General features: G+C 32.3%; 19 protein-coding genes, 1 long non-coding RNA gene and 1 pseudogene across 32 annotated transcripts in view; 8 read left to right on the top strand and 13 right to left on the bottom strand.

Annotated features, from left to right (window-relative positions):
• LOC107933117 (60S ribosomal protein L14-1) overlaps positions 1–723 on the top strand; it is a 1,950-nt gene extending 1,227 nt beyond the window's left edge. The window contains exons 3-5 of the mRNA XM_016865267.2: positions 29–158; positions 248–360; positions 478–723. Coding sequence (XP_016720756.2) covers positions 29–158; positions 248–360; positions 478–540 — 306 coding nt within the window. The 3' untranslated portion in view covers positions 541–723. The remainder of the gene's footprint in view (positions 1–28; positions 159–247; positions 361–477) is intronic.
• A 253-nt stretch (positions 724–976) lies between these two features.
• Positions 977–7,182, bottom strand: LOC107933115 (PH, RCC1 and FYVE domains-containing protein 1). Its single transcript, XM_016865266.2, has 9 exons — positions 6,671–7,182; positions 5,859–5,945; positions 5,165–5,254; positions 4,930–5,016; positions 4,739–4,837; positions 2,424–4,466; positions 2,162–2,308; positions 1,731–2,059; positions 977–1,472 (listed from the first exon to the last, which is right to left on the bottom strand). Exons 1-9 carry the CDS (start codon positions 6,716–6,718, stop codon positions 1,295–1,297), a joined length of 3,108 nt encoding a protein of 1,035 aa, XP_016720755.2. The 5' UTR covers positions 6,719–7,182; the 3' UTR covers positions 977–1,294.
• Positions 7,183–8,713: 1,531 nt separating this feature from the next.
• Positions 8,714–12,779, bottom strand: LOC121232250 (protein tas). 2 transcript variants are annotated; one of them, XM_041117892.1, is made up of 8 exons: positions 12,448–12,779; positions 11,113–11,220; positions 10,904–10,987; positions 10,571–10,731; positions 10,223–10,340; positions 9,912–10,044; positions 9,458–9,636; positions 8,714–9,099 (listed from the first exon to the last, which is right to left on the bottom strand). In XM_041117892.1, exons 1-8 carry the CDS (start codon positions 12,769–12,771, stop codon positions 8,860–8,862), a joined length of 1,347 nt encoding a protein of 448 aa, XP_040973826.1. In that variant the 5' UTR covers positions 12,772–12,779; the 3' UTR covers positions 8,714–8,859. The 2 variants fall into 2 exon arrangements, with proteins under 2 accessions (XP_040973826.1, XP_040973830.1); XM_041117896.1 differs by having other exon boundaries at positions 11,125–11,220.
• A 6,270-nt stretch (positions 12,780–19,049) lies between these two features.
• Positions 19,050–20,244, bottom strand: LOC107933076 (transcriptional regulator SUPERMAN). The gene is made up of 2 exons (XM_016865225.2): positions 19,989–20,244; positions 19,050–19,896 (listed from the first exon to the last, which is right to left on the bottom strand). The coding sequence occupies exon 2, from the start codon at positions 19,889–19,891 to the stop codon at positions 19,271–19,273; it is 621 nt and encodes a 206-aa protein (XP_016720714.2). The 5' UTR covers positions 19,892–19,896; positions 19,989–20,244; the 3' UTR covers positions 19,050–19,270.
• A 9,840-nt stretch (positions 20,245–30,084) lies between these two features.
• LOC107940446 (enoyl-CoA delta isomerase 2, peroxisomal) lies at positions 30,085–31,102 on the top strand. Its single transcript, XM_016873875.2, has one exon. It carries the CDS (start codon positions 30,201–30,203, stop codon positions 30,918–30,920), a length of 720 nt encoding a protein of 239 aa, XP_016729364.1. The 5' UTR covers positions 30,085–30,200; the 3' UTR covers positions 30,921–31,102.
• A 5,432-nt stretch (positions 31,103–36,534) lies between these two features.
• LOC121232246 (enoyl-CoA delta isomerase 2, peroxisomal) lies at positions 36,535–38,762 on the top strand. The gene is made up of 2 exons (XM_041117876.1): positions 36,535–37,352; positions 38,150–38,762. The coding sequence occupies exon 1, from the start codon at positions 36,613–36,615 to the stop codon at positions 37,330–37,332; it is 720 nt and encodes a 239-aa protein (XP_040973810.1). The 5' UTR covers positions 36,535–36,612; the 3' UTR covers positions 37,333–37,352; positions 38,150–38,762.
• Positions 38,763–41,723: 2,961 nt separating this feature from the next.
• Positions 41,724–43,945, bottom strand: LOC121232245 (uncharacterized). 2 transcript variants are annotated; one of them, XM_041117869.1, is made up of 5 exons: positions 43,575–43,945; positions 42,568–42,682; positions 42,372–42,461; positions 42,195–42,293; positions 41,724–42,112 (listed from the first exon to the last, which is right to left on the bottom strand). In XM_041117869.1, exons 1-5 carry the CDS (start codon positions 43,640–43,642, stop codon positions 42,014–42,016), a joined length of 471 nt encoding a protein of 156 aa, XP_040973803.1. In that variant the 5' UTR covers positions 43,643–43,945; the 3' UTR covers positions 41,724–42,013. The 2 variants fall into 2 exon arrangements, with proteins under 2 accessions (XP_040973803.1, XP_040973808.1); XM_041117874.1 differs by lacking the exon at positions 42,372–42,461 and having other exon boundaries at positions 43,575–43,843.
• A 1,134-nt stretch (positions 43,946–45,079) lies between these two features.
• LOC121232240 (TNF receptor-associated factor homolog 1b) lies at positions 45,080–53,005 on the bottom strand. 6 transcript variants are annotated; one of them, XM_041117868.1, is made up of 15 exons: positions 52,790–52,968; positions 52,163–52,374; positions 51,010–51,121; positions 50,684–50,772; positions 50,522–50,590; positions 50,318–50,447; positions 49,540–49,698; positions 48,827–49,178; positions 48,321–48,433; positions 47,626–47,773; positions 46,854–47,329; positions 46,566–46,770; positions 45,779–46,490; positions 45,604–45,712; positions 45,080–45,520 (listed from the first exon to the last, which is right to left on the bottom strand). In XM_041117868.1, the coding sequence occupies exons 2-15, from the start codon at positions 52,338–52,340 to the stop codon at positions 45,502–45,504; spliced, it is 2,871 nt and encodes a 956-aa protein (XP_040973802.1). In that variant the 5' UTR covers positions 52,341–52,374; positions 52,790–52,968; the 3' UTR covers positions 45,080–45,501. The 6 variants fall into 6 exon arrangements, with proteins under 6 accessions (XP_040973802.1, XP_040973799.1, XP_040973798.1 ...); XM_041117865.1 differs by having other exon boundaries at positions 45,604–46,490; XM_041117864.1 differs by having other exon boundaries at positions 45,080–45,712.
• Positions 53,006–54,989: 1,984 nt separating this feature from the next.
• LOC121231276 (TNF receptor-associated factor homolog 1b-like) lies at positions 54,990–57,563 on the bottom strand (annotated as a pseudogene).
• Positions 57,564–64,825: 7,262 nt separating this feature from the next.
• Positions 64,826–69,354, top strand: LOC107933047 (magnesium transporter MRS2-2). 2 transcript variants are annotated; one of them, XR_005930590.1, is made up of 11 exons: positions 64,826–65,183; positions 65,276–65,305; positions 66,594–66,732; positions 66,881–67,002; positions 67,091–67,165; positions 67,583–67,807; positions 67,887–67,931; positions 68,114–68,186; positions 68,270–68,299; positions 68,381–68,497; positions 69,001–69,354. XR_005930590.1 is itself a non-coding variant. In XM_016865197.2 (11 exons), the coding sequence occupies exons 1-11, from the start codon at positions 64,944–64,946 to the stop codon at positions 69,085–69,087; spliced, it is 1,155 nt and encodes a 384-aa protein (XP_016720686.2). In that variant the 5' UTR covers positions 64,826–64,943; the 3' UTR covers positions 69,088–69,354. The 2 variants fall into 2 exon arrangements, 1 of the variants encoding a protein (XP_016720686.2); XM_016865197.2 differs by having other exon boundaries at positions 68,142–68,186.
• Positions 69,355–70,290: 936 nt separating this feature from the next.
• LOC121232235 (uncharacterized) lies at positions 70,291–74,069 on the bottom strand. The gene is made up of 6 exons (XM_041117849.1): positions 73,556–74,069; positions 72,608–72,773; positions 72,021–72,197; positions 71,813–71,896; positions 70,996–71,077; positions 70,291–70,908 (listed from the first exon to the last, which is right to left on the bottom strand). Exons 1-6 carry the CDS (start codon positions 73,945–73,947, stop codon positions 70,466–70,468), a joined length of 1,344 nt encoding a protein of 447 aa, XP_040973783.1. The 5' UTR covers positions 73,948–74,069; the 3' UTR covers positions 70,291–70,465.
• A 1,832-nt stretch (positions 74,070–75,901) lies between these two features.
• LOC121232234 (stem-specific protein TSJT1) lies at positions 75,902–78,335 on the bottom strand. The gene is made up of 4 exons (XM_041117843.1): positions 77,896–78,335; positions 76,659–76,899; positions 76,450–76,570; positions 75,902–76,345 (listed from the first exon to the last, which is right to left on the bottom strand). The coding sequence occupies exons 1-4, from the start codon at positions 78,096–78,098 to the stop codon at positions 76,155–76,157; spliced, it is 756 nt and encodes a 251-aa protein (XP_040973777.1). The 5' UTR covers positions 78,099–78,335; the 3' UTR covers positions 75,902–76,154.
• A 3,909-nt stretch (positions 78,336–82,244) lies between these two features.
• Positions 82,245–84,509, bottom strand: LOC121203057 (transmembrane emp24 domain-containing protein p24beta3). Its single transcript, XM_041117842.1, has 4 exons — positions 84,264–84,509; positions 83,657–83,843; positions 82,707–82,814; positions 82,245–82,564 (listed from the first exon to the last, which is right to left on the bottom strand). Exons 1-4 carry the CDS (start codon positions 84,471–84,473, stop codon positions 82,431–82,433), a joined length of 639 nt encoding a protein of 212 aa, XP_040973776.1. The 5' UTR covers positions 84,474–84,509; the 3' UTR covers positions 82,245–82,430.
• A 1,171-nt stretch (positions 84,510–85,680) lies between these two features.
• Positions 85,681–87,284, top strand: LOC121232232 (uncharacterized). The gene is made up of 2 exons (XR_005930540.1): positions 85,681–86,067; positions 86,134–87,284. It is a non-coding gene; the product is annotated as an uncharacterized lncRNA (long non-coding RNA).
• A 207-nt stretch (positions 87,285–87,491) lies between these two features.
• On the bottom strand, positions 87,492–91,634 carry LOC121232231 (stress-induced-phosphoprotein 1). Its single transcript, XM_041117828.1, has 8 exons — positions 91,197–91,634; positions 90,405–90,498; positions 90,232–90,282; positions 89,968–90,141; positions 89,541–89,720; positions 89,272–89,391; positions 88,421–88,554; positions 87,492–88,019 (listed from the first exon to the last, which is right to left on the bottom strand). The coding sequence occupies exons 1-8, from the start codon at positions 91,352–91,354 to the stop codon at positions 87,941–87,943; spliced, it is 990 nt and encodes a 329-aa protein (XP_040973762.1). The 5' UTR covers positions 91,355–91,634; the 3' UTR covers positions 87,492–87,940.
• Positions 91,635–93,731: 2,097 nt separating this feature from the next.
• Positions 93,732–94,478, top strand: LOC121232227 (uncharacterized). Its single transcript, XM_041117820.1, has one exon. It carries the CDS (start codon positions 93,882–93,884, stop codon positions 94,359–94,361), a length of 480 nt encoding a protein of 159 aa, XP_040973754.1. The 5' UTR covers positions 93,732–93,881; the 3' UTR covers positions 94,362–94,478.
• Positions 94,479–96,902: 2,424 nt separating this feature from the next.
• On the top strand, positions 96,903–99,032 carry LOC121232226 (uncharacterized). Of its 2 annotated transcripts, XM_041117816.1 has the most exons (5): positions 96,910–97,110; positions 97,212–97,442; positions 98,252–98,327; positions 98,667–98,711; positions 98,828–98,954. In XM_041117816.1, the coding sequence occupies exons 1-4, from the start codon at positions 97,027–97,029 to the stop codon at positions 98,681–98,683; spliced, it is 408 nt and encodes a 135-aa protein (XP_040973750.1). In that variant the 5' UTR covers positions 96,910–97,026; the 3' UTR covers positions 98,684–98,711; positions 98,828–98,954. The 2 variants fall into 2 exon arrangements, with proteins under 2 accessions (XP_040973746.1, XP_040973750.1); XM_041117812.1 differs by lacking the exon at positions 98,667–98,711 and having other exon boundaries at positions 96,903–97,110; positions 98,828–99,032.
• Positions 99,033–100,294: 1,262 nt separating this feature from the next.
• On the top strand, positions 100,295–105,124 carry LOC121232225 (putative methyltransferase C9orf114 homolog). Of its 2 annotated transcripts, XM_041117806.1 has the most exons (11): positions 100,310–100,692; positions 100,774–100,821; positions 101,218–101,394; positions 101,514–101,580; positions 101,946–102,010; positions 102,749–102,827; positions 103,152–103,270; positions 103,367–103,446; positions 104,311–104,380; positions 104,602–104,679; positions 104,762–105,124. In XM_041117806.1, exons 1-11 carry the CDS (start codon positions 100,447–100,449, stop codon positions 104,831–104,833), a joined length of 1,101 nt encoding a protein of 366 aa, XP_040973740.1. In that variant the 5' UTR covers positions 100,310–100,446; the 3' UTR covers positions 104,834–105,124. The 2 variants fall into 2 exon arrangements, with proteins under 2 accessions (XP_040973743.1, XP_040973740.1); XM_041117809.1 differs by lacking the exon at positions 101,218–101,394 and having other exon boundaries at positions 100,295–100,692.
• Positions 105,125–108,416: 3,292 nt separating this feature from the next.
• On the bottom strand, positions 108,417–117,887 carry LOC107933097 (chloride channel protein CLC-d). Of its 3 annotated transcripts, none has more exons than XM_041117787.1 (24): positions 117,463–117,887; positions 117,288–117,360; positions 116,654–116,875; positions 116,502–116,548; positions 116,184–116,282; positions 115,734–115,808; positions 115,333–115,421; positions 114,953–115,093; positions 114,775–114,845; positions 114,586–114,665; positions 114,327–114,476; positions 113,744–113,803; positions 113,583–113,657; positions 113,275–113,426; positions 112,811–112,946; positions 112,599–112,730; positions 110,506–110,583; positions 110,370–110,425; positions 110,179–110,265; positions 109,928–110,084; positions 109,727–109,831; positions 109,602–109,648; positions 109,348–109,437; positions 108,417–108,658 (listed from the first exon to the last, which is right to left on the bottom strand). In XM_041117787.1, the coding sequence occupies exons 1-24, from the start codon at positions 117,640–117,642 to the stop codon at positions 108,421–108,423; spliced, it is 2,640 nt and encodes an 879-aa protein (XP_040973721.1). In that variant the 5' UTR covers positions 117,643–117,887; the 3' UTR covers positions 108,417–108,420. The 3 variants fall into 3 exon arrangements, with proteins under 3 accessions (XP_040973721.1, XP_016720738.2, XP_016720739.2); XM_016865249.2 differs by having other exon boundaries at positions 108,417–108,632; positions 117,463–117,886; XM_016865250.2 differs by having other exon boundaries at positions 108,417–109,437; positions 109,607–109,648; positions 117,463–117,886.
• Positions 117,888–121,990: 4,103 nt separating this feature from the next.
• Positions 121,991–130,637, bottom strand: LOC121232221 (long chain acyl-CoA synthetase 6, peroxisomal). The gene is made up of 23 exons (XM_041117781.1): positions 130,404–130,637; positions 128,650–128,710; positions 128,475–128,552; positions 128,238–128,309; positions 128,068–128,149; positions 127,786–127,891; positions 127,615–127,691; positions 127,107–127,151; positions 126,899–126,985; positions 126,535–126,624; positions 126,355–126,434; positions 126,146–126,239; positions 125,597–125,685; positions 125,430–125,518; positions 124,252–124,381; positions 124,040–124,158; positions 123,843–123,966; positions 123,672–123,758; positions 123,336–123,439; positions 123,168–123,253; positions 122,736–122,822; positions 122,541–122,627; positions 121,991–122,404 (listed from the first exon to the last, which is right to left on the bottom strand). The coding sequence occupies exons 1-23, from the start codon at positions 130,528–130,530 to the stop codon at positions 122,312–122,314; spliced, it is 2,094 nt and encodes a 697-aa protein (XP_040973715.1). The 5' UTR covers positions 130,531–130,637; the 3' UTR covers positions 121,991–122,311.
• A 7,304-nt stretch (positions 130,638–137,941) lies between these two features.
• LOC121231245 (long chain acyl-CoA synthetase 6, peroxisomal-like) overlaps positions 137,942–138,171 on the bottom strand; it is an 11,172-nt gene continuing 10,942 nt past the window's right edge. The window contains exons 10-11 of the mRNA XM_041116508.1: positions 138,121–138,171; positions 137,942–138,028 (exon numbers count right to left, since the gene is read on the bottom strand). The exon at positions 138,121–138,171 is cut by the window's right edge and continues 36 nt beyond it. Coding sequence (XP_040972442.1) covers positions 137,942–138,028; positions 138,121–138,171 — 138 coding nt within the window. The remainder of the gene's footprint in view (positions 138,029–138,120) is intronic.

The raw sequence follows: 138,171 nt of genomic DNA, 5'->3' as shown, positions 1-138,171 counted from the left end.
AGAAGTGACTGTATCTTTTATATGGCAGGCACTTGTTGATGCCCCGGATATGGTAAGAGGCCAAATGAACTTCAAGAGGCTTACATTGACAGATATCACAATTGACATTCCCCGTGTTCCTAAGAAGAAGACATTGATCGAAGCTATGGAGAAGGCTGGTAAGGATGACGACAGCTTTCACCAGCATTTGCAATGTCATTTCTTGAAGATATGTTTTCTTTCTTATCACTCTTATGTTAACTTGCAGATGTTAAGAACAAATGGGAAAGTAGCTCGTGGGGTAGAAAGTTGATTGTCCAGAAGAGAAGAGCATCTCTCAACGACTTCGACAGGTTCAAGCTTATGTTGGCTAAGATCAAGGTCAGTTTCTGATACACCTCCTATTGTGTCTACCCGTTTTATACCAGAGTTCTTTTCTTGAAAACACTTACTCAAAACTTCAATCGAAGCTTGACGAGCTGTAATACGGTTTTGCAGAGGTCTGGAGTCATCAAGCAAGAACTTACTAAGCTGAAAAAGGAGAATGCATCTTCAATTTGATATTGAATCATGGATTTTTGTTAGTTTTTGTCATCAAACATTCTGCAGGTTTTTCTTTTATGTAATTTTTTATTTTATTTACAAATGATTAAAAAGATTAAAGATCAGTTGAGAGATCTTTGTTTGCTATGTTACATATTTTATAGTGAGTTTAATAGCAGGATATTGCTTTGTTTGCTGCAATTTTTCTTATCAAAACTTCTGGTATTTCTTTATATTCCCTTTATAGCATAATGAAAAATAAGACACGTAAGCTGTTTAAGCTTATAAGCTTCAAAATAAAAAGTTTTCATGTATTGTTTAGACAAACTCGAGCTACTCAAGCTAGATATCGAGTTAATTATCTTACCTTAGTTTATGTGTGTATATATAAGTTTTGCTGATAATAAATATTAACCATTCATTCATTTTATTTTCCTATATATATGTATTTGTGTATATAAAAGCATGCATTTATAAAGTAATAAAACAGTGTCCAATACAACCAAGCATTTGGTTTAAATGATTAATACATGATCAAAACAAAAAGAATAAGAAACAAAGAATGAGTAACAAACAGTTACGTGTACCTTCTTTTCTTCCCTTAAAGTGATGGAAATTCCTTGTATCCTAATTTATCCATTAGCTAAATCTTTTTTTTCTAAAACCGAATACATCCGCTAATTGTTGATCCGTAATATTGCTGCAATCGCGAATCAAGATAGCCACTTTATATTTTTTCTATTCTACATTACCAAGTTTTATGAAACTAAGTTTAAGGAGGAGGTGCTGCTTCAGTGGTTTCATCAACAACTGGTTGTGGTGGTGGTTGAGTAAGTGATAATGCCGTTGAAGAAGCCGGTTTAGTTGCATGTGGACTGTACCTTTTAAGCACCCTATCTTTATTTTTGCTCCACCATTCTTCAGCTTGTGTCTCATCAAACCTTCGTTTGCTGTGAAAAGAAAAAGAATGTTGGAGTCGATATGAGGCAGTGAGATTAAGACCTCATCATGCAAATCAATAGGTGTCCATGGTACAATTCTCATGTGTATGTTCGTGTCTGTGCGATGCATGTATATGCGAAATCGAGTGAGACAAAGATGTGGAGCTATTTCAGAACTAGTTCTACATATCCAACCATGTTTACCTGCAGTAAGATTGTAAGCAAAAACAAAAATCTATAACTTGCCCTGAACCTGTCTAAAAGTACCTGAATCTAACTCGTCTGAAGATCTTCCCTCCATTTCGATGATTAACATAAGTGATGTAGACTCCAGGTTCGAATTGCTCGGTAATTTCTTTTTCTGCACCACCTCTAACCGCTGAAGCCTCGGATGATCTTGATTCGTTTTCTGAGCTATAGGTAGATGGTACAGCTGTGGTGTCCACACTATACTCCATCCTCTGATCATTTGAAGACTCCATTGAAGCTTCAGTTGTTCCATGAGTTTTTAAGAATGCTTCAGCTTGTGTATTCATAGCTTTAAGGGTTTCACTTTCAGAAACATCAGAAGGCAACTTCTCTATTATTTCCTTCAACTGTATAACAATATCGAATTGTACTATCAGTAGGTATTGTTGTAGATGGTGCCGATTTATGTCTAAAGGCAAACTGAAATGTTGAGTTAAAACCTAATGTACCTGATCTGTGATGGATTTCACAACTTCCTTGGCCTCTTTAAACTTGGATGATTCCTTTACAGCATGTGAAGCAGATTCTTGAGCATTTTTCCGTAGTTTCAGAATCTCCATGTCTTGCGTATCACATTTCTGCTTCAAACTTTTTACCTGTTATCACTCAAAAAGTAGAGAAAAAAAATTACTTTTGATGGCAAGCTGCATGGATAACACAAGCAGTGTGTATTGATCATAACAGAACAGCAAATAGGTATATCACTGGTACTTGATTTTGCAATTTTGACACTTCTTGGTTCAGAAGTTCATTTGACTTCCTCAGGCTTTCGATAACGTTCTTTGAAAATGTATTTGTACTGGAGCGTGGAGGACTTGGTCGCCTTGAGTACGGTGAACTAGATCTTGAGTTAATAGGGGACTGAGTTGGTGGTGTTGCTGGAGGAGTAGCCGGTTTAAAAGCATTTTGAAAAGCAACAAATGTACTTGGAAGTCCGACATCTCTAAGCTGTAACGTCGATGGGACTTGGGAACCTCGCATTTGAGAAGCAGCATCGAATCGAGTCCCGGGTTTACCTGTCATTATCTCAAGGTATTTGACCAGTTCTGTGTTGGGAGAGAGTAAAAGCCTGGAAGACCTTATCTCTCCTCTATCTAATCTTTCCCTGCCATCAATTGAGGGACGTGGACCAGCAGATTTTCTATTCAAATTTGACGCATTTCCAACTTCAGCAGATTTCAGTTTTATGTAGCAAGCATCGCAAACGCGATGAGGTTTTCCAGGAGTTGGAGCCAATGCTGCTTTCAATGCTTTCTTGGAACTGCAGGCATGGCAATGCACCAGTCCGCAATTGTAACAATTGTGCCTCTTTCTAGTGAAACCAAATGCCTGCCGGCAGCCAGAGCAAACTGACTGGTCAGCACCCGATACCCATTTATGGATGCATATACAGGAAGTGAAGTTTGAACCACATGATATATTTTTGACATGTCTATCCTTCAATGATTCAATCAGTGTTGGAGTTCTTCTATCTTCTATGTCACCATGTCCTAGTCTTCCATTGGCACCTCTTCCCCAAGTGAATACTTCACTTCTTGATGTCAGTACAGCAACGTGATATGCTCCGCAAGAAATTTCTTCCACGAATTCACCTACCAGTTTTTCTTGTACCAGGCATGGTAATTTTCCATCGGAACCTGGGTTGCCTAGTTGACCATATGCAGTACCCCCCATGGTAAAAACATGACCTGATGAAGTAAGTGCAACTGTAATAGTATGTCCGCAGGCTAGCTGGTGGAAGTTGTAGTCGATTAGTGAAGAGACGCAGGTTGGAAGTAGATAAGTTTCTTTATTTCCATGACCCAGCCGGTGTTTATCGCCATCACCCCAGGTGAACAACTTTCTCGATGAAATGTTAGCACCGGACTGGCCTGAAACCTCGACAATGGCTGCTGTATGCCATACCCCACATGCAACTTTAATAGTCTTTAGGCCATTCAACAGTTGAACTTCTTTTGGATATGCAGCACTTTCCCTATCTCCATGGCCCAAAACACCAAATGTTCCATCACCGAATGTAAATAGCTTGCCATTAGAAGTTGCCAGAGCTGAATGCCAAGTGCCGCATGCAATGGATAAGACTTGCAGTCCTTCTAATGCCCCAGAAACTCTCTTTGGGATCCAATGGCTAACATCGGTGCCATGGCCAAGGAGTCTAGCATTATGAGTACCATCACCCCAAGTGAATAAATCACCAGCTGTAGATACAACACATGTATGATATTCTCCGGATGCAACAAATTCCACATTAGTTACTGCCAAGAACTCAACTAATCGGGGGCGGCTAAAGTCTTTTTCAATTCCATGGCCAAGTCTGCCACCTGATTCCTCACCCCAGGTGAAAACTTCACCCTGCTTTGTTACGAGAGCAATATGTCTTACACCACAAGCTATCTGATGAACATCAAGGACTACATTTGATTCCAAGGGCTTAGGACTTAGCACATCGATTTTTGGTGAAACTGCGCTTACAGTCCCATCTGATCCGTCAGCCCAAACGTCTCCCCATACGTAAACATCACCTAATGATTCTATGTCATCTGGACCCCCAGATCCAACACTTGAACAGCTAGGAGTGCTTGAAACACTAAGTCGGAAACCATCTGCACCGCTAGATCTCACCTGCATACTTGCACGTTCTGACCCCGCATCTGAGCCCCCAAGATCTATAGACGCACTACTGCTGGCAATACTAGGGCTGAAATCTAGAGCTACACCAAATGGGCGACCATTTTGAAAGAAACTGTTTTGTAGCTGTCACAAATGATATTGAAGTCAGTCAATAAAGATACAAATCTAATGAGCACGCAACAAATATAGGCATACATTCACTAAACTCTTATAACTATAATGGCAACTCGACCTGTATACATCGTCCAAAAGACCGTATCAAATGCAATTTTTAGTTATTCTTTCCTAGAAATATGTCAGACAGATTGTTCCACTTTAAATCAAGGCAAAGCTCTCTCCTAATCGATGAATTACAGTTCTGTTATATGCATATGTATGTGGAAAGCAGAACTCACATCACTTAAATCACTTTTGGCTCGCCTATTTCGATTTTGTCCAATCAATGCCTTAAGACCTGCTAACCACACTTCAGCCTCAGCTTTGTCCTTGCAGATCTATTGAGGTAGACAACAGCAATCACTGTATTCAAATTTACCATTCAACTAATATAAAATAAATAGCAGATTACCTGATAACTGGTACTAACCAAGTCAAGAGATCTATCACCGTTATTATATAGAAGTGAAAATGACAAGTACTCCTTTTCCGGGCGCAAAAATCTTCTAAAAACAGCCTGTAGAATTTAGCAAACTGTGGTTTTAACCCTTTTTTTTCTTTTCTTTGCATTGAAATCTTAGTGATATGACATAGAAAAATAAGGCTATTTAAACTACAACATTCACCATTAACTGGGAAAAATGAAAAGCCGAAATTAAACTTACAGTTCTCTGTCCAGGAAGGATACGAGTGACAGAGCTTAATTTTAGATTCTTCTCTTCTCCATGTGATAACCATCTTAATGTCGTTTCATCCTGTTAATACAGCTAAAACTGAAATCATATATGCACTTAAGATTACTGAGAGAACTGTATATGCTTTTCTATTAATACCTGCTTTCTAAGATAACACACACCCATATGCACATGCATATATGTATATGTATTTGTATGACTTAGAGCTACATAAATGCCCCTCTTGCTTATCTATGTTACTCGAACTTATTCAAACAAATTATGTGAAGAACTTATCTATAGTTGGTCATCAAACTTAAAATGTCAGCCATCCACTAAGATAAGTTATGACCTTGATTCACACATCATCACAAGTCCAAAATGCTAAGCCCAGATGATTGTACTACAACAAAAATCCATATTATAGAACTACAAACACCTTGTAAGTATGTTACTCCGACTCTTCATTTTTTACTCGTGTCCTATGCCTATCTGAACATGAATATGGGAATATAACCTTCTAAAAATCCTCCAAATTTGTAGAAAAACATAGAACATACTAGTGCCAGAACGAACTAGTATCTAACACTTACATCCAAGTTCGAGTAACATAGAACGATAATGCATTTATTCCACAGCCAAAAGTACATTGATATATAATGAGATTGAAGAGAAAGTAACTCACCGGGGAAAGTCTAAATGCTCGAAACTTAGGTTTTCCTTTACGGCTATATTTGAGTAGTTGAGTGCCCTTTTTCAAAGTAATAATTGCCTTCAAAACAAAGGGTAAGAAATCAAAAATAAACAACACATACAAATAGATCAAAATCTTTTGGATTATTATAGAATCCTCTTACTTTCATCTAAATATAAACAAACACACATATGAGAAAGGATTTAATTATATCAATATAAATTAATTTAGCTTTAGATAGTTTTGATCATTTTTTTGTACCTTTTATATTCGCTAATCAAATTATTATATTTTATCGTCTATTCATATAAATTCAAATTGCAAGTAAATGAAGAATGTTTAAACTATTTTCAACCTTTAAACCTCTAAAAAATATTATTGATTGGTATTATAGAGATGTTTAATCAATTGTAAACTATATATACTTTGAGCATGGTTATATTATCAAATCCATATAATTTGTACTCATCATACACATAAATTTTCATATTAATCCAATATATATAGTATTTATTGAGATCATTATTCTTAGATAATATTAAAATTAGTCATTTAACATATGAAATAAAACATTCAAATTATACAAATACAAATCATACAAAAAAATTCAAAAAAATTCTAAATTAATTTTATACTAATTCCTCTCCACTATCATCAAATAATGGCATTAGTATACAAGGAGATAATATATTTATTTCCTTTCTAATTTTTTTCATAATCGGAGAATCCATAGAAGATTTTATTCAAATATCACTTGAATATGAATGTCAAATACGAATGCTTTAAAAAAAAAGGGAAATTACTTGCTCAATGTCGCGTTCAGAATTGCCATAATGAACAAGATCTGCCATTCCATTTAAAAGGAAACCGGGAAAGACGAAGGCACTCAATCATCAGGTAGTGAAATGGCGGCTCCCTTGACCTTGTCTTCATAGATGCATGTGGCCGTTCATCAAACAATCAAAATCCCCAAGTTTACTACACCTTCATCCAAAAAAAAACTCACCACTAGTCTTAGATGATCATCAATGATAATAAGAACCCTAATTTCCAAACTCAAAATACATGACCCCAATGGCATATTTATTTGAATTAGGATTTGGTTGTTGATTGATTGATGATTTGGTGTGGAAATGGATTGGAGAGAATGAGAAAAAAAACAGAGTGAGGGAGAAGTGGCGAAATGAGAGGAGAGTAAGTGGTGAAAGGGAGAGAAAGGAGACATTTTCGCTCTACTTTTCTTGCTCCCAAGTTTTCTTCTTCTAACTAACTTAACCTCCTCCAAATTTTCTTTCTCTTTCCTTTTATTTTCCACTTGGCCAAACATAAAATTCTACTTTTATATAAATACGAGTTAATTATATCAAACATCCTTAAATTATGATCTTTATTTTAATTTAGTCCCTAAATTTTAAAATATTTTATATACATTTTCAAACTATCCATCTTATATCAATTAGGAACGAAACTAGAAAATTATCTTTAGTGGGCTAAATATGAACCATAAAATTTTTGGGAGAGTCACAATATAATTTTACTATTATATTAATTTCTAATTTCATAAATTTCTAAAGGACTAAAATGCATATTTAACATTTTTGTGAGGAGGGGCAAGGCCACTACCTATCCCCTTATCCCCTTGTCTACATCCTTGATATATAATGAGGAAGGGACTAAAATCATTAATTCAACCATTATATTAGACATTACATCTCATGTAGTATAATTTAAAATGAATATTGTAAAAATGGGTTTTAAAAATCTTGTTTTTGAGGTTTATTGTAACTTTTATAGAAACTTTATCACTCACTCTCTTTTTTTTTTTACCTTTATTTTTAGTTTTTACTTGTAATAGTTATGTGACAAGGTTTTGCCTTACTTTACAATTTTCATTTTAAATTATGCTATATAAAATTTAACGTGTTTAATAATGAAAGAACTTGATTGATATAACATCGACAGTTTAAGGATTTAATTAGAATGTTTTGAAATTTAGGTATAAATTTATAATGAGGATCTTGTCAGAGAATGAGTTTAGTGTATCATCATCAATAACAACACGATTAGATAAAACAAAAAATAGTGAAAGAGTTATAAATAAATATTAATAATTTAATTTAAATATAATTAAATATTAATTATAATTATTTTTTCTTAAATTTCGAGTTTATAATTTACCGATAAAGATTTATGATTTTATATTGAGTTTCAAATGTTTGTTTAAATAAAGTTATCAGTATTTATTTATAAATATTTCATTATTTTTTATTTCACCAATAACTAGATGCTATGTTGTTCGTTGACCGTGCATAAGACTCATGCATAGTGAAAAATAAAATTTGTAACAAATATATTTATAAAAATTTGATATAAATAAGAAATGAGACTTTAGTTAAAATGATAAAATAAAGATATTAAAAATTATAATATTTAACTTCAAATTTTATCATGTATTTTTTGTCCATTTTGGGCTAAAATGACAAACACGGTAATTTGAAGAGCTAAAAGAGGCCGAAAAAAGTTGAAGGGCTAAAATGACCCTTTTTGCAAAGTTGAAGGGCTAAATAAGAGATTCTGCCTTTTCTATTTTTATATAAAAGATGTAAAAAGACAATCATTTTACTTTCTAAAGTAATGGAATTAATACTCAAATAACTCGTAACACCGTGCTGATTGTTTGGCCAAAATGAGCTTAGTGGGAAAGACAAGTCTTTAATGGCGCCCCGAATGAAGTTTTAGAGCTTATTCAACAAGAGGCTAATGATGCTTTTGTCCAATTTCCATTGATGTAATTTTGTTTTCTTGTTTATCACTAATAATAATAATAATAATAATGAAACCGAATATCAAACTGAACCGAATAGTCGGCTTGAACCGGTTTCGGTTTTCTCTGACTTTTTTGGTCAAGCTTAATGTTGATATCGAGCAAAGATACGAGCACGGATACTTCAAGAAAAATGAAAAAATCTGAAGAAAATGAATATCTTTGATCTCAGAGAATGGCAGGATCTTTGTATCTTTTGAAAATGGCTTCAATATCTTCCATTACCTCTGGTGGCAAAGGCCGTTGAGTTGTTAGAAATGCATCAATGTCTTCCTTCAGCTGCTCAACCGAGGTTGCGCCGATGATCGAACTCGTCATAAACGGACGATCTCGTACAAACCCGAGCGCGAGTTGAACGGGACTTAATCGGTGCTTTTTCGCCATCTCAATATATTGCATTGTTGCTTCCTGAAAATCCCCACCAATACGTCAATCATTAGTAAAAATACCATGTAGGCACTGGTATTAGGGGTAGAATTGCATTTTACTCAATCTACTAAAAAAATAGATAAATTAATCCCTATATGTTAGATTAGAGAGCAAACTAGTCTTTATGTTAAAATTTTCATCCATTTTTATTGTTAAAAATTAGTCCAAGTACGTCAGCATGAGATACACATGGCAACCACATGTTACTACGTGATTATTTCGGAAGCCATGCCAGTTTTTTAACTGTACAAATTGATGAAGTTTTTAATGTAGAAAGAGTAATTTGCCTATTCTTTTTAGTAGAGGGAGCATTTCAACCATCAACATACATGTATACCTTGGCAATTGACTTGTTATATCTTTCCATGTAGCCAGGGAAAAGGTTCAACCTCCCTTTCTTTGCCGCTTCGGAATTGATATCTAAGTATTTTCCGCTTAGCGCTCCACCGGCGAGCGGAGAGTAAGAAAGTAACCCAATATTGCAATTCTTCGGGTGACAAACTTCGACCAGGTCGACTGCAAAAGGAAAATGTTACTGAATTCTCAAACATGTTTATGTTCAGAAAATACCCGGAAGGAGCACAAGAAAACGAATTTAGATTAAGCATAGCCAGAACTGATTCAATCCTGAGAGAAGACCAAGGCTCCGCTAAGCAGAGGTTCAATGCCGGGGTCATTTCGTTTGTTGGTCTTTGCATATGAATCGAAACTTCAGGAACAACTAAATCGATGCAACAGCGAGATATTGAGATGCTAGTATAACATTTATATAGATTTTGGATAAGTTTTACCCTCGAAACGCCGGACCAGTAGACTATAGCTGTTTTGGATACTAACGATCTTTGATAGTCCTTCAACTCGAGCTGCATGAACAAACTCCATTACTCCATACGAAGTCTCGTTAGAAACTCCGATATAGCGTACCTGAAATCGAAGAGCATTCATATACAAATCTTAGTATTTGTGACATCTTCAAACAACTGATTAAATATAACAAGCAGATTTTCCGAAAGTTGTATGCATATCTGACACATATATAAATAGAGTAACATAAGATTTTCCAACAGCAATCGGATTTAATTTGATCTCTGTTTTTTATTACCTTTCCTTCGTCGATGACTTCTTGTAAAGCCTTAAGTTGTTCCACAAACGGTATACTTGGTCGCCATTTTGAAGAATCATAGAAATACTCACCAAACAACGGCACATAACGATCTGGCCTGGTTGAAACCGTAAGTTCAAGAAAATATGATTACATCAATGAAGCACATACGCAGACATACTACTCAGGTACATACGATAACTTTTAAGAGATAAGGATACGATTATGACAAGACACGTTAATAAAAAGTACTTTTTTACATAGTAAAACACCAGTACAAGCAAGTTGATGCCATGTCTGTAAATGCCTACCGTCACATGGATGCACCTAAAAGAACTGTAACCTTACCAATGAATTTGCAGTAAATCAATGTAATCGGTGTTGAGTCTTTTAAGGCTTTTCTCTACGCTTTCTCTAATGTTCACAGCATCAACCCGTAAAGCTTTTGCATTGTCACGTAGGTGAGCCGATCGTTCTGAATAGCCGCATACTTTTGTTGCCAAAATAACCTGCGGAAAATATGCACGTAGAAACCAGTACTCAAATCAATTCCTCAACCAATACTCAAGTAGTACAAAACATAAGCTCATCGAGATATTCACGAGGGATGAGACAATACAACAGTATCTCGAAAATTTCGAGTCAGGAACACAAATATGTCATCTGGTATGAAAAAAGTACCTTATCGCGAGGTTGAGACTTCAGCCAGCTAGCAATGTAGAGATCGGTTCTTCCACTCGTCTCTTTCTTCATGGGAATCGGGTACTGGGAAATCGAAAGCATGAGCAAGAGAGAGCTTTAGTGGCACTTAAAAACTTAGTGAAGATATCGAACAAAACTCAAACTCCAAACTAGAGAAAAAATACAGCCCGTATACAGTATATGCACACCAAAGAACTTACGACTTCAGCAGTATCGAGAGCATTGATGCCGTGTTCAAAAGCATAGCTGAGCATTTCATGAGCTTCTTTCTCTGTATTTTGTTCTCCAAATGTCATCTGAAGCAATCAAATATAAGGCTGTAAAACCGAATGTTCGATAAACAGTTCATAAACAATTCGGTCTTTGTTCCTTTATGTTCGATTATCAAGCTAAATAAAATAAATATTAACAAGATTTTGAAACTCGTCTAATGAACTAAATACTAATAAAGCATGTTCAGATTAGAAGAAGCTCGTTTATATTCGTTTAACAAATTATACAAAACTTATTTAAAGCTTGTTTAATATTAGTTTAAAGTTCATGAAGAAAAAAAAAAAAAAACCAACACAATTCAAAAATGGCTAAATTATGTTATTAGTCCCTACACTATGCCTAAATTATGAATTTAGTCTCTGTTGAAATTTCATCTACACCCAAATGGTAACAGTTAAATCCAGTTGGTTAAATCCGGCTATTATCATGTGCTATGAATAAAATATTAGATTTAATCCATATTCTCCAATTAGATCATTCTTAGTCTTCATAATTTTAGAATTTTAAAATTTCAGTTTTTATGCAAACAAATGCAATTAAATCCATTAACTGTCTTTTTGTGAATAATATGTGAAAATAAACACTAACACCATATTACATATATGATAATATATTTGACGGGTCAAATTTTGGGAATAGCAAAAGTTTAAGGAAAAAGTACTATAAAAGAAGCTAGATTACATTTTCCCACCTTTGCTGAAAAATAGGTAAATTAATCTCTATACATTAAATTCAAGAACAAATATGTTCTTTCTGCTAAAAATTTAATCTATTTGTAGGGTTAACAACCGGTAAGGATGATGAAATAACCAAATTGTGACATGTGGCGTATCATGTATATGGTCAAAGATTAATTTTTAACACAGAAATTTGATAAAATTTTAAATAGAAGAACTAGTTAACCTTTGATCTAATGTACTTTTACCCAAAAAGTAAATGAATTTAATAATTAGCCTGCATTTTGATAATTCAAAAAGTAAAAAAATTAAAAATAATCGGACTAGTAGCAGCATTTAACCATTCAAAAATTCTTAATCATCATGAACCAAACACTAATAATCCTAAAAAGTTAAACAAACAAACATGAAGTGATGCATTCATTCAAGCTAAATTCATTTAAATCTCATTCTCTTCAAATCATTTACTTCCCCAAAACAAAAGACCAACAATTCAAACCCAACAAAAAAAAAAGAGAAATCCCTTTCAACAAAACAGAAAAATACCCATTATCAAGAAATCAAAGCTCTTACAGTTCCCAATGTGATTTCACTGATTTGAAGATCATAGTCGCCGAGCTTCCTATACTGCAAATCGTTTTGTTGAGCGACTTTAGCAGTGATGGGTGACTTGAAACAGCTCCTCTTGAACCAAATCTGCGTTCTTTTAGCATTGTATAAACGTAGTGGCGTGTGGTGTGGGACTTTAAAGCAGGGAATTTTGGTGGTGTTGCAGCAAAGATATGGAGGGACTGAAGCAGAGACTGTGGAAGTGGAGACCGCCATTTCGCTTTGAATTAAGTGGAACCTTGTAATTGTATCCTTTTCCACCTTATCCAAATGAAAAAAAAAAAACATTTATTGACAGTTATATTACGGGGCCGCGGCCCGGTTTGAAAACTTTTTTTTTATCCGAGTTTAAATTTGGTCCAGCCCGATTTTACAATACGCGTGAATTATACTAGTCGTCATTCAAGGTTATTTTACATTAATAATATAAAAATAATAATTAATTATAAAAATGATATGGGAAACAGATTAATTATGAAAATAGGTATTTATTATAGTGTTTCATCGGTGTCGCTTGACATATTAGTGATACCAAATTAAAATGTGATAAATTAAAGTATTCAAGTACCTGATATGTAGATTTCTTATTTAAATTGACTGTTAAAAAAAATTTAGATATTTAAGGACGTCGATCAATACCACACTAAACTATAAATAGGGTTAATTGCTTCATAAATCCTCCTTATTTATTTATTTTTTATTCCCCTTCAATACAAAAAATAGATAGGCCTCTTACCAATTAGTCCAAAAAGTATTTTTGTAAAAAAATCGATTCCAATTAGAAATAAATTTTATTTATTTTTCGAAAAATAATTTTTATGTTCAAATTATGTCTGACATAACAGTTAACAGTATTTATAGTAGTTTTCTTTTGCTTGCATTATATCTGGAAGCTATAAATTTAACTAATAATTATAATTTATGCATAATAAGATTTTTCTGTTAACTGTTAATTTGAATAGAAAAATTATTTTTCGAAAAATAAATAAAATTTATTTCCAGTTAGAATAAGCTTTTTTACAAAATAATTTTTGGTAGAAAAGATTTTTTTGGACTAATTGCTAAGAGGCCTCTCTATTTTTTGTGTTGAAAAGGAATAAAAAGAAAATAATAAATAATGAAGGTTTACAAAGCAATTAACCCTATTTAAAGTTTGGTGCCGCCACACAGCATTCAATCTAAATGAGAAATTTGCATATCAAGTCCTGAATATCTTAGTTTAAACAGAACTAGCGAAAAATTGTAGCAAATGCTTATTTTCGTAATTAATTTGTTTTCCAAACCATTTTTGTAATTAATTATTAATTTTATATTATTTATGTAAAAAATTCAGTCATCCAACTATTAATATTTTTTTTCTCACTTAACTATAAAACATTATAAAATGATCATTCATTTATTCAATTTTATCTTTTTGGATAGCCAAATAGCTAATAATGAAAGCTTTTTAAATTAACATAATAACAACTTTAACCCTCAATAAGTGTAAATTATGTCAATTTAGTCTTAATTTTAAAAAAATCTAACCTTCAATATTTACATATATATAATTTAACTTTTTTTATAATTTAACTTTTTTTCTAATATTAAAAGTTAATTTTAAAAGTGCCAGAAAAATAAAAATAATTTGTATTGAATCTTAAGAAGAACTCATTAAATTATTTTTTATTCAAAATTATTTAATTAATATTATCAGAAAGTTTTCATGGAAAAAAATTAGTTAAAATGAAAGAAAAATAAAAAAAATCATCTCAAAGTTAATATAAATAATATTAAATTAAAATTAAATTTGAAATATTTAAAATCTATTTATCTTAATTTTTTAAAAATAAAATCCTTATCCAAGTCCGGCCTAAGTCGAGTCAAACCCACTACCTAATCTTTAAATAGATATCATTTAGTTTGTAATTTTTTTTTTACAAAATTTGCACTTCACAAAATAATATTTTTTAATCTTCTAATATATAATAAGATATTATTTTATTTCAAATTATTAATTAAAAAAATTATCATCAACTTCAAAAATGTTTCCCATTTATTATTTTATATATCTTATACAGATATAAATTAAAGGTATGCAAATATCAGTTCGGATTAGGTTTGGGCTTGGCTTATATATAGTATCTATATTAAACATAGTCGCTAAAGTTTGGCCGGACTTAAAATACGAGTTACAAATTTTATTCAAGCTAACTAATCTTTATAAATGACTAACTTAATCCTGTTTAGATTCGTCCATATTTTTTATTTAATATTTAGCATTTTGATATTTTAATTTTTATTAAAGAATTTTTTTAAAAAAATTTTAGTTACTCAACCATTCGATTTTTTTTTGTCACCAACCATTAAATTACTAATGGAAAGATAAGTTGACAGCTTTTAAAATTGGCATAATAGAAACTTTAACCCTCAACATTTATGCATTATGTCAATTTAGTCTTAATTCAAAAAAAAATTAACCCTCGATATTTACACATTGTATAATTTAGTCTTCTTTTTTTTCTTTTTCTTTTTTTTTTGCATTTTTACTTTTATTTGTGACATTGAGAGTTAATTTTAAAAGAATAAAAAAAAGATGAAAATTATTATCTTGGATTTTTGGGTATTCCCATTTTTAGTATATTTCCAACCAAATTTAGTTTATAGGCTTTTTTTTTAGCTTTTTAGGTGAAAGGGTCCCCAAAAAAAGTAAAATTGAAAAGAAAAAAAAATGAGAAAATTACATAATGTGTAAACAATGAAAGTTAAATTTTTTAGAATTAAGACTAAATTGATATAATGTATATATGTTGAAGGTTAAAATTGTTATTATGTCAATTTTAAAAGTTGATAAGTCATTTTTCCACCAACCATTTAACAGTTGGTGGCCAAAAAAAAAAGTCAAATAATTAGATGATCATTTTATAACTTTTCATAGCTAAGTAACCAAAAAAAAAACTTACCGATAATTGAGTGACTACAACGTAGTTTACCAATTTCTAAACATAAACAACTCATACTTATTTTTAATATTTATATTATAATTATATATTTTTAAACAAATTATGAAATGAAAAAAAAGTTAGGTCATCAACAACCTCTTGACCTTACTGGCGAGAGCATTATATTGTGAAGCATAATAGTTTCGGCTCTAACCATAATGTATAATGTGGTGATTACTCACATCATCCTTTAATCATGTGATTGAAGATTCGATCACTACTCGTGAAAATAAAACATATTTCGTGACTATTCCCAACTATAAAAAGAAAAAAGAATTGAGTTCAAACATTGATTATAAAAAGTAAACCAACCACTTTTTTATTCAAATTCATTTTGGTTGATATTAACAATTTTTTTTCAAACTTTCTCAATATTAAATTAATAATTCAATATTGACAATTCGATCTTTGATCAGGTCTATATTACATATAGGTATAATATAGAGATAGATATGTAAAAGAGTGAGGGAGGGAGGAGGGGTGAGGGGGGTTGTAAGTAAATGAGTGTAGTGTCTGTCCTTAAATGCCATGATAGGAAAGGGTTTGGGTGTATCAGTTCTCTGAAATGCTTTAAACTCACCTAAGCCTTTCATTTCCTTTTAAGGAAAACCCATCATACCATTCCACACCCTGACATTGTCGGGAACATGCAAATCCTTCTGATTTTTGGAAAAATTTACATCCCTACAATTTTTTTCACAAACCCTAAATTCTTTTTTTAAAAACAATTCATTGTATTTGTATGCTATTTATAATCAGTAGCAAATCTTGAAATTAAATTTTTAAAGGGAGGAGTTTAATTAAAAATTTCAAAAAATTCTGAGGGATCTTTTCCTCGATCATGATCTGACTTGTTCATTAGTTTATAAACATAAATATGTGCATCTAAAGTTATCAAATAAAACCCATATTTTTAAAAACTCGTATTTTAAAATTTAAAAATAATATTATTAAAAAAGATAGTTACGAACCTTAATCAGATTATCGGATATGTTGCTGATGATGGGGATTGCTTGAATTTTGTCTTCAATCCTTAAATTCACTCACTTTTTTGTTTTGACATAATATTATAATTATGCAACTTCTCCTTTCATTAACTCATTTCATCACTTTTGTACTCACTATCACAAGGGGTGCCAAAAACTTGCAACTTCTGTGTAAGGAAAATCTTTCTTCGGTTTTATTCTAAGATATTTTTTTGTGATTGAGGGAAATCATTATTATATTTCAAACCCTTAAATTTATTATGAGTTTAATCCACTAACAATTTTGCATGCATGGAGCTCTAATTTATCATTCAATTAATATAAGTAGTATATATATATACTATTGTAACAAATTTAAAAATACATAATAACAATCGATTGAGTCTTAACTCGATTGGTATGAGAGTATTGTTGCCAATATAGGAGGACGTGAGTTTAAGTGTGTTGAAGTGTATTATCCAGCTATTTATGGGTTAAAGAGGGGTTGTGGGTAAAGTTTTGGGTTCAAATCCCATTATGTCTAAGTATTTTTCTAGATTTTATATAAAAAGACAAAATTACCCTTTAAGTAATATTTATTGCTTATTAAAATAATTTTTTTTGGTAAATTCATTATTGATCAGTTGATAACCTTGACTAATGGTGACACCAACTCAGTAAAACATTTAAACATAGTAATATATATATATGCAAATATTAGGTTCGACTTTTATTTTTGGTTTATAGTCTTTAAATTTGTGGGTTCTATTCATATTTATTTTGGTATAAGTCCAAATATATACTTTGATTCTCATTTTATTCATGCATTTTAATAATTTGATTCTGGTTTATAGTTATTCAAACATATTATTTGTGACTATATTTGTAATTATAATTATACTTGAGATGGATAGTACTGAAGTTATTTATTTGATTCAAATAAATTCAACTGAACAGCATCACTCTATGGTACTACGAGCTATAAAGGACGACTTACAACTAGATTGGATGATCCAGACTAAACACGTGTTTAGGGAAAGAAACAAGGTAGTGGATGGATTGGCATGAATGGCATCCTCAAGATCGTTAGGCAAGCTAATATACATGCAACTGTCAGATAAAGTTCTTCAATTACTGCATGATGATTACTCTGAAATAACTTGAACTCATATAGTTGGTCTAGGCGAGTTAGGAGATTTTCCTAGATCTTGTAAAAAAAAATCATTTTAATATGTTATTTGTGATTCCCTTTGAAACTATAGACATCATCGTATCGTAACAACAATTTTATTTGTTTATTTAAATGGATAAAAATATTCACTTAAAATTATCAATTAAATTACAAACAATCACCAAATAACTTAAGTCCAAATTACAAGTGTACAAAAAATATATAATTAATACGACATGTTTCACACACATATCTGTTCTTTTTGACACAATGTCCAGAATTATCTATAGCCCTTCCCAACCTATAAATAGTAGGATAATGTGTTTCAACACACTCAAACCCACATCCTCCTACATTAATAACAATGTCCATGCCAATCGAGATAAGACTCAATCGACAATTATAATATATATATATTAAATATTAAAAACTAGTATTGGAGAGTATCTTGAATAATATTTGTCAAATAAAATTATGAAAATAAAAAAAGAAAAAGAAATGGCATCATGGGTTGTGATCAGTAGTATACACTCATGTGGTGTTGGAACTTGGTTCCAATAATAATATTTTTATTCATTAATATTAATAATATCTGCAATGGTGACTGCAAATAATGCAGAGTATAAGTGAATGTATGGAAAATGACTTGTTCAAAAAGTTGCAGCAAGTCAAATTTTCCCATTTTTTACTATCTACAATTTATTTATTTTTTATTTTTGTTCTCAATAATGTGACAATTTGTACACCATCGATCCAAACAAATAAAAATGTGCCATGCTTTTCCTTTTAACAACACCATCTCATTTTAGTTGCAATTATGCAATTTCGAGTTTTACCAAAAAACCTGGTTCTTTTAACATCTTAACAAGTCATACTTTGTGTTCTTATTCAAATTTTCAATGTTTTTTCATAACTAGAGTTTCGCTAATAGGTCGTGTTTAGCAAAACCCAGTTTTTTATCGAGCATTCGTTAGTGTTTTATCGATAATCTTATACCTTTGCAAAGTTTCAGTATTCGAGTTTTACTAAAAGTGAACTAGTATTTTATGTAAGTATTGATCTTTTTTAACTTTCTCTAAGCATTTGTTAGTGTTTTAGAAAGCGTATTTGTGTTTATGGTAATCTTATACCTTCATAAAGTATCAATATTCGAGTTTTACTAGCAATTTCAATATTGATTCAAATTAAATTTATTTAATACAACCTTTATATTTTGTTTGTATTCGTTAAATTTTGAGTAAATTAAATAAATTAAAATTTTTATCGAAAAAGAAATTAAATATTAATTCAATTTCAATATTCGAGTTTTACTAGTAGTTTCAATATTGATTAACCCAACTATTTTTATTATTAAGTACACAATTAGCCTAACAAGTGAACCATCACACCAACAATGTCAATAACTAAAAGGGAAATAATATTCATACAAAATCGAAATAACTTTTTTTTCTCTGAATAAAGAAAAGAATTATGGATACTAAAACTCGAACTTAATCTAAAGGTGATTGCATTAACCAATCGGATTAAAATCTTAGGTCAAAAACAAGATTTATGAAGTCAAACAAAAAGGCATGCTTAATTTATACACTACTACTACATGGTAGATTGATGCTTAAAGTATACTAATACATTCATCCATTATATATATATATGCATCACCATTTGATGAACTATGAGTACCCCAATCGAAGTTCCAAGTCCAAATCTTGCTTAGAATCATTAACCAAACCAATCTCCAAGTCCAAAGTTACATAATCTTTGAGTTCTTTAACCCCAAGGATCGGCCTAGAGCCGAGGCTACTATGACGGTCTCTTTCCACCCCTTTACGCGAATCAGAGGGTTTCGAGTTCAAAGGGTCGATGAAGAGCCATTTCTTGGCCGGAGACAGTGATGGAGATGGAGGAGGGAATGTAGAAAGAGTAAGAGAAGATGGAGGGGAAAAATTAGGGTTAGGGTTAGGGTTAAGGTTAAGGTTCAAAAAAGGGGGCTGACCGTGGTGATGATGATGGTGGTCTTTTGGTGGTGGTGGTGGTGATTGTCTTAGCCTAGCTCTGTCCCTTCTATGAACATTCATATGACCACCTAAAGCTTGAGCTGATCTAAATTCCCTTTTACAAAAGCTACAAGTGTAAGATCTAGGTGGCCATGAAAACCCAGATAGATAATCTTCTCCTCCACTACCAAAACCCTGATTATTACAGCTGCTCCACGGTGATGATTCCTTAACCTTGTTGTTGCTTTTGCTGTAGCAGCTTGTCTGGTCTTTGATGGCTGCTGTCTTCCTCTCCATTGATTCTAGTAAACATAAACAAAAAACAGTCATAGATATCAAAGAATCAAAAGAAACCCATCCCTCATAAAATTTAAAAAAGTAAATGAACTGATACCTGTGAGAGAGAAAGGTGGTGATGATGATGATGGGTTTTTTCTTGGGAGGGAGGGAGTTGAGAAAAAAAAAAGGTGAGTTTAAAGCTTAGCAAACAAACAGGCCATCAAATTCTAAGCCAGAAAGGTGAAAATACCATTGGAGGGTATCCCATCTATATGTTAGGTCACCACTTACTATATAGGGAACCTCGTCCTCCCATGTTTTTGCCTTTTTTCCAATTTAAGAAATTAATAATCTCAATCTACTATTTTATGTTTAAAAATAAAAAGGAAAATAAAAATTGTTGAAATTTTAACTACTGTTTTTCGATTAGAGAGAGATGATGATATGAGTTTTGATGATGGACACCTTACAATGTAAAATATATAAACAGCAATGGGGGAAGGGGGGGACCTGGCCAGGTGCTATTGGTCCTCAATAATCATTCACAGGTCAGAGGAAAGAGAAAAAAATTTCTAAGTTTTTCGAGTTTTATAACCAGTTCGAGTTAAATAGTTTAGTTCAGATTTGAAATGAAATAACTCTAGTTATTTGAATAGTGTAGAAGTCAAAGCTCGTAAGAATAACCTTTGAGTTTTTTTTATAGTAGTTAGCGGACTCGTAAACGTTGCCTGAATTTTTTGGAGGAGAATTAAGTTGTATATTTTCACGTAATTTGAATATTTTAATAGTTTATATTTTAATAATTTTTTAAATAATTATATAAAAATTTATCATTTTAAAGGATTAAAGTGTAATTATTTCATATACTAACTTAAAATTTTATGAATTTTAGAAGTTAAAAGTTAAAATTCCTATTATAAATGGGTCAGGTCCTTGAGAACTTCAATCTATAGTTTTTTTTTAAATTTTAAAATTAAATTAAATTAATAAAACAATAATTTTTTAAAAATTTTAAATTTTTATATTTTTGTAAAATCTATTAATAAATTTTATACCCAAAATAAATATAGTGCTTTTTTCAACTAAAATTTAATTAATTTCTTACCCGAATTTTTTAAATAAATATAATTTTTACATAAAATTTATGTTTCACACGTATCATAAGTATGCATAATCATATAAATTAAAATTAATTATAAATTAAATAAAAAATAAAATTCATTTTAATTCATATAATTGAATATTTTTAACTAATATTATGAAAATTGTCTCAACATAACTATTCGAATCATTTTTCGATTTGCAATATTTTAAAATTAATTTAGTCATTTCAGTTCAATTATCGGTTTAACAATAATTACATAAATAGTTAAAATCATAAATATATATTAAAATTTTGTAGACCAGTTTAATCGTTATTTTTTTGTTTCGATTTTCAATAATTTACTAGTTCCGAACGATACAATTGGTCCAATCTAATTCCCACAACAATAGAGATTTAAGATAAAAAAAAAAAGTAACCCTACAACCAAAATGAATTTTTAAAAAAAAAAGAACATTCCATATGTTGATTCCACCTTTTTACTATGAAGTTGAAATTTATAGCCAAGGGGGTTACTACTGAAAAAAAAATGTAATGTTAGATGTTATATATATAATGACCAATCCATGGGGAACATCACATCATACATACATACATGCAAAGAAAGATTAATGGGCTGCATGTCCATTCATCCATCCATTCATCATTCCAAATTACCATATGCATCTTGAAGTTTGAACAGAGGTGGTGGATTAGGCAAAAGATACTGCCACATTTAGCTGAGATTTAGTGAAAGAGTAGCAGCCAATTAGCTGACCCCTTCCCTTTGCTAAATTTAGCTTCACTTTCATTAGGTTCTACGGTCGATATTGCAGTGTTTGCCCGCCGTGTTTAACACCCATCATGCTCTCCTTAGATTTGAGGTTTGATTTAACTCTTCTTCTTTTTCTTTTTGGGATCAATTTATTTTTAGGGTTGGTTGCACCTAGGTTTGATGATGAGTCGAATTATCTAGGCTCGCTTAAAAAATAGAGTAAAAATATAAGCCCAAAAAATATGTTTGAACAAAAAATAATGTCCATTTTCTAAATAGGTTGTGCCTCGGGTAAAATTTTTTGGCTCGGGCCCAACCCAATTTTGCTTAATTTTTTTCTATTATTGTTTGCTACTTTTTTGCTGTCATTTTATTATTATATTGTTATTATTTTTGTTGTTTTTTTGGATATTGTATAACTCTTATTTTATTGTTAATTTTGCTACTATTTTAATGGCATCTACTTGCTAAGTTGCAACTATCTTGTGTTATTTAAGTATAAAGATTTTTTTAACATATTTTCAATTTATTAGGAAATATTTATTTTAATGGTGCATTTGATGTATTATATTTTTTAAATTTGTTTTTATATAAAAAAATTAATACAAGTGAGCAGGGTCGGGCTTGGGTTTAACCTTTTTTTATGGGCCGAACTTGAGCAAAATTTTAGGCCAATTTTTCAGGTTGAGTCTAAAAAATAGGCTTGAAATTTTGCATCAGTCCAATCTAGCCTAGGCCGTGAGCAAATCTAATTGCACCCCACATCCTAATTTTGTTTCTAAACTTCGACATGTTTTAAATTGATTCATTTAAAGTGGATTGAATTTTAAATACATTTACACTTACCATGCGAGTAACTTAGATATGACGTGTTAAAGAAAAACATAGGCAATGTCGATAAATTCAGGAAGGGTTTTTTTTTAACATGTTAGATTGGACTGTTCATGTGATTATGTATTTGAAATATGTTACAGGTTAGATTTGAGCTAACAATATTTAACACTCAAATTGGCGGCTAGAGCAATACAAGGACACAATTAATACAATACTGATATTTCAAAAAATGAGAGGGATCCAATTACACCGATGTAAAAATTAAAGTAAATTTACATTCTTCCGTAAGTTTTTATACAATTAATGTTTTAACAATCTAACCGTTAAATTTATCAATATATTTTTACTTATTATGGATGTAAATTTTTTAATCGATCTAAAGTATTGTTTATATTAATATATTTAACGGTTGAATGTTTTTTTTACATTAAATCAATATTTAGAAATTTTTAATTTATGCCAAACTTAACATGCATGATCTACATGAACGGAGAATGAAATATGGTGATTGGATTGTTGAAATATTAATCGTATAAAAAATTACGAAATAGTGTAAAATCACTTTAGTTTTACACTGATGTAAGTTGATCTATTCCCTTTCAAAAATTCAATTAGAACGTTTCAAAGTTTAAGTATTAATCTAAAATTTGGGCATGCAGGGTGCAAATTGCAATTAATCCATTTTTATTTATTCCATTCAAATCTTAATTAATTTGTTTACAGTGATTAGATGAATAAGATTGGTGATGGGAATCAAACACAGGCTTTGTCATGTGGTTGCATTGCATGTCTCATCAAACTCTGAATCATTCTTTTTGGTTTTCTTCTTCTCAAGTTAAAGCCGTGCATGGAAAGTATCAACAGAAAAAAGTAGAGTCTCAAATGCCATTGGTATTATGTCCGGGTCAGGTGGAGGTTGGGTTTTTTTTAAAAAAAAAAAATTAGGTTCAAGTTACAGCTCGATCTATTTAAATTCATTTCAAAAAAGTTATTTTATTATTTAAAAAAATTATTTAAATTTAAGGTTAAAATACGTTACAAGTCTATGTACTTTTCAAAAAATTGAGATTTAGTCTCTATACTTTTATTTCTAAAAATTTAGTACTTATATTTTTCGAATTTTAAAATTCAGGTCCAATTGTTAAAACTATTAATTTCTTTTGTTGTTGAATTTGTTGATGTGATATTTTAAAATAAAAAATACTCATTTGATAGCAATAATTAAAAAAATGATATTGTAATTAATTTGAATTTAATAAAATAATTTTAATAGTGTTAATAGTTAGACTTGAATTTTGAAATTCGAAAAATAAAGGAACTAAATTCTAAATTTACGAAAAATGTAGGGATTTATAACGTATTTTAACTTAAATTTAATTATAAAATATATAAATTTTAATATAAAATTAGTTTTATATTTTTATTATTTATAAATAGTATAACGAGTCCGACCAGGTCAGCTTGATGTTGAAAAAATATAAATCCAATTCCAACTCAAAACGAACCGAACCGAACCGACTGAGCCGAGTAAGTTGCCTAGTATATAAACACTTCTAGCGTAGCCAAATGGGAGAATTTTCTTCTGGGCCCTCCCAGAAATTAAAACATTAAAATTAAGGGTTTTTTTAGTCTTTCATTGATCCTTACGAAAAACTAATAAATTAATTTAAGTTTTTTTAACACGGTTTTTGAGTTTTAACCCCTATAAAATTTTGTAATTTTATCTCAACCCTTAAATGAAATTCCTAGCTTCACCCCTTATTTGAAGACATGGTTGTTATTTGTGATTTCTATCAATATTTAATCAAAAACGATAACAAATTTTTTATATGTTTATAAATCGTAATTAATCTACAATCATAATAAATATGATACGATTAGTAATAATTTACAATCAAGATAAACACGATAAATAAGGGCATAGTGAGGGGGATAGAAAGAGCCCCTCCCCCTCCTAAAATAAAAAAAAATTCTATTTAGACCCTTTAAAATTTTAAAATTTTCAATTAACAATGGTAAAATTACACTTTTTCCCTCTTAAAAATAATAAATTTAAAATTACACTTTTCTCCTCTTAAAAATAGTAATATTTTAATTTAATTTTTTAAAATTTATAAAATATAGACTATTAAATCATAAAACTATATTTTTAATATTATAAAAATTAAAATTTAATTTTGACCCTTCAAAAAAATTTTCTAACCTAGTCATTCACGATAAATTCGATACTATGAAAAAGAGAGGTGAGTAGAGATAAAAAAGCTGACAGATGTGAAATGGTTTAAGTGATGAAAACTGAAAGGGTGTGTTTTGCATAGTGAAATACGGTAGGAGATGCTATTCGCTGTTAAAGGCACTTAAATGGGAAGTATGATGGGAGATTCCAATTTCCAATGGCATAATTGTCATGTTCTTAATTATGTGGGTCTTTTTAAGTTGAAAACTACAAGTTACTATCAAACAATCATCTTACAACATCATTGCTATTTTTATATATGTGTCTTCAATTTACATTTTAGTCTTTTAATCTCAGAAAGTTACAAAATAGTTATTAAACTATTAGAAAATTTTCATTTAAATTATTAGACTTTGAAATTATTGTTCTATAATCTTCTCTACTTGCACCACCTGAACAAATCGAATGTTCTTTTTCCTCTTCTCTTCCACAATTCAAATTTTTTTTCATGAAACAACTTTGAACATCATGAACCTGCAAATCAAAATCTAAACAAATTTCCTCTCTGATCTTCGACACTAATCGTCAGATTGACTTGGATCTAAGATATATTAGTTTACTTGTTGATGAATACTGATTCAACGTATTTATCGTCAAATAGTCTCTTAGAGCTCGCTAATTAAACTTTAAAAATTAAAACTCAAAAGCCTAGTGACTTAGATAAAAACTTCCAAATAGTTATGTAACTTAAATAGAACTTTCAAATAATTTTTTTATTAGTTCTTATATTTTGTGTAAATTATGGATTTAGTCATTGTATTTTAATTTATTTAAATTTTAGTTTTTACTCAATTATAGTAGTTAAATTCATTTAATTAAATCCTACTATTAGTCAAAGGCGAAACCAAGGGGCAGGTAGGGACTTAGCCCCCTACCCCCAATGGAAAAATTATAAGACGGTCCCTCCATAAATGATGAAACTATAAGATAATATATGGTAAAATTACATTTTGACCTCCCATAAATAAAAATAAAAATTGTTTAGTCCCTTAAAAAATGATGGAACCATAATTAATATAGGCTTAACCCACAAAATGGTATCTAAACTATATTTTTTTCCTAAGTTGATACCTAAACTTTTTTTTTATCACAAGTGGTACTTAAATTATACTTTGTTACACTAAGTGATATCTAAACTATATTCTGTTACCCAAATTAGCCTAGTCATTAAAAAAATCTCTTAACCAATCATTTTGTGACATGTGATATTTTTAAATTAAAATTAAATTAAATTATAAAAATTAAAAATTAATTAAAATAAAAATTTTCATTATTTTCTCCCTCCCCAATACGATTATTGCTTCTCTTTTAATGCACCTTTTTAACTGTTAGATAACTTTTCTTTGCTATACTCTTCCCATTTTAATTTCTACTCACCTTGTTCGAGTATTTGAGTTTCATGCTTTACCTGGGTTTTATTAATTGTAAAGTTTTACCCAACATTAACTATTCTATACAAAGTATATAGAAAATAATGGATAAATTTGTATCTAACAAAAATAATACATAGTTTTAAATCAGGATGAGAAAGGAATCAAAATCGAGATTTAAAAATATAAAAGTAGCTCTTCAGAATTTGGGTTTTGTCACCAGAAACTAGGTTCGAATGATTTTTCCAACGGTTTCTTAAATATTCATCATCGAAGTTGGTAGGTGAAGATCAAAAGAGATAAATATGTTTAAAAGTTTTTTAAGGAAATAATATTTAATTTTTTTGGATTTTTAGTTTTAAAAGTGTCATGTGTCTAATGTAAATTGGGTAACAGGGAATTAGTTTAGGTACCACTTGGATAACGAAATATAGTTTAGGTACCACTCATGACAAAAAATAAGTTTAGGTACTAACTTGGGGAAAAGGGTATAATTTAGGTATCATTTTGCAATTTAAACCATTAATATATGATAAAATTATATTTTAATCTTTCAAAAATTTATAATTTAATTTCGACTTTCTAAAAAAAAAATCTATATTTGCCCTTGTTGTTAGTCCTGTACTAGTGTACTATGCATGAAGTTGTAGATTTAGTTCAAATTCTCCAATTGGATCATTCTTAGTTCCTATGCTATTCGAATTTCAAAATTCCAGTCTTGACGCAACTGATAGCCGTTGAATCCATTAAACTGGTTTTTTGTGAATAGTATATGAAAATAGCAAGTAAACATAACATTACACATGTAATAATATGTTTGCTATAACTTAATGAATTTAACACCTAATTTTTGGTCAAGACTAAAATTTTAAAATTCAAAAAGTAAGAGACTAGAAATGACCAGATTAAAGTATCTATCATGAGATTGAGAACTTATTTTTGAAATGTTTTAACGAGCCCTGTTTTATATATCCGTATACATTTATATTTATACTATATATTAAACTTTTAATTAAGTTGATATCATAAGTCAACTAGACATCAATCCAATTTAAAAATGACTAAAAACCCCTTCCATTAAAAAGTAACAAATATTAATTCGAGGATATTTTTATTTTTTTTCAAGTTTTTTAATAAAACAATATTGTAATAAAACTTAAACTTAAGACACATTTTTAAAATTTTAATTTAGTCGGTTCACTTAATTTCAATATAAAATGTTCACAAATATATTTTTACGTAATTTTTTTATACATATCGTGAATGTATTATAATCTAATATAGAATAACTACGTATTTATATTTGATAATTAATTAATGAAAATTCCTACTAAAAAATTCCCCTAGTAAGTAAGTTAAGATAATGAATTACTAATTTTAAAAAAAATAATTACTGATAATACTAAGTAAATATATTAACAATTTTTTTTTGGCTATGCATATTAAAGCTATTAAATTATCACATGGAGCATGGGGCCATTATATTTTTTGAGTAATGTCTTCACCAAACACTTGCTAAATTACTCAAATTTTGTTAAACAATTAATTCCCCATATTCATTTTGTATTGCTTATATGAAGGAAATTTTGGGATAATGGTAGAAATTACCCTTGTGTTTTACCACAATTTTTATATAAAAATTATAAAATTATTAAATATGAAAAAAAGAAAATAAATATTTTTAGAAAAAAATAAAAAAATAACATAGGCAAGCCGAAAAAGAAATTGGGTTAGTCTTCTGCAAATATGAGTAGGTTTGGGCAAAATTGTGGGCCCATATTTCTAGCCAAGTCGAGTTTGGACAAGTATAAAATATGTTAATATTATATTTAGCCTCGGCCCGACTCATGAACACTTCAGTCTCTTTGGTACTCTTACTTAACAGTGTTAAGTTCTAATAATAATCGACATGTAACCCACTAATATAGATGACCGAATTAACCGACCGAACAGATCTAATTCGATTAATAGATCTAGTTCGATTAGAGGTTGGTTAAATATTTTTTAAAAATTCGATTAACGATTAATTCGGTTCAAAATCAGGTAATTAACTAAACTTAATAAATAATATTATATATTATATATATTAGGCTATTATTAATTCAGTTAATTTTTATAATCTGGTCAAATGAACATTATCAATTTATTTATTTTTATATGTTTTATATTTATTTTAATAAAAAAACATATAAATTTCAGTTCGATTAATTTTTTTTAATTTTTTTAAATTTGATTAATGATTAAAAAATTCGATTAATTCAATTATCCATCTCAACATCCTTAGTGACATGTGGCCTCGTGAGCCACAACAAAAATTTGAACGTTCAAATTACATTGAAACAGACTCCCTTTTTGCCACCGTTGCCGTCGACCAGATTTCCGGTGATTGACTCTTATCACAGGCACCAACGAAGTCTTCTTCCTTCTCTCCTTTGCCTTCTCCATTCTTATTTCTCTTCTGTTCGGATCACCATCAACCTTACCACTCTCCTAATCTCCCACACCTCCACTAGTCATCATCTCCTCCTTCCAACAACCCCAATTTTCACTCTTGACCCGTCTCTAAACCGCACCACTCACATCCCTTAAACCATCCAGTCCGTTCTCTTGACTCCCACATCTTTTTCCACCCTAAACACTACAACTTACATTCACACTAACCACACAACCTCAAAGCACCACTCCATTCCCCATCGTTCTTCTACCCATTACCAGACTCCATCTTCTAGCCCTAATTCCAAGAGTAACTGTTCACGGATTCCACGAAAACTTTGCGAGCAAGATTTTCATTGCCTTTCTCTTTAAGCACAAGACCGTACAAATACAAGCCGAAAGGATCTATCATGTTATTCTTGGAAAGAGTTGCCAACTCCCTCTCTAGAGAAACCAATTCACGGTTAACAGCATCACTCTTACTTAAGGGCCCTTCAAGTTCTATCATTTCTTCTTCTTTTTCAAGTGCAGGGTCGGGCCGAATTGAGCCCATGTTTGGGTCTAAATCGATAAAAAAATTGGACTTTTAACTTTTTATCTAAGTCCAGTCCAATTTCCTTAAATCCAAGTTTAACTCAACCCACTTATATTTGATTTTTAAGATCAATTTTTATTTAAAAATATATATTTTAAAAAATATAATAGTAAAAAAAAGTTAAAATAAAAGTTCTCTAATATATTAAAAATATTTATATTAAAAAACACTACCATAAATATAATAAATATTTTTTTATATTAAAAAATATAAATAAATATAATAAATATTTTATTGTATTAAATATAATTTTAAAATTTTATATTTACGGTCAAGTAATTTAGTTGGGTAAAATTTTTTTTTAAGAGTAATGAATTTAACTGTTATTAGGTTGGTGATTTAATATATATATAAATATATAATTATTAAATATATATAATTCATTTAATATTTTTTATAATATAATATATTCAAAAAAATATTGTCCAATGCTCAATTCATATAGAAAACGGGGAACACAAATTTCTTTTCCAAAATTGAATTTTTTGAAATACTTTTTATATCATTAAGCATTTTTCTATAAAAAAAAGTAATCTAAAATAAATTATTTTATGATAACCTTATTTTGGCATTTAAACTCTTTTTTTTTAACTATAAAAATGTAATTTAAGCTAATAATTAAGATTTTTTAAATAATTTTATTATAAATTTTGATTATATACTATGCTTAGAATTAACTATAACACTTTTCAAACTCATAAATAGAAAAATAATATATTTTAACGCATTCTAACCTACTTCCTCCTATATTTACAGTATTGTATATACCAATTGAGTTAATACTTAATTGATAATAATTAATAATTAAGAAATTTTAAGTTCCCACGCAAGCAATAATAATAAATTATTAGAACGGTCCTCGTTGTTGTTTTTTTCTTTCTTACGTCATCACTTATGAAATACCTTATCTTTTAATTTATTATTATTTTAAGACACAAAAACCAAAAAAAAGCCGTAGATTCCAAAGCTTTAGCGAAATCGGAAAACTCACCGGAAATTCATCATGTGTACATTGGAGAAACGCGGCAACGTCTTTATTTTAACATTTACCGGCGAAGACCAGCACCGGTTTAATCCCAATCTCATCGGCTCCCTTCTCAGCCTTCTCTCTCAGGTCAAGGCTGAAGCCACTCGTGGCTCAGCTCTTATTACCCAAGCCCAAGGTAAGTTCTTCTCCAACGGCTTCGATCTCGACTGGGCTCAAGCCGCCGGATCTGAACAAGGAGCCGCGGAACGGTTACACCACATGGTGGCTTTGTTTAAGCCCGTCACCGCGGCTCTTCTGTCCCTCCCGATGCCCACCGTCGCCGCCATCACCGGTCACGCCGCTGCCGCTGGATTTCTCCTCGCGTTGTCTCACGATTACCTGATCATGAGGAAAGACCGAGGGGTTCTTTACATGTCCGAGGTGGACATAGCGCTGACAATCCCCGATTACTTCAACGCGTTGTTTAGGGAAAAGATCGGCGACGCGTCGGTCCGCCGCGATTTGTTGCTGCGAGGGTTGAAGATGAAGGGAGACGAGGCGGAGAAGAGAGGGGTAGTGGAAGCGGCGTACGGCGGCGAAGCGGAAGTGAGAGAAGCGAGCGTACGTTTGGCGGAGAATTTGGGTAAAAGGAAGTGGAACGGGGAGGTTTATGCCGAGATAAGGAAAGGATTATACCCTCAGCTCTCTGCTATACTGGGATTAACCCACAAAGCATACACCATTGCCAGGCTTTGATTTAAACCATGAATCCTAAGGTGTGAGTTTACTCATTACTGTTTGATTTGGTTTTTAATTTGAGTAATCCAATGCTATTGTTGTTGCTTTGGATGTATTTGAAGAACATTTGAATATTTGTGTTGTTCTTGTTGTGTAATACAATTAATTAAATATCAATACACAATAAAGTATTTGAATGACCCGAACCTGAATTGATTCAATTTTCAATCGGACTGCGCGCAATCCTACCCTGTATTTACTTGTGATCCCTTTCGGCTTTCGATGAAAGATGAGATCGGAGTGTGATGATTGAAAACAATCGGAACAACTTAATGTAGCCCGAGAGAGGTAAGTGCAAAAATCATCTAAAGTTGAAATGGTAAACAAGGAAACCCAATGCCGGAGATCCTAAAAATTTCCAGTGAGCAGCCGCCCCGCCGGGGGACGGCGCCGCTCACTACTATAACCACCATAATGGGTTTTTTCTTTGCTTTTTTGGGGCAAATAACCCAAAGTCGATCCACCTTTTGACTGACGGTCTTTGACTGTTAGCGTTCGGCCGCGACCTTTTTGTCCCTGGTCACCTCTATGGTGGTTGGTGTTTATGCCTTAGATGTTCCTTTTAATGCTTTCTTCCCTCCGATATGTGGAGTGTTGGGTTTTCCTTTTCCGACGTCGGTTGTTTGCTGGAGTTCCTACCGTAGTGAGTTTCGAAGGTTTGGTGGTGTCTTCGCACCAGTGTTTCTCTGGTGGCTGCTCATGGCCGACTGATCGGAGGGTCTTTTAGTCCTTGGCTCCTCCACTGTCAAAGCTTGTAATCGATGTTGGTGATCTCTAGCGCTCGGGTTTTCTCGTGCTTCACTCTGCTTCGTCCTGGTTCTTGAGCCGATTTCTTTTTCACAGTCGTGCGGGGTCTCCCATTCTCCCCTCCTCCATTACTGACGGCCGCGGGGTGTTGTGTGTTGCTAGGGCTTTTGTTGGTTTGAACTCTTGGGCCTAGCCTTTGGGCTTGATCTCATGTATCTCTTGGGCTTTAGGTCCCCTTGCTGTACCAGTTCGTTTATGAAATGAAACCTTTCATTTGATAAAAAAAAAATCATGGATTTCACTATTCAATTCATAAATCATTTGATCATATAATTTTATACGAGTTCACATAATTCACATGTATCACATAACAAATTGTGATTATAATCAGAATTTCGATAACAGAACTCTTGGTTTTTTAACAAAACTCTATAACATAACTTCATATTTCAACTCACCATGTTTTGAAGAACATAAATATAACTCTTGATATGGTCTCTTTTTTATGTAAGGCTTAAAACTTCCTTTTTTCCTTTGTCAATGTCTTTCTCTTCATACATAAATACATTAAACATAATCAATATTGTGGAGTGTGCTTCGTATTTTGGACGAAACATAATTGACATTGTGACGAGAAAGAGCCAACGTCCCGATGACGAGAAGAATGATGTCCCAACGAGGCAATATGCCACGTCACGATGTGGTGACGTGTTTTCTACTAAATCTGGTTTCTTCTCCTAGTTCAACTCTGCTATCTTTTTTCACTCTAACTCTGATTATTCTAAGAATATTTTAGTCATATAGTCACACGAATTTCAACCTATAAATAGGGCTTTTAGCATCTCTAGAGAGATTAATTCAACAGCATAACTAAAAGATTTTTGTGGGAATTTCATGAAAACTTGGTATTTTGGGTTCGAGTTTGTTTTTATTTCTCCATCTTATACTCATTTTTTGTTATTTGTCATTTTAGTGAAGTTTTCTTTGCCCGTAATTTTTTATCCTCTAAATATGAGTTTTTCCACGTAAATATTTGTGTCCAATTTTTTTATTTTTTATTTTTTGTTCTTGTTCGTTGCTTAATATGAGTTTACCCCGATAAATATAATGTTTTCAATATAATCTCTCTATGATTTCACTTTCAAATAGCATAGAAATCTCGAGAAAACCATACCTTTCTCTTTTACTTTCTAATCACCTTCTTCTTCAATTAATTGGTTTCTATGTTAAAAAATATCCCATGACACTCTAGACTATGAAATTTAACTATAAGTTTAAGGTAGAATTGAAGAAATTTTCATGGAAAATTTTCTTCTTTTTTTCTCTCTTTTCCTTTCTTCCCCCCCCCTCCCATCTCTCTTTTCTCTTTCTTTCTCTCCTTGTCAATTGCTGCTGCTTGCTGCCGTTTCCCATGCCAAAATGTAGAAAATTCAACATGTTTTCTTTTTTTTTTTTTCAATTTAATCCATTTCTTTGCCACCAATCAATCAAATTTCCACAACTTTCATCTTTAATTACCAAGCAGTTCCACTAAACTTTACACCTCATTTCATGGAAATTTTAATCCCATAACTATGTCTTCAAAAATCTATTAAAAGATGAAAAAAATTGCATTTAGTTCCCTTGTCCATAAAATAGAAAAATTACACTTTAATCTTTTTACTTTCCAATTTATTCAATTAAATTCCTAACTTGATTTTCCAATTTCATATGTCAATACAATCCATGCCACATCCTAGAAGTATATGTATTAAAATTTTCACCTCTCCTACAAAAGTGGTAAATTTACACTTCTAGTCCTCCAACTTTCACCAATTTTCAATTTAGCCGTTACTAAAATTTCATTATTTGTACTTTCTCCAAATATCTAGTCCATCTCCAATATGTTTATTCTAGTAATATCAATCCTGTTTTCTTGATAATTATTCTTATACGTTCTTGATACATTACCATTTACTGCATCAAAAATTATGAGATGTTGCAGGAAGCTATAGAACTCAATTTAGCAACATTTGTATTTCTTTTGAAGATAAATAGTGAGTGGCATGTAAGATGAATTATGAGTTGATATTTTATTTTGGACCTTTTGGTATACTATGTTATGTTATGAACTTAAAAAGAGGTACTAATGTTAAGCTTTAAAGTTGAATTTACATGTATATATTATATGCATGGTTATAGTTGTGCTAGTTATATGCCCCTATAAGTGTTAGTATGATGCACGGGGTGTTTCTAAATCTACATGTTTACTTGTGTTTCTGGCGGCCATATTGGTGTTTATGAAATTGATATCATATCGGTTTAACTTAGGAATGTTTTAGTCTAGAGTTTCAAAACAAGAGAAGCTTGTCATGAAACATGACTTTACTATCAGAAGATATATTGTTGCATTTTAATAGTTTGATCTCGTATAATCCCGAATCACTATGTATGAGCCCTAGTACCTAGAATACATGCATTATAATTGATTAACACGAAATTTTATATTATGTCGTGTTTTCTTTTAGATTAGCTCTAATGAAATATATGTTAATTGTCTGAGTTGCTCTGACAACGGAATGTGATACATTGCATTTGCGTCTGTCGTCTGGATTCGATGAGGAGTGTCTCATTTTGGTGGTATTAGAGCTAGAATATAATCGATTCTCGGACTAAATCAAGCTTTGAACTTGAGTCTAGTGGTACGTGCCATAAGAATGTTGAGTTTGGGTGCTGAAAATTGTTTAACATTTACGTAGATTGAGATGTCTAAAGAATAAAAAAATATTGTAAATGAAGAAATTGAGATTAGAGCTCCCCATGTAAGCTTGGTCAAGGGAACGACAAGCTTGGGTCTTCCAAGTCCGATGGAAGGGGCGTATGTGAAATGGATCACAAGGAAGATAGTGTGGATGGCAATGGCAACGGCGACAATGGTGGTAATGGGAAACCACGAGTTGGGAAGAAGAAACCCAAGAGGAAAAGAGACAAGCTGAAATGTTTTCTGTGCGACGGTCCACATATGTTGAAGAAATGTCCAAGGAAATCCGCGCTTAAGAAGAAGCCGGTGGGTAAGGCCTTGGGACTTGGTTCGAGCGCAAGGGGTGTTGAACCTAAGGAGGCCAAAAGCGAGAAGAAGCCAGTCGAGTGCTTCTTATGTCATGGTCCGCATCGGTTGCGGAAGTGTCCGAGGAAGTCTGTTATCGATGGGAATGATCGAGCAGATACGGAGCCCAAGAAGCTTGGTTCGAGCAAGGGTAAAGCCGAAGCCAAGAGGGCTAAGAGGAGCAAAAAGAAGCGAGTAAAGTGCTTCTTGTGCCGTGGTCCGCATGAGTTGCGGAACTGTCCAAAGCAAGCCGTAGTCAAAGGAAAGGCAACGTCCGAGCATAGAGAGTCGGAGGAGATGAAAACACAACTAGTGATGACGGAGTCGGTGCACGTAGAGCAGCTAAGGCTGCTAGGTCGTGCACCATTGTGAATGTGTTATAAAGGGTTGCTACCATTGCTCTCTTTTTTTGAACGATTCAAAATTGTGAATTTCTTGGTTTGACTTTTTCATCCTAATTTGTCGAATTTTCCACAATTGATTCCATTTATAAAGAATGGTCAAAAGCTTGAAATTTAGTTCTCTAAAATTATAGTAAATTTGGAATTTGATTTTTCATCCTTCTTTTTGGTGAATTACATTAACAAGGTAAAGCCCAAACAACAAACGTGAATAGCGTGACTCGAACCCAGGCCACACCTGAGGCGGTAAACACCCTTGGCCATCACACCATCACATGTGGTTCATTTTTTATCATTTTTTGAACAATTTAATTATAGGTTCTAATCATATTTATTTTTTTAACACAATACCTAGAACTACCTAAAGTCCCTTCCTAACCCATAATAAGAGGATAATGTACTTCAATGCACTTGAACCCACGTCATCTTGTATTGGTAATAATACCCATACCAATCGAGCTAATACTCAATCGACCACAAATGACAAAAAATATTTAATTCACTAAATGACAAAAAATAGTTTTTTTGTTATTTTAATGATATTTTCTTGTTGTTTTCTCCATATTTTGCTACAATTTTACTATTTGTGTTGCTATTATTTTGTTAGATATTACATAACTCTTGTTTTATTGTTAATTTTGTTATTATTTTAGACACATATTCTTGTTAAGTTGCATATATCTTAGTATTATTTAAATATATATTTTTTAAAATTTATTTTCAATTTATTTAGAAATTTTAATAATTTTAATAATTTTAATATACTATATATATTTAAAAATTATGTAAAAAATAATATAATATAAAAAAAATAATAATATAAATTAACTAAATCGAGTTTAGACCTAATAAACGGATCTAAATTTTTACTTTAAACCTGCTCCGACTCACCCTATGATGACCTCTGCTCAAACTTCAAGTCGCAAAATTCTAGAGACTCTTTTAAAAAAAATTGTTGACAACTTACACATTGCATTTCCAACAAATTGATGCATACAATAGACAATAAACAATTGTTTAATTATTTTTCTTGAAAATATCGATAGCGTAAGTTGCAATTAACGTGCGAATTTACTAACTCCATCGACCCCAATCAAAGAGAAGCTATAAGTCAATGGCCGACCTAGAAAATTTTTTTGAGTAATTGAATTAAATTATATATTTTTATGGTAGTAAAAAATATAATTTTATTAATTTAATAATATATTATTTTTATATTTTTTAAAGAGGTTAAATTAAATTTTTATATTTTTAAGGATTAAAATATAATTTTATTATTATTAATTTAAAATTTATAAATTATAAATAGCTTAAATTGAAATTTTATCATTTTAGTTTCTTCTTATGCTCTTACCCACTTCTTTAAATAGAATCAAAGAACACTTTGCATGAATAAAATTTAAAGAGGAAATTCGCCATGTGTACGTTAGAGAAGCGCGGCAACCTCTTCATTTTAACGTTGACCGGCGAAGACCGGCATCTGTTTAACCCCGATCTTATCAGTTCCCTCCTCAAGCTTCTCTCTCAGGTCAAGGCTCAAGCTACTTGTGGTTCGGCTCTTATTACCCAAGCCCAGGGTAAGTTCTTCTCCTACGGCTTTGACCTTGATTGGGCGCAAGCTGCCGGGTCCGAACAAGGAGCCGTAAAACGGTTACAACAGATGGCGGATTTGTTCAAGCCCGTCATCGCCACTCTTCTCTCCCTCCCGATGCCCACCATTGCCGCCATCACTGGTCACGCTGTTGCCGCCGGATTCACCCTTGCATTGTCCCACGATTATCTCATCATGCGGGAAGACAGAGGGATACTTTGGATGCCTGAGGTGGACATAGCGCTGACACTCCCCGATTACATCAACGCGTTGTTCAAAGAAATGATCGGCGACGCGTCAGTCCGTCGCGATTTGTTGTTACGAGGGTTGAAGATGAAGGGAGATGAGGCAGAGAAGAGAGGGGTTGTGAAAGCGGCGTACGACGGTGAAGCGGAAGTGAGGGAGGCAAGCGTATGTTTGGCGGAGAACTTAGGGAAAAGGAAGTGGCACGGTGAGGTTTACGCTGAGATAAGGAAAGGATTGTACCCTCAGCTCTCTGCTATACTGGGATTATCCCACAAAGTATACGCCATTGCCAGGCTTTGATTTAAACCATGACTTTTAAGGTATGGGTTTTACTGTTTGATTTGGTTTTTAATTTGAATAATCGTATGTTGATGTATCTAAGAACATTTGAATAACTACGTTGTTGTTGCTCTATAATAAAATTAAGTAGATAATTAAATACCAATACACAACAAAGTATTCTATGTTGCATTACTATTTCATTGTCTCGAGATAGAAAATATCGAAATTAAGAGTCCGAAAAAGGAAAGCTAAGTGATGAGACTTGTCTTGACATAAGAGTCATTGTCTCAAGACATGAACGTCAATGTCTCGAAACAATAAACATCAAATCTAGAGGTTTAAAATAAGAGAAACTTGTCACGAGATATAGTTTCACTGTCTCGAGACATTGTTGCATTTAACTTAGGATTTGTCTCCCGACTTCAAATTTGACCCGTATAATCCCAGATCATTATGTATGGGCCCACTGTACCTAGAATACATGCATTACAACCGATTAACACAAACTTTTATATTATGTCATTTTCTTTTAGATTAGCTCCAATAAAATGTATGTTAATTGTTTGAGTTGCTCTAGTAACAAAATATGATACCTCGCATTTGGGTCTGTCGTTTGGGCTGAGTAATAAGTGTCTCATTTTAGCAGTATCAGAGTTAGAGTTTAGTCGATTCTCAAACTAAATCGGGTGTTGAATTTGAATCTAGAGATACATACCATAGAAATGATGAGTCCGAGCTAAGTTTAGATGCTGAAAATTGTTTGTTTAACATTTATATAGAGTAAGATGTCAGAAAAATCAGGAAATATTGTAAATGACATTTATATTGTATGAAGGAGGAGATGAAAATAGATTCGAGACACTCGGTGAAGATTGAGCAAGTGCATGTAAAACAGTTCATGAGGGCAAAGGCGATGAAGTGCTGTTGCACACTGTCGAAACTATTTTCAAATCGAGCTTTGGAAAATGGGAATCGATTTTAAAAATGAAAACGGGAGTCGCCACCAATCTTTTTAGGTGTGATTGAATCACCTTTAAAACATTTTGTTTTAAAATCATTAGTTTTGGTCCACGAAGTAAAAGAACGGGTTCGGGAGTCGGTTACGTACGAGGAAGGATTAGCACCCTCGTAACGCCCCAAAATTGGTACCTAATTGATTATCAAATGTCTTTAACGTCGAAAGAAAAAAAATTAAGATGTAGTCCTCTTTAAAATATTTTAACTTTGAAAATTGGGATTCACTAGCGTCAAAGTATTAACATTAAGTTATCCCTTTTTTTGAAATTCCTATCTCGAAGCAGCAAAACGCTATATCCAATAAGTTAGGACATATTGCTTTGAAATTCCAAAATACTGGCTTACATTTAGAAAACCTTAAAAAACTTAGAAGGGTGCTTAATTATTCGAATTCAACGAGAAAAGTGGCAACCCAATAAGTTAGGGCACTACTTTCTCGAAATTTCCAAACACCAAGCATCGCCTTATTTGCAAAAAAAAAATCTTATCTCGAGGTAATAAGATGTCATATCCAGTGAGTTAGGACACAACACCTCAAATATCAGAGAGTAAGTATTTTATTTAACACTCGTATTATGATTTAAAAGAATATGCCGTTATTTAGGTTAAACGTGAGAAAAAAAAAATCGAAATCCAGTAAGTTAGGGAACGATTGTCTCGGATTACCAAATACGAAATATTTACTTTAGTGAAAGAATCACTATCGGGTTGGATAAAACCTAAATTCGTAATGAATCGAGATAATAAAGAATGCATAACAAATAAAAATTGATAACCATAACAGGATAAACATAAACACAAATATGAATACTAAAGATAAATACGAAGGTAAGATAAATGAGTCGAATAAATAATAAGAAAGGGAAATAATGAATAAGCTAAATGTTTGAAATTATTTAAAAAAAACTATAAATAGAATAGATGATGAAATAATAATAAAAGTAATGATATGTGAATAAAATAAATATGCTAAAAAATATACAATTATCAAATTAGTTAATATAAAATAATAATATATAAGTAAATACAAAAATAAAGGAAAATATAATAACATAATAATATAATAGTAATAGTAACAATATGACGATAATAGTAAAAATAATATATTAAATAATAATAATAATAATAATAATAATCTATTAAGTTATAATGAAAATAATGGTAATGATGATATATTAGATAATAATAGTAAAGCAATAAGTAACAATAATAAATTATAATAATAGTGATGAGAATAACAAGTGATGATAATAACAATAACAATAGTAGTAATAATATATTAGTAATACATAATAGAGGTAGTAAAAAAATATAGTAGTTATAGTAATAATAATATAAACAATAGCATATGTACGTATGAAAAATAATGATAGTAAAATATAATAATAGTAATAATAATAATGGAATGAAGGTAATAATAATATTAAAATAAAGTAAACAAAAATAATACTATATATCAATATATATACATATAATGCAGATACACACTACCATATTATAATAATAATAATAATAATAATAATAATAATAATATAGAAATACAAAGAGCAAATAAAAATATTAAATTTAAAAAACAATACTATATATAAAAGTATATACATACATATATGTACATAAAAATATACACTAATATATAATAATAATAATAATAATAATAATATTATTATTATTAAAATGCAGAAAGTAAATATGATATAATAGTAATATTAAAATGACGTAATAAAAATAATACTTATATATAGAAATGTACATACGTACATGTATAATAAACATACATTAATTAATAGTAAAAACAATAGAAGTGCTAATAATACTAGTATTAGAATGAAATAAGAGATAAATGCAAACATAATAATATAAATAAGGTAAACAGAAACAATAAAAATAATAGGAAGGACATAATCGAATCTGAGAGCAATATTTTGGGGCAAATTCGTAATAAATAAAAGAAGAGGGGATTAATTCGCACACGCAAATAACCGGGAAGGACTAAAACGGACAATAGCCCTTTGACCCAAAATGCGCAGCTTTGATTCTATCCCTTATTTCTTACTACGATTGGAGTGAATATAATGAAACCCTTTGAACCTTTTTGATTGCTATTGATATACTGATTTTTTATTCTTAAATCTCGAAAAAAGAAAAATCCCCTCTTGAATCTCAAAAATCTCTTCTTGAATTTAAAAAAAAATCTCTTCTCTCCAAAATACCATAGATTCCTCTCCAATCCCCCCATTTACATTGAGATTGTGGCTTTTTATAAGTTTTTACAACTTGTTCTTCTTTTTTTTTTTTAATTTATTTGCCTTTTCCATTGTAAGCAAGTGGAGCAAAATGGGGGTGGGTGGCTAATTATGGTGGTGGAGTAGGTGGGATTAGGTTTTTTTTTTTTGGGTTGGGTTAGTGTTTTGGGCTAAGTTTTGGGTTTGTATTGAGTTTTAATTGGGTAGTTGAGTTATGTTTATTTGGGTTTGGTTTTATTGGGCCCCGAGCAAAATTTGGGCCATACACACACCATTGTTGATGTGTCACATAGGGTTGCTAACACCTAGTGGCATTCATGAGCTAAGTTCGAAACAGGCCTAAACATGATATTAGCATACTATATATTTACCCAAAGCCCTACTCAGTTCAAGATATGAGCTTAAAATTTTACTCAAATCTGCCCATGTAAATGGCTAATCTAAACTCATTTTAAGTTTGCCAATATATATATTTTTTAATTTTAAAAAATATAATTTTATATTTATTTTAATTTAATATTTAATATTTAATATTTTTTATTTATTGCATTTTATATATAGTCATCTTAAAATTTTTAATGTTTACATTATACTAGTATTATATATTACTATATGTTTAATTTTAATTTGTTATAAAATATATAATATATAAAAATAACAAAATATAAAACATTACAAACTTAAAAAAAAAATTTGAGCTCGAGCGTTAAATGTTCAAACACGAGCCTGACCCATATTTTAAACGGGCATAATATTTTTGCCTGAACCTTCCAAAATTTAGATAAAGCTTCAAGCCTAAATGGATAGCTCGATCCATGAATAAATCTACTACCATCGCTTGTCTGGCTGATTCAAAATTGTTATTCTCTCCTAAATTTCTTGGTTCGACTTTTCATTTTTGGCTCAATTTATTTCGCTGAAAAATGATTTACTTTTTTTTAAAAAGCTAATATTTTCTAATGTTTGGATGAATCTGTGTAAAATATTTTCTAATCGAACTTTCACCTTGCAATTACTTACAACTCCGTAAGATGAAGGATGAGATTGATGTTCGATGAATTGAAAACAATCAAAACAAGAAATCATTTAGATGAACGATGAGATCAATGTTTGATGACTTGAAAACAATCGGAACAAGAACAATGAATGTAGCCTGGAAGAAGTGTGTGCTTAAATAATCTAAAGATGAAATGGAAAACAATAAGGAAATCGGAAGCCGGAAGCCGGAAAATTTCCCGGTCCAATTTGAATCCAATAGGAGTATTCATTAAACCCTACTTTTGAACTCAAAATCGAATTGCCATCGTAAACGAACAAGGGGGCAAAAGAAACGTTTAGTGAATAATGAACTAAAAATAAACTTCTTTTAGTAACGGATAGACCTGCAAAATATTATCTGGCACTGCAACTATCTTCACCAGCTACCTCTTGGATATAAACTAAGCAGTTTTCGACTTCGGGGCTTTCTTCTTCCGTCTCTTTGTTATTGAGTTCTTCATTCCCCAGAAGAAAATTAACGCACCGCATTGTGCAACACACTGCCATTAACGGGAAAATCAATGAAGTCCACACATTTTAGTAATGCAGAGGGAACACTTTAAATATGCATATGTAAAATACCTGCAAGAAATCACCGAGCAGAATATTGTATCCGGGCTCGTCGGAGCCGTAGTTGTAGAAGTCATGGAGAATAGGAGTGCTAACCAGCAAATACATTATCTACGGCAAAAGAAAGAATAAGACGGAACAGCTACGTGAAATTAACATATAATCACCTGAAAGAAACGAAATTCTAACCAGGAGGAAAGCTCCAAAACCATGGCCGAATACAAAGAGAATAGCACCAAGTCCTTTCATAGCAATAGCAGTTAAAACTAATTGTCTAACCTGTGTGAGGAAAAAGGTCTTCACACATCATACAAAACACGAACACATACCCAGCAAGATCAAGAAATTCATTACAAGTGATTCAAAGAGAAAAGGTATATCTTACTTCAACATCCAGAAAATTTACATGGAATTGTGAAGATAAATGTTTCTTAGCAAGATTAAGCTTTGGTGCCAACTCCTTTGCTGCAGGTCCACCATCGACCCCGAAGTCATTGAACCTGCCAACATATTGGATATGTCACCATAGTGAAGTAAAACTAACTACATGGCCAATTGCCGGAATGGTGACAACAGGATCGGTAAAGCATTCAGGCATTTAGGGCATTGAAGCAACGGTGAAGTAAAATTCACTACAGCGCCCATTGCTGGATTTATACCATCCAAGCTATAATGTTGAGGTAGGATTTCGGTAAACAATTTGGACATTCAAGACATTGAGTCAACTACCAGATATGTACTTAACTATACTCGAACTCAACTGCGAGTGTTGACATATTACTTTTTTCGTGCATTTGGAGAGGCGCATTACCATACTCCTATCCAAATAGGTCGAGCATTTCAAGAGTAATAAAGAGTCAAACCAATAAACACACTCAAATTCATCTTCTCCAAAGACGAAGGTTCAAGGCATTGTTCGCCATATATCTCCTCCTCACCGGGAAGACCTCACCTAGTCAACTACTTTAACCATATAGAATCGTCCGAAGGACCTCGCCAAGCCAGCCATTTTAACCAAACATCCTCAGCCAATGGAGACAACTACATCTCGCGTCGCATGGTTTTCAATGCATGTAGACCTCAGCCAGCGCTCACTCTAACTATACTATTACCATTTTCTATATTCTCTGAACGGCGGCCACCGTGTGAACCGATTTTGCTAACTATTACTTTGTACTAACACTGTTCTATCAGGCAATTTACAACAATCTAAACAAAATACTGTCCTATCAGGCAAATTATAACGTCTAAACTTAAAGAACACTAACAATAATCCATCATTTGCCAAAAATAATGCAACAATAATAAAAACCCAAATCTAAAAAACAAACAAATTTAAAAAACAACCCAAGATGTAGATTTAATGAAATGTTAAAATAAAGAGAGGATTACATTTGCCAAGCTGATAGAACGAAAATGGAAGCAAAGCAAACTCGTCCAACAAATGAAGCAAAACCCATTCTTTTTTTTCTTTCTTTCTTCCTTTTTTCTCGTCCTCTCCACTTGGTTTTGAGCCCAAAAAATTGAAAAAAAGGGAATTTCTGGGTTTCTTTTTCTCTTAGTTTGATTTTGGTGATGGAGGTTCTAAATGGGGTCAAACTTATTTATAAAAATTGAAGTTAGGGTTGAGGCTCAAAAACATTTTCATCCTAAATCTTCTTTTAAACCAAAAAAATGTGATAAATAAGTAGTTCTTTTAAATCAAGGTATTAAAATTTTACAAATTCAAAATCTTTGGTTTTGATTTTTGAAAAATGTTTTTCAATGAAATTGTTATTTTATTGGTGTATTAAATATTTTATTTTATATATCAGCTCTAAAATTGATATTACTATAAAATATGCATATAGCATCAATTAGATTAGTAAAACTTTAATTTTATCATTCATTCAAAGTTTTATTTTAATATATTTTATACATTTTTATTTTAATATACACAAGTTATTATCTCTATCAATTGTATATGTATTATATTATTAATAAAGTATCTGACTGAATTTGTCCCACAAATTAACCAAGTATCAATTTAATTAGAAATATTATGAAAATATCTTTCTGTAATTAAAATAAATTATATTATTCGAATGTATTTTAATATTTTTATTTTTTTAAAACCAATAAAAATATACATATAGTGGTATTTAAACACATACAATCGAATTAGTAAAATATTAAATTTACCACTCAATTAAAATTTCATTTTAATACATCTTATTTTAATATGCACAATTTATTATTTCGATTAATTATATATTTATACTATTAATAAAATCTTACTGATTTAACGTCACAAGTCAATTGAGCACTAACTATATTGAGAAATTACAAAAATAACATTTCATCTTTAAAGTAAGCTATATTATTCAAAAATACTTTAATCTTTTTAATTAAAAAGAATAAAAACATACATAAAGTGAAATTTAAATTTATGTCAATTACATTAAAAAAACTTTAAAATTACCACTCAACCAATGTTTTATTTTGATTTAATTATACATTTTAACTTTATTATGCACTCTTTATTATTTCTATTAAATATATAACTATACGATTAATAAAATTTTTGACTAAATTGGTTCACGAGTCAACTGATCACTAATTCAATTAAAAAAGTAAAAATATACTTTATGTATTTAAAATAAGTTGTATTATTGGAGGATATTTTAATATTTTAATTAAAGAAACAAATATGTATATAGTAGGATTTATTATTATTAGAAGATAATTTTATATTAGCTAATGACGTGGCAAAATTTTATTGGTCCACATCACGAGCTGAATTAGATCTCCCCCTAAAATTGGATTGTAGAAACAAAAACCCAAATGCCTCATTTCATTTCTAAAACTAAATCTAAATATGCTTTGATGGCTGAAACTAAAGCAAAGAAGGCAGTATATAACACCTTTTAATGTTTTTTTTCCCCTTAAGAAAATTTTACAACTCACTCCAACCCAACAGTTTTCCTAGTATAATAGATTATTACATATCGTATAAAGCAACGATCGAATTTGTGGCCAAACTACGACTGAATGTTACCTGTTTTAGAGTCCATCGGATGGTCGGAATACTGAATAGCCGTTGACACCACAGACCAGATTAGAATACTCTCGACCGTAGAATGGATAACTGACTGCATCAGCATTCCTCATGCCAAGTGAAGCCATTGGCCAATGTGTTGGGGTCAATCCATCAATTAGTCCATCGGCATTAGGTAGGGGGCTAGGTTGTGGAATATATTCCCTCGATGTATCGCAATGGTTTCCCAAGGAATTTCTGTAACCTTGTTGGAACCCATTGTTCCAGTAACTCCATGCTTGTTCAAACCCGCATGAGGATACTGTCTCACCCAACATGCCCAAATTGGATGGAGACGAAACATGACGGTTTAATAAACCAAGAGAATGGAAGCGTGTTGCTGACCTGGCTACCCTCCCCACATTGTGTTCCTCGTCAAGCAAGTCATTGATGATATCGAGATGGGGGAACTCGTCGGCAAAGACACCTTGGGTCTGACGTCCGGTTGTACAGCCTGGAAAATCAGTAGACAAGTCAAGATTTTCAATCTCAAGCAATGAAGAAGGAATAGAGTGCATACTTGTAGTGGCATCCCTTTGAGAACTCTCCATCCACCCGGGTGCATTTGGCAGGCAATCCCGAATTACCATGCCAAATGGAAAGCCTGGTTGCACAGAATTTGGGTCCATTCTCTCTGAGCTCCGGGGTATATACACTGGTGCAGGTACCAAGGCTGGTGGTTGTGAGTATGCTACTGAGCTAGAGAATTTAGGATGACTAGAACCAGGAGCAACATGGTTACCCAAGGCATTTCTGTAAGATTGAGGAACACAACTTGTAGCTGGGGTTGTGCTGGGACCTAAACAGCCAGCTGCGCTAACAGAACGGGAAAGAACTGCAGTTGTTTGAACCATAGAAACAACAGGAGCCGTTGGCCTAAGACTAGAAATTTGAGGAGCACTAGAGGGACTTGACATCACAGGCACTTGTGGGGTCACAGGATTTTCAGCTGGTTTTGAAGTTGCAGCCTTTTGAATCTCGGATTTTGGTATACTAGTCATTTGGATCGATGTTTTCGAAGATGCAGGTTGACCACTCTGCCGCAGGTCATTTGACGATGCCTTCCTAACTAGCACAGAACCTACATTGCCAGCAATACTGTAATCTGACCTAAACTTAGCAGTAGGTAGCAGATTTCTCGGAGAGGATGGTATAGCAACTGTCTTCACCTTAGGCCTTTCTAAATCAACCGGATCGTGGGTGCTTGGTTTCTTTTGCAGCAAAATAACTTCCTATAACATTGAAAAGATAAAAGTTAAAAGCTGAATGGGATGGCCATAATAAAAAGATATATATAGATATACCACCTTCTTAAGAGCATCCTGGTCATCCCACGTAGTCTGATCCAGCGAGGAGGAAAGAGCAGCCTCGGACTCGGATTCACCTGCCTTGCTGCTTTCAGAAGCATCATTACAATCCCCTCCATCTAATGCAGGGGAAGGCGTCTGATTATCAGTTTCTGTGGTCCAACTACCATCATCACTTGACGTTTTACTTCGCTGGTTCTTTCCCCTACAAATTTGAAGTGACATGTGAGACAAATACCTTGTCTGTAAAACACAGAAACATGGAAAGAAACATAAGCAACACTTTACCTGCTAGGTGATTTCTTATTTTGGTTGTTTGAATATAAGTTGCCTTTATAGGAGACATTTGTTACCACTGATGGTACCGAATCTGTCGAACATGTTGAGGAACTATCATCCATCGTAGATGGGCTCCTTTTATCAGCTACTTCATTTTGCATACATGATAAGCTACTTATTCCACTGCTACTAGCTTCTGTGGGAGGGTGAACTTCGGATGTATCTGTATCCCAACCAACAGGACTAGCACATCTGTCTTCTGAATCAGGCTGAAGAGCTTCAATGCCACAATCAACAGCTTCAGAAACATCGGAAACATCATCTGGAAGATAAGATTTTTCAGGCACCAGCCGCACCTCCACCATCATAGAGGCATCCTTTTCATTGTCTCGGTTATCTTCCTGGTGTTTCTCCTTCGCTGCCACAAAAGCCTTTTCCTCCCTCCCTTTATCTTTGCTTTTTCGATTATTTCGTTTTTGCTTAGCCTACAGTATGTAAGCAGGGAAAATGGGCACATTCAGAAGGGGAACAAAAAGCTTACGAAATTTGTTCTCCTTCAATTCTTTCAAATTAAAAGTAAAAAGGTATAAGTTAAATTGCTTCCAAAAGTAAATTAGAGATCTTCTGGTAATCACCATAACAGTAACTCTAGGAAAATCTAAACATCAATGGATTTCATTTTGCTGCACTCAGGTGGTCCAATGGGGAGTGTTTATCGTGATATCTCCTAAAATTCTACCAGGCAGAGGGAAAAAAAAAACAAAGAAGAATAGGATTATGCCTGTTTTTTCTTAGATTTTTTCTCTTTCTCAGATGCTCCTCGTTTAGCCTTCTGCTCGCTTTCAGCCAGCCATGCAGCTTCTTCCCGGATGAGCTCTTCTTGCCTCTTCCAAGCAACAGCTTCCTGGTAGGCAACTTCTATTTTGTAGCTGTATGTAAGCAAGAAATTAGGCCATCTATAGGAACAAGTGATTATCATCCCATTAATATCCTATGGGGCTTGCTGAATAAAAGTTTGAAATACTATGAAAATTAAGAATCCAATCTTTCCATCAAGCTGACAAAAAAGGTCATCTAAAGGAACCCAAAAATCATGACTAACTGCATCACCGCCTAATTATGTAAGCCTGAGCTATCAGAAAATAAGAGAAGTCCTATAAGCTAGAGAGAACTATTTTCAGTAATAAGTCTACAAACATATTGCTCTCTACCAGAAAGATTACGGTGTATTAAAAAATTTTTCAAGTGTAACCAGAGCTTTTTCCATTTTTTCCCTTAATATTTCTGTGAACAAACTGGAGCAACTGATTTGACAGAAAACATAAAGTCCCTTGGGTCCATAAGAAACAAAAAAATATCAGATACGCAGACACGAATCATCTATATTTATATATGCATGTATTCTTCATGACCTATCAGTATTTCCATAATTGAAAAATCAACAAGCTAGTATTAATCAACCAAAAAATATATCACCTGAAAATATGAGAGAGAATAAATATTTCCACTGTCCTGCGGCCCAATTCTGTAAGGCGCCTTTCATCACGCTCAATTGAATCTTTGTTGAAATCCCCTCCAGAATTCCCATCCTAGACAAAATAATAGGCTTTGCTGAACAAGAAAAAAGCTGAAATCCCATTTCCGCTAACAGAAAAACAAAATAAATTCATATACAGAAAAATGCTTAGCTCATTGTCACAGTAAAGAACAAAATAAATATGCCACACTAAGGGCTTGAATTAACTTTCCACAGAGACATACAACAGGAGAACAGCATTAGCTTCTTCAAGGGAAGAGAGCATTTTTTCTTCTAGACGCCAAGGCAGAACTCATGTAATGGAAAGGGAAGTCAAAGAATGCCACTAATATGTTTTCATTAATCCACAAAATTTAAATGGAACTGTACAATTTACCCTATACTTGCTTTAAACCCATCTTATGTTCTTACTCAGTTAACCTATAATCTATATGAAGAAACTTACCTTTGATCGGTTTTGGGGACCTTTCTCATCTTTCGGTGGTAATGGTTCTAAAGCAGCGGCCCTTTCTAGAAGAACTAGCACATCATCCACTAATACAAACATATCTTTTTCAACATGAACAATTGGAGCTGGCATTTCTTCAGCATCCAATAATTTTGACTTTGTTTTGTTGCCTTTACTCTGGACTTCGAGAGCCTTCAACCCACTATATAGCGAATCCATTACCAAAGTAGATGTCACCTCCTTCTCTATAAAAAAGTGCTTCACAACTACTTTCAAAATCACATCTGTTTTCTCCCTAGACATTCGGCATCTGGTACTTTGGTCTATCCCAAACCAAAATGCACAAAAGCTGCAATAATTAAAAGATTTTAGTTGGAGCAAGAAGGCAACAAAAACAGAGAGGGGATGGCTCAATTAGAAACAAAACCACATGTGCTATTGAAACATGAACAAAAGCACAAAAATAGAAAAAAACTCAGACCACCTTTGATGCATAATGTCAAAACAAAAAGTAATATGATTCTGAAAAGGCAAAGATGAAAATTCAAGCAGACCATCAAGCTATGCTAAAATCACAGGAAGAACCCTCTAAAAGGAAAACATTCAAGCATCACATATCAGTCGAAGACAGATGCCACACACAGTTAAAACTGATATTCAATGTTATAAATGACTAAAAAATCAGTATTACATAATATAAAACCATTTACCTTGACCACGTAGCTTTGTCTTCTATCAAGCTCCCCAGTTTGTTTCGTCTGTCATCCAAAAAACGGCAACATATTTGCTCTACATTTGTCAAATATACTCTAACAAGTTCTCTCCTATATTGACGATCAAGGCAACGAAAAGGGCGGTCTACTTTCTCCCTACAAATCCCAAATGTTATATTTGATCATCGAGATGGAAAGAAACTAATTCAGGTATACAAAAAATTAATGAAACAAGTTGACCTGTTTGTAACATACCAAGGATATAATTTTAAAATGAGGAAACAACACCACAGAATGAATCTTCTTAAACTATAATGATCTCATTACTAAGCAAACTTCATCATCAAAGATATGAACAATGGCCAAATTGAAACAATTATCAATCAACCATTTCACCCCCAAAGTCTTATATTTGCTGAAAACTGGGAATCCAAAAGCTGTGCTGATGAGCATGAAGAACAACATCATTTAGGCTTTGCTTGGAATGGAGGACGGAAAAGAGTGAGGATGGAAAATTTGTTAATCAATTGGTTAAGATACATAACCACCTTCTTAGTTTGTAGCTTAAACATTAGAGTGAGAAATTTTCCATCCTCCATAATAATCAGTGCCTTAAAGTCTATGTATAATGCTACTACTCATATAGACAGCCAAAGGAAATTCAAAGCATTTAGTTATAAAGGCTATGTTAAAGATCAGGATGAAAGGAGCAGTTGTTAAGCATTGACCAAAGCACCATAGGCAGAGGTTTGTTAATCAAGATCTTACTGATTACCTAACCACTTGAACTTGAGCTTTTATGATTAGTGTGTCAGATTCTATAAATCCATCATAAAGTTTTGAGAGCTCCATAAACTTTTTCCATCCCCAGTCATGCTCTTTCTTCCAAAATCGATGTAAAGTATCTGCAAACCACGGCAAGTTACATGTAGTTCAGGGTTTTTATTAGTGCTACTAAACAAAATTTGAGCCAACCAACCTGAATATTTTGATTTCTTTGGATCTTTATTCACAACAGCTATTGTAAACTGTGCAAAATGACTCCAACCTGTCTTGGAGTAGAGAGAGGAACCATATAAGTCCAATAACAGAATACAATATGATAGTGAATCCAAATTGAAATTTAGTGATAATATCAAACCTGGAAGAAGTTTGTCGTGATTAGCAACACAGAGAAACAATGAGAGATGATTGCAAACATCACAACCTTGTGGATAAATTAAAATGTACCTGTCAACCACGGCAAATAGCAGAAAATAAAACAAATGATTTTCCCTGCCATACTGTGATATGTTTCCTCATGGGAAACAAGGGAACAGCATAAAAGATTTATCTGCTAGTGTACAAGTAAATACACTTCAATGTAGTTGATAGTTTCAATAATATATGAAAGAATTCCACAATGACAATGATGAATTTGAGAAATCAAAGTAGAAAATAACAGCCAATAATATTTATTCCCCATACCACTTGTAGCCACCAATATCAAATGCATTACTGCGAAGTTCTCTTTTGTTAATCTGCGAAAATTTCTCTATCTTCCATGTATACTTCCCATATAATTCAGAAGGCTTCAGCCCTATAAAAAAGTGAACTCAGTTTTTAATTTTCTATCATAAAAAAGGCAAAATCACAAAAACATATTCTAAAATTTTGCACTCAAAATGGGAATATAAAAAAGGTACACATTGAGACTTGAGAAACTTTTTGATTAGCACTCCATTCCATAGACTCATAAGATTGGAAGCAAATAAATACCATCTACTGCTAAGCTAGCCTATCCACCTCACATTTCAAATAATAAATTGGTTTAAGAAGTTTTGATCATAAAAGAACGAAGAAGAACAAAAGCATATTCCAAATTATTCATGCTTGATATGGCAATATAGAAAAGTACAGGTTGAGAAACCTTCTTAAAATATTCCCCAGCCAATATAGAAAAGTATTGGTACTCACTGGTATCGACCAATATAGACTAGCACACAAAGCACTATGACACTAGTAGTGTTCTGTTTTACCTTAAAATCAGTACTGTACCAACTACTCTGCCATAAAACCAATTGCTTGACTAGATATTATTCATGAGTGTCTAAACTTTATGCACCCAGTGGTAAAATTTCTTAAAATGTGGTTGAGGAGGCTACTCCAATTCCAAACATTATCAAACCCCTCAATATCATTCCAAAATGTAGACAACCAGCTCACAATGGACTACCCCAAACTGAATGCAATCCAATCTTCTTATCAGACCATTCCATTTAATCACTCATTGTTTTTGGAGATAATGTTGGATTTAACATATAAAGGATTCAACCTAAAGCCTCGATAGACTTTATAACAATTGAGAATACACTGACATAGAAACATATGCTCAAAAGCATAAAGAGCATTCAACCAAAGATGAAAGTGATCTAAAAGCATACCACAACCCAACCTTCTTACCATGCCATTCAATTTAATCACTCATTGTTTTTGGAGACAATGTTGGATTTAATATATAAAGGATTCAACCTAAAGCCTCGATAGACATTATAACCATTGAGAATACACAGACATACAGATATATGCTCAAAAGAATAAAGAGCATTCAACCAAAGAAGATAGTGATCCAATAGCATACCACTATCATAATCATCGTCAGAGTCCCAATAAGGGGGTGAGGTTGAAGGTGTTCCATTTTCCACCTGCTCGGAAGACCGCCATTCTGCCAATGCTTCCCCTGATTGAAAACACTGCCCATTTGAAATCCCCTCCACCGACCTATCCCCTCCAGACTCCTCACTTACAATCCCAGTCATTTCCCCTCAATAGTCCTCCCTTCAGCTCCACTTGCTACACAATGGAAAACCCAAATGAGAAACACTAAAAAGAACACTTAAAAATAACAATTAATAAATACCTCTTAAACCTCACTTTGAAATCATAAAATCATTAAAGACACCATACAAAATCCAAAATTAAAACTAGAATAATATCAAAATATAGGCCTCCGTCTCCAGAGAAAAAAATTATCAAACTTACCCAGAAAAACCAACTGATACATACACAAGAACCCAAACTAAAACACACACACGCAGACCATATAATTAAGACCCCAATTTGAATGAACCGCCAACCCGACTAAACCCCGTAAATAATAGAGATCGATAGATTGAAAAAAAACCCAAAACCCCGATAAGAATCAAACCTTGAAACAACAAAAAAAAAACCAATAAATAAACGAAAAAAAAAACCATTCGTCACGAACCTGGAATTGAAGCGTCAATAAAGCGGTTTTTTTTTTTAATTTCAAATGGACCTATGGCAACTCTCTTGAGATTCTATAGAGAGAAAGACATACAGACGAATAGAGGAACGTGTGTATGTATATGTCTATATATATACATATGAAGGGAAGCAGCTATTGAAAACGAGAAAAAGAGCTAGGGGAGAAAGGGTGAGGGAAAATACTATACTTCGGGGTAATTTCAGATTTAGTCACTTATTTAAGGTTTAAATTACATTTTTGTCATTAAAAATTCGTGATACTATCACTAATGTTATTGATTTGATATATTTTAGCCCTTAAACTGTTAATCACCATTAACGGTGTAACGATGATATGGCATATTGCATCATTTCAAATTAAAAATTTTAGGTCAAGTTACACAGTAAGTCCATACTCTCTCTTTCTTTATTAATTTAATTTTTTGTTAATTGGACCATTAATTTTTTTTCAAGTTAAATTTAATTATTAACCTTTCAAAAAGAGTTAAATTTTTTTTAACGAAAATATTGACTAAAATGTTGACTTTTTAAATATGGTAGCCTGCATAACAATCCATGTGTGCTTCAATTTTTTTATGAACTACTTATATAAATTTTTGAATATTTTATAATTTTAAAATTATTTGTTGACATGATATATATAACAAATGGTCATATAAGCATAAAGTCGGGTTGTCATGCCAACATTATTAAAAATCTAATGATTTACTCAACATTTCCTTTAAAAATACAGGTGGACTTGACGATTTAAAAAAATCATGGTAATGTTTTGAAAGCCGCCTAGTAATTGCATTTAGGTGTAATTGTTTGTAATTACACAATAGTGGTATGTTTGAGTAATCATTATAACCGGTGAGTCCCGTTGAATTTGGTGTAATTGGAGCACCCCAATTACACTTACCAATTTTAAGGAGAAGTGAGAATTTGAGTAATTACGCAACTAATTACACCCAAATCTAAGTTTTGAAAAAAAAATGATATAAGTTATAAAAATTATATTATAAGCATGAACATGTATGAGTGTTTAAGATGATTATGAGAAAAAAATTTATATTATAAATCCTACAAAAATAATTTATATATTTTATAAAGTTATAAAATATATATTATTTAAATCCTAAAAAGATTCTAAGATAAATAGTTTATTATAAAAAATAATTTACATATTATAAAAATATTATAATATATTTATCTATAAAAAGGTTATGGTCAAGAAGTATCGACATAATTTATTTAAGTGTCCATACTATATATTATAAAAATAATACATATATTTATAAAAATAATTTTTTAATAATAATTTATTTATAAAAATAATATGACAAAATATATATATTATTTATATGAATTGTTTTAATAATTTTGGACAATCTATAATTTCTTTTATGAAGGTTATGTATTACAAAATTTTTTACCATATCGTGGAGTATAATACCATTTGAGAGAATAGTGCCAGACACATGCACTATAGACTGTTCACAAACTCTTTGCATATTTCTCGTCTTAACATCACCTTAATATATTATATATAAAAAAAAGGTTAGATCATACTAACATATTACATATTTCATAACTTCAATCATAAATAGAATTGAGATGATTCATACTTTAAAGGGTATATGGAAAAATGAGATATTGATAATCTTAATGATAGATATACAGATGATCTCGATCAAAGATCGATAGATGATAATAAAAAGCATATGTTAAATATTGAAGAGAGATTAACCCGACAAATATGCAATTAGATAAAACTACATATCATATTTACTTTTCTGGTTATTTTTATTAACAATCGTATTTTCAACTACTTTTTTAGACTAGCATAATAAATATAATAATTTGATTTTAATTTTTTTTATTTGTTTAGAAATTATTTTTATCATACTAATATTTTTTCGTAATAATTAATATTTTTAAAAATATAAATTATGTATGTAATTACATTTTGTTCAACAAGAGAAAAGCTGAAAACCCGTTTCCGTAACCTGAAAAACAAAATAAATTCTTTGTCACTGTAAAAATATATATAGATCTGCCACGCCAGTGGCTTGAATTAACTTTCCACCAATATATGCCACAGGAGAACAGCATTAGCTTCCAGGGAAGACAATGCATTTTTTCTTCCAGAACTCATTTATCGGAGAGGTAAGTAAAACAATGCCACTAATTATGTTTTCATTAATCCACAAACTTTACACTGTACAAATTACTCCATACTTGCTTTAAACGCATCTGATGTTCTTACTTAGTTAATCCTATAATCTATCTGAAGAAACTAACCTTTGATTGGTTTTGAGGACCTTTCTCATCTTTCAGCTGTAATGGTTCTAAAGCAGCAGCCCTTTCTAGAAGAACTAGCACATCACCCACTAATACAAACATATCTTTTTCAACACGAGCAATTGGAGCTGGCTTTACTTCAGCAGCATCCAATAATTTTGACTTTGCTTTGTTGCCTTTCTCTGGACTTCGAGAGACTTCAACCCACTGTATAGTGAATCCATTACCAAAGTAGGTGTCACTTCCTTCTCTATAAAGAAGTGCTTCACAACTACTTTCAAAATCACAACTGTCTTCTCCCTGGACATTTGGCGTCTGGCATTTAGGCTTAACCCCAACCAGAAAGCACGGAAACTGCAATGATTACAAGATTTTAGTTGGAGCAAAAAGGCAACAAAAAAGGGAAAGGTGATGGCCCAATTGGAAACAAAACCGCATATGCTATTGAAACATGAGCAAAAGCACAAAAATAGAAAAACAACTGAGGCTGCCTTTGATGCATAATGTCAAAACAGGAAGTAATTAGATTCAGAAAAAGCAAAGATGAAAATGCAAGCAGACCATCAAGCTATGCTAAAACCACAGGAAGAACCCTCTAACAGGAAAGCATTCAAGCATAACATATCAATCAAAGACAGATGCCGCACGCAGTTAAAACTGATATTCAATGTTATAAGTGATAAAAATTCAGTAGAAGTACATAATAAAAAATCATTTACCTTGACCACATAGCTTCGTCTTCTATCAAGTTCCCCAGTTTGTTTCGTCTGTCATACGAAAAACGGCAACAAATTTGCTCTACATTTGTCAAATATACTCGAACAAGTTCTTTCCTATATAGACGATCAAGGCAACAAAAAGGCGGTCTACTTTCTCCCTACAAACCCCAGATATTATATTTGATCATCGAGATGGAAAGAAACTAAATCAGATATACAAAAAAATAATGTAACAAATTAACTTGTTTGTAACATACCAAGGATATAATTTTAAAATGAGGAAACAACACCACAGAATGAATCTTCTTAAACTATAATGACATCATTACTAAGCAAACTTCATCATCAAAGATATGAACAATGGCTGAATTGAAACAATTATGAATCAACCATTTCACCCCAAAATTTTATATTTGTTGAAAACTGGGAATCCTAAAGTTGTGTTGATAAGCATGAAGAACAACAATATTTAGGCTTTGCTTGGCATGGAGGATGGAAAATTTGTTAGTCAAATGGTTTAAGATTCATAACCACCTTCTTAGTTTATATCTTAACCATTAGAGTGAGAAGTTTTCCGTCCTCACTCTTTTCCATCCTCCATAATAATCAGTGCCTTAAAGTCTATGTGTAATGCTACTACTCATATAGACATCCAAAGGAAATTCAAAGCATTTAGTTATAAAGGCTATGTTAAAGATCAGGATGAAAGAAACGGTTGTTAAGCATTGACCAAAGCACCATAGGCAGAGGTTTGTTAATCAAGATATTACTGATTACCTAATCAATTGAACTTGAGCTTTTATGATTAGTGTGTCAGATTCTATAAATCCATCAGAAAGTTTTGAGAGCTCCATAAACTTTTTCCATCCCCAGTCATGGTCTCTCTTCCAAAATCGATGTAAAGTATCGGCAAACCACGGCAAGTTACTTGTAGTTCAGGATCTTTATTAGTGCTACTAAACTAAATTTTAGCCAACCAACCTGAATATTTTGATTTCTTTGGATCTTTATTCACAACAGCTATTGTAAACTGTGCAAATGGCTCCAACCTGTCTTGGGGTGGGAAGAGGAACCATATAAGTCCAATAACATAATACAATATGATAGTCAATCCAAATTGAAATTTAGTGATAATATCAAACCTGGAAGAAGTTTGTCGTTATTAGCAACACAGAGAAACAATGAGAGATGATTTCAAACATCACAACCTTGTGGATAAATTAAAATGTACCTGTCAACCACGGCAAACAGCAGAACATAAAACCAATGATTTTCCCTGCCATACTGTGATATGTTTCCTCATGAGAAACAAGGAAACAGCATAAAAGAATTATCTGCTAGTGTACAAGTAAATACATTTCACATGTAGTTGATTGTTTCAATAAGCTATGAAAGAATCCCAGAATGACAATGATGAATTTGAGAAATCGAATTAGAAAATAACAGCCAATAATATCATTCCCCATACCACTTGTAGCCACCAATTTCAAATGCATTACTGCGAAGTTCTCTTTTGTTAATCTGTGAAAATTTCTCTATCTTCCATGTATACTTCCCATATAATTCAGAAGGCTTCAGCCCTATAAAAAAGTGAACTCAGTTTTTAATTTTCTATCATAAAAAAGGGCAAAATCACAAAAACATATTCTAAAATTTTTCACTCAAAATGGGAATATTAAAAAAAGGACACTTTGAGACTTGAGAAACTTTTTGATTAGCACTCCCTAGCCCTGCTTTAATTGTACTTCCCATAGACTCATAACATTGGCAGCAAATAAACACCATCCATTGCTAAGCTAGCCTATCCACCTCACATTTCAAATAATAAATTGGTTTAAGAAGTTTCGGACACAAAAAATGGAAGAAGAACAAAAGCATATTCCAAACTATTCATGCTTGATATGGCAATATAGAAAAGTACAGGTTGAGAAACCTTCTTGAAATATTCCCCAGTCAATATAGAAATGTATTGGTACTCACTGGTATTGACCAATATAGACTAGCACACAAAGCACTATGATACTAGTACTGTTCTGTTTTACCTTAAGATCAGTACTGTACCAACTACTCTGCCTTAAAACCAATTGCTTGACTAGATATCATTCATGAGTATCCAAATTTTATGCATCCAGTGGTAAAAATTCTTAAAATGTGGTTGTGGCTATTCCAATTCCAAACATGATCGAACATCTCAATAACATTCCAATCTGTAGACAACCAGCTCACCAATCCAATCTTCTTATCAGACCATTCCATTTTATCACTCGTTGTTTTGGAGATAATGTTGGATTCAACCTAAAGCCTCGATAGACTTTATAACGATTGAGAATACACTGACATTGAGACATATGCTCAAAAGCATAAAGAGAATTCAACCAAAGATGAAAGTGATCCAAAAGCATACCACAACCCAATCTTCTTACAATGCCATTATTATTTTTTATATTAAAACAGATTTAAAAATAGATTAAAAAGATAATTGCAAGCTAATAAGGAAATACTTCTAAAATAATAACAGAATTAATAATAAAATAAGAGTTATAAAATATTCAAAAAATAAAAATAAAATAGTCGCAATACAATGAAAAAATGATAACAAGCAACAGTAAATAGTAGTGAAAAAAAATAGGCAAATTCAGGTCGGGACGAGTCTGGACAAAAAAATCTGTTATACGCCTTGGCGTAAGATCTAGTCACAGGTCTAGACGAGAAAGTATCCTTGCTTCGACCTATGGTTACTCAAAGGCAGATTCGTCTTTGACTGAACCCCCTTCCCAAACTAACGTTTGTGATAAAAAATAAAAACCCTCTTTTATTTCATATTGGCAGCCTTTTTATAGGCTGTTAATTACAAAGGAAAATCCTAATCTAATTCCTAATTTAAAGTCCTAATAGAATTCTTAATTTAAAGTTTATAAGGAAATAAAAAACCTAGTAAAACTAAAACTCCCAAAGAAATTAAATAAATGTAGAATTCTAATTCCTATTCCTCCGTTGATATTGTTTTCCAATGAAAACATCTATATCATTACTCCCCTCTCGGAGTTGAGCTTGTCCTCAAGCTCAAATTGAGGATAAGCTGCTCGAAAATTATCAATTGGTTCCCAAGTGGCATCTTCTTGAGGGCATCCTGCCCATTGCACTAATAGTTCCCGCCGACCCCGATTAAGCCTGGTATTAATAATAGCTTGTGGAGTAGGCAAGGCCTTGCCATCATATACTAAGGGCAAGTCTCCGACCGTATCTGGTTGAGGTCCCTTGTATTCTTTGAGGAAAGAAACATGAAATACATCATGTATTCTGCTGCCTGTAGGTAATTCAAGCTGATAGGCCACTGATCCTATTTTGTTCAAGACTTTAAAAGGACCAAAATATTTTGGCAATAACTTGTGATGCTTCTGTTTAGTTATCGTCAATTGTCGATACTGTTGAAGCCATAACCAACCCAATCCCCGACTTTAAAATTCAACTCTCTGTGCCCCAAATCATAAGTGGCTTTCATTCGTTGCTGAGCTTGCAAGAGTCTATCCCGAGCATTGTGTAAAAGTGCATCCCTATCTTGTAGAGCCTTATCCACAGCTTCAATCCTTGTAGAACCAGCTGAATAGGAGAGAAGTCGGGGTGGATCCCTACCGTATACTAATTGGAAGGGAGTGGCCTTTAGGGCAGTGTGATATGAGGTGTTGTAGCAATACTCAGCCCATGGAACCTAATCGACCCACTGTCGTGGACGATCACTAGAGAGGCATCGTAGGTACATTTCTATTGTTCGGTTAATTACCTCTGTCTGACCATCAGATTGGGGATGGTATGCTGAGGAAAAAGCGAGCTTAGAACCACTTTGACGAAATAATTCCTTCCAAAACAGGCCGAGGAAAACTTTATCACGGTCTGAAACTATGGATTCAGGCAAGCCATGAAGTCGGAATACCTCGATTTCCCTTTTACTTTGGGTAGACCCTCCACGAAATCCATAGAAATATCAGCCAAAACATGTTGAGGTATTGGAAGAGGTTGAAGTAAACCTGCGGGCTGTAAATTTTGCCATTTGTGGTGTTGGCATACTAAACAATGTTGCACAAATTCTGAGGTTGCAAGCTTCATTCCTTTCCAAAAAAAATCTTGGTGAAGACGATGCAATGTTTTCAATTCCCCTTCATGTGCCATAGCATGTATAGAGGAGATAAGAGTGGGAATAATTGGTGAGGTAGGTAAAAGGTACAACCTCCCTTTGAAGAAAATCAACCCATCTTGTGCAACCCAATCGGGCCCCAACTCTCCTTATAGAATTCTTTGCTGGAGTTGTGATAATTCTGGGGAAGCTTCCATTTCTCGTCTGATGGCTTTAAGAATTTCAACTTGAGGGAATGAAACAGTCATGAGGTGTGGTAAGTCTTCGTCTTTTCTAGATAAAGCATCTGCAGCCTTGTTCAACTTCCCTGCTTTATATTCCACTCGGAAATCAAACCCCATTAGCTTGCTGATCCAATGTTGTTGTGGAGATGTCGTAAGTCGTTGGTCTAACAAATACTTAAGACTGAAGTGATCAGTACGGATGAGGAAATGCCTTCCCCAAAGATAGGGTCGCCAATGAGTCACTGCCTTTGCCAAACCAATTAATTCACGTTCGTAGGCAGCCAACTTAAGGTGTCGATCTGCAATCTTGCAACTAAAAAAGGCAATGGGGTGTCCCTTTTGCTGTAGTACAGCTCCAAACCCGCTGTCCGAAGCATCACATTCAACCACAAATTCCTCCGCAAAGTTGGGTAATTGCAAAACTGGGGCTACTGAAAGAGAAGTTTTTAATTGAGTGAAAGCAACATCAGCTTCCTTAGTCCAGTTGAAGGCATTTTTCTTTAGAAGAGATGTTAAGGGTGCAGCCACTTGTCCATAATTCTTGATGAATTTTCTGTAATATCCTGCCAACCCAAAAAAGCCTCGTAGAGCCTTGGTAGTTTTAGGAGTTGGCCAATCGGTGACATCTTTAATTTTAGTGTGATCAACCTCGACCCCTTCACCATGGATGACATGACCGAGGTAGGTTACCTGAGACTCTCCAAAGAAACACTTGGATTTCTTTAAGAACAACATATTATCCCGCAAGAGTTCAAAAACTAATCTTACATGATGCATATGTTCAGTCCATGTTTTGTTATAAATTAATATGTCATCAAAGAAGACTAAAACAAACTTACGCAAGTAAGGGCAAAAAATGTCATTCATCAAACTTTGAAATGTGGAAGGGGCATTGGTAAGCCCGAATGGCATGACAAGAAACTCAAAGTGTCCATGGTGGGTTCGGAAGGCTGTCTTTTCCACATCAATAGTTGCCATTCTAATTTGAAAATATCCCGATCGTAAATCCAATTTTGTAAAATATTTTGCCCCATGAAGTTCGTCAACAATTCATCCACGACAGGAATCGAATATTTGTCTTTAACAGTGCAAGCATTAAGCTCTCGATAATCGATGCAAAAACGCCATGACCCGGCATGCTTCTTTACTAATAGTACTGGAGAAGAGAATGGTGATTTACTGGGTCGAATGATTCCTTGTTGTAACATTTGGTCACACTACTTCTCAATCTCATCCTTTTGAAAATGGGATATCGATAAGGCCTGACTACAATTGGTCCCGTTCCTGGTTTGAGAGTTATACGATGGTTACATTTGCGGTTAGGAGGTAACCCAGACGGTTCTTGGAATAAATGCGCAAATTCTACCAGTAGCTTATCTAATACTATATTAGTTAAATCCTGTCCCTGTATCAAGCTGAGTCGTGGAACTTCCTCTGGGTGCTGCCCTTGCCAGAGTATCTTCTTCTTGTTTACTGCAAATTGCATAATTAAGGAGCTGAAATCCCATAAAATTGGACCAAGGGTACACAACCATTTAACCCCCAAAATCATATCAAACCCTTCTAATGGTATTGTATAAAAATCAGCTTGAAAGTTGTCATTGGCCACAACGAACTGTACTGATTTACAAATGCCAATGCTAGGAACCCGTTCTCCGTTTGCCACACATACTTGCAACCCCCTTTTCTTTTGTATTTTCAGTCCCAATCTTGGCACTAGACCTTTGCGTAGAAAGTTATGTGTACTGCCTGAATCAACGAGAACTAACACTGTTTTTCCTGACACCGTTGCTGGTAGTTGCATAGTAGATGAATTGCAAGTTCCTCTAATGGCATGTAAGGAAATTTCAAGATCATCTACCTCATCATCTTGCTCATCTTCAATATCTGGTACTTCTATCCAAAATAGCCTTTTACATTTGTGCCCCATGGAGTAAGACTCGTCACAATTATAACACAATCCCTTAGCCCTTCTCTCCGCCATCTTTGCTCATGTCAATCTTTTGATAAATGGTGCGGAAGAACCTATTTTGCTGTTATTCCCCATTGGTTTCGTTGTTTGTCCTCCTCCCTTTGCAAAGCTCTTAGTTGTTGGAATAATGGAATTGCTGCCAGTGTTTTGGGAAGCTGACCAGTTTAGATTGGTTTGAGATAACATCTTGGAAGAGACTTTTTGTTTCCGTTCCAAAGCTCGAGCCATATTCATTACAACTCCAAGGTTTCCCGGTTGTTGCATCTCGATATCAATTCTAAGTTCCTCTACTAATCCGGCAGTAAAAAGGTTTACTTGTTGTCGAGGTTTAAGATCAGTAGTCCTAGCCAGTAGTGATTGAAATTGACGTTGATATTCTTCTACCGTCCCGGTTTGTCTCAAGTTTGCAAGTTCCCCCAAGGGGTTATTACTCATAGGTGGCCCAAACCTGACATGACAACACTCTCTAAAATGCTCCCAATCCAAATTTGCCTCCTCTTTCTCGATTTGATCAAACCACAATTGTGCTTCTCCTAAGAGATGGAATGAAGCTAAGCCGACTTTGTCTTCTTCGTTGGTCCGCTGATTGCCAAAAAAATTTTCGCATCTTTTTAACCATCTTAAAGGATCACCAACACCATCATAAGTGGGAAATTCCATCTTGGAGTATCTTGGCACTATGCCCCCACCGTGTTGTGAATCTGAATTTCTTTTCTTGCCTCCACTACTGCCTTGTTCTTCATTATTTTTTTCTAAATTCTCTTTCGTTGTCTTTTGGACCGAAAGAGATAAAATCGCCATCTGCTCCTCTAATGCTTGTTGCCTTGTAGCCATTTGTTCCATAAATGCCTCCAGCTTGGCTGTCAAAGTTTTTTCGTCACCCATGACAACTGACTCCGATACCAAGTTGTTATGCGCCTTGGCGTAAGATCTAGTCACAGGTCTAGACGAGAAAGTATCCTTGCTTCGACTTATGGTTACTCAAAGGCAGATTCGTCTTTGACTGAACCCCCTTCCCAAACTAACGTTTGTGATAAAAAATAAAAACCCTCTTTTATTTCATATTGGCAGCCTTTTTATAGGCTGTTAATTACAAAGGAAAATCCTAATCTAATTCCTAATTTAAAGTCCTAATAGAATTCCTAATTTAAAGTTTATAAGGAAATAAAAAACCTAGTAAAACTAAAACTCCCAAAGAAATTAAATAAATGTAGAATTCTAATTCCTATTCCTCCGTTGATATTGTTTTCCAATGAAAACATCTATATCAAAATCCTACCTGAAGCTAGGCCCATTTAGAAAACGAGACTTATTTTTTATCCAAGTCTATTTTCGGACTTATACTTTTTCCCAAACTAGACGTTTTCATAGGTTGGGCCGAGCTGAGTTCAGGACGGGCCTAAGCATGATATTATCATACTTCATGCTTGCCCAAAACATAAACTAGTGAGTTAAATGACAACTTTTGAATAGTTCAATGAACGTTTTCTAACTTTTTGAAGTTGAGTGACCAAAACATAAACTTACTAAATTAATTTCGGGTATAAAAAATATTTTTGCTACAAAATAGTCATTGAACTATTCGAAAGTTTGCATTTAAGTTATCGGGTTGTTAAATTCGTGTTGTATGGCCTTATCTGTTTGCACCAGTTACATCAATTGAAATCTCTCATTCATCTTCTCTTCCATAATTTAGTTTTTTTTTTATGAAATAGTTTTGAACATCATGAAACTACAAACTAAAATATAAACAACTTTCTTCTTTGATCTCCGACATTGATAGTCAAATTGACTTAGATTTAAGGTATGTTCTTCTACTTGTTGATGGATACTGATCCACCATAACAATGTCAAATCATCGCTTAGAGCTGGACTTAAAAAAACTAAGCACCCCAATGACTTAAATAAAAACTTCCGAATGGTTCAGTGATCAATTTGTAACTTTTTAAAGTTGAGTGATCAAAATGTAAAGTTATTAATAGCTTCAAATGTATTTTACCCTAGGTATTTTACTAAAAAAAAGTCCATTTTAAACATTATTTACGAAAATGAACCATTTAAAAGATTATTGACCGAAATGGGCCAAAAAATCCAAAACGTGCCTACGTGGAAGCATTTTAAGAGAAAATTTCAGAAAAAAGCTTTCTCGTGGGAGCGCATTTGCCATGTTAGCGAAAGCACTCCCACGTCGGCACGTTTTAGCCTGTGTTTTTTCTAGGGTTTTTGAGTTATTTATATGTTATTTGCCATGTCAGCAAAAACGCTTCCACGTCAGTACGCTTTTGCTGACATGGCACAAGCGCTCCCACGAAAAGTCGTTTTTCTAAAATTTTCCCTCAAAATACTTCCACGTAGGCGCATTTTGCGTTTTTTGGACCATTCTAATAAATAATGTTTTAAGTGGCTCATTTTCGTAAATAATGTTGGAAATCGGCTTTTTTAGTAAAATACCCTTTTACTCTGCCATTTATCATTTATAAGATTTTAAGGAAAAATTATAAAAAGAAGTCCCCAAGTGAAGCTGGGGAATTGTACTAGTTTAATATTAAAAGGGAGGTAATGGGAAGGTCCTTCCCCAAGAATTTCACCAAAATATTATATTAAATCTTATCGTAAAAATGGATACTACCTTCATGCAGACGTTAGTTAATTAGTTTAAACAGTTAAATATATATTTTTTAAATATTAATTGAAAAAAAAATCCTAGACCCCAAAAATCAGCCTTTTTTGTATTCGATTTCGATTGATTTTTTTTTAAAGTGATAGGTTTGGGGTCAGGGGATGTGAAAAGGTGATGGTTAAAGATGACGCACGTGGTGCCGGCGGACCCACAGGTGTTGGTGACGGTGAAGAAGAAGGCACAGCCGTCGCGAAGTTGGGCCGTTTTGGACAGCAATGGCGAAACCACCTTGTTGGACGTCGATAAGTACGCTATCATGCATCGAGTTAACATCCACGCCCGTGATTTACGCATCCTCGATCCCCTCTTGTCTTACCCTTCTACCATTCTTGGCCGTGATGGTGCTATTGTTTTAAATTTAGAGGTTCCAATTTTATTATCTTTTTTTTTCTTAATTTTCTTTGAATTTTTTCTGAACTCTATATTAAACTCATTTTGATTTTTTTTTATTTGCAGCATATCAAGGCAATTATTACGGCTGAGGAGGTCAGTGAGTTTTTTTTTTCTTCTTTCTTTTAAAAAGAAATGTTGAAGAAAATGCTAATTTCTGATTCTTTAAGATATTTGGGAATGATAGGAAATTAGAAAGGAATTTTTTATTTTTCATTAATTTCTTGGCATGAATGAAAAATGAGAGAAAAGAAAAAAGGTATACTATTTAATCATTTATATGCAATGTAATTTAAGATGAAAAAAAAGAAAAAAAAGTAAAATTTGAAAAATAATGAATGATCTTGTAGGTTTAGTTTCTTGTTTTAGATAATGTTTAGATTTTGGATTTGTTGATTTCATTTTTTGTGTAATATATAACGATTACATGGATTCTGAGTGGATTCTGAGTGTGGGTGTTGGATATGTTAGGTGTATGTTGCTAACACTAGTGTACTTGATTTTGGTTTTTTTTTTATTTTTTCATAAAATTGGAGGATCATACATTTCTGAACTAGTGTTTAGCGTCGATACTTTGTAAAAATATGAAGAGTTCGAGTAACATAGGTAAAGACTACCATAGTATGCCGTCTGCTATTGGACTTGAATGTGGGTGTTGGATATGTTAGGTGCATGTCTGACACTAGTGTGCTCAATTTTTAACTTTTTTGAGTTTTTTTTTTTTCATATAATTGGAGGATCATACATGTTCTAAACTAGTGCCTAGCATCGATACTTCAGAAAAATGAACAGTTCAAGTAACATAGGTAAAGACTATCGTAGTATGCTGTCTGCTATTGGAATCGAATGTTGGTGTTGGATATGTTAGGTGCATGTATTTGACACCGGTGTGCTCAATTTTTAACTTTTTTTTGGGTTTTTTTTTTCATATATTTGCCAGATCGTAAATGTTCGAAACTAGTGCCTAGCATCAATATTTTGGGGAAAAAATGAAGAATTTGACTCACATAGGTAAAGACTATCATAGAACATTGTATGCTATTGGCCTTTGGCCTTTAATCTGTGTTATTGGAGTTTGTTTAGTGAAAGGATTTGGAGCTGAAGCAGATTAGAAATAAATAGAAATCGGTTCGGCCTTTTTCTCGGGTGGGAACTTGAAATGATTTTCTGAGGTTTAAGTTTTAAGAGATTATGGTTTTTGGAACAAAAATTTGAGTTCTTAAGTTTGGAGTTTTATGTCTTTTGAATGATATAATCTACTCATTTGGTCTAATCAATATGTGCTTCTTTCGTCTTCATTGAGTGAGTTTTTACTTCAGCTCAATAAGCTCGACGATAATTGTACTATGAACTGCCATTTCAGATTGTGAATTTGTATTGATAGGTATTGCTTCGAGATCCATCGGGTGAATATGTTATCCCTGTTGTTCAAGAACTTCAAAGGCATCTACCTGTAGTGAATGCCATTAATCAAGGTCCGGAAGCAATTGGCCATATTGATGCCGAAGCAGCTGATGAATGTGGTATGTTATATCAGTCCAATACATCAAGCAGCTAAGTTAATAAACAGCATTGGATTCGATTGGCATTCTCAACAAATTCATCCTTAATGTTATTGATGTTTTGATTTCGTTTCTTTGAAACCTGAATCCTTCGAGCCTTGCCATGTAGTGTCTCCATTTGAATTCCGAGCACTGGAGGTAACTTTGGAATCCATATGTAGTTTTCTAGCAGCCCGTACACTAGAACTAGAGACTGCAGCTTATCCTGCTTTAGATGAACTTACCTCCCTGGTAATTCTTATTTCATATCTACTTTTTCTCTTCCTGTCTTTCCTCTTCGCCTGTTCGTACTTTATTATCGTTTCTGTACTCTTTGCAGATTAGTAGCCGTAATTTAGATAGAGTTCGTAAATTGAAGAGTGCAATGACCAGATTGACTGCTAGGGTACAAAAGGTACTAATACGGACTTTATTCATGTTAATATGCTTATGTGAAAGTGAAATTTTTTTTTCATCATCCCTCGGAAAGGACCAAAGTTCTAATAAAAATTTTTACTTCTATAAATGATGAATATTAAATGAACAAAGTAATGGATCTTTCTTAGGGGATTGATGAGTTTAGCTATGATCACCATAGCTAGCTATTTATAGAAGGGGAAAAACAGAGGGATATATATTGTTTATCTGATGGATTGGTGAAAATGATCGAGTTGCTTGTAACAGAAGCAACAAGCGTTAAGATAAATTGGCCAGAAATAACTATTTGATCAACGATGGATTTGCTTGTAACAGAAGCAACAAGCGTAAAGACAATTATTTTAACATTTCCATAAATTGGCCAGAAATAATACTGTGATCGCCGTTTATGAAGGTGAGGGATGCACTCGAACAACTATTGGATGATGACGACGACATGGCTGACCTTTATCTGTCGAGAAAGTTAGCTACATCTTCACCTGTTAGTGGATCAGGTGCTGCCAATTGGTATGCTGTATCTCCTACCATAGGATCAAAGATTTCCAAAGCAAGTAGAGGAAGCATAGCAACAATTCATGGCGATGAAAATGACGTAGAGGAGCTCGAAATGTTACTAGAGGTTAAAATAATGATTTACTTCCTTGTGTTTAACGATTTCTTCACCCCTAAGCTAAGTTTGTTATAGTCTGTTCTTACAGGCTTATTTTATGCAAATTGATGGAACATTGAATAAATTAACCACGGTACTCGTCCCCTTCTCCGTTGTTCGTTACCTTCTTATTTTCTTCGTATATTTAGATGATAAGTGCTTCTCGTTTCTGCACATCTGCATTTAGTTTTTTATCATGCTAGCAAATGGATGGAGTAGACTGGACTTTTTCGTTTTGTACATAACTAGTCATCTTCCGACACTTACATCTCTCAGTTTTCACTACTTCATTCGAATTACGTAGCTGCGGGAATATATCGACGATACAGAGGACTACATCAATATTCAGGTAACCATCGGTTCACCATAAGCTTAAGAACTCCAGATTACCATTTTTTTGCCTGATTGATGCTTAAGCATCCTTCTTCACAGCTCGACAATCACCGAAATCAGTTAATCCAGGTGTGTTCTTCATTCCGTGACATATTTGAACGGTATTAAATCAAGTTATTATTATTTTTTAAATTTTCTCCGATTTTGCAGTTAGAGCTCTTTCTAAGTTCAGGAAGTGTTTGTTTATCTGATTCTTTGGTGGCTGCAATATTTGGGATGAACATTCCATTTACATGGAACGATAACCATGGATACGTGTTTAAATGGGTAAGCAATGTGTTGGTAAAAGTATCATGGAAGCCTCTGCTCTAGGAGTCAGATTGCATTTTGCGCCTTTACTAAAAATAATGAGTAAATTAGTCCCTACACATTAAATCAGATAGCAAACTAGTTCTTTTAGTTAAAAAACTCATCCATTTCTATAGTTAATAACTGGCATAGCTGACAAAATAATCAGATAGTTACACGTGGTGTGTCATGTGTACCTCATCTCGACATACAAAGACCAGTTTTTAACCATAGAAATGGATGAAATTTTTAACAGAATAACCAATTTGATCTTTGGTCTAACGTAAAGGAACTAATTTGTTAATTTTTTTTTAGTAAAAAAAGATAAAATGCAATCTAACTCCTAGTACAAAAGCTCCATGGTACTTTTACTTCAATATGTTTCATATCGGTTAAACTAGATGTCAATGTTATTTGGCATTTGAGTCAGGGCTTGTGTCCGGTGATTATATATTCTCTTATCTCATGTTTTCCATCCACAGGTGGTGATCATCTCGGGGCTACTTTCTGCACTTTTGTTCATACTGATTATGTCCTATGCTCGGTTGAAGGGTTTGGTTGGATCTTGAGGTGCAAATTGTGCATGAAATAATAGTTGAGTCAATGAAGAACAAAGTTTTGTTGAGCGATCAAGACAATTAATAACATATGAAAAAGAAAAGGAAAAAAAGGTTGGTATAAATTTCAATTGAAAAACAAGAAAAGAAATAATTGTGATTTTTTATTTTTTTTAAAAAGAGAGTACCTTAAAGAAAATTTATAGGCTTAGAAAACAATAGTTGAGTATCCTCCCACTTTTATTTGTTAAAGAAACTTTTATTTTAATGTTTTCTCAATTTGTTGTATTATATTTTTTAATTTTTTATATAAAAAATAATTTTAAAAAATTAATACAGGCGAACTAGACCAGACTTGAACTTAGAAAACAAATCTAATTTTTTATATTGACTCAACTCAATTCATGATAACTCTAGTTCCGGTAATGAGCAAAATTCATTCAGTGTTTTTATTGCTTTGCATGAGTGGATGTTTTCTATGAAGTTCATGTAGTCATTGGCAAAAAGCAAATAGTTGATTTTACATTTATCCTTTTTATCATGTTGTTTTACTTTTTACCTTGGACAATAGATCTGATAAAATATTTTGATAAAGGATAATAAATAAATAAAGTGAGAGTATATCTCTTTATCTTAAGGCTTTTTAGATAGGTGTTTATTTTTAGTGTGGTGTATTTAGTGTATTTTTTTTATGTTACAGTATTATCATAATATTTAATTTTATCATCACTGTTGTTTTTAAACTAATTACAAATAAATGCACTATTCATCTAAAGATTCCCTTAATCCACATGATTTGTAACTCCTGTTTGAATAAAACCTAATAAGAAATTGTCGAAATCCATCTATTATTCAACTACATTTTAGTTTCTCCATAATAACAAATCCAATGCCATGTTTTTTTTTCTCCCTTAGAAAAAGGCTCCCCATTTTTTCCTATGAAAATTATAAGGTCTAATTCTACTTCCAATCTCATTTTTTTAGTATATTTAAAATATAGTATTTCTAATTTTAAGTTCAAGAATTTATTCATTTTACTCTTTTGATTTAATAAGTTGAATTGCTAAAAGATTTTTGTTTAATTAAATTATATAGCATTTTTAAAATAAAAAAAATTATTCGTCAAATTTTCACAGTACTTCAATAAAACAGTGTTGAAAAATCTTATAATTTCATATTTAGAATTGAAAATCTTACCATATAAAAGATAATATATATATAATAATTCTATTTATTCATTACGTATCTTATCGTATTAAATAAATTCTCTGAAACAATGAGAATCAGTGCATTTTTAATGTGAAGCAGTTGTTTTAGAATCTTTTAAAAAAAAAAACCAGATACTACCACAAATGTTATCAAATGTAAAAAGAAAAAAGAAAAAGAAATCTCACCGTCGGCCAATTCTCTGCCCTGCTCCAACTAACAATGCCTTACCAACTACGCCCGAGCGAAGTCCGAAAGCCAGCGCCACGGTCCCGGCTATGGCTATCCACTTCCAATTAAGGCTGTTATCGTTCTTCCTCTTAATAATAACCGTACTTTGACTGTTTTCATCTTCCCTTGAAACATGACCGGAACCGGGAGAACTTATGTTCTCATCACAAGAGATCTTTGTTGTAATTCTTGCCATGAGTGCACATTTAGACAATGAAGTATCGGTTTTTCTTGCACTCTGGTACGCCCTCATGCCTGAGTGTAACTTTTTTACAGCTCCCCACATGCCGTGACGAACGCCCAGTTTTGCCACATCTTTCGGGATCCCCATGTCTTCGTAATGTACAAGAGAAACTTCGCATGCGGATAGCTGTCCGTCGCCTTTCCGAGACTCAACTGCATCACAAAGTTAGATAAAGAAAAGGTGTTAGCAATCACGAGTAATGTCCAGAATACTGTTTATAGAAGACAAAAAAGACTCACCAGGCCTAATAATCCAACTTGAAAAGTAAAGCTCCACTCGTCTTGGCTTATCACGCTTTGGCAAACCAGGATATGGTACCCCCTGAAACATCATAGCTTGAATATTAATAAATTTATCTTTAAAAATAAAACATGAATAACCCCTTGCAACTCTTCAATGGGAGGAAAAACGAGCTTAAGTGTATTTGAACCCACATTTTCTTGATTGCTGCAATAGCAACTATACTAAGATAAAGCTCAACCAGCTTTTCACCACTATAGACAATCCAATCATATATTTAGGTTTATTTCTAGTCGTAAAGAATTGTTGGTCATACTTTATACCACTACGAACAATCCAATCAACTTACCTCTTACTAAAATCACACACAACTGGACTTATCAATTGAGCGGGTTGAGTTGATTTTGGGTCTCATCAATTTAGACAAAGTCATTTTGAGCAAAACTTATTTTGGGTTTGGTTCATTTAGATTTGAGGGTCGAGTTTTTCTGATCGAATCATTGCAGGTTCAAGTCATTTTGGATTCTAATCATTTCAGGTTCACGTCATTTTGAGTCATTTCAAGTTCATTTCAGCTTTAGGTTTGGGTTGTATGAGTTTAAATTGTTGATTTTTTATAATCACAAACAGAGCTGGGTCGGTGTGGATTCAGGTCGGGTTTGCAGGGTAGTCTGAATTGATAATTCTATAAACAACACCCTACCCACCAGAGCCCCTTTATATGGTTAATACCACCAGGCCCTGACAGCAACTCCATTAGGAGTATAGTTTATTAAAAGCTAACCGATCCGTAAAAAAAAACAGTATAGCCTGTACCTTTGTCACACAATAGTAAGTCTTTCCATCCTCCCATATTTTTCGACCAATTATATAATCTCGATCACTGCAGAAAAATGGGAACTGCAAAAAAGATGAGACAAGTTAAAACATGTTAGCCCATAGTATTGAATAAGAAATGTGCGTTAAAACTTAATATTCTGAAACATTAGCAAACAAAACCATACGAACTATTCAGTTCATCTACCTTTCTTATCCAGTGAACAATCATTAATCCCGTACAAGGGCACTCATCCAAAGTTTTGAAGTATGCAAGCATAGTATCCCAATTTGGTCGAAATTCATCATCCCAGAAGAAATCCCTAACCACCTCTGGAGTTGCGTCCTCAAAGACCGTTCTACTTCGGTAAATTGCAGGGCCACTCTGGTAAACAAAATCACCATTAGGATGTAAGGTTTTGGCTTACGAGAACATCAGGTATCATAATAGTACATCACCGAAAACAGAATTCCACCCAAGACAAACAAAAACACAGAGAAACAGTATCATGTATGCTATCAGGCATTTTGCATAGTTGGACCTAATAACATGTGAAATTTTCATAAATAACAATAGCTTACATTCATTCATAGTTCAAATGCTACTTGACTAAATAATATGATGCTCATAAGATCTCAGAGCAATGCAGTACATAAAACCAGAAAGTACAAATTTCCTTAAGCTATAATGTTCCACAAGGAGGTTTCGACTTATTAGAATAAAGATAGAACATACAAGTATTCATGGGCATATATTATGGAAGAACGTTAATAATTCAGTCTTCAGAAACCTACCTCAGGCTCTTGGCGCCATGCTTGGTATGACATATTTGAAGTAGTCCTTTCCATCATCCTTTGCCATTCCATCTCCCCATCTTTCCCTTCGAGTAAATGTAAGAGGTGTGCTAAGTCATTCTCTGTGACAATATCCTGCTCTCTTTCTTCAGCTCTACCGCCGGGGCTATAACGAAGTAGGTATTAGTCGTGAATAAGCTTATGCATCAAACAGCATTAACCAATCCGATAGTAACATAAGAAAATTTCGGTTACTGAAGAAATTAGTACACTTTTAACAATGATTTCAAAACAGGATTTTATTCTAACATTCTGGAACAAGCAAAAATAACCAGAGTATAAGCATCCATGGGATTAACCAGGTCTAAGGGGAGACAGCACTTGAATGGAAATTCTATTCGATGATAGTCAAACACAGGAGCGATGCCAGAAATCTTTTCTGGGGCCGTTAGTAAATTATCTATTTTTATAAGAGCTAAAATGTAATTTCACTAGTATATTAGCTTCCACGTTTATAGTTTAAATCAAAATTTTATCATTTTTGGAAATCAAACTGCAATCTTACCAGATTTTAGAAGGGTGTAAGAGTAATTTTCCATTTTAGGGGCAGAGCCCTGCCACCGCCCCTGGTGAAACACAAATGCACTAACCATAAAGAAACGTACAAATTCTTCACTTACATAACTCGCAAGCGATGCTAATTACAAAAGCTCATCAAAAGCCTAGGATTAACTATCCCTTAAACTAGCTTCGAGTTCAATGTACCTCCGTAAAACTTTACTTATATAGTCTAATTCATGTTTACCTCGATACAAATGATATGGAATTAAAGAAACGAAGCAACCGGCATCAAATACTGTCTCATCCAAAATATTTACAACGAAAAACGGTTCTTTGCAAATCACATAAATAATAAAAAAATTAAAATAAAATATAAATAATACTCACCTAACAGCATCAGAAACACTTTCCGGTGAAATCCACGCCGTAGGCGGCGGAGATTGTAATGGAACCGAAGAATCCGAAGCCGATTCCTTAAATCTCCTTTTAATAAAGTTACAGAAAATCGTCCGAAAAACGGAGAAAGCCGAGAGCGCGGTGAAGGCTAACCAAAGTCGGCGAGCTCCGAATCCTGGAGGAGCGGTCCAAATGAACCGGAACTTTGATCGAAAGCCAAGAAGAACCAAGCCGGTCCACCTAGGACGCCAAGACCAGCCGACTGCAAGCCCGATCGTTACGGCTAACCATATAGGCACGGCATATATCAAAATGTCGACAACTGTTTCTGTTATCGATTGCTTCTTCAATAACTCCATTAGATCGAAGAACGTCTCATCCATTTTACCGCAAAAAAAAAATCAAATGATTTTTTTTCAAGGGTTTGTTACTTTGTTTCAGCCTCCATTGGAGATCCAAAGAAGAAGAACATTTCTTCGAAAAAGGAAGCAGAAAATAGAAAAAAACTATATTTATAAATATTTTTTGAGCGGGTTTGGCGGTTGATTGGGACAGCGTGTAACGATGACGTGGCGGTAGGAAAAGAGTTGATGTGTTTGGTTTACGCGAGTTATGGAGCGTTTGTGGGAAGCGGCGACGGGGTTGTTGTTGAGAATGAACTGCACGCGCGATAGTGAGAGTGAGGGGATGCGGAGGCTCGATAAACGGATATATTCTTCTGTTCAGCACTGATAAAGTGTAGATTCTGTAGAATATTGTTTTTTTCTTTTTTGTTAATAATTATAATCGGACGGTTGGGAAGTGGGGTGACATGGCATAGACGGTCATCGTATTGCCACTTGTTGACGTTGACGAAATTTTAGGGAGATTTTCTTTAGGTTTGGAGAAAGAGAAAGGGTAAACTACATCTAAGGTCACTAAACCATTAGTAAGTTTATGTTTTAGTCACTCAATTTCAAAAACTTACAAAATGGTCACTAAACTATTCCAAAGTTTTCATTTAAATACCGGGCTGTAAAACCACTGTTGTATAACCTTCTCAAAGCTCTCTTTCCCCTTCATTTCTATAGTTTTTTTTTTGAGAAACAACTTTGAACATAAGGAATCTACGAATCAAAACCCAAACAACTTTCTTCTTTAATCTCCGACACTCACCATCAGATCAACTTAGATGTAAGGTACTTCTACTTGTCAATGTGTATTGATTTACAGTACCGATAGTCGAACCGTCGCTTAAATAAAAACTTTCAAATAGTTCAGTAACTATTTTGTAACTCTTTTGAAGTTAACTGACCAAAACGTAAAATTATTAATAGTTTAATAACCTTGAATATAATTTATCAAAAGAAAGTAGAAAACAAAAGGATATGTACTTGATTTGATAGAATTGGTTAATTTTAGCTTTTCTATTTTTTAAATTTTGAAATTTCAATTCTAAACATAATAGTAACAATTAAATCCATTAAGTCAAATTTTGTTATTAATCTCATAAGTTGCGATTTTAGTCATGATTCTCCAACCTAATTATTTTTGGTCCTATGTTTTTTGAATTTTGATATTTCGATCCTAACTCAAAATGAAATTATATGTTTGGTTTGTTGTAATAGAATAATATTCTATCGGAATGAAATAGGGTTGTAATTGAACGGAATAAGCATAACAATTAATGGAATAGACGTATAATAGTATTACATTGTTTGGTTGAGTAACGTAAGACCAAAGAATAGACAATGAATAGATTAAAATGACAATTTCAATCTTAGGTTAAAATAACATTTTATTTATATTATTAATATATTATAAAACTTTTAAATATGTTAAATTTATGAATGAAATAAAAAACAATATTTTTAAATTTTTAAATTTTTTATAATTATAATATAAACTATATAATTTTAATATAAAATGGCTTTGTTGGTATGTTATATATTTAATAAATCTAAAATATTATTTTAAAAAATAATATATTAATTATTAAATTTATATAATATATTTTGTAATAAAATTATATTATAATAGAATACTCTAAATCCAAAGGTATGCTAAAATATAATAATATATTTAAAATATTATAATATATGAAAAAGTTGTTATTTTATAACTAAAATATAATTCTTTAATACATGCTATTATATCATTTAAATATAATAAAATATAATATATTTGTAGAATATAATATATAAATATACATATATATGAAAAAGTATCCAAATGACCAGAACCTGAAATGACATAAACTCATAAAAACTCAACTTGAAAAACTCGATCCTTGAATGACTAGAACCCGAAACAACCAAACTTAAAACGAGTTAAACTCGAAACAATCTTAACCCAAAATGACATGAAACCGAAATGTTATATTTACTTCCTATAAACAACTTAAAAGAGAGGAAAACCATTTCAACAAAGAGATTAAACAGCCTTTAATGACAACAAATATTATTCCATGAAATGTATAAATTACCAAATGTCAAAAAGCTCAGTTTTGATGAATGAAATGAAGCTGCTTTGAGATACGGAATTAAGGAGTGAATGGAACTATGGAAGAGTGTAAGAAAGGCAGATAAAGGAAGAGACAACGTTTTGAGGCTCAGTAGTTTGTCGACCAGTTCGCAGCACTGTCGACTTTCTTCATTCCGGTTGATTCCTTCTCCGTCTCTGTATCCACACAGTACGTAGCACCACAGGCCTGACCTGAACCATCCACCCTTGGCACTGCCTTCAACTCGTTCTGGGGATGCTCGAAGCTCCTTAACCCTCCAGAGGATGTGAAGAAACACCCTGAAAAACAAAAAATGATGAAGTATCGTAGATGTTTATGCATTGAAAACCTTTGTGCTACCCCATTTTTGACATGTCATTCTACACTAAGCTTGTAGATTTACCTTTTGGGAATGGAGCAGAAGATTTCCCACAGCCCTTTTTCACGGTCTCCTCATCATCTGCAAGAACCAGATGGCCGTCAGCATCGGTTCCCCAGAAGAAAGGTACAGTTCCATCAGCATCCTGCATCATACGGGAGAAGAAACTCGACAATAAAAGCATACATCAGAGACATCAATCGCATTAGCCGGGAAAATGTAGGTATACTTACAGAAGCTATGAATGTAGATTTCGAAGAGCTATCGAAGAGGATGAAAACAAACTTCCCCTGGATATCTCTCACAACCTGGTCTGGAGGGTAAGGGCCTCTGTCTCTGAGGGTTCTATAAGCTTCAATAACGATAATCCCCTCGTCTGCTGTTTTGTTCAAGCCATATTGTTGCTTAAGGACAGCAACGTTCTCGATATGTCCTTGAAACATGCAGAAAATTTCACCGACTACCGCAAACAGTCTGGGAACATACAAAGAAAATGATCGGAACCTCCATTGCATTGCGAAATAATAGAAAAGATATAGGAAATGCAAAGTATGATAGCGCGGTTAAGTAAACAAAAGAAGTTGTGCATTGTCCAGAAACATATCGATGCAATAAACTAATCTTGTAAGATTACCTAAGAAATAGTGGACCCAAACGTGAAAATCTAACGACAGAACCTCGCGAGATTGCTCGACCCAAATGCCCTAAAGAACCGGAGAACCAACAAGCCGAATCATTTAAACTACTAGACAAAAGCAAATCTAATCAAGTCAATCTATTTCAGGACTGAAAACAGGGGCAGGCAATGGCCTTGGCCTCCCAACAAATGGTAAATTGGCTATATAGTCCCTTCAAATTTGATGAAATAACAAGTTTGGTAGAATTACGCTTTTCGCCCTCCCAATTTATTATTCATTCTCGCACCACTAAAACAAATTTCTAGCTTCACCCCTAATCTATCTTTTGTTCTCAAAACAAACCCCCCAGTTACCAGACTCCCTCGATTACTAGACATTGCTATCTCCTTAGTGATTTTCGAATTAGTATGCATGATCCCAATCAGAGAACACAAGTGATCCAATTCGGTAAAACTAACGATCATGAACTTCATAATTATGTATTTATGTAAATACAGAATAATATATATATACATATATATATATCAAAATTAGTGAACGAGAAATCACATTTATATATCAAAATTTTCAATCAACGAAATCACAAGTGGAAAAAAAAAACATCAAGGAAGCTAATCAGTCACGTAAAATCATTGTTGTATCACATTATGATCATCCAATACACATTTTTCACCACTCAATCAAACAATAATAATAAAAAATGGAGAACAACCCAGATAATATCTTGATCAGATCAGTCAAAAACCACTTATCAAAACACAGAAAATAACCCAGAAATGAAATCCTTAAAAACTACAAAAATTAAAACAAAAAGAAGATTTTTTTTTTTTACCTGGGGAGAAGTGGGTTCTGTTTTTCACGAGAATAAGCCATAACACCCGAAGATCCAAGATTGATGGTGACTGAACCAGGATGAACTGAGCCAAAATGATTAGCTAAGAAACCATCTTTGAGAGCTGATAGTGCTTGTGGCTGATCAGCAACAGTAAGACCATCTGGGCTCTTGGCAACCGATTTGTCAAAAACTGCTAGCATTTTTTTTTGGCTTTCCTACGATCCAAAAATGGGGTATTCTTTGATCTTTATTTGATTGATCAATGACGAAAATGACAGAAAATTGGGGATACAGTGGCAAATATGAAGAAACGAAGAAGCTAATTTGGTTAAAATTTTAGACTTTGTATAAAGCAGGTTGAAGGCACTTTTTTTTTCCCAGTATTAACCCTGAAGATTTTATAAGAACTACTACAATGGGAAAAAAGGGTAAACTTTGCTCCAAATCCCTGAACGTCATATATTTAAAATTTAGTCCTTTCACTTTCCGGATTTAAAAATAGAAGTCCAATTGTTAACAACTTCAAAATTCTTCTGCTAAATTCAAGTTTACTACAACTAGGGGTGTAATTGAACTAACCCGAGCTTGAATATTGTCAAGCTCAAGCTCGAGCTCAACTTGAAATTCAAAGCTCAATACTCAACTCGACCTTGATCGAACATCTACTTTTAAGCTTGAGCTTAACTCAAGCTATAATCGAGCTACTCAAGCTCGTTTATCAATTTTTATACTCAAGCTCAAGTTTGGCTTGATAATTAAGCTTAGGATTAACAATATATGTGGCAATGGAGTAACTTAATAATATAAAAATATGAAAAACTACATAAGGCTCGCGAGCAATTCAAGTCAAGTATTACTAAGCTTAATTTCATCTCGATTGATAGCTTGAGTTGCTAGAGCTTGAGCTAGGCTTGATAATTACCGAATCGAGTTCAATATTTTTCGAGTCGAACTTGAGTAGTTTACTAGCACTAATGTCTCATTTACACCCTAATTACATCATTTTTTTGTTACATGACTACTAAGTAATTTTATTTTTTTTAGAAAAAATCAAATGTCGTAGTAGAGAATTTAATAGAAGAACTTTAACAGTGTTAACAATTGGATTTGAATGTTAAAATCTTAAAATTCATAAAGAGTACAAGGACTTTGAGCATATTTTAACCAAAAATAAATATTCTAAAACGTAATATATTTTGTATAGGGTTAATTGCACATGGGATTCTCAAATTATGATTCAGATTCTAAATTGGTCCCTAAACATTAAAACATTCTAATTGAAATTTCAAAGTAGCAATATCATATTAGACATGTTCTTCGGTCTGCCTTTGACATTAAATGGAACCTCAAATATGATATGGAGCATATTTTAAACAAATACATTAAATTATAAAAATATATATATGTACTTATTGTATCGATACCAAACATCCCTAAACTATGACCCTTGTACTAAATTGGTCTCTATATTTCAAAACATTCTAATTACATGCCAAACTATCATGATTATATCAATCTAGTCCTTCTGTTATTAAAACTGTTAAATGATACGCCAAATCTTATGTAGCTAAATTTAAAATGAATTTTTTAAAAAGAAAAGAAGGCGTAACATAATTTTTAAAAGTAAAGGCTAAAAATAAAGTAAAATTGAAAAAAAAAGAGCAAATGATAAAGCATTCATAAAAGTTTCGAAAACCTCAAAATCAATAATTTTACAACATTAATTATAACAATATTCATTTTTTCTCAAAATTTCCATTTTAGATTATGTGGTGTAAAATCTAACGTATCATTTAACGATTAAATTAACGATTTTAATAATAGAAGGACATGATTGATACAACATCAATAGTTTATGAACCGATTTAGAATAAAGGTCATAGTTTGAGGATGTCTAGTACAATTAACTCTATTAAAAGTAGCCTTCCTAAATTTTATTAAGAGTGTTTATTTTTAACACATCAAATTCAAACCGTCTGTATGGTAAGTACATAAATTTTACAAATTAACCCGCTAAATTATTTTAAAGTTTAAAGACTGATTAAGAATCTAAAAGATAATTCTGACACGAAATAAAGCATTTAAAAAACAATTCTTTACACAACTATTTTTCCAATTTTAAAGAAAATATATATTATTTTAACAAATAATGTTGTATTAAATTTTAAAATGTGATTATTATGGATTAAGAAAATGGAAAGCTAAAATGCATAAAAATTGAAAACATTGCATAATTTCAGCATTTTTGCAAGTATATAAAAATATAATTCCAATTAAAATGTTTTTTTTTCAGTGAGAATTTTAAAATAAGAATTATGATAATCAGAATTATCTTAACCATTAGATCAAAATAAATGATTTTAAGTCTTAAATTTTGTATTTATTTTATTTTATTAAAAGAAAACCAACGCCACTCAATTTTATTAGTCTTTTTTTTTTCTTTTCATGTATTTAATGTGTCAAGGTGAAAAAAATTGAATAATCTTTAATTTAATTTTTTTTTTAGAAAAAACTGGAATGGAAAGTAAGATATTAGGGTTTATAAGATTAATCAATTTTTGTATTATGTATTTATTTTTTTATTAAAAAAATTAGTCGACTGTCTCATTTAAAAAAAGAAAAGAGATTTTTTTGCCTTAGTTGAGTAAAAAGTGAGTACTTGAAACTTAGACCTGTTCATGGGCCGGATTACCTGCTCAGACCCGAAGGCATGCTAGAAATTTGGGAGGGTTTGGGCAAAAATATTAGGCATATTTAAAATATGGGCCGAGCTCGACCTTGAACATTTAAGGCTCGAGATCGGCCCGGCCCATTTTTAAGTTTATAATACTTAGTACATTAAAAAAATAAACCTATACTAAATATATAATACTACTATAATATAAACGTTAAAATAATGTTAAGATTACTATATAAAAACTTTTAATAAATAAAAAATATATAATATTATTTAATATTAAAATAATATAATATAAATATTTAAAAAATTAAAAATAATATAGGCAAGTCTAAAAGGGGCTTGGGTTAGTCTTTTGTAAATATGAACGAGTTTAAACAAAATTTTAGGCTCATATTTTTGGCCGGGTCAGCCAAGAATAAAATATGTTAATATTATACTTAGACCCGACTCGGCCCTACCATGAGTACCTCTACTTGAAATCAACCTATAAAAAAAATCGCAATCTTTTTAGAATGAAATGGTCGACATTTTTTCAATTAAGAAAAATAAATATCTAATACCCAAATTGATTAATTTAATAACCTTAATTTTTTGCTTTATAATCCAACTTTTTTTCTAAAAAAAAATTAAATTTGGAAGTAAATATTATCCATTTTTTTTACTCCAAGATAAAGAAAAAGATTGTGCGTTGTTGATTTTATTTTAATAAAATAAAATAAATACAAAATTTAAGATTTAAAATAATTTATTTTGATGTAATGGATAAAATCATTTTAATTATAATGATTTTAATTTTAAAAGTTTTCCCATAAATTTTTTTTTACTAAAATCATAATTAAAGAACAAAGGGGTAGTTTAGGAAAATTGAATAATATTTTAATGCAGGAGTTGTCAGAACTTATCCACCAAAAATGGTGGCGTGGGAAGCGGCGTTGGGTACAGTTATGGAATTTTCAATTTCATAAAAAGACAAATTATTAGATAAAAATATTTTTATTTATTAATTTCAAGAAAAAAAATTAAATTAGGTAACGTAATTATGGGTTAAATTTATGAATTTGGGTTTTCTAAATGGTTAAAATGTATCAGAAGTTGTTGTATTTTTTGAACATTTAGAATTTAATCCCTATATTTTTATTTTTTATATTTTAAAATTTAGGTTTAACTGTTAATAGTGTTAGAATTATTTTGTTAAATTCAGATTCATTATAATATTATTTTTTATTTCAAAATGTTATACAAACAAATTTAACCAAAAGAAGTTAGTAGGGTTGACCCTGAATTTTAAAAAATAAGAGAATTAAACTCCTTAAAATAAAAGTATAGGGACTAAATTCTAAATTTATAAAGAGTTAATGAATTTATGACTTATTTTAATCTTTTTAAATTAATTGATTTAATTTAAAGTTTAGGGTTAGTACGAGTATTAATTTATTTTTACATGTGGAGCCAAGTCTAACTTGAATAAAAAAATAAACTCAATATCTTTTTTTATTTTATTTTTTAAATCTCGTATTTTTACATTTTGAATTTGCACATATAAAGCTAAGTATTTAAATAAACATTATTTGTAAGATAATTAAATTCATTAAATATTCAAATTTAATAAATAAAAATAATAATAAAACGTGATGTGCAATAAAAAAATTCATTTTAAAAAAATAAAACGTATTTGGATTTCGAACTTGCTCCATATAGTAATTAATAAAAATCAAAATTCGAATTTAATTTTCACAAATATTCAAATAAAAAAAATGAATTGAATATTTAAAAAAAATAAATTTGCACTATAAATTGTCATCTCTAACCGCATTGAGACTCGGGTTTTCAATAATAAAAATTAAAGTGTGGCTCAAATTCGATTATATCCAACGGATTTGCTGAAGAGACGACGGATGTATACAACTTGTAGTACACTAGCGATTGTTAGCAAAATGTATTCCCCAACAGTGTAACCTATCACACGCTTTTTCGTGCTCTCATTTGCTGCATCCAAGTATAAATACCGTATCATTAGATATACTGATATAAAAGAGATAATAATATTCACAAATTATTTAATTTTAATTTTAAAAAACAAATTAAATTTAATAATTATCGAAATAAACTCCAGCTAGAGCAAACTTACTACGACGATGAACAGCATCACGTGCTTTTAAGTACTTTTGCTCGGTTGTAACAGCCTCCAAAGCCTCCCTCAGCTCAGCAATTTTCACATTAATTGGGTCCACATGTTCTGTAACAAAGGAAATCAGTGTCTCGGTATTGTAATAATCAAGTCTTTTATTAACTTAATTGTCATTTTAAGTGTTAAAAGGGTTGTTTCGGATTTAACATTGAGTATATATAAAACATATAGATTAAATTGTAGATACGAATACATCAATCGTATGAACAACTTAAATTTAACATATTAAATAAATAATATGAATAAAACGAACAACTTAAATCTAACATGTTAAATAAATAATATGAATAAAATTTAGTACAACTATTTCTTTTTTTAGCACATCAAGACCATGTTGGTCATGCACTAGCACACGTGTGCTTATAATTTGATACATATGTTATTTAATACTCATATTTTAATTTATTTCGAAAATTTTAAAATATTTTAATTAAGTCATCAAAATATATTATTATTATATTATCCAAACCTCTTTGTCAGCCTAGCTGTAAATTTAGGCATTAAACATTAATTCAAATATGTATCGTAAAACAAATATTTTAAAACACGTGGATTAAAATTATAAACACATGTGTTTTTATCACATGACTAACTTAGATCTGATATATTAAAAAAATAGACTATGTCGATCCAAGTTGAGCATGCAATAGGTACACACTTATGCTCAAGATTAGATCTGAGTTGACATTTAACAACCAAACTAATAGCTAGGCTAACGAAAGTAGTTGTTTGATGCTAATACTTTAAGGACTTGATTAGAATATTTTAAAGTTTAGACATTAATTTAAAATTTGGGTCATAGTTAAAAACCTCAAATGCAATTGACCCTGTTAGTAATAACAAAAATTAAAACTTGGGAATAGAGTTCAAAGGGAAAAAATACAAGGAACCATTTTTGGCAAGATTGTGCTCGTTAGGTATGTGCCCGATATGAATATAGAGGGCAATTGTCTCCGGTGTAGAAAGGGGATTGTGGAAACAAAACTGGTACAGTCCACTTCGTGGTGCTTTGAACGAAAACTTATCCCCGGATGTACCCTTCAAATTATGAAGGATGTCACCCCCAGGAGAAGTTATCTGCATTGAACAGAAAAACTTGTTTTCAACACCACCAACAAATCATTAAAATCGATCACAAAAATCATTGATCTTAAAAGAAAATTCAAATCTGAATATGAATTTTCGAATCCAAATAATATAAATCAACTGTAAATGCATGAATTGAAACAACAAAATCCCATATTCAACACCAACAACAAAACCATTAAAATCAATCGCAAAAATCATCATAATTTTTCTGAAAAAAGTTAAATCCGAATTTTCGAATTCATATAATATAATCTGATAATAAATGCATGAGCTGAAACAATAAAATCCCATATTCAACACTAACAACAAACCATTAAAATCAATCATAAAAATCTCAAATATCGAATCAACACGAATTCTGCGAAAAAAGGAACAAAAATATAGAGAGATTGGGATGACAAAAGTTACACTGAAATCAATGCCGGGGTGATCGGAGGACCAGAAAATATGGTGATCAACGACAACGAAGTTACCGGAAACGATGTCACCCTCGAATCGGACGATCTCGTATACGCATTCGACTTTGGTTATGGTAAGCGAAAGCGATGAAACATTATTCATAAAATTCAAAAGAAGCAAACCAATTAAACCCGATATTTTTCTCCATTTCCTCTCCATTTAAAAAAAACTCTATTTATTATTTTGAGTTGGATTTAATTGCTATTATTTTAGTGCAATTTAAATAGTATTATCTGTGGGATATGTGAATCTATTAAAAATATATTCTCGTTTTGTATGGTGTAATTTTTAATTTTCCCAGCCATTAAATAGGAAGATAATACATTCTTGACGTAAATGATAGTCGTTAATATGTAAAAATAAAAACAAAAGTTGACATGACATTAAACATATGATAATATGTTTGCCGCATCAAATTTTAGAAATAACAGAACTTAACTTGGTAAATTTAACAGTTATCATTTGGTGAGGATAGAAATTTTAAAATTCGAAAAGTACAAAAACTTAAAATGATCAAATTATAGGAATTAAATCCACAATTTTTATAAAGTATAGGGACTAATAACATAATCTAACCTTAAAACTACGACAAAATTAGGTTAAATTTGTATCGTGTCTAAATTATGTAGTTTAATTTTATCTTTTAATTTTGATGTTTTTTAATTTCGTACTTTTTGAGTTTTTAAAATTTTAGTCCTAATCTAAAACAGTAACAATAGCAATTAAAAAAGTTAGGCCGAATTTATTCTTTGTTCTTTTCATACTTTGAAATTTTAGACTTAACCCAAAATAGTAGCAATTAAATTAGTTAGGTCGAATTATGCTATTAGTTCCGTCCTATGTATAAGTTGTAGATTTAACCTCTACTCTCCAATATGATCATTTTTAGTCCATACTTTTTTCGAATTTTAAAATTTCAGTTCTAACTCAAACAATAGCCATTAAATCTATTGATTAAAATGATATGGCTTTTTTGTGTGAAATAACAAATTGATATGGTGCCACACACGTGATAAGATCTTCAAAATACTGGATTTTAACGACGACCGGTTGAATCATGGTTGAAATTTCAAAATTCAAAAAATACAAGAGACTAAAAATGACTAAATTAGAATGAAAAGACTAAATCCATAATTACATGAAATACAAGGACTAATAGCGGAATTTACCCTCAAATTATTTTTTCATGTTTTCTACAATTATTAGTAGCTTTTTTGTTGAATTACCATTTTAGTCCCTTTCTTCTCTCTATCTTACCCTTTGGCCTACAGGTTTCAAGGCTAGGATTTGGATGTGGAGGCCTTTCTGGTATATTAAATGCCCCCCTTTCACACCAAGATGGATGTTCTGTTATAAAAGAAGATTTTAGCAATGGCATCACCTTCTTTGATGCAGCCGATGTCTACGGCAAAAACCACGAAAACGAGATCATGGTCTGCAAGGTACCGTTGCATCGCTTAAACGTTGCAACCGATAATGATCGTACATCGAAACATCCAACATGTTTTTTGTAACAAAATAGCCCAGGTAACCGTTTGCATTTGAACATATAGGCCTTGAACCAGCTTCCTCGAGATCAAATTCAACTTGCGACGGAATTCAGTACTGTTGTGTTGGGTTACAATTCGCCATCAAGGGTACCCTCGAATAAGTACGATACTGCTGCGAATCTAGTCTCAAGTGGCTCGATGTGGATTATAACGATCTGTACTACCAACATCTTGTGGACACTTCGGTTCCAATAGAGGAGACTGTAAGTATCGACCGGACATTCTTGGTTTATTTTAGCTTGCCTTGAATTTGCTGTTTCATATGGCAGATGGAGGAGCTAAAGAAGCTGGTGGAAGAAGGGAAAATAAAGTACATTGTGTTATCTGAAGCTAGTGCTGTCACCATAAAAAGAGCTCATGCAATTCATCCCATTACTGCCTTACAAATGGAGTATTCTCTCTGGACTCGGAAAATCGAAGATGAGATCATTCCGGTTTGCTGGTAGATTAGAAACTCGATTCCTAAGATGCATTGGTTTTCCCCCCCTTTTGCCTGTGATTTCAATCTTTCCCTAAATGCTACAGACAACTCGGATTTGGTATAGTTGCATATAGTTCTCTAGGTCATGGTTTCTTCGACAGGAAGGCCATCGTGGAGAGCTTGCCCGATGGAATTTTGATTTTAGGTGGCTCTTAAAACAATGTACTAAGCCTTCTTCGACTTACTCCTAACTTTTGTGTATGTAACAGGAAGTAATCCGAGGTTTCACGGGGAGAATTTAGAGACTTTCGGGTTTAGGTACGACGCATGCCACCATGGTTCTTCAACTAGCTTTAGCATGGCTTATACACCAAGGTGATGACATAATCCCTATCCCTGGCATGTTTGGGGGGTTCCTTTGCTCTATATTTTGCAAATGAACTGATGATTCTTTCATATTGTTGCACATAATGACCCTCGAATCTCGTTATCTCGTTTTTAAGAACATTAAAGACAATGTTGGATCCTTGGCATTGAAGCTTACCCAAGAGCATTTGAAAGAAATCCGTGATGCCGTGCCTATTGATGATGTGAGTGGCACAAGAGAAGTTGCCAGTTATGCTTGGAAGTTTGCTGATACCCCCATCAAAGAGACGTGATTTTGTGAATGAAAACCTATTTCTTAGGCAAAAATATCATGGAAACTTTGTACAAAGAATCAGATTACATTTTGCTCTATTTATTACAAAAAAGACAAATTCATCCCTATTAGTTAGATCAAAGAGCAAACTGATTGTTTTTATTAAAATTTTTTATCCATTTCTTTTGTTAAAACTGACGTGGCTATTGGGATAATCAGACAATTACACGTGATGTACTACGTATACCTTATGCTAGAGTACAAGAGCTAATTTTTAACAGTAGAAATAGATGGAATTTTTAATAATGCTACTAATTACCCCTTTTTAAAGTAGAGAGCAAAATGCAATTTGATTTCTAGTACAAGAGTTTTTATGGTACTTTTACCCAATTTCCTCCAACATACAACACATAGATATATATATATACACATGCATTTCTGACTCGTTTTACGCATATTATGTGTTCTATCCTATAATGAAGTATTGGACTTCGGACACGAATATGGCAACCATTATTAAAGAGTCCATGAAATGTAGATTAAAGACTGGCAGGAGGGAAGTGAGCTTAAAAGAAAGAAACCCTTCATGCATAAATGAAACAAAACTACATCAGCCCTTATCGATAACTTTCTACATATAATTACAACAGAAAACAAGAGAATAAGTTCTACACCAACTAGCTTTACTGTTCTTCCAACATATAACCAACTCAAGAACCGAAACCCGCGAATCACTTAAGGCAAGAAAGCAGTTTTAACAAACACCCATAAAATGTAATCACTCAAAAAAGGCTTGTAAACTTCTTTAGAAAATTTTTCAAAACCAAGAAAATGAGTGCTATGTGACTCGAAAAAGTGTACCTAGTTGGCGAGTTTTCACATATAAAAGGAAATTCATATCCAGCTCGAAGTAACAAGCAAGCACGCTATGTTGTTGGTACCTTTTTTCATATGTAAACCTCGCAATCAAAGTCCACCGGCATGCCTAGCAATTTCCTTCAGCCTAAGATAAAGCTCATGAGGAACTGGATAGCTTTTCTTTGAAAAGGCGTGGAAGTACTTCATGTGCACCTATATCTAGAACCTCTGGATCCCTGAAATAGGCAAAGATGTTCGGACTTGAATCATTTAAAAAAAATATATCAGTTAATGAGTAATCAGTTTAACCATAGCATATTTAATATACTGTTGAAGCATTAGGATCAATTAGACAAAGTCATGCATACTGATTTTTTTTTTATGTCATACTTTCAAAAAGATTTTATATTTTAAGATGATGATTTCTCATCTGGTTGCAGCAGCTAGGAAGGCAACTTTTTTTAGCAAATTTGCAAAACTTTTAAGAGAATGAACTCACCGAATACATTTTCAGGGGACTGCATTCACAAATGTCTCGTATTTAGCAATTTAAAGTACCAAAGTTATTACATCTAATTGTCTACACCTATATATAGATGAGTGTGAGCACGCATGAAGAGACAGAGAGAGAATGAACCTGCACAGTGTCTTCCCCATCTCATTGGAACTCGAAATAAACCATAGTTTTCGCAAGAGTGGTGACTCGAATTGAACAAAGAAACCATCATGTTGCCCATGCTTCCACTTCCTTGAACCCTGACCTTTCCAGACCTGCAAAGATGGGCATTGAATCAGAGATACAGAGGTCTGTGGACTTGAATCTTAGAATCTTAAACTATGCAGTAAATAAACCATCAAATAACCTTGATGTAAACAGTAATCAAAGGACTCGAGATAGCGTGCAAAATTGAAAAAGACTCAAGACATCTCCTTGTCCACTAACCCCAATGAAGATAAATTTATATCAAAAAGTTCCCAGTGTTTGTAATAAATCAGTCAGTAGATTCAAAGGCTAGGATTTGTTAACCCAGCAACAAATTGAAAATCAGCCTGAAGCTGCCTCGCTACTACTAAAAGAAATGACTAGCGCTTCATAAAATAAGGAAGCACTAATCGATTCTCTGAAGAACAAATGGAAGACGACACATAATGTAGAAGATAGGACAATGCTTGCTAGAACCATTAGCCACAATCTTTAAGGATCATAAACTGCAATCCCATTTTTTATTATTAGAAATAGATTAAAAGCCAAGCTCTCCATCACTTCAGGTCTTCAACCAAGTGTACCATCTTAAAACTTATCAGTCTATCTAAATTAACATATGAGAAATATATTATACCACAAGTACATTCCCTACAACAGAGAAAATTGAAAAGAGTGCACAAGACAGGAGATTTTGCAAATATAAGGTAGCATTTAAGAGTATCGTTGTTGCCTATGTCCACAATCCAAGTTTCTATATCAATTTAGAACAAATATGAAGTTACCTGTGGATAAGCTATGATACTTTTAGGAGCAACTAAACAAGCTGCTCTAGAGAAAGAATCTTCAGCATATTGCCTAAGAAATGAAAAACAACTGCTGTGCGTATGAGGCGATTCAAAAGCCTGGAACAAGAGGAAAGATGAACTTTTCATTAGCTATCATTGGGAACCATTTTCCTATTAATATGGTGGAAATATACATTACACAGCTTTAATAATTATTTCTAGAATTGATTGTGATCATATATTAGATAGTTTTGAATGTCTAATACCTTGTCAATATTGACAACTGGAGCATATTTATCGGCTTGGCTCTTCTCCTTATCAAGAAGGAAGTAGACTCTAGGATCCACTTTGGAAGTCTCATGCCATGATTTTACAGCTGTTTCCATTGTCTCAATAAGAAAAGAAAACATCTCTTTCCAACTATCTTCCGATTTGTACTTTTCAGACTGCAAAGAGAAAGGTCATTTTTTCATCAACACGTACAATGAAAATAATCCTACTAATTGTATCAAATCTCTATAACAGCATGCAAGAATATCACTAGGATAGTGAATAGTCATAGCTGACAGACAACACTTGAAAATGAGAAAAGAAAACAGAAACCATAATCAAACCATACATGAATATACAAATAAAGGGAAAAATAATTAAGTACAATATACATTTACATACACTTTTGCTCAAGGAACTCACCATTTCAGATTTCAATGTTTCCAAGCTTTTTGCTATATCTACATTGGATCGCAAGTTTTGCACTTCTTGAGCTCGCTTTTTATCTTTTGCAAGCTGTGAAAGTCTCTTAATTTTTCTTGAGACTTCTGCACTTTGTGGGTTGTACTGCAAAGCTATTTGGAAGGCAGCTAAAGCCTATAATAATTTAATGTTTGGAATATCAGGACCGTAAACAAATAGCATAGTCTCTTTATCAACGTTTCAAGGAGGGATATAGGTACTTACATCGTCATATCGTTCCATAGCCTCTAAAATGCATCCTTTTCGAAAATATCCCTGAAATATACCAAAACACACTGTTTAAATAGTTCAATTTTGATGACTATCTGAATGCAATTGCTGCAATTGCCCTAGGCCCAGCACCGCCCTCCAAATAAATAGACAATACAGAAATCTACCTTTTCCCACTGAGGTTTCAAAGTAATTGTTGTCTCAGCATCAGCCAGCGCTTTGTTAAGTTTAACCAAATGTAGAAACGCTGCTGCTCGATTGCTGGTTAAATAAAATAGAACATTGAAATTGTATCATTGATGCAAAAAAAGAAGAAATCACAGCTACACCATACACATACAAGTTCTCATATATGGAATGCGAGGAGAAGTAAAAAAAAATACAAAAAATGAACCCACATTCATCAATAAAGGCCTAAAACTAAAATCACTCAATTTATTGAATCCCAGGAGGGTTAACTTTCAATTATATGATAGTTCTTATTGACCATATACCAAAAGGGTATTTTGAGCAAGTTCAAGAGATTATTAAACACTCCCATCCAGGAACCATTCAAGCAAATGAACAAAATTTCAAACAGATTTTTAAAACATAAATACATGCCATAGGTATTTCAGCAAATTCAATAGACTATTAAACACTCCAACAATAAATGGTGGATGCAAATGAGATAAACCCAGATTTTTAAAAACATAAATACATGCCATACATATCAGGATCCTCAAGAATTTGATCAGGGACATGATATATGAACCATAGGATAATTATTAAAAAGAGAGAGAGAGAGAGTAAACCCAATAGCTAAAAAGAGCTTTTAACACTAGTTCCACCTTACATTTGAGAATGCTTTGAAACAAAAAGTGGGCAATTTCACAACCAACCCAATATTGCATTTCATTAATAATGCCCAAGAAACCTCAATAAATCAAAATCCAATGTGATGACAAAAAAAGATTTACCTATAAAGAGTGGGATTTGAAGGGTCTTGTTTAATGGCCTGAGTGTAAAGAGCAGCAGCTTTAAGGTAGTTCCCAGCCTTGAAAAACTCATTCCCTTTATCCTTCAACGACATCTCTTGGGGCTTTCCTTCACCAGATCCTACCTCTGCTTCTGCCATCCTATTGTTTTGAAGTAATTTTATTTGTTGTGTATTTAGGGTTAATGGGAGAGAGAAGCTTCTACTTTTCTGAGGGGATGATGTTTATGGAGGTATTTAACAGCGGTATAAACGATGGAGTTTTCTAATTTCTAAACAAAATCTGGGCTTTTGGTGATTTTGGAGTAGAAAGGAGAATCAGATTAGTTTTGATTAAAAGAAAACCCTAAGCAAAATTACAAGAGTGAGCTCTGGTTTTTTCCTTAAAAAAATTATGGGTAAACTAAACTTCTACCCACCAAAGTTTTTTTTTTTTATTTGTGTCAATTTAATCTTATATTCAAAAAAAAATTTAACTCCTTAATATTTACTTATGGTGTAATTCCTTCCCACCTAAAAAAACTACAAATATATATATATATAAATCCTCAATGTTATCAAAAATATACTAAAAATAAAAACACTCCAAAAAGTTCAATATAATAATTAACATATTTTCTTGTTCTTTCAAAAATTAATTTTTAATGTCACAAATAAAAATAAAATCGCAAATAAATAAATAAATTACATAATGTGTAAATGTTGAATGTTAATTTTTTTGAAATCAAGACTAATTTGATACAAACTATAAATGTTAAGGGTCAAATTTGCTAATATGTCAATTTTAAAATCTTTCAAGTTATCTTTTCGTTAATAATTTAACAATCTAAAAAAGAAAATTTCAAATAGTTAAGTGATCAAAAAAGAAAAAGTCAAATAATTAGGTGATCATTTTGTAATTTTTCATAATTGGATTATAAAAAAATCTAATAATTAGGCATTGGCTTAAAGCTACACACAGAGCATTTCATAGAGGTTAACTGATTAAATAGACTCATTTAAACTAACCCAATTCATAGAACATATAAAGAAACCATGTTTTTTCTCCTTGTTGACCATCTATTTTTTTTTTCTTTTCTTTTCTGACGAGTGCTTTTGGAATAACAAGTTTTTACCTAAATTTTTGCTCTAGGATCCTCCCTCAAGGGAGGCTCTTTCAAGTTAATAATGTTTTCTCGAGCTCTCTGTACTCGCTCGCTCAAGTCCTTCAATGATTACAATTAGGAGTAAGTATTTGATCGAGTTGAGTTAATCAAGTCAAAAAATTTCTAATTAGTCAAGTTGATGAATCATATTTCAGCAACCGAACTTTATTTGAATTTTTTTTGAATCGGATTGAATCGAGTCAAAAAATTTCGAGTCGAGTCGAGTCAAGTTAGCGAATCCTATTATTTATACTCAATGTTACGTTTACACAAACTGATAATTTAACTAGTAAACAAAGTATAAAATTATTTACCTACATAAATAATATAACGGTTTTACTTTTTAACTTAATGAGAAAATATTTATCAAAAGAACATAGTTTTGCCTTTTAACTTAATGGTTTTGACTTTTAATATTAGAAAAGTTAAACATTTATCAAAATGGCGTAGTTTTGCCTTTTTTTATTCGGATTTTCGGATAACTCGAGTTGTGTAATTCATATTCGAGTTAAACAAAAAAAACTTAATTTTTTGTTCGAGCTTATCTAAATAACTCAAACTATTTAATTTAAAATTTAAAAATTTTATCGAATTTTTCGAATCGAATCGGATTTTGCTCGCTCCTAATTACAATATTGATTCTGATTGAAATTATTAATATAATCAATTAATTATAAATTCTAACAATATGTAAATATATATGAAATTTTTTTTGGTATACTACCATAAAGAAAAATTAAATATATAAAAAGATCACATGGTAATCTTTTAACTTAAAAAAAAAGTGCATTTCTAATATATCAAATACCAACTCTAAATATATATACATTTTTACCTTTTAACAATAATTCGTACGTATAATATTTACTCTATTCATCACTAATAAAACAAAAAATTTCACAAGATTCTGATCATATCTGTTATTTTTTAGAAAATACCTAAAATTAAGCATAGCTTCTCTCCAACCCATAAACTTCAATGCACTCGAACTCACTTTTTACTGTATTAACACTGCTTATATCAGTTGAATTAAGACTTGATACACTAAGCTATTTATTTATAAATACACTATTTTTTCTTTATAGCCTTTGGCTCCGAGTATTTTGCGGTATACATATCACCTACGATTAATGTAAATATTATGGTAAAATTATATTATAATTAAAAATTACGGGTAAATTCTTATTATGGTTTTAAACAAAATTTCCAAAAATAATTAACTGACCATGAAAATCTAATTACCTTTTCAACTCTTTTTTTCGGAAGCATTTTGTTTTTTAACAAAGTTTTTAAAAAAAGGAAAAATAATTTATTTATTTATTTATTTATATATATATTTTTTAAGAATTGAGACCATTGATGTTATGATTTCACTTCTCTCACTGCATAACTTGATCAAAATTTTGATCCCAAATCCAAATATCTTTACTTTTGTTCGTCACCAAAGCACCATTTTGTGTTACCATTAATTTTTCTTTTCCAAGCATTATTGAAAAACTTCCCTAAACCTCATATCTGAAACCATGAGAATCCACCCATCGCCTAAGAAAAGAAACATTGCCATCCAATATGAGATGGACCCAAGATCTGAAGCCGAGAGACCTCGCAAGAAGCTCAGGCGGTTGCCTCACCTCTTCGGCCGCGTTTTGGAATTGCCATTTAGGTCGGACGCCGATGTGACGGTGGAAGAAAGCTCCGATCGTTTCAAGTTTGTGGCTGAAACGGACGAGAGGATTGGCGATGTCGTGAGGGCTCATGCGATGGAAATCCACCCTGGGGTTACTAGGATCGTAATAAGGTCAGAAAATTTGGTGGATTTTTGTTCATTGGATCATATAGAGCTCGACATGTGGCGATTCAGGTTGCCGGAGATGGCACGACCAGAGCTGGCTAGTGCTATTTACGAGGATGGGGAGCTTATTGTGACGGTGCCTAAGGGAGAGCTTGGTGGTGGTATGAGAAATGGTAACACTAATAATAACAGGCTTGTTCTTGTACAATAAAACAATATGTGATCTTTGCTTTGTTTTAATTGCATGTTCTTTCGTTGTCCTTGTTCAAGAGCTGTTTTTCATGTATGGTTATTATTCAATAAAATGAAGAAAAATTTCCTCCTCTCACATGATTTTTAAAATCTCTATTAATTTGATTATGGTGTTTATTGAGTCTTAGCTCGATTGGTATCGATATTATTATTAGTGTAGGAGGACGTAAATTTGAGTGCATTGAAGCTCTATTAAGTGTTGTTGGTATCGACAAAATATTTAAGATTTTTGTATGTTTATAGGTAGAGGGGTGCATGGGCCGGGCCGGGCTGAGTTCGGGAGGGGCTCAGCTAAAAATTTAGGCCCGTTTGCTAGACCCGGGCCCGGCCTGGCTCTAAAAATGGGCCTAAAATTTTGTCCAATCCAGACCCAAATAAAAATGTTAAAACTCGGGCCCGACCCGGCTAGACCATAATAATTTTTATATTATTTTTTATATAATTTTAAAATATATATAAACTATCAAAAATACTAAAAAAATCAAAATAAATATTTCTCAACATATTGAAAATAAAATTTAAAAAATATGTATACTTAAATAACACTAAAATAGATGTAACTTAACAAGCAAATGCTTCTAAAATAATAACAAAATTAACAAATGTGTTTAAAATAATAATAAAAAATTAATAATAAAATAAATTTTATACAATATCCAAACAATAACAACAAAATAGTAGCAACATAATAGTAAAATAGTAGCAAAATAGGGAGAAAATAATAAGGAAATAATATTAAAAAATATATATTTTGTCATGTAGTGAATTCGGGCCGGGTCGGGCTGAGCTCGGGCCAATTTTTTTGCACAAGTCCATTTTTCAGGCCTATATTTTTGTCCAAACTCTCTCAAATTTCGAGCGGGCCTTCGGGCAGGGCCAGGTGGCCCGGCCCATGCACACCTCTACTTACAGGGATGTAACTATTGACAAAAATAATTAAAATAGTAAAAATAATAATATTCAAATAATAACAATAAAATTAAAAAAAAACAACATATTTTTTATTCTTTTTGCAAATTCAGGTTGGGTCGGCCCAAAAAAGTCTTACCCGAGACTCAGTCTATTTTTTAAACTGCCATTATTTTTTGTCTAAACTCTCACACTTTTCGAGTGGACTTTCGAGCTGAATTAGATAGTTCAACCCATGAACAAGTCTAGATATATATAAAATAATATATAAATATGTTTCATTTATAAAAAAAAACACAAATTCTATTTTTAAAAATGGTATAGAGCACAACAAATTTAAAAGAATGGATCGTTATAAGCATTAAATTAAATAAATAACTCAACTTTAACTAGATAATTAATTAAAATAAAATTAGAGGAAATCCCATACATTTACTTAGTATGAACTCATACTTGCGATCTCAAGTTCAAAGTTCTTAAGAGGTCATTGGCAATAGAACAGTATTTTTTTTCCGAGCATTTGGCTACATGTATATATATGCATGCATATTTTGTTTTCAACTTGGTGACAATCCACGTGGTGGACACAACTTCATAAATTTGATATATATATTTTTTTCAATGAAATCTCAATTCTAACTAGAGGTGTGCATGGCCGGGCCGGGCTGGATCCAACTAAAAATTTAGGTCCGTTTGTCAGGCCTAGGCCCAGCCTGGCCCAAAAATGAGCCTAAAATTTTGTCGAAGCTCGGCCCGAATAAAAACGTTAAAACCGAGCCCAACCTGGTCCGCCCATATTAATTTTTATATTATTTTTTATATGATTTTAAAATATATATATAAACCATCAAAAATACTAAAAATATCAAAATAAATATTTCTCAATAAATTGAAAATAAATTTTAAAAAATATGTATACTTAAATAACACTAAAATAGATGCAACTTAATAAGCAAATGCCTCTAAAATAATAACAAAATTAGCAAATGTCTTTAAAATAATAAAAAAATTAACAATAAAATAAGTTTTATACAATATCCAAACAATAGCAACAAAATAGTAACAACATAATAGTAAAATAGTAGCAAAATAGGGAGAAAATAATAATAAAATAATATTAAAAAATAGAATTTTTTTGTCATTTAGTGAATTCGGGCCGGACCGGACCAGGCCCGAGCAAAAAATGCCTTACTCGAAGCTAGGCTCGTTTTTTAAATCGGCCTTATTTTTTTGTCCAAGCCCATTTTTGGGGCTTATATTTTTGTCTAAACCCTCTCACATTTCGGGCCGGGCCACATGCACACCTCTAATTCTAACTATGGTTTCATTAGATATCTTAAAACTAGAGTTTTTTTTGAGCCACTTCCTCTATTACTGTGAACCCTGATTAGATTTATTATGGGTTTGGATGAGCGATATTGTGTGTTTAGTTTATTTTTTATCTCACGTTATAATATTGTTACAATATCTAATCTTACTGTCACCGTTATTTTCACATTAACCGTAGGTGACGGAATAAAACTTTAGGTACTTACTTTGACAAAAAAGAAAAAAGTACTTAAATGAGAAAAGTTTATAGTTTAGCCGTTTAGGTATCTATTTTCATATAACCAATCTTGGACTACAAGCGGCGCCGTTTCGTGCCCGCCTGACCCACGATATAAGATAGAGCCGTGTCGAATTTTTAAAACATAGGAACACGAGAGTATCTGAAAATGGCGGTGGCGAAAGCAGCTTGCCTTAACCACATATCCAGAGAATCCTCTGACATTAGACGCCTTGCTAATTTCTACAAAGAGGTAATTTCTTTAGAAAATTTCTTTAATTCTCTTTTGTTCTAAAGGTTTTTAGCTGTTTTTTCACGTTAAAAAACGATCGAGTATTTATGTTTTTGCTTTAGATCTTTGGGTTCGAGGAGATTGAGAGCCCAGATTTCGGGGAATTCAAGGTAATATGGTTGAATCTTCCGGGATCTTTTCCCATGCATTTAATTGAAAGGAACCCACTCACGAAACTTCCCGAAGGTCCGTACAGCTCCACGGCGGCCGTTGCTGACCCTAGTAATCTTCCTAGAGGTCATCATATTTGCCTCACCGTTTCCAATTTCGATTCTTTTGTTCAGTCTCTCAAGGTACCCTTTACAATTCTTTGCTATTAGTTTTCTGGCTTTTTTATTCATTTTAACATGTTGATTTCGTGTTTGGATTGATATGTTATATATTTAGTCTTAGGTTAATTGCAGTTGGTCACCAACTACTTATTGAACTTTCACTATTGTATTGAGGGTTAAATGCAAATTGGCCCTTCAATTATACTGCATTTCTCATTTGGCTACTTTTTTTTCTGTCAAAAGTGGTAACTAAACTATTAATTTTTACATATTTTACCTGAAACACGATACTGGCCAATAAGAGTATGACACATTGCATGTTCTAGTTTGACCTAGTGTACTTTTTGGGTAAAATAAGACTAAATGATAATTTAGGGCCTACTTTTGTGTACTTAAGTGGTAAAACGAATATAGTTTGGTGCTAATATGTAATTAAGTCTTGCATTAATTAAGTCTGTTCGTCAGCTATAGACTTTCATCTTAGATCTAACTTGGAACACTGGAACATGAGTGTAATTACGGCACGGACAGCTTTAATCTTATGGCTAAGAAAAATAAATGATCCTAAAGTTAGTAGGTATTATTTGTTTTTCAACAGGTTAGATTAAAGCTATAAATATAATAAGTAGACATGTGTTTACAATTTAATCTACTTCTTTTAAGTATATTCGATAATGGCATTTAGGGTCTAACTTGACAGAAGAGCCTGATACTTTTGAGGGTTTATTTCTTAAAAGTTTTAAGGATTAATTTAAAATTTGAGCAATAATATAGAATGCTTGTTGCAATTAACCCTTTTGTCTTAAGATGAAATTGTGGGAATTTGTCAGGATAAAGGAATTCAGACTTTTCAGAGGTCCCTCCCCAATGGAAAAGTCAGGCAGATCTTCTTTTTTGATCCAGATGGTGAGTTTTTTTTTTTATCCTTCTTTTTAATAGCTTAAAAGAACACTTTTAGAGGTAAAAGTATCATGGAGGTCCCTGTACTAGGAGTTGGATTGCATTTTGCCCCTTTACTCGAAAAGCAAATTGATTTTTTCTGTTAAAAATTTTATCCATTTACATTGTTAAAAACTAGTGTGGCTAACGAAATAATCAAACAGTGACACTTGTGCCATGTGTACCTCATATTCTGACATACACAAACTAGTTTTTAATTGTAGAAATGGATGGAATTTTTAACAGGAGAATCAACTTGCTCTTTGATCTAATGTATAATGACTAATTTGCCCATTTTTTGAATAGAGGGGGGCAAAATGTAATCCATCTACTAGTAGAAAAGGTTCCAAGGTACTTTACCAACATTAAGAATTTCATATGTTATTCATTTTCTCATGGGGTGTTTTTGATTTTATATTTTGCAAATTATAAACCTTTGAGGTTCATATATGAGAATTAATTTGCAGGTAATGGATTGGAGGTTGCCAGTAGGGAAGCTCCATGATTAGGATGGATGAACATGGAAATTTGTATGTAAAAAAACAAATGGATGATTTAGCTAAATAATAAAAAGGGTACCGAATTTCTCTATCATTCTGTTGTAAGTGTAATGTAATATTTGCATGAGATTGTCTTCCTCCTAATAAGCATCAGTTGGCATTTCCATGATAATAATTTAGATTTGCAGTTAAATACTTATATCTAACATATATTTCAATATCGTAAAGTTGATCCTGCACAATTGTATCAAAAGTGTTTTCTGTTTTTGGGTGAAGTTGAGAATATCTGTACCGGATGTATATAATTATACCTTTGCCTTACACCCATTGCTAGATTATTTATAGAAATCTAGCCACATACAACTTCGTGTATGTTGAAATTTGGTTCCATGGCTTCGTTAGGAGACATGCTTTGCTTAAACATCATGTCATACCAGGGTTAATGCATTTTTTATTAAATTCAAGTCTGGTTGATGACTCATCCAATCCTTTCAGGTCGATTTTGACAATGTTCTAGTTTGGTATATTCATCACTTCAATATGATACCAATAGAGTAAGTAGGGAATTTAATTATTAAGATCCATCCAATCCTTTCAGGTCGATTTTGACAATGTTCTAGTTTGGTATATTCATCACTTCAATATGATACCAATAGAGTAAGTAGGGAATTTAATTATTAAGATCTACTGGAGGCCAGCCATATAGTGTACAAATTTGACACAAAACTCTTTCAATCTTAACAACTTTTCGCACTTGTCCCAATTTATTTTATAAATTGTAAAAACATAAAAATAATTATAAAATTAAAGGAGATGTATTTTAATAAATATTGGGATGATACCAAGAAAAATTTAGCTAAATTTGATTCTTTAAAATTTTCTTACAATTTACACATTTCTTGTAGGAACATATCATTAGCAAGCAATCTAATGGATTCAAGATAGGTTATTCAAGTAATCTAATGGATTCAAGATATGTTATTAGTTGTGGATTTGAAACCATAACATAGGGATAGTAAAAAACTTAGAACTTAACCTATCCCAACTAGACCTAATTTGTTTGGGTCAGATTTTTTTGAAAATCAGATTCGAGATATATATATTAAGTTCTTACTTCAAAACAAAAAATAAAATAATTAAATTTAGATCAAAGTTGAGTCTCTTATTAAATTTCGAGTTTTTAAAGGGTTAAGGTTAAAACGGATTAGTCAAGCTTTGAATAGGGTAGTGTAGATAAAATCTAATTACTTCATTTCGTTGTCATTTCTACTTTAATGTAAAATAAATTTTTTAAAATTTGATTAAGAAAAATTATCAAATCTCGAGACTAATGAAGGTAAAATAATTCAAAAATTAAGTGAAAAAAGTCGATATTAATATTTTAAACTCTTCCATAATTTTTTACACATCAGCATAAGTAAATATTCCTTGTAGATATATAAAAATATAATACGATATAATGCATAATTTGACCGTAGATGAATTGGCATCTCAATTCAAAACCCTCGAAAGCCTTTTTGTCGAACGCGGGGGTTCAGTGTCACTGTTTCAGTTCCGCAGCGCGCACACACACTAACTGAGCTGAAATGGGGAAGAAGAAGGATAAGAAGAGATTGGAAAGGGAAGCCGAAACCAACAGCCCAGCAGAAACCCAAACGGACCTCACTCTTCTCAACGCCGCCGGGGATTCTCACCGTAAAAAGAAGCCAAAAACCAAACCGGAGAAAGAAACCAACGGTGAAACCAAAAAATCCGACGATACCCCCACTGTCACCGTAGCTATCGCTGGTTCCATCGTCGACAACGCTCAGTCTCTCGAGCTCGCCACTCGAGTAATGGAAAATCCCTCTGTTTCTCTTCACTTTTTCTGCCCTCTGTTACAAATTTTCATTTAATTTCTCCTTTTTTTTCAGTTAGCGAGTCAAATTGCTCGTGCTGCAACTATTTTTCGGATCGATGAGGTGTTTTTTTACCTAATTTCTTATTTGTTTAATGGTCTAATTATTGTTTTAGGCCATCTATTATGCTGAAATTTGTGATTAATTTCTTCAGTTTAATTTGGCATGATGTTGTTAATTGGTGCTAACCGATTACATTATTAGTTGTTTCCGTTAAACTGATGATGTTGGTTTTTTTTTTAAAAACATGTTCGGCCTGCGAATTTATTATTAGTTGAACATGGTTAATTGAATGTCATCACTTTAATGACAACAACTATTATATTATGCCAGATTAAAGCAGAGATATTAAATATTTTAGCATAATAGAGGGACTAATATCATAAGTAGCCCTTATTTAATCTTACATTGTAAGTTGTTAGTTAATTATACCAAGTAATCAGTGGTTTGTATAAGCAGGTGGTGGTGTTTGATAATAAGAGTAGCTCGAGGAATAATGGTGCTTTTTCGAACCAAAATAATTTGAATGAAAATGATAGAGGGGCAGCTTTCCTTGTTAGGATCTTGCAGTATCTCGAGACGCCGCAATATCTTAGAAAAGCTCTTTTCGCTAAGCACAATTCCCTTAGATATGTGGTGAATATCAATTTCTTTTTAACAAGTTCACACAGTTTTAATGAAATTATTTTTCTGTTGTTTTTTCTTTAATGGAAGTGAATTTGAAGCTGATTTTTACATTTCTTTGCCTATTGTAGGGAATGTTGCCTCCACTTGATGCTCCCCATCATCTGCGTAAGCATGAGTGGGCTCCCTACCGGGAAGGTAAAGTTTGGCTGCTGCCTTTTGATCACTCGTTCATTTGGATAAATTTAGAGGACAATATCACATACACTTAGCTCTTCTAGGATTTGTGATTGTTATAGGTTTCTTACTAGGTCTATAATTGTAGGAAGGATAGATGCAGACAGATAAATTGATATGCTTTTTAAATGTAAGGAGCTCGGATGTAATTTGTATTGGGAATTGATTGGAAACTGAGGTTACAGGCTTTTATAAAATGATAAGGTTGGGATAGGTTCCTGATTGTTAGAAACTTGGGATCTGTTTCCTACTAGAAGATATGCTTGATCAATGGTGAGCCTGAACTGAACCTTTGGCTGACTTCATTTGTTGTGGTAACTTTATAGGTGTCACACTTGAGGAAAAACCCACAAGCTCCATGGGAACAGTGGTCGATGTAGGTTTAGATAAGGTATGTCTGTTCTTGTCCGAGTGTGACTCATTTTAACTTGCTGCCTGCATAATTTCTTTTCTTTTTAATCAAGCGGCAAATTTTAACCTTAATGGATGCATCGACTGTGGTGGTGGTTTTGGGGGGGGGGGGAAGAATCTCTACTCAAATAGTAATAAAAGAAGCAAGTGGTTGACTCTCTGTGTTGACAACTTAAGGTCTAGGGCTCCAGCCCTGGCAATGATAGCTATCAATTTATTTGACCACAAATTGGTCCTTAATGGTTAAATTATTCTGGGAATCTTCTTGTTTGCCCCTTGAAGTTGTTAATAGCTTATGGTTATTGTCTTTTTTCTTTCTTTTGTACTTTTGGCTCAAAGTTCCTTAAGCTGTATGCTTCTTTAGCTTCTTTTTGAGCATAGAAGTTATAAATGGAAAGAAATTAAATCTGTTGATGAACATTTAATTCTTAGTTGCTAATTTCATGCTGTTCAATTATTGGCATTGCCATAAATTTTTTACAGTATCAAGCACTAAAAAAATTTTCATATAAAGCTGGCGATGGGAAGGATCATATTTGCTCTGAATTATTTTCTTGTACAAAGTTTGTAGTTTTCTAATTTGCATTCAGAAAGCTCAAACATGACTTAAAACTTATATATATATTCTCTTATTCAGATTAAACTTGTATACTAAGGAGTGTGATACTAATATATTACTTATGAACTGGTTTCGGCTATTTCTTGGTTCTTTATGCAGAATGTTGTGGTTGATCAAGCACTTGAGCCTGGAAAAAGAGTTACCGTTGCAATGGGAACTAACCAAAACTTGGATTATGGTAATAAAATTGTTCTTTTACTATTTCATGTTTCATGTTTCATTGTCATGTAATTGTTTTTCTGAATTTAGCTGATTGCATTGAGTGTGAAAATTTAAACCTAACTACATATATAAGTTTTAAGTTGATTTATTTTGCATTTAGTGGATGTTTAATAATGAAATAATGATTTCTTCCTTGATAGACAGTTTCTATGGTCCTATTCTGGAAAAAAATCATTTTGAACTTAAGATGTACGACATTTATAAAATTTGTCTACAATCATATGTACAAGCACTGATACATATGAAAATATGTTTTAAGCTTATAAAGTTGTTTTTCTAGATTTACCTCGCCAGGTTGTCTCCTCTTCCAAGCCTAGGGAAGACACAGGTACATATTGGGGGTATAAAGTGCGGTATGCTTCCAATATCAGTTCAGTATTCTCCGATTGCCCATACAAGGTATTCATACTTCGATAATATAGTTTGAAGTCACCGCTTATTCCTCTCTAATTGCCAAGCACTAACAGCAGGATAGCTTCTATAATATTGTTGCAGGGTGGATATGATCACTTGATTGGTACATCAGAGCATGGGATAGTTGTTAATTCATCACAGCTTAATTTACCTGCTTTTAGGTAACTTTTGTTCATATCAGGTCCTTTAAGTGGGACTTACTATTGGTTTATTACTTGATTATAGAAAACCTATTACATTGCAAGATCTGAGCCCTACTAAGGCACCGGGCATTGAATGTTGGTATTAATTATATGATGATTAAAAAATACTAATTATTTGCTAAGCTTACTCAATATGCATCAGCACCATCACCCTATTTTTGCAGTATGCCCTGTATACTATGCGCAGGGCATGTGCATTAATCCACTAGATTGCTCGATTGGATTGTTTTGAGCATCTTGTGTCTTGTGTAGGCAAAATTTTTAATAGAAATATAAGGATCAGATGATAGCTGCAAATGAATATATGTAGCTTACACCAGGAAATTACGTTCTCTACTTGAAATCCTTGTTTGAATCAATCTATGTTTAGAATCATTCCGATGATCTGCCTCAGTGTTGCATCTAATTGTAATTATTGGTTGGCTCACCCTGCCACATAGGTATAAAAAAATGTTAGATAACATATAACAGCAGGGGTGTTTTAGTTATAATATGCTTGAAATGAACATATTTTCTTCCTAGTTGGCTTTCTAGCGCTATAGTGGTTGCTTCCCCAACTTGGCCAACCTAATAACCAACCATTTAGAGAAGGCAAATTACCCTTTCGGTGATTAGTTTTCCAAATAACCAGCAACCAGTAACATCGAAAGGCCGTAAATTTTTCTTAGCTCTTTGTACTGCTTTTGTGTTGTAATATCCACAAAATCTACTTCTTTCTTTGAACTTTATTCATACAAAATCTTCATGAGTATGCTGTCATGTGGAAATATAATGGTTTCATGCCATGATACATCTTGACTTGATTGTATTAAAATTTTGCAGGCATTTATTAATTGCTTTTGGTGGACTTTTGGGGTTGGAAAAGAGTGTAGAAGAAGATAATAAGTTAAAGGTATGATTGGAGGACGGTTAATCTCGGTTTTTTCTATTCGATGTTGGTACCTTTTTAAGTTTCTTCAGATACAAGGAACTATCCTTTGATAAACATTAACATTTGCTTTTGTAGTTTATATATTTAGATTACCAACTGTGACATTTAGAACTTTTTGGTTCACAATGAGCTGAATTTTGCAGTACATAGTTTTTCCTTGATATGGTGTTCTATATTTGCAGGGAAAAAATGTGCGCGATATATTTAACATGTATTTGAACACGTGTCCGCATCAAGGAAGTCGAACAATTCGGACTGAGGTACCTTCTGTCAAATTTTTCGTGTATTTTTTAATTTATGCTGTGATAGTCAATGTTTGTGTTTTATATCTTCTGAAAACAGGAAGCACTCTTAATATCACTCCAATATTTCCAAGAACCGATAACTCGAGTAATGCAAGGACCTGTGAGCTGAAGATTATCTTGGGACTTTCAAAGACATCGAAACATTGAATTGTTTCTTCTCTGAGGCGGGCATGGCATTCTTCGGATTTTGAAGGCTAATAGTCTCAAGCATGCTCAAGCTCATGTTCTGAAATTCTTGGCTGCAAAAATGTCTGCCTATTTTTGTAAACCTGTAACTGTGTATGTGTTCTTTTAAGAACTTTTTACTTTATTTATTTCAAAATTTTGTTTAAAATTTAGGGGCAAAATATAATCATATTTTTTTTTAAATCGAATTAGCCAATACATCATTTAAATGGTACGAGTTTTAGGTCTCATGTATAAACATCTCAATTTAATAACTTAAATAAAAACTATCTATCAGATCAATAATTATTTTGTAATTTAAAAAATATGTATGCAATCGGTCAAATTGATAATTAAAACATATCTAAATCTAAATTAGAATAAACTTGAAGAAAACTTGCATGTAATAAAATTTAAACCAAAATAAAATTTATATGTTTTTTAGGAACAAATTCTTTTGTTGGCATTATAGATCAATTTATTATATTAGCTATGTTAATTGTATTTTTTTAGTGAATTATAAGAAGAGGGCAAAGTCGTAACAAAAATGTGATTAACGTGACTCGAATTTAGGCCACACTTGAAGCGGTGAACATCTTGATCATTAAGTCAACACACGAGATTCTATGTTAATTGTATTTTAAGAACGAAGTATATGACAATTCATTTGTATTATAATTTTTGCCATTGACCTAAAAAAAGGTTTTGGAGCCTTGTTGAAGCTACTCAATTTCAATTAAAAAACTATTACCACTACTAATAATACTTTTATTTAAGATTCTGATTGAGTTGATGATACGAGATTAACTCAGAAAATTATTAAAATACTTTTTTATATAAAGCAAGTTATATTATTATAAGAGTATTTTGATCCTTTTATATTTTTATACAAAATTAATAAAAATTCAATCATAATACGATTTGATTTTTATATAAAATTTTAATAAATATATTTATTAACATATAATTTTTTTCACCACATGGATGTGCCACAATGTTTGATAGATAATCAATCCAAAGACAAACAGAGGGCCAGGGGTAAACAATGGCCTTGCCCCCTCTCCTGAAAATGAATTTTTTTTATTAATTCCTTTAATTTTAGAAAGTTATAAATTAATATTTTTATTATTATTTATCCTAAAATAATTTTTTAATTTCACCCAGTATCAACCATAGGTTCCAATCCTCTATACCTAGGCCACATCATTATTTATTTTAAATATAATCATACGATTAGCACAATTAATGCACATATACATATATATATATTTATAACTTCAAAATATGTTTAATATCTTATATCATCTCTTTTTTAAGCTTGTGACAAAAGCAAAGGGCAACAACTTATTAAAAGGGGGGCAACAAATTAAGCTTTATTTGGTATATTTTAATCAAAATGTAAATTTAATTTTTGTGCTAAAAGGTTGAATTTATTTTAACTTAAATTTTCAACTAAAATTATGGTTTAAATAAAAATTATCTTTACTTATAAATTATTCATTCAACTTGAGACGTCACTAAAATCTTGGTTGTGTTAATAAAATTAAAATTCTAAAAATTTGAACGCTTAAATTCGAGTCACACTATATGAAAAATTACATGAGAATTAATTAATTAAGTTATTTAATAATAAATAAAAAAACCCATGTCTCACGTGGAGATCCTATTAGCGGAATTTCTTTATATTCTCTTGTCCTAATGGCAAGGGTAATATGTTGTGAGGCATAACAGTTTTGGGTTCAATCTCAAGCAACCTCATCCATTATCCCTAATTATCAATATATATGTATATATATATGTAAGACAACATCTCCCTCAATATATGTGTATATATATGTGTGCGCGAGTGTGTGTGTTTTGATACAAGCTACCAATGGAAAGGAAACGTGTTGATATGAGCTATCAATGGGAGGAAACAGTGGTGGAAGTGTAGGTTCACCTAGGTGAGGCGGGGAGTCGATATGGGTTGACCAAGTATAAGTTCTATTACAGGTCAGTTGTCATCATGGTGTGTATTATGTGGTCCTTGCCAACATCAAAGGTTATTTTGTTTCAACATTTGTGTTTTTAAAATTGTATGATACAATTAAAGCTTAGATGGTTTCAGCGAGGGATGCATCACATAAGGTGAGTTGTGAATCATCTGTAGATTAATTCGCTGAGGGTCATGCAATCTAACACGTATCTGATTCTACTAGTGTATAACAGTATATATGTATATATACAAAATATAGCATCTAGATTCGGAACAAAATTTAAATATAAATTGCGTAGTTAGAAATTAGTTTTATACTTTATAGCAATCAATGGGGAATTAAACTACAAAACAGAATATATAATCAATTTATTTTGCATGAGATTAAATAAATAAACTATGGCTTGGGTCGATATATTAGGAGTAATTATATAAACTTCCCTTTAAATAATAAATATTCTGAGTCGTACCACTAAACAAAATTAATTAGATAATTTAACATGAGAAACACAAAAAAATAACATATAGCTTAAGAGGAAAATTTATTAAAGTTTTGTTGAGTTCAATGGGAAGAAATATAATATCTTTTAAATAAAATTTTCGATTTGAGTTTTTTAAATTGAGAAAACATCCCTGATAAATTTTACCCTATTTAAAAATTTAAAGAAATAGATATATATTACTTTCAATTATTTACTTTTATATCCAAATGAGTTTATGCTAATTGCTAACACAATTTTGACAATTTGTCTATAGATTTTGCGGACAAAATTCAGATACTAATTCCGTATTATATATTGGCATTCGTGGAGAATCCTGTGTTAGAATAGTATCGTTTTGAACATTCTAAATTATAATTTTTATAATTTTATAATACCAAATTTATTATATATTTTTTATATATCACATTAATAAATAATTTAAAAATTATAAAAAATGTTAAAAAAATATATTTAAATTGTCATGTGAACTACTATATTAAAAAAAATTTAATAGTTTAACCAATATTTTTGTTAAAAAACATTTCTGACTCTTTTTAAAAAATTGATCAAATTTTAATATTGTTAAAAAGTTCTGAGTCAAATTAAGCTAAAATAAAAATAACACAATTAAATTTACAAAAGATGTAAAATTTAACATTTTTGCTTGTTTTTTCATCAACTGTCAGCCTGATTTAAATTGAATTGGACTTGGATCAATCAAAAACTTTAATCTAGAATTATACCAATATAAATACTGAGATCGGGGCTTCGAAATCTCAAGGCTTGAACGTAGCCTTTTATAGCTTTTGGAGAAGCTTTTGTGAAATCTAAAGTGAATATCTTGAAAAGGACGAAGGAGGGAAGCAAGCCAGTGCTATCAATTGGCTGTTCACTGCCAACATCCACTTTGAACGGCGCCAAATTCGACGGAAGAGATGGTGGCGTCGTCATTGTAAAAGAAAGGAAAAAGGCAATTTTTTGTTCTCTAAAAAGTATTATAGAAATTTCGGTTATAACATTTATTAATGTTTTGATTAAAAGGTTTTACCTCAAAAAAGTAAAAAGGGAAATTTTCTAATAAGTCACTTGCCAATTCAAAATTGTGTGGTCCACATCACCAAGTGTCACTTCATTACAGGTCCACATGTCAAAACACGTCTTTGATGAAGTACCAAAGTGAGAAAAACAAAAATTTAAGTACCAAATTGGATAAATTGAAAGTACAAGTACCACATTGAAAAAATTGACAAAGTACCAGGAGTAATTTCTGCCATTATCCCTAAAAACTATAACAAAAGAACCCTTTAGATACCTAAATGTAACACAAAAAAAAAAAACTTAAATAAGAAAACAAGTAAACTTCAAAAAGTCAAATAATGAATTAAGCCAAATTATATTTATGTCTATTAAGAAATTGGTTAAATTTAAAGGTTAATATTTAGTACACGCCAATAAACCTTTGAACTCTACAAGTAAAATTAAAAAAATTAATGTTTCATTTCTTTTATACATTTATCCTATATGACACTTGTCGTCAGCTCATCCCGCCTTGTGGAGTTAAATATATAAAAAATATAAATTTTAAAAGTTTTAAAAAATAAATATATAAAATAAATGTAACATGTTAACTTTTTAACTCGGAGTTAAAAATCTAGACTCTAACCCTTTTTAGAAAAGTGTATTTCAGTTTTTTTGTGAACTAGGAAAAATAAATATTGGGTGGATTTATCTCATTGGGATCCAACCCTAAAATTGGTGCCCAAAAAGTATTAAACCAAAAAAGTAGAAGAAAACAACTAGCCCATCATTAGCACATAAAAATGCAAAAATACATCAATTTTCTTTCATTTGATAACATTTTAATAAATATGATGATACAAAATTTCAGACCGTGAGACTCATGGGTAAATTTAGGTAGAAAAAGAAAGAATATGATATGAGGGACACAAATGGTAGAACCAAAAAAGAATAGAAGAATGAAGCAGGTTAATGATCTTTTACCTTTGATTTTGAACCAAAAGACCATTCAGAAGTGGCCGTTCTGCATCTGCACCATTCTCTTCCAACAATCTTGTCTTATGTCGCTGATCTCTGCCACAACCACATACATATATAAATACACATACATACACACTTATATAGATAGATAAATTCAAGACAAATCCTTTTCCAACTTAGAATCCCTCCATATGGGTCACTGAGTGTCATGATGGCAGAAATTAAATCACTAAACAGAAGTAAAGCTGCATAGAGACCTTACACTAGTTGATTGGAGCTCCATTGTAGCTGAATCCTCAGATTCCTGCAATGGGGTAAGATTAATGTTCAATTATTGCAGTCCCAAGTAATCTTATCAAAAAATTGATGCAGCTCGAAATACCTCCTCAATCAGCAGATCCTTTCTAGTGATTACACCAATCACTCGAGATGCACGAGGAACAACAAATATGTGTCTCAATCCTAGTTGGCGGAAAAGATTGTAGACCTATACCGTCACAAACATTGAACACTTTATAAGATACAAGTTGTGTTTACTATAGCAAACAAACACAATAATCCGAGTTAAAATTGAAAAACTCACCTTGGTTAAAGACATATCTTCGGGTACTACATACGGTGAAGGATTCAAAAATGGTGCAAGATCTATGTACATTTCTAAATCCTCTGAACTAAGATAAATATCATCTATTGATATTCCTTTACTCGAAACAGGTTTAGCAAATTCACTGAAATTATGCCTGTAAATAATGGGATCCATTTAGTCTTAAGCTTAACTGAACAACAAGCCAGAAGGACAGTAAAAAATCTCAAATCCAGCAAATTCTGACTCACCTAATTGCTCCGGATCCGCTTCTGGAATGAGAAGGTAAAGGACTATGCTGGAAATCAATCTTGGATTGAAGAAGTACCAGTAGGTGACTGCATTACAAAACAATGAAGCAGTTAGTTCTTTTGAGTATCCGTCAGCTCTATGAAATGTAGAACGAAACATCAAAAAGTGAAAATAAATTATTTTGTTGTACCTTCGAAGCATAAGTCCAATAACAAGAGGTTCTCCATCTCTCGTGTGATCAACCACCTAGGTAGGGTGAAATTAGACAAATTTCAAAAATTGCTGATTTTGATTTAGAGAAACAAGCATATGAAAGTTAAGCTTACAGGAAAGCCATTATGTTTATTGCTCCGCAAAATGGAAACAGCATCTGCAACCTTTACAACCCGAGGAAGCGAAAGAACCTATAGAAATACAAACTGCTTAGGGATCAAATCATAGGAGCCACATCAAAGTTGTACTTTGCTTTAAGAACATAGTTGTTCATATAACACTTGGATCATATTGATATGGACACTTTAATTGCAATAGGAGTTTTTAGTTTTATTTATTTATTATATATCAGGTTTTACTAAGAGTTTTAGTTTTACTTATTTTATCTACTATATTAGATTTTTATTTCCTTCATAAACTCTAAGTTAGGAATTCTATTTTATATCAATTAGGACTATTTCCTTTGTCATTAACAGTCTATAAAAGGCTGTCAATATGAAATAAAGAGGTAAGCAATTACTCTATCAAAAGAAACGTTATTTTGAGAGGGGGTTCAGTCAAGGACGAATCTGCCTTTTGAGTAACCATAGGTCGAAGCAAGAATTCTTTCTCATCTAGACCTGTGACTAGATCCTACGCCAAGGCGCATAACAATTTGGTATCGTAGCCAGCTGTCATGGGTGACGAAAAAACTTTGACAACCAAGTTGGAGGCATTCATGGAACAAATGGCTACAAGGCAACAAGCGTTAGAGGAGCAGGTGGCGATGTTATCTCTTTCGGTCCAAAAGACAACGAAAGGGGATTCAGAAAAAAATAATGAAGAACAAGGCAGCAATGGAGGCAAGAAAAGAAATTCAGATTCACAACACGGTGAGGGCATGGTGCCACGATACTCTAAGATGGAATTTCCCACTTATGATGGGGTTAGAGATCTTTTAGGATGTTTAAAAAGATGCGAAAATTTTTTTGGCAATCAACGGACCAACGAAGAAGACAAAGTCGGCCTAGCTTCATTCCATCTTTTAGGAGAGACACAATTATGGTTTGATCAAATCGAAGAAGAGGAGGCAAATTTGGATTGGGAACGCTTCAGAGTGTGTTGTCATATCAGGTTTGGGCCACCTATGAGTAATAACCCCTTGGGGGAACTTGCAAACTTGAGACAAACTGAGACGGTAGAAGAATATCAACGCCAATTTCAATCACTACTCGCTAGGACTACTGATCTTAAACCTCGACAACAAGTAAACCTTTTTACTGCTGGATTGGTAGAGGAACTTAGAATTGATATTGAGATGCAACAACCGGGAAACCTTGGAGTTGCAATGAATATGGCTCGAGCTTTGGAACATAAACAAAAAGTCTCTTCCAAGATGTTATCTCAAACCAATCTAAACTGGTCAACTTCCCAAAATACCGACAGCAATTCAATCATTCCAACAACTCAGAACATTGCAAAGGGAGGGGGACAAACAATAGAACCAACAGGGAACAACGGCAAAATAGGTTCTTTTGCACCATTTATTAAGAGATTGACACGAATAGAAATGGCGGAAAGAAGGGCTAAAGGGCTGTGTTATAATTGTGACGAGTCTTATTCCATGGGACACAAATGTAAAAGGTTATTTTGGATAGAAGTACCAGGTGTTGAAGGCAAGCAAGATGATGATGAGATAGATGATTTTGGATAAGTTCTGAAGTTTATTTTGAATTTGAGCTTGAGGACAAGCTCAATTCCAAGAAGGGGAGTAATGATATGGACACTTTAATTGCAATAGGAGTTTTTAGTTTTATTTATTTATTATATATCAGGTTTTACTAAGAGTTTTAGTTTTACTTATTTTATCTATTATATTAGGTTTTTATTTCCTTCATAAACTCTAAGTTAGGAATTTTATTTTATGTCAATTAGGACTATTTCCTTTGTCATTAACAGTCTATAAAAGGCTGTCAATATGAAATAAAGAGGTAAGCAATTATTCTATCAAAAGAAACGTTATTTTGAGAGGGGGTTCAGTCAAGGACGAATCTGCCTTTTGAGTAACCATAGGTCGAAGCAAGAATTCTTTCTCGTCTAGACCTGTGACTAGATCCTACGCCAAGGCGCATAACACATATCTACATTTGAGATGATTTTGGTGCCAAACACCACAAAAGAGTTCATCTTCGCCAGTGAAAGAATTTAAAAGAGTCGATCAACTAACCTTCTGGTTCCCACAGGCTTCCCTGGCAGTCATTTTCCGCATCACATACTTGGGTCTTGATTCCAGCAACGGAATGCCCCTCAATCGTGCTTGTTCATCATATAAACCTTCATTGAAAACATCACCAACAGCCTGGAAGGGAAAAAGAGAGAGGACTTATCAAATCATGTTAAGCGAGAATCAGACAAAGTAAACATTATTCAAATAAATACCTTAGATATGAGAAGAACAAGCATAATAAGAGGTAAAAGTTTCAAGTTATTTGTGATTTCGACCATTATGACACACAGAGATACTGTCATACGCATAGAACCCCCAAGAAATGAAGCAGCTCCTAAAAGCGCATATCTGCAAGTCCACCAAATTACAGAGCACTTTAGCATTGAAATTCCGAGATATTTAACAAGAAAGGTGAGACTCTTAGGACTCATTAACAAAAGGTAGAAAGGCAATTACAAAACACCATATAATCAAGAGTGTTTATTTTGGAACTAAATTGACTAATTACAGTCTTTTGACTTCTGCTTTGTTTCTTCAGCTGTTTATGACTAATGTAATTAATTATTTTCATAGTGCTCATGGATCATTATTGCTTACTTTGGAGGAGACACTTGGACCCAACTTCGAATTTTCAAAATTTCAAACTCCAGACAAGTAAACCAAACAATTTACTTACGTTCCCTCGTCAATGTTGAGCTTCTTGTAATGGTTAACAGTGAAAATACCAACAAGACGGCCGTACGTTGATCCTATCATTATTCCAGGAACAAATTGACCAGCTGGAACAGCAGTACCAAATGTTACTACTGCTAAGGTGTAAAACATAACCTGAAATAAATCATTTGGAAAAAAAAAGACCACAAATGATTTCAGTGTCAGAAAAATATTGGCCAATGAGTTCAGCTGTATACTTGTAAGGAAGAGGGTAATAACATAAATTATCAGTATGCTTGTAAGGAAGTCAACAAGTTTACAGAGCACTACCAAAAATGTCAACAAGCTTTTAGCACTGAACTCATGAATTGTTTTTGCACTAAACAAATTCCTGATGGCATCATCCTGTGAAAAACGTAAAACCTGTTAAAATAGAAACTACAATGCAACTAGATTTCAATGGAAAGGACGAATCTTAAAAGATTAGAGACCTGAGTATTGAAGAAAATAGTTGCAAGATCATTGTATTCCTTGTCCTTACCGCAGTAGAACTGCAGATCAAATTAAATCATATTGAGGAAAAATAAATGCTATGTAAATCAGCAATCAAACCTTCAAGAAAAGAAAATTTTAAAGAACAAAAGGTTTTCTTCACATGAAAATGATAGCTCTTGAGATAAATGCTTCCAGAAGACAAAAATAAGAACAAAGAAGCGCAGCCCTAAGTTAGAAAATAGAAAGTTGAGCTAATCTTCAACAAAAACCTGACAAAAAAGTTGCTTAAGGTTCAAAAGTAACAAGAAAGGAAATTTAAGGCATCGCTGAGTGCAGTTCCTGTACTCCAGCATTCAGTAAACAGAGTCAGGTTTGAATTATTCTCTTAGTAGTAAATTTTATCTGATAAATTAGCAATGAAAAACCAGAATAATTATAGCCATATAGATTTAAACTAGTCAAAAAAAGCATTTATCAAAGGGAAGCTGCATTGTGACTCGAAAAGGTAAGAAAAAATATTGCACACCATTCACATCAAGCTAATATAAACAGTATGTAACTTATATGAGCATATCTTACATTCACATAATTCCCATCCGCTCCAGGAGCCCTTGGACATTCAATTTCAGAGCCAGGATCTGAGTCAGGGCATGGACTGCAGTTTCTTAGTAGCGGTAGTCCAAAAGATATAACTGACGTTAAAACGGAGATAAGGCAAGCTTCATATATCTGCAATGTTTTTTTTTTTGGACAACCAGTGGGGGGAAACGGTAGTTAAAAACATTACATATGCTCATTGAGAACCCAAGCGGTTTCTACAGTTACTTGAATTCCTCACCTTAACTCGATTCCCTTTCTTGTGCAAATAATTACGACGCCAGCGAGTTACATAAATAGTAAGTTGGTTAAACAAAGCTCCTGGGTTCAATAGAAAAATAAATAAATATTAATAGAAGATATTTAACAAACTAAGAAACTAAGATCAAGATCATCAGAACAGATGTGAAATGCAATTCAAAAGCTCTACCTAGTAGACCCCCAATGATTCCAATAACTGCCATTGGCAATAATTCCTCAAAAGAATAGTCCTCTTGACCACTACAAAGGATGAAAGAAAGAGAAAAAACAAGTTTTCAAGCAGTAAGTCCAAAGCCAAGAAAAAGATTAGAGCAGTTAAAATACAAGAGCTTAAGGAAGATCCTAACTCTGATATATCCCATATAATAAAGCCACCAGCACCAAAATGTCCACAGTTTCCACTTTTACACCATCCCATAGCAACACGCACCACAACAGCCACAACCGCAGAAGTGAAAAAGACACGCCACATTAGTTGACTCCTCCACCTTCAAAAGCAAAGTTCAGAAAATATGAAGGTTAGAGTTGAATGCGGCTATATCCATAGGTACAAAACATATATCCATACAGATCTATATCTGCACTTCCACATGAATGGCAAAAAACTATAATTGTGTAACAGAAGATACAGATGGGAATACGAGAAAATTAATTACAACAATTTAGTCCATACATAAACATGCTTGTGCATATATGTAAACAGCAAGTAAGAATAGAAGTTCATTACCAAGATGTAACCTCCTCCAATGCAAATAATACACCCCCAACTGGAGCTCTAAAAGCAGCAGCAACTCCAGCTGCACAGCCACAGGTCACCTTTTCAAGACATTACATAAATTTGAAAAAAATTAGAAAATTTAGAGGTATATTGCCATCATTATTAGAAAAAAGTGATAGACCAGAATCAAATATATAAGTTCCAATTAAAGCAACCAAAACCAGCCGGAATCGCAAAATAAATAGTGAAACACATTACAAAAATATGATGATTTGGAAGTCAGGAAGTAAACTGTACCCTAGGAGGATTCACTTTTAACAGTTATACAGGAAACAAGAGAAAATCCAGAAAGGCATTCTCCTATATAGTATGTCCAGAAATATCAATCAATTAGTTGCTCTTATACTCACAAGATCACGGCGATCCCGATCGCTCTTGAAACCTTGAAGCCACCTGGAACTTAGATGGTATTTTGTGGATCCACCCTGAGTCAACACAGAACATGAAAAGAAAATTTAGCATGCATTGCAAGTTCTGAAGATATGCCAGACAACATCAAGAATATTCAAGTTTGAAGGCAGAACAACATTGATACAGTGTTAAAATACACTAATATAGCATTCCAAGACTGAAACCAACAAATGGCTGTAAGGCAAAATCAACCCTCCTCTCTTCAAGGTAAGGGCAAGGGGGAGAAAAGAGTGGGGAAGGGGGGCAAGGGGCAACAAGAAGAACAGCATGTAAGATCAGTAATAAAGTCACTTCTTAACTAAAAAATTGTGAGATTTCAGAGAAAACTAAGCTGAAATTATACCGGCATAAGCATAATTCTACAGCTAAGTCTACAACTAAGTGCTTACTTGTCCAAGTAAAGAAGCAATACAAGCACCAGTATGGACAAGAGGTCCCTCTTTGCCCAGAGCTAAACCACCTCCAACTGAACCAATACTTCCAAATATCTGTAAATTACAATGAGAAGAAGGCAAGTGTAATAGATATAGAGTGGGATATTAAAAGGTGTGGATGTGGGTTTATAAACCTTGAAACCACAATTTGAATTTATAAGATTTTTAAAATCTTTCTCAAGTGTTCCTATTAAAAGCACCTGTGAACTATGATGTAACAACTAATTCATAGCTAATCTCAGTTGCAACATGATGTGGGCAAAATAATCATACCTTTCCAATCAAAGTTCTGAAAAGAAGGATACCGGGAATATCAATTCCTGAGGGTTAAGATGAAAATTGGACTGTCAGCCTATTCAAAACTTAGGGATGGCTCATTAATGAGTATAGGAACAAAACAGATAAAGAAAAAAACATAAACTTACCATTCAAATAACCCTTGATTTCAGGAATACCAGATCCTGCTGCTGCTGGAGCAAAGTGGGTGATGATATATACAGAAGAAAAGACTAAAGCTAAGTTGATTAAGATGTACATTAAAAACCCAGCCAGATATGATTTTTGTATTATGTTAAAAGTCAATGCAAACTTCCATCCAGCAAAGTTCTCGACAGAAATATTGATAAATACAGCAGCTAACCCAGTACCTGAAAGTAATCAAGAGAAAATATGTTATCCACACTACCAAATACCAGATTGTAAAAATGATATAAGAATTAACTATCAATAATAAAAAGAATCACTTAAAGCAGTGCAACAGACAAGTTCCTAATTTAGCAGGGCAAATACTGGATCATCTAATCTTTATTAACCAAACAATTATCCAATTTAAGATTAGTATATCACCTTTCAGACTAAATCATTCTATTTCTCATAGAATCTTAAGCAACCAATATAGTTCTGGCGTTTTTATTCTTTCTAAGATTAAGCTAGCAGTACTTTAAAAAATTCAGTAAATAAATAAAACTAAAAAAACAAAAATAACTGAATTATCTTTTTTTTCCCCCTTAAAAACCAAAATAACTAAGCGGAATCGAAATCAAGAAACAAATAACTTACCGATGCCGATGAGCAAAGCGAAGAACCACTTAACGGCCACGTTATATCCAACAAAAAACTTTCCTCTTTGAGCCTAAATTAAATTAAAATAAATACATATTTTCAATAACATAAAACATAAAAATCAGCTGTACTTTTCATATTCTTTTACGAATTTTTTTAAAAAAAGTAGTACCTGTTCTTCTCGATAGGCGTAATTTTCAATAACTTCGTAATCAAGGCTCTCGACGCCGTTCCTATTGCTTGAAGTACTCAATAATCCGACTCCGTCAAGCTCACCGTCTTCTGAATGTGGAAGCCGGGACCAAGCAAGCCTCGCCATATCCATTCCATTTTCAAAATGATTCGATAACATGATCGATCGATTTCGCGAAAATCGATCGATCTCTTGAACAGATCCTTAGAAAACCCTAACCTAAGCTTCCACGAGATCAACCCACAATTACAAAGCTCTTACGTACCTTCCAAATATTTTACGGATCAAAAAACTCTTGGAAATTGAAAGGGAGATTCTGCTGCAGAAATGTAAATTACTTTATCTCTTCTCTTCTCTTCTCTTTTTATTTTTAATTTTATTTATTTATTTGAGTTCGTGAGCATGACTGTTATTCTGTTTTCCCTTTTTATTTGTTGGGTGAAAGCAACATTTCCACAAAGGTTACAATATAAGTACCTGTACTCTTTGAAATGTCAAAATTTAGACCTCATACCTTTATTTTTATGAATTTAGTCTTCTATTTTTCATATTTTAAAATTCAAATCCAAAGGGCAATTTTTTTGTTACAATGCTATTAAACCAATTAAGTTTTTTTTTATTTCAAAATGTCACACCAATAAATTTAACAATAAAAAAGTAATAATTTTAACAATTAGACCTACATTTTAAAATCTGAAAAGCAAAAGAATTAAATTCTTAAAAGTAAAAGTACAAAGACTAAATTTTAAAATTGTGAATAGTACAGGAACCTATAGCATACTTTAACCACCCACAAATTTAGTAACTTTTTCTCAAAATAACATCTTTTTTTAAATTTGGCCTTTAAGTTTTGATTAAAATGTTAGGGGTGTGATATGTTGAGGTTGTGTCATAGCAGTGTCACGTTATCGTGCGTTATTAGAATCTAAGTTTAGGAGCTAAATTGAAAAATCTATGTTCTATGACTAAAATGAAAAAATTGTCAAGTTTCGAGATTAATTTGAAAGAAAATTCAAGGTCTAAGGTGGAAATTCTTTCCAAGCTTTAGGTAATAAATGTTGTTTTATCTCTTATTTCTTTTATATAAAGGTTAAAATATGCTCTAAGTCTCGTTATTCTTCTTATTTTTGGAATTTAATCTTTTTATTTTTAATTTATGAAATTTAGTCCCTCTAGTCTTTTTTTTTGTAAATTTAAAAAGTAAGTCCAATTGTTAACACAATCAAAATTCTTCTACTAAATTCAAAATTATAACGTCATTTTTTTGTCATATGGCTACCAAAAAGGATTTTAAAAATGCTATATTAATAAATTTAATAGAAAATTTTAAAAGTGCTGAAATTGAACTTGAATTGTGAAATTTAAAAATTTAAGGGACTAAATGCTAAAAAATAAAAACAAAAGTTTAAATTTCAAATGAAGGAAGAAACAAGGACTTAGGCATATTTTAACCTTAAATAAAACACCAACTTAGTCATTTCAAGTTTCCTATTATTTTTAAGTTACAAATTCATACATTTTAGGTAAAGACGTGTGACTAGTTTCTATATTTTTAGAAAATTTAATATTTAATCTCATCCTTCAAAACTTCAAAACTAAAAGTTAAAATATGATTTTAAAGTCTATATAACTTTTATATATTTAAAATTTAATTCAACTATTTTTATTCTCAAAAATTTCGTCTATTTACTTTTTAAAAATTTTCAGATACAATTATCTATTGAGTTAACTTTTTTTATTTAAATTTAATAATATGATATTTTAAATTAGAGTATATTAAATTTGCGTGTATGTATAATAATGGGCTAAATTAATCATATATGTTTTTTTTTAAATTTGTAGAAATAAATTAATTTTAGAGAAAATGTGTAAAAATACGCTCAATTTGAGGCATTTTTTCGTACTTTTTCTCCAAAATCAATTTATTTCTCTAAATATTCAAAAATAACATATTTGCGCAATTAAAGAAAAAAAAGACATATATAACTAATTTAGCCATAATAATGATTGAATAATTATCTTATATATACCAGGAGTAAAATTTTATTATATATCATTAAATTGTATTTAAAAATTTAAAATATGTAAGGCATTATACTAAAATCTCAACCTTTTTGTGCCAATTGAATCTTAGCTTGATTAGCATGAGCATTGTTGTTGATGCAGAAAAACATGAATTTAAATACACCATTATCGGTTGAGGGCTATAGATTTATCAGTTGAGGGCTATGGATAATTTTAAACATTAAGTTAAAAAAGCATATATGATAAAAAACAGCATATATGATAAAAAACTATAATGAGGTCGTATAAATCTCAACCTCTTTGTGAAATAAAAAAAATTTCATCCTTGTATAACAAATAAAAATAATTATTCATATTGATTTTTAGTTTTTAAAAAGGCATAATTGAAAATTTCACCCTCAGCATTTGAGTTCTTTTAAACTTCGACCATTAAAAATTTTTTGGTTTAAATCTCACTCACAAAATTGCAAAAAAGAAAATTTTGTGAATTTTTTTAAAAAATAATTTAAAAATCTTCATTTCGTAGTTCATTTTCTTTATAGATTTTTCCCCTTTCGAATTCCTCTTCTCTCTCAACTACACGTTCCCTACACTCATGCCTTCTTCCTCGATCTCAATACCCTTCAATCATTACCCCAGCACTAACCAACATACACCAAGCCACCATTGTCACCACCCTAAATCGAGACCACCTCGGCCAACCCTATCTCTTTCTTGCTCCATCGATCACCATCGCCAACTCATAAAGCACTAGCATCCCCATCCCTAACAAATCTCATCTAAAGCTAGTAAACGACAATAAACATCATCAGCCAATAACCAATCAAACAATTCTTTTAAAAGAAAGGACCCTCTTTTGAAGACCTTTTTTCAGTCAAAGTTTAATTCGTGGAGATCCGGTCACTTTCTTGACGATCTAGAGGGTGAAGCTCAAGTTTGTGACACGATGGAGCTCTGAGATCGAAAAGAGAATAGTTCGGGATTAAAGGTCCAATTTTGAAGAAATCGTGTTGAATTCTGAAAGATAAAAACCGTGTAAATTATCGAGAGGAAGAAGAAAAAAAAGAAGAAACGAAAGGAGAGAGAGCGAGTAAGTGAGAGAGAAGACGTTGGCACAGACGAACAACGCCGACCGTGTAAACAGAGCACGGCATACGATGGCATGGCTTGAAAGAATGTCGCTAGGGTTTTTGTGGAGAAGAAAAAGAAAGAAGAAGAAGAAAGAGGGGTAAAAAAGATAAGAAAAAAGGAAAAGAAAAGAAAGTAAAGAAAAGAAAGAAAAGGAAAGAAAGTATAATGAGAAAGAAAAAGAAGAAAAAAGAAATAAAAAACTAATAAAGTAGATTTTCTATAAATTTTTTATTTTTATAAAATGCTATATTAAAGATGATGTGTCATGTCATATGTCGTGCCACATCAGTAAAAAAATATTGATAGTTAATTGACCGTTTCCATTAATTAAAAAAAAATTGCAATGTTGTGGGTGAGATTAAAAAAAAAGGGGTTAAGGAAATGTTGAGGGTGAATTTTCATTTGACATGTGTGCTTATAAATTTTAGTTTTTAAGTTATTTTTGAGACATTAATATGATTTTTTAAGAAAAAATTGTAATTAACTTACATATAGACGAGATTAATATATATTTAAAGATAATTAATTAAAATATACTAGCATATTTTATGTGTTTCAATATGATTTTAAATTTGTATTTTAAATGCAACCAACAATGACTTTTTAAATTAATTTACAAAAATTATAAATTAATTAAACATATTAAAAAAACATCATAGATAAAAAATAAAAAATTAAATAACATAAAATATATTAATTTTTCAATTTGACTCATTAACACTTTTATTCGAAACCTTCAGAGGCATCATCAACATTTCGATCAATTTGTTACATCTCAAATTACAATTTCACCATCATGTGTATAATTCATTTTCCGAATTTTTTGCTAATTTCATCACCTATATCCAAATCAAAGGCTCTGATACTAAATTGATGTAAGCCTAACTTCTTATTAGAAGACTAAAGCGGACTAGAGAGAAGTTTTTAGAATCATCTCATTCCCTTTGCTTTTAAACAATTTTTGTATTTTATTACAATTCGGAAAATAAAATTGTACACCAACTTTATGTATTCTCTCATCGATAAGATAATAACTAGATACAACAATTTTTAAACCCAAAAAATACTATTAAAAAATACTAACAAAAAAAAAACTAACTTGATACGAAAAATTAATACAAACTCAACAAAACCAAAATAATCTTTGGAGATGACACACATGGTGAAATTTAAACTAGAATAAATTTAAAAACAATCCACGTATGATTTACGGGAGTGAAAGTCAAACCTGGGACATCAAAATCCCAAGGTTTCAGTCCTTATCAATATTTTCAATGCCTCATTGACAACGTGGATTTAAACCTTAATGCATAAACACGATAAGGATCCATGGATTTAGAAGCCTACCACCAGCAAATTCAACTCAAGCTTTTCATTAATAATATAGAATAAAAACATGGCAAGAAAATGCTAACAGAGGTATGGACCTGCTAAAGTTCTATTCCATATTAACTGTAAAATTGTTTATTAGGTAAGAAAAATAATAACAATTAAGTAGCTGCTAATGTGAACTAACTATTGCTCAGTAAAAAATTGAAGAAAAAAAAGCCAACCATTTTATTTTTCAGGTATGGGATTAAAACATACTTGAGACAATGTTGGTAGCCTTGGCAAAAATCTGGATATCTTTTAGGCTTTCACTGTCTGCATTTTTATTGCATTGATTTCACAACTAGTTCTTAGGAGAAGGATCCGATGAAGCGAGCTCAGCATACATGTTTGAAATCGCTTTTGCGAAGTATTCTTTTGCTCGAGGTCTCTTAATCTGGCCGCAAATAAGGAAAAATTGAGTATTTACTGTGCGAATATTAGCCTTTTCATGAATTGCAGACTGTCATGCAATGTCTATATATAGAGAGAGAGAAAAAGGACTTAATAGTATGTAATTTATAGTCACTTGCCTTAAAAGTCGGAGTAAGCAAACCATTCTCCATTGTGAATGGTTCAAGCACTAAGGTCACAGCTTTTGCAAACTCGAAGCCTCGCAGCTGTTCCAAAGTTGATTAATCAAAAAATTTAAGGCCAATTGAAGAAGAAACGAAAATTATAAGTATCTCAAAAAAAAAAAAAATAATGAGTTCATCAAGAAACATTGCCTGAGCTTCTCTTCCGAGAGCATCCATATCAGCCAGGACAGCAGCCCTTGCTCTTGGGTCATTGCATAGTTGTCCTAAATCTTTGTACTGCATGCAATCATTGCCAGATAACATTAGAAAGTGATTAAATGATATAGTTAATAATCACATATAGACAAGTCAATTGGGCGAGTCAGTTTGGTTTTGAATCGTGTCAATCAAGGTCGAGTCAATTTGGATATTTAAAATTTTCGAATAATTTTGAGTTCAGAATTCGGATCAGTTTCAGATTTAAGTTGTTTCAAGTTTGAATCATTTCAACGGTTAGTTTGGGTTCATCATCCGAGTTGCCATTCAAGTTTTTCAGGTTCAATCATCTCGAGTTCAGATATGGCAAAGAATGAAAGAACAAAGTATAAATAAAGCCAAGGACAACAGCAGTAGATAGATCACCTTAATGCCTTCAGATGCGGCCCATGCTTTCAAAACATCGTGGTCCACTGAGACAATAGCTACTAATGAAGAATTCAGGCTGTCACCTACCAAGCAAAACAATCAAAGTGTCAATAGAGAAGAGAAAAGAGAGCAAGAAAATATGGAACACTGTTGTCTAACTCTTACCGTAAATAAAACACTGTGCAATAAATTTGCATTTAGCATATACATTTTCTATTTTTTCCGGAGCTATGTACTCTCCCTGAGCCAGCTTAAAAATGTTCTTCTTCCTGTACCAATATACAATTTCAAGTAAAGAAAGTGACAGAGAGGAGGACACAAATGAAAAAAAGAAATGGTAAACAATTCTAAGTGACATTCATGATTCCAGTTAGCGATTCAAGTGGCTATAACAAAATTTTCATTCTTTCTTTTTCATCCTTCGTACCAAGCAAAGTCAAAATGTAAAACAAGGATATAAACATTTCTTGTAAGGGGCATATACGATGCTTTTGACCTTACCTATCGATAATCTTTAGCCGACCTCCAGATAACCATAGCCCTATGTCTCCAGTATGAAGCCATCCGTCTTCATCAAGTACCTCTCTCCTGTCCAAATTTTACATTTTAAGCACATTTAATACCAATATATGAAAGTTTCAAGAAGAGCCAGGTCATGTCTGAAGAGCATACGTCTGCACTTCGTCCTTGTAATATCCTTGGAAAACAATTGGACCCCTAACACAGATTTCTCCACGAGGATATGGCTGATCATCAGATGTGTAGTTCATTTCCGGGACATCCACAAGCTTTATTTCTGAAATACGCCCAGAACCATTGTATTATGTTATGCTAGATTAAAGCTCTCATATAAATATATAATAACTCACCACAAGATGGATTAGGAGAGCCAACATGGCCGGAAAGATTGTCACCCTCCTCCATACTGCTTATAACACATGATGTCTCGGTCATTCCGTAACCTTCCACGACTCGACAACCAAAGCAACTGCAGATTCATAACAGAAACAATGACAAGAGGGATAGGAGACACTACTGACTTCTTGAAAAGCCATTCAACGTGTTTAATGGAATAACGTACATCGTCAAGAAGTCTAGGACATCAGGAGACAAGGGTGAAGCACCTGAACTCAAGAAACGAATCCGTCCTCCGAGTTTGGCTTTTATTTTGTTGAACACCAATTTGTCCCACAGGGGAGAAGGACTCTTTCCTGAAGAAAAGATTATACATATAATCAACACATATATCAATGCAATTATGAGGTGAAAAAAGGGCATATTCTTTAATAACACACATACATGAGTGCGTGTATGTGTACGTATGTTTATGTATCATTGAGTCCCAATGGCCAAACTTTTAGTGAGGGGGAACTCGCTAAATAGCTAAGCTTCAAAAATAGAAAAAAGAAATTGCACCTCTAACATCAGATGCCAATTGGCATGGTTACTTATGTTCTTTAAGAAAAGCGTTAATACACTATTTGGGGCTTGAACTTGGTAAATGTTTTCACATTAGGGCTTAAATTATTATTTTTTAAAGTTAGTCTCTAAATTTGACAATTATTTCCATGTCTTTTTTTTAATCCAAGTTAGTCCTTGAATTTGGCAATTGTTTCCAAAGGCTTGAACTTCTTTTGCCCTAGTCTTTTGACATTTCCTTGAAAAGAAGTTGGACTAAAAAAGAAAGAATCCTAGCCTCTGATACCATGTTAAGAAAAGAGATTTGAAGAAAAGGGTTATTTTTCCCTATTGATTTACAATAATATATATATACGAAGTACTATTAGTTCAATAAGGAAATAACATAAAATCTAATCCCTAAATATTAGTATTTACAGACTGTTAACAAACCTTAAAAAAATTAACTAATAATTCCGATTACACTGTCAAAACATAACATTGGTTAAACAAAATCCATAAAGAAATTGGTACAATTTGAATGCTAAAGGACACTTTTATTCAGGGTCACTTACTGCCATAATGGCTACATACCACTTATATAAACATAATCAATGCATAAGTGAAATGATATTTGCAGGTTGATCGATTAAAAAATGGTGATCTTATTATTGTTCATTAGTAAGTAGTTTGATTACTGAAATCCATAGACACAATACATAAATTTATGATTAGAGAGACAAGAAGCTACGCAATACAAATCAGATTACAGTGATAATATAGGACAAAGGCCATTCTATGCTAATCCTCCAGCAAGGGACAAAAAAGAAAAGACACAAATCTAGAGATGTAGATGTTTACCATTCATTATTGCATGCTTCTTGGAATTGTAGGCGGCATTAAAAAGTCTCTCCTTCAGAGGACCAGAAGACTTCACAGCATTGATAATACTGGTACAAAAGGAAGATTTTGATAAAATGATTAAATCAATATATCAGTCACAATCAACTAAACAATCAATGTAGTACCCGGCGTAAATTCTGTTATACAGTCTAGGGACACTGCAAAATATTGTGGGTTGTAGTGCAACCAGGTCATCCATTAATTTCATGTTATCCTGCATGCAAATATTAAGAACTAGAAATTAAAGCTTCATCTCAAGAACACGAGAGTTTTGCACATGTACAGTATATGCAGTACCAATAGGTGAGATTGTTGCTTCAGCAATAAGAAAGAATAAAAAGGCTTTACTAGATGCTGTTAAGACTAGTTAACTCTTACATGGAAAGTGACCTTCATCCAAGTTCCAAACGGGAGAAAGTAAAAACCAAAGAGCATTTGCAGATCAAATCCAATGACAAGAAAAGAAGAGTAGGATTCACAAAATTAAAGATGAAAATCTACAAATTGATAATAAAGTTTTTGCTTGTAGAATTTATGTTAAGCAAGAATTATAGGATTTCATTGACCAAGCAGTTTGAACTATGCAATCAGAAAGTGGACCGAAAACAGTTTGAGGAAAAACATAGAACCAACCAAAGATATATAAGATGAAGGCTTTATGTTTACTCTCATACCCCCTGGTAGAATCCAACTGCAACTCCGAAATACAGTAAAGCAACCTGATAAGCTCGTTCATAAATGTGTGCCAAAGGAAGATATGATATGTACCTGAACATGGGACAACTATTTCAGCAAGGCAGTTAAGGCCAAACAGTAAATTCATCCATAAATGCTAACAAAAATGTATTATGCTTTATATTCATTTAAAACCAATTGATCTTACACGTCTGAGGGGTAAAATTTTGTACCAGTGCTGCATCCAGCAGCATTTGCAATCAAGTTTCCATGGATCAGCACAACTCCCTAACCAAAACTTAAGAAGAATAAGTAGGAGAACAAAAGAACCTTCATTTGCTTAATATGATTATTCAAATCTGTTAAAATTCATAGGACTAAGCTATACCTTGGGTGTTCCAGTTGTACCACTAGTGTAGCAAATGGTTGCAACATCATCTGGTTTTGGTGGGGAAAAAGGCTGGAGGTTACGGCGGCCCTAAAGTACCCATTAAATAAGAAACAATTATACCACATGACAGTTGAGCAAAATCCTGATCTTCAGTTACCAAAACATACAAGGTAGGAAAAGCAAGCCAAACTTGGAAAAATTAAATGCATGCTTTCTCTTGATTTAAGCATTTAGACAATATGAAATATGAAACTATTAAAGATTTAATAGGATAAAAGCATACTTATGAATTGGTCCTAACATTACCAAGACCATGCCGCTATAAACTACTGCGATGTTGACAAAATGGATTTCCAATTACCTGACTTAATAATTTTGCATAGGTCACAATCTGAAGTCCAGTTGACGGTGGCAATGAAGGCACTTCATTTTCCTTCCCTCCAACCACCTACAGCGAGAGAAGCAAATAATTATACTCTTGAGGAAATGACAAATCAGTTTATGTACACTTTTTCTCATATTCAAAGATTCAGTACAAAGGTTTTAAAAGATTTGGTAAGAAAACATACCACAACCAAATGTACGGATGGAATCTCAGATAAAAAGTTTAGCAACTGCAATTCCAAGCAGGCAGCTGAATAAATCTTGTGAAACAAATCCAAATTCCTCAAAATAATATGAACTAGACAACAAAAAAAAAGGTGCCCAAGTGTAAAATTAATTAGTCAATGAAACAAAATACAATTAAAATTTGAGATTCCATACAAAATATTAGCAATTTCTGTCACTCATCTTAGTGATATTTTACCTAGCGTAAAAGTCAATAGAACATAGAGGAAAAGAGAATAAGTCCAAAGAGCTAGTTGAGGGGATGTAGAAAAGGGGAGTTTTTGTTACATATCAGTATGGTAAAAATAAACACTTCAAGTTAAATTACAAATCTCTCACCATAACCATGACAAGTTGACAACCACAATCTAATAACATGTTAAGAAAGCTATTAGAAACTGAGAGTGATCTCACCAATAACATCTTCTACTTATGTATTGCCTGAAAAGGAGCACAAATTAAACTTACAGAATTCAATGTTTGAGGCACACAAAATATAGCTTTCACATCTGCATGATTAACAATGTACTTGACAGCATCTGGACCTGCAAAGAAATAAAATTTTCTACTTGGCATCTTAAATAGGCCAAAATGGACAAACATCCATTTAAAATAGAGAGCATTTGGCCAGTGGCAAACCTAGTGTGTCATATAAAGGAACTGACACAAGGGAATACGCAGAGCAAGCCTGATCAACAATGAGCCACTCTGGTCTATTGATGAAATATAATCCAATACAAGAGCCCTGGCATGATAAAAGTAGTAGAACCACATGCTAGATGAGGATCAATCTATTAACTTAAATAAGGTATGTAACATGATGGCTGATGCACATATGGTCTCGGGGCCATGTAGTTACTGCAGATAAAAAGTTCTGAAGGACCTAAATATTAAACATATAATTATTGCTGAAATCCTCACCTTTGGTATTCCATGATATATTAAGCCAGAACCTATGGCCGCCCGAGCAGTTCCAGCTTCTCCATATGTCATCCCCTTGTACCTTCATGAATAGAAATAAAAAAATCAAAGTCAACAAATGAACTTTAACAACCGTCACTTTGAACCTCATCTGACAATAGTAAACTTACTCTCCAACTGTACCATCCGCTTGAATTCTTGTACCAAGATATTTGTAATCTCGGAAGGTATCAACCGCATGTCTATAAACGAATTAAAAAGAGAAAAGAAAGAAGAAACAAATAGAAGTGAAGAAAATATCCAAAGTACATGAATATGAAATGAATGATAAAGCATCTATGCATGGCAACACAACCACAGACTATCAAATTCAAACTTGGTTCTGCCACGAAAATGAGGATGCTTACACAAAATTATCATGCAATGTACCAATATCAGGATGATCAGGAAATCTAGTCACAAGCTTAAATGGAGAGCGAGCAGATCTGCAGTAAGGCACAAAACTAAAATAAATCTTGACAACAACTGAATAGAGAAGGAGCAATGCAGAGCAAAAAAAGAGTATAGTGGTAGAGTTTTTACCTGTATACATTCCATTTTCCTGTCTTCAGTTTCTCTGGCAGCACAACACTATAACCCTGCTCTGCTCAAAAATCAATACCCATAGTTGTCAGATAAAAACAGATGAATTAATAAAAACTAATATTGCATATTATTTAGTACAATGGATAAATTGGATATAAGCTGCTAACATCTCTTCCTCTGTCCCAAAATAGATGGACACATATTGAACCATCACTTCAAATTCAAACACAAATCATTCCTTCAACATTTAGCAGTAGTTTAGTGAAGATTCAACTGCAAACAAGTTCTTTTAATTGACATATAAAAAAGAATCCAATTGACCTCCCTTATAACTCACAATCATACCAGCTAAAATGAGTGAGATTCATCTCTAGCATCTCATGCAAGAGGTTAGCAAAATGTGTGCCGAGAAGCCGTGATATCTCATTCATTTTCACCTCTATTTATACATGAGGAGCAAACCAAAAGGGCTGCTGAAGCTCCTAAGAAATAGGAGACTTTATTCAAAATAAATAAAGACTAGGGAAACAGAGATTTAAAATACGTAAAGACCAGAAAAAATCAAAATAAGAAATCCATTATCTAAACAGAAAATGACTTGGTCTTGGAGATTCTTGAAGGATCCCTACACCCCCCTCAACTTTGGGGTTGAGGAACAACACCTAACTTGGATAGATGTTGTGAGAATGCTTTGGAAAGGCCTTAGGGAGTGTGTTAGCAAGCTGATTGGCAACATGAATATGAGAAACATCTAGATTTTTTTTGCTCAATATGTTCTCAAAGACTCAGACAAAGTGAAAATCAACTTCAAGATGCTTTATTTTGCTGTGGAGACTGCAGCAGGGTGGTTACAACGAAAGAAGTGCCAAGGTTATCATAGAAGATCTTTGGAGTTTTAGAAAGCTGTACCTATAGTTCTTTTAGTAAGTTTACTACCTAAAATGTCTCAGAGGCAGCAGCAACAACTCTATATTCAGCTTCTGTGGAAGATCTTGCAACTGTAGGTTGTTTTTCGGTGACCAGCTTATGTTTATATATATATGTGTGTGTGTCCCCTCTCAATTCTATGGATAACATGTTTCGAGCTCCCATAGGACAAACCAGAACCATAAGCTTCCTTATTCAAATATCTAACGTACATTAAAGTTTGGCAGCATCTTTCCCTTTACCAATATGTTACATATTTTCCTCCCAATAGGCATTATGTTTTTCCTCATAAATTATTCTACCTAACATCACTGGCACAAAATAAATTCGAGCGAAAAGTGCTTCATGCCATAAAGAACTTTCCCATCACTTCAAATGCCAGCAAACCAACCATGTTGATGGAAAACGACAATAGAAAAACCATCAAAACTGCAAAATCCTAAAATCCCTCTCCTTGTCAAAGCCGTTTCAATCATGGTCAATTAACAATCATATATATGATGAAGAAATCTCACTTAAACAAATCAACTTTATACTTCCCATAAATAATTCCCAGATAAAAAAAAGTACCCATTTTTTTAAAAAAACGAATCCAGTAATCAAAAACTTTATTAAATGAATATCTAAAGAACAACGAATCAAAGTATCAAAACCCAAAAGCACGGAGCAAAAAAAGTATATATATTCAGTTTTCAGCTAACAACCATTTACTTAACTGAAAGAAAAATAAAACAATAAACTTAAAAAAAAACAAAAAAAAAGAGGTCAACCAAGATTCTATTATTATTGTTCTTCCCTACCATACATATTTATAGTATACTTACCACAGAGAAACTCGCCGGCGGTTGGGTTAGCACGGAGGCCCGAATGAGAACCGTCGCCTCCGCATACGACGGGGACAAGGTGACCGTGAATGGCGTTAAGTCGACGTTTAGCTGAGCTGGAATCCATGAGACAACTAACGTGAATCCTTTCCTTCTTTGTTTTTTTTCCTCTTATTTTACTGTCTGTTTATCTAAAAGATGAGCGGCTTTTTTGATTTTGTCCTTTTTCTGTATTATTATTTTTAAAAAAATTAGGTATATTCTAAATGAATCCTTAAAATATTAATATTATATCAATTAGACCCTTAATCATTAATTTAAGCTATAAATACCGATTTGGGTTTGATATGGAACATATTCAAAACTTGTGAATAAAATTTTAAACATTTTTCTATTATCATATGATCAACTTAGATTTGACATTTAAAAAATAGATAGTGTCAATAAAATTTACAAAAGATTATTAACACCTTAAACTTGAGGTGCTAGGTATATGTTCATGGGCCCATCGTCTTATATTGTTTAAGTGAGCTTAGATGGCTAAACTCAAGCCTGGAAATTTTTAAGAGTCGAGCCTCGATCCACCTTAACAACAATTTAATTTACGTGTTTAAAATATATTTCAAGTTAAATTTGAGTGGGCCTTTAATGTCTAAGCTAAGGATCAGATCGATATGATATTTATACTTGAAGGACTAAATTAGAACATTTTAAAATTTGAAGGACAATTTAGAAATTAAGTTATAGGTTAATTTGGTGTGCCGCCGCTATTATTGTCTTTATTTCCCATCTTCCATCAGCATGAGTTAAGCCATGTTTTTTAGCTGTAATTTACCTTTTTCAGACATAAATTTTAGTATAATTATTAAACATTTTTTAAATTAAAATATTTACATTGAACATCCACCTTTAAAGAAAATATAATCTTAGATTTTTTTTAATTAAAAAAACAAAAAAATTGAGAATAATATTCAAAATTCTCTCTTTTATTCAACATTGTTAAAACTTTCTAGATATAACTTGAAAAGGACTTCATAATAAAATAATTAATTTTGGATAACGGAAATTCTAAATACAATTATTATGACCTTTGCATTCTTATCATAATAATAAAATAAATAATATTATTAACCCTCAAAAAATAATAAATATTATTAATGTTTAAATTCTTTTTTAAGTTTAGATTTATTTTGTTTTATTTGTTATTTCTATTTGTTTTGTAGATTTGTTCATGGACTGGACAAGATTTAGGTCAGGCCTTGTCAAAATTTTAGACCCATTTACTAGATTCGGGCCTAACTCGAAATATGAGCCAAAGTTTTTTTCAAGCCCGACTTAGTTAAAATGCTAAAACCCAGACTCGACCTAACTCGTCTGGATTACTTTTTTTATATAAAAAATTTTAAAAATATTATACATAAAAAATACTAAAAATATTAAAATAAATAGTTCCCAACAAATTAAAAATAAATTAAAAATATTTATACTTAAATAATATTAAAATAGGTGTAATTTAATAATAAAATTGTAACAAAATAACGAAAAAATAATAAAAAAATAACAGATTTTTTTATCTTTTTGTTGATTTGGGTTGAGTCGGCTGAGCTAAAAAAATTTTTATCCGAAAATTGACCAGTTTCTTTTTTTATCCACAGGCAAGTCTATTATTTTGTTATCTTAAAAAAAATTAAATAAGGTGATAGGTAGCGTAGCTTGAAAAATGATTTGTTTTGTTTTGTTATTTTAAAATTAGTAAAAATATTTATATATTTAATCACCAAAAGTTTTTTTTTTTAAAATTAACTTTTTCAACCAAATCAATAACTCTTTGTAGAAAATCTTTGACTTTTTCGACATAACTGTAATAACTTAGGTCTGATGTCTTTATCAACTTTTTCAAATTCACCTTTTTTGACTTTTTAAAAATCTTTGGTTGGGATAAAAATTAAGTTTAATAAGTCATTAATTTAACAAAATTGTACATTCATTTTAATAACAACTTTAATTATTCATTTTATTTTTTCAAAAATAATTTTATTTTTTTTTAAAAAACCTAATTTTTTTATATGAAATTAAATTATTTAGTTATGAAAATGAAATTTAAGTTTTTTTCCTGCAATTCAATTCTTTGTACAAAAAACTCTTTAGTTTTTCATAAGAAACCCTTCTTTTTCTTTTCTTTTTTTTTTTTACTTTTTTACTTTAAAAAAACTAAAAATTAATTCAAAAAAATAAAGGAAATTAAAAAGATGAAATGATATTTCCTATAAAAACTTTTAAGTATTTTTTTTCTGTAAAACCCTAGGGTTTTCCTTTTTATTGGGAAAAAGATAAAATTAATTTTAAAAAAGAAAAAATAAAAAAATAAATTGATTTTTCCTATAAAAAAACTAAATAGTTCTTTGCAAAATCCCATATTTGCCCTTTTATTGGAACAACTAAAACTAATTCTAAAAATAAAAGAAATTAAAAGGATAAAATGATTTTTCCTATAAAACTGCAAGTTTTTCTCAATCTATGAAATTTTCTATAAAATACTTCAAAAAGAATAAAATTAACTCTAAAAAAAATTAATATTGAAAAAGATAAAATAAGTTATCACTAAAATGAGTGTATAATAACCTTGAATTAATGACTGGTAACTAAAATGAAATTTATTAAAATAATTGTACAATAATATTGAATTAGTGATGGATAACCCAAATGAAAACTTAATAAAATTAATAACTAAAATAAAAATGATTGTTAACGAGAATGCCCAAAGAGGTTAGTGACAATGAATCATGTCCCCTTGCTATATGTGAAGAAATGGGCAAAAGATTTAGAACCTTCTGGTGGGGACATGATCCAGGATCTAGAAAACTTCACACTTGGGACACTCTATGTGATTCCATCTCCCAAGGTGGACTTGGCATCTGTAAATGAATCTCTTTAATGAAGCCCTCCTTTCTAAAGTTGCCTGGCGTATCCTCACTAACAAGCAATGCCCCTTCTGACTAAAGTTCTCACCGCAAGATATCATAGCAGATCCCTTTTTGAACTAGTCTTACTCTTGGGTGTCGAAAAGCATTCTCGTCGATAGAAACATCTGTAATAAGGGTAAAGATATCCAACTCTGGAATGGTCCTAATAGTTGGATCTCGTCTAATCCACTTAAACCTCTGATTGACATGGTTGTTCTTGCACATCAAGAAACAGACCCTCAAGCAAATTCCTCCATTCTTCCCCACAAATTCACCGTTGATCAATCCAATGCCTTGGGCCTCTTTGACCCTGATAGAGCTATTGACCTAATCAACAAAACTACACCATTCCAAGGTGGACACGATAAAATCGTTTGGAAGGATGACTTTAAAGATCTTTTTTCGGTCAAAAGTGATTATTCACAAATATGCAAAAGTCATCGTGAAGTCACTTCTCACAACCCACATCAGATTAAGATCACCATCTTCCTCTAGAAAACTTGCAAAACTAACCTACCTACTAAACATTTACTTGCGAGGAGACTATGGATAAATGATTCTCTTTGCCCCCTTTGCAAAGCTGATAGAGAAACTCTGGATCATCGCTTCTTCAATTGTTCTTTCGTGAGAGCAGTTTGATTTGGATCCCCCTGACCTTTTGATTTGATTCCTTAGACGACATCCCCATTTCAAGATGGATTCTCCATTGGCTTCAAGAAAATGATATCCAAGCAAAATCCTCAAGAAGTATATACACTGCCATGTCCTGCACCCTTTGGATCATTTGGAAACCAAGAAACAACCACATTTTAAGAAACTCCAACCAACCCTCCTGGCAGCTATCAAATTTTTTTCAGAAATGACTCAATCAATTCTCAAGCAATTCTCTGCCTGCTCCTAAACAAAGAAATGTATCCTCTTCTCTGGCAATCACTACCACCGATTCTTAATGGCTACTCTCTCTCTACATTACAGATAACAGACAAAATAATCTTATGGGAGGAGCTGCCATGGCCCAAGACCCTAACGGATTTCAACTGACAACTGTACATAGCTTCAGAACAGATAACAAGTCTTTTGTGCACGTTCTTATCCTAAGAGCCACTCTTTTACTCCTTAGATCCTTTGGTATTAAACATTGCAAGTTACTCAATCCAAACAAGAAATGGAGAAATATTATCAAAGAAGGTTTTAATTTTGGAAACAACCGTTGAAAATATCAAGCCTGGAAGAGATTAACTTAATGTGGCACCTTACAGCAACAACCACATGAAGAGCGACACTTCCTGCTGCACTAAATTTTACATCATAATTTATCAACAATCAATTGATTAAAAAATTTCAAATAAAAACTAAGAAGTTTTAAATTTTAAATACATAAACTAAATCTCATATGAATGAATATTTAATAATCATTAATTAATATCTCGAAGTTTGACACTATTTAGTGTATTGTATTAACATTAAATGTAAGTGAGATATTCAAAGCTAAAGTACAAATTAAGTAATAAAAAAATTGAGGAGTTTCAATTAAATATTGATATTGATATTTCATTGCATATAAAGTAGTTGGACTTGGATGTATCATCACTTTCATATAAGACACAACTAGAAGAGACAAAGATGGATAAAATAATTTTCTTTCCTACATTTAAAATTTAATCATTATATTTATACTTATATATTTAGGAATTAGTCTTACTTTTCACATTTTAAGTCCAATTGTAAATATTATTAATTTTATGGCATAACATTTTTAAAATTTAAAAACAATACTCACTTGATATATCATATAACCAAAAAAAAAATTACGAAATGAACTTGAATTTAAAAGAAGAAATAATTAATAAACTTGAATTTAATAGAAGAAATTTAAAGGTGTTAACAATTAAACTTGCATTTTTAAACTTGAAAAGTAAAGGGACTAAATTCCAAATATACTAAAAGTATAGAAACTTGGAGCATATTCTATCCTGGTATATGTTTATATAAATCCTTTTAACCACTATTTCCCATACTAGTATTAGCTTTCTTGGTTCTCTATCAGCCTACATAAACTTTCTTCATCAGAATGCACACACACACAGACATATGTATATATATATCACTAAGAACCCTAAGTGAACAATAAATCTGAAACTTAGATATACCGTATTATCCTTTTAGAACAGCTCCATCAACTGCTGGGAAACATCTGCATGCATCAAACAATGATTTATTACGGGGAAAATTGTTCAATAAACAGTCGATATAATTTTTAAACTCCACAAGCGGAGTCTAAAAAGTAAGAAGCAATATCGAAATTCAAAAACTTGGCTTGCAAGATAAGCAACTCCTGCAGCAATATGATGGGGCCTTAAATCGAAGCCCACATTGAGTTCCTGAGCCTACAAAATAGAAGCCACACGACAGTAATCATCGTTTTATTAGATTTTGAGCGTAACATAAACAATTACATACCAAGTTACCAGCCACGGGAGCAAGAAACGAAACAGCAATGTCTCCAACGACTTAGCACATATCACTTGCACCATGGCAGACAGCATGGAAACTGTAGCAAATATGTTTATACTGATCTACGGAACAATTCAGTTCTAGTCCAATCTGCAGTGCTTCTAACTCTAGTAGTGTATACAAATAGAAAACGGAACATATATAGAGCGCAATGTAGATATCGAAGCAAGTCTCGTTAGCCCATCAGGTATCTGAACAGGCTCATCAACAAGCATGTCTGACTGCAGGTGGTTAAGGAGCATGCATGCTAACAAAGAACTAAGGCAGGCACGAGATAACATTATGAGTAATATTTGCCACCTACTGAATGTAACATAAGGTACAACATATCTGTATTATTGTACGCACCGTTATAGAATCGTATGTACATATGTCCTTTGTTTTGTAAACCATAACTCAAGACATGACACTATAGACTATATTACTCACCTACTCTGTGTAACATATATAATACATCTGTATATTATTATATAAACCAGTGTAAAATTGTATATACAGATGCCCCTCTTTAATCAACCAAAAAGAAAAAAGGGATGACAATGACAAACGGACTAAAAAGAATAAAATTTTTGCAAAAACATAAAATAAGGAGAACTAGAGGGAACTGTGGCACCAGCTATAGAGATAGTAATAAATAGTAGATGATTGGGTAAAAATACAAAACTCTGTACACATGTACATATAATTTCCATAATTTTATTCTTCTTAAAATTTAGCCTCTTAAAATGCCCCATCTCGGTATGGAAGTCGAAGAACCAACAGGGACTATGATAAGTAACTTTCAAGCACATTTGATGCACTCCTCTTGATTATGGGAAAAGTATTCCTCCATAAAATAAAAATATTAACTCGATGAAATTGTATCCACTAATTTAAATAACTATTTTCTCTTTAATTATTTATTTTTCACCAACGCAGGTAAAATTTAGCATATATAGAACTTTTGGATGGTTGGCTTTTACAATTCTAAACCTGTAAATCAACCCATTTTCTTCTCTATTACTTACATTTCACTCTCAGTTCTGTTTTTTGTTTTTTTTTTTTTGTATATATATACAAATTTATTGTTATAAGACACAAACTCATTATCCTTTAATGGCGAGTTTGTGCTACACTTGCATGGCGAATTACGCTAGTTCTTGAAGGTGAAATTTATCTATTATTGTCATGTGCTTCGAAACCTTGAAACTCCTGAATAATGAGAATGAATTAAATGTTGATATCTATCTTATTTTCCTTTTACAAATTATGAATTAGATTCATATATTCATATGTATTTGCGTTATTTTATACTTATATTTTATTTTATATCAGTCATACTGAACAGAGGTGTCAGGACCCCCATGAACCCTGTTAGGATCGTCCCGATTAAGCAACGAACAAGTAAAAATAGTAGAAGAAATTGAGAAGATGAACACACAAATTTAACGTGGAAAAACCCCTCAAAAGAGGATAAAAAACCACGGGCAAAGATAATTTTACTATAATGGCAAAAAAATGAAGAGTACAAAAGATGGAGATAAAAACTAAACCCCGAAAACCTGAAAACAAAGAACCCTCAAACGTAAACACAAAATTCTCTGAATGTGTTATGAGTTCTAATCTAATGGGTGTCTCTTAATTCTAAGATTGTAAAGGAGCCTATTTATAGGCTAAATTAGTAAGTCAAATAAACTATACTAATAAATGCTAAATATATTATACTAATAAATACTAAATCTTCTAGAAAGAAAATATATTTTTGTTTAACTTGACTTGCAAGCAATCTCTTAGAATTTGGGTCACACAATTCTAACAAACCCCATAAAGTTCAATTCCATATTAACTGTAAATCTGTTTATGAGGCAAGAAAATAATAACATTTAAAGTAGCTATGTAGATGAAGTAAGTGATGCTCAGTATGAAGGGGGGAAAAGTTGAAGGAAAAAAAATCAACCATTTTATTTTTCCAGGTATGGGATTAAAACATACTTGAGAAATGTTGGTAGCCTTGGCAAAATCTGGAGATCTTTTTTGCCTTTCACTGTCTGCATTTTTATTGCATTGGCTTCACAACTACATCTAAGTAGAGGTATCTGATGTAGTGAGCTCCGCATACATGTTCGAAATTGCTTTGGCGAAATATTCCTTTGCTTGATGTCTCTTAATCTGACCACAAATAGGAAAAAGAAAATGAGCTTATCATGCCGGTTTTAGGCTTTTTTTTGGCTACGAGGTTGATGGAAAATATAGAGACTTGCCTTTGAAGTCAGAGTAAGCAGTCCGTTTTCCATAGTGAATGGTTCAAGTTC

The sequence above is a fragment of the Gossypium hirsutum genome, chromosome A01 (assembly GCF_007990345.1).
Source record: "Gossypium hirsutum isolate 1008001.06 chromosome A01, Gossypium_hirsutum_v2.1, whole genome shotgun sequence".
NCBI classification, from domain to species: domain Eukaryota; kingdom Viridiplantae; phylum Streptophyta; class Magnoliopsida; order Malvales; family Malvaceae; genus Gossypium; species Gossypium hirsutum.
The sequence above is the reverse complement of the archived record's forward strand: the minus strand, read 5'-3'. Positions and strand labels throughout refer to the sequence as shown.

Bases quoted from the DNA above. Each gene is read 5' to 3' on its own strand.
- LOC107933097 (XM_041117787.1), bottom strand. From the start codon at position 117,642: ATGTTATCGAATCATTTTGAAAATGGAATGGATATGGCGAGGCTTGCT. The intron at 109,649-109,726 runs GTATTTCGAGCT...ACCCCATTGCAG, and splicing joins AGGATCTGCTGATTGAGGAG to GAATCTGAGGATTCAGCTAC. The intron at 108,659-109,347 runs GTAAAAGATCAT...TGTTACATTTAG, and splicing joins CTTTTGGTTCAAAATCAAAG to GTATCTAAAGGGTTCTTTTG.
- LOC121203057 (XM_041117842.1), bottom strand. From the start codon at position 84,473: ATGGAGAGGAAATGGAGAAAAATATCGGGTTTAATTGGTTTGCTTCTT. The intron at 83,844-84,263 runs GTAACTTTTGTC...TGTTCAATGCAG, and splicing joins ACCCCGGCATTGATTTCAGT to ATAACTTCTCCTGGGGGTGA. The intron at 82,565-82,706 runs GTAAGTTTGCTC...ACTTGGATGCAG, and splicing joins TGATGCTGTTCATCGTCGTA to CAAATGAGAGCACGAAAAAG.
- LOC121232226 (XM_041117812.1), top strand. From the start codon at position 97,027: ATGGCGGTGGCGAAAGCAGCTTGCCTTAACCACATATCCAGAGAATCC. The intron at 97,111-97,211 runs GTAATTTCTTTA...TTTTTGCTTTAG, and splicing joins TTGCTAATTTCTACAAAGAG to ATCTTTGGGTTCGAGGAGAT. The intron at 98,328-98,827 runs GTGAGTTTTTTT...ATTAATTTGCAG, and splicing joins CTTCTTTTTTGATCCAGATG to GTAATGGATTGGAGGTTGCC.
- LOC121232231 (XM_041117828.1), bottom strand. From the start codon at position 91,354: ATGGCAGAAGCAGAGGTAGGATCTGGTGAAGGAAAGCCCCAAGAGATG. The intron at 90,142-90,231 runs GTAAGTACCTAT...AAATTATTATAG, and splicing joins CTATGGAACGATATGACGAT to GCTTTAGCTGCCTTCCAAAT. The intron at 88,020-88,420 runs GTTCATTCTCTC...TGCCTATTTCAG, and splicing joins ATGGGGAAGACACTGTGCAG to GGATCCAGAGGTTCTAGATA.
- LOC121232250 (XM_041117892.1), bottom strand. From the start codon at position 12,771: ATGTTTTTTTTTTTTCATTTGGATAAGGTGGAAAAGGATACAATTACA. The intron at 10,988-11,112 runs GTGTGCATATAC...TCGATTTCCCAG, and splicing joins CTGAAGTCGTAAGTTCTTTG to TACCCGATTCCCATGAAGAA. The intron at 9,100-9,457 runs GTATACATGTAT...GGGGATTTTCAG, and splicing joins ATAACAAGTCAATTGCCAAG to GAAGCAACAATGCAATATAT.
- LOC121232245 (XM_041117869.1), bottom strand. From the start codon at position 43,642: ATGGGTTTTGCTTCATTTGTTGGACGAGTTTGCTTTGCTTCCATTTTC. The intron at 42,462-42,567 runs GTAAGATATACC...TTCCTCACACAG, and splicing joins TAAATTTTCTGGATGTTGAA to GTTAGACAATTAGTTTTAAC. The intron at 42,294-42,371 runs GTTAGAATTTCG...CTTTTGCCGTAG, and splicing joins GTTTTGGAGCTTTCCTCCTG to ATAATGTATTTGCTGGTTAG.
- LOC121232234 (XM_041117843.1), bottom strand. From the start codon at position 78,098: ATGCTAGCAGTTTTTGACAAATCGGTTGCCAAGAGCCCAGATGGTCTT. The intron at 76,900-77,895 runs GTAAAAAAAAAA...GTATGTTCCCAG, and splicing joins CAGAACCCACTTCTCCCCAG to ACTGTTTGCGGTAGTCGGTG. The intron at 76,346-76,449 runs GTAAATCTACAA...TTTGTTTTTCAG, and splicing joins TTCTGCTCCATTCCCAAAAG to GGTGTTTCTTCACATCCTCT.
- LOC121232246 (XM_041117876.1), top strand. From the start codon at position 36,613: ATGTGTACGTTAGAGAAGCGCGGCAACCTCTTCATTTTAACGTTGACC.
- LOC107933076 (XM_016865225.2), bottom strand. From the start codon at position 19,891: ATGGAGAGGAAGACAGCAGCCATCAAAGACCAGACAAGCTGCTACAGC.
- LOC121232235 (XM_041117849.1), bottom strand. From the start codon at position 73,947: ATGGATGAGACGTTCTTCGATCTAATGGAGTTATTGAAGAAGCAATCG. The intron at 72,774-73,555 runs GTGAGTATTATT...ACTTCGTTATAG, and splicing joins AGTGTTTCTGATGCTGTTAG to CCCCGGCGGTAGAGCTGAAG. The intron at 71,078-71,812 runs GTACAGGCTATA...ATGATGTTTCAG, and splicing joins CTTACTATTGTGTGACAAAG to GGGGTACCATATCCTGGTTT.
- LOC107933047 (XM_016865197.2), top strand. From the start codon at position 64,944: ATGACGCACGTGGTGCCGGCGGACCCACAGGTGTTGGTGACGGTGAAG. The intron at 65,306-66,593 runs GTCAGTGAGTTT...TTGTATTGATAG, and splicing joins CAATTATTACGGCTGAGGAG to GTATTGCTTCGAGATCCATC. The intron at 67,166-67,582 runs GTACTAATACGG...CCGTTTATGAAG, and splicing joins TGACTGCTAGGGTACAAAAG to GTGAGGGATGCACTCGAACA.
- LOC121232221 (XM_041117781.1), bottom strand. From the start codon at position 130,530: ATGGATTCCAGCTCAGCTAAACGTCGACTTAACGCCATTCACGGTCAC. The intron at 128,553-128,649 runs GTAAAAACTCTA...GCCTTACTGCAG, and splicing joins GGAAAATGGAATGTATACAG to ATCTGCTCGCTCTCCATTTA. The intron at 123,967-124,039 runs GTGAGTTATTAT...GGCGTATTTCAG, and splicing joins CTCTCCTAATCCATCTTGTG to AAATAAAGCTTGTGGATGTC.
- LOC107940446 (XM_016873875.2), top strand. From the start codon at position 30,201: ATGTGTACATTGGAGAAACGCGGCAACGTCTTTATTTTAACATTTACC.
- LOC121232240 (XM_041117856.1), bottom strand. From the start codon at position 52,340: ATGACTGGGATTGTAAGTGAGGAGTCTGGAGGGGATAGGTCGGTGGAG. The intron at 50,773-51,009 runs GTATGGGGAATA...CGTGGTTGACAG, and splicing joins GATATTGGTGGCTACAAGTG to GTACATTTTAATTTATCCAC. The intron at 48,434-48,826 runs GTAAGTTTCTTC...TATTTTGTCTAG, and splicing joins GTCCCCAAAACCGATCAAAG to GATGGGAATTCTGGAGGGGA.
- LOC121232225 (XM_041117806.1), top strand. From the start codon at position 100,447: ATGGGGAAGAAGAAGGATAAGAAGAGATTGGAAAGGGAAGCCGAAACC. The intron at 104,381-104,601 runs GTATGATTGGAG...CTATATTTGCAG, and splicing joins AAGAAGATAATAAGTTAAAG to GGAAAAAATGTGCGCGATAT. The intron at 104,680-104,761 runs GTACCTTCTGTC...TTCTGAAAACAG, and splicing joins GTCGAACAATTCGGACTGAG to GAAGCACTCTTAATATCACT.
- LOC107933115 (XM_016865266.2), bottom strand. From the start codon at position 6,718: ATGGCAGATCTTGTTCATTATGGCAATTCTGAACGCGACATTGAGCAA. The intron at 4,467-4,738 runs GTGAGTTCTGCT...CATTTGTGACAG, and splicing joins CCAAAAGTGATTTAAGTGAT to CTACAAAACAGTTTCTTTCA. The intron at 2,060-2,161 runs GTACATTAGGTT...ATTGTTATACAG, and splicing joins TGAAATCCATCACAGATCAG to TTGAAGGAAATAATAGAGAA.
- LOC121232227 (XM_041117820.1), top strand. From the start codon at position 93,882: ATGAGAATCCACCCATCGCCTAAGAAAAGAAACATTGCCATCCAATAT.